We start from the raw sequence: 107,197 nt of genomic DNA, 5'->3' as shown, positions 1-107,197 counted from the left end.
TGTTGCTGTGCACCGGCTTTCTCTAGTTGCGGCGAGTGGGGGCTGCTCTTCATTGTGGTGCGCGGGCTTCTCATTGCAGTGGCTTCTCTTGTTGTGGAGCACGGGCTCTAGGCACGCGGGCTTCAGTAGTTGTGGCTTGTGGGCTCAGTAGTCGTGGCTCGCAGGCTTAGTTGCTCTGCGCATGTGGGATCTTCCTGGACCAGGGATTGAACCCGTGTCCCCTGCATTGGCAGGTGGATTCTTAATCACTGCGCCACCAGGGAAGTCCCCATCTCTATGATTTTTGTCCTTACAAGAATGTTATGTGAATGAAATCATACAGTGTGTGACCTTTTATTTTTTAATATTTATGTATTTATTTAGCTGCGCCGGTTCTTAGTTGCGGCACACAAGCTCCTTAGTTGCAGCATGCGGGCTCTTAGTTGCGGCGTGCAGGATCTATCTAGTTCCCTGACCAAGGATCAAACCCGAGCCCCCTGCATTGGGAGCTCAGAGTCTTAACCACTGGACCGCCAGGGAAGTCCCCTACAGTGTGTGACCTGTGAGGCTGGCTTCTTTCACTCGACATAAGGCCCTTCAGATCTATCCAGGTAGTCTCATGTGCCAGCCTGTCTGCTGCTGAGTCCGTGGAACCCTCTGCCTACGGTGTGGGGGAAGTTTTGGTCTCTTGTAGGTTTCGGTTATAATTACAGAGCTGCTATGAAGAATCGTGTGCAGGTTTTTATGTGAACACGCATTTTCATCTTTCTGGTATAAACGCCCAGGGTTGCGGTCGCTGGGTCACATGGGAAGTGCGTGTTTTGGCTTCCACTAAGAGTCAAAGATTTAGAAGAAGATACACCCTGGGAACTGCCGCTCCTTCCTCATCCCAGCTACCCGGATCCCACACCCTCCTGCCTCCCCGAAGCCCTGTAGTGATGTGATCAGCCTCTTTGGTTTCTGTTTTATCCTTCCTGTCTTCCTCTTGCATAAACGAACAGATGCGTGTGTATTTTCTTATACCCCTTGTTTCCGACGTGAAGGACAGCAAGCTTTCCAAATTCTTTGGGGCTTTGCTTTTTCCACTTACCAGAAGGTTCTTGGAAATCCCTTCAAAGTGGCTCTTAGGGGGTCTTTCTCATTCTTTTTTCCCGCTGCAGAGTGCTCCATTGTGTTTGTTCAGCCCCTGCCTTATATGTGGACATTCAGGTAGCTTCCAGTAGTTTGAAATGACAAATAATGATGCAGTGAATAACCTTGTGCATACTTATTTTTATGGTGTTGGAGATGTATCTTCAGGGTAGGTTCCTAGGAGTGGGCCTGGTGGGGAGAAGGGTGAATGCATGTGTGGTTTTGTTAGGCACTGCTAAATTTCCCTCCAGAAGGGCTGTGCTGAGTCGCGTTCTCATCAGGGATGCCAACACAGCGTTTCAGCTGCCCGAAACGCCGTTCTTAGAACGCTTTGCATGGCTTGCAGTTACTGACAATTTCCACTAGGTGGCAGACAAAGCCCGTCACAGGGAACAGCGCTCTCGTTTCCCGAAGATTTCGTTTTCAAGGGCCCTCGATAACAGTCATGTGTGAGTTGAAGTAGTAGCTGTCATAACACTTTTATCCCAGTTAGCAACTGGCATTCATTGTACTGGTAGTAATGAAAACATTACTTTTTGTTAACAATGAACATTTGTCGTTTGATTATTCACTCATTCATTCAAGTGTTTGTTCTATGCACTGTTCCAGGCTCTGGGCATGAGGAGATAAAAACAAGCAAGCAAACATCTTGCCGGCACAGAGCTTGCATTCCACTGGGGGAGAGACAAGAAACACGTACATAAGTGTAATATGTGGGCTGTCAGGTGGGCCCATGTACTACAGAGAAAGGTAAAACAAGGAAGGAGAGCAGGGTTTGGGGGTCAGTGAGTGATTGTTGGTTTAGGATCTTAGTGTGGTCAGGGAAGGACTGCTGAGAAGCCCTTACTGGAGGGAGTCAGCCCTGAGGACCCGCGAGGAGATGAGGAGGACGGGAAGGGAAAGTGCAAAGGCCCTGAGGCAGGAGCACCAGGCCTCAAGGCGAGCTGCTGGGGGTCCCGTACTTGGGGCCGAGTGAGGGAGGGGATGAGGTGGGACACAGGGAGTGGGTGCCTCACAGGCCACCGGCAGGACTCGAGTTTCCCTCCTAGAGAGATGAGGGCTGTGGGGAGACTGTGGAAACCCTCCTTCCCCCACTCCCCAGACAGAGACGCACCCATTCTCCAGGTGTCTCCAAACGGCCCAGCCCGGGCCACACCTGATCTGGGCTTTGTTGGTCTCTGTTTTCAGGGGCCCTTGGGGGTGGGGGACATGGGGACGACAGATGGGGGGGAGATGAGGCTTCCTGTGGGAGACGAGGCACCTTTCAGGGGCCCTGCTGGGTGACCTCTGCCTTCCATTGTCTTTGGGCCACTTAATTCTGTAAACTGTAGAAAGTGGGTAATACACGAAGCCTCGGTGTTTATCAAAATGCAGGTGGATCTCATGTAGGGGACGCAGTTAGTTGTGCAGCTCTGCATCTGTCTGTCTGTCCTCCTGTCGGCTTCCGGTCCTTTGAAGCCTCCTCTGAACCTGCTGTACCGTCCTACTGACCCCTCCTTAACCAGTGAGTTGAGTCACGTTTTTGACACATGATCGTCTTATATTGCATGAGTCGTGAGTCTGCCGCTTCAAAAGTTCCCTCTCCCTCTGCCCTGAGCCCTTCTCAGCCATGGTGCGTACATGAAGACACCTCTAGCACGTTACCCCAGGAGGTGAAGAAACTAGATTCCCTTCCATCCTGAAAACCCATAAAAAGGAAATGTGATGGAGAGGAGGGAGCAGTGGCTGTGGGAGGACCAGCTGCGGCCCAGGCTCTCCTGTCTTCCATTCTCTAGGTGTCAGGGACACCCAGGGGAGGGGGCCCAGCAGGGACCTGCCCAAGGGTGGTGACCCGGGAGATGTAGCACCCTGGAGACAAAGGGGAGGCTCTAAGCTCCTGAGGGCAGAGCCTGGTCTCACTACGAGCCCCTCCTCCTCCTCCCACCAGACCCTCGCTCCCTGTGCAGGCGAGAGAGAGGCCTCCCCAGCCTTGAGGTCACTCCTGGCGCCCTCAGGAAAGCGCCTGCCTTTATTGGGCAAACTTCTGGATTCCTTCAACTTGAAGAGACCGCAAGTCTGCTCAGTACCCTTCCCTCCCCAGTGTGTGTGGACTTAGACATCCGGCAGACGCTGCAGGAGCTCTGCCTCTCACTTGGACCAGTGCCTTCCGGCCACTTCGTTCCTCCAGAAACACCCTCTCCCCTTCACTCGCTCATCCTTCGTCCCGTCGTTTATCTGTTCATCATTCAGCCAGCACTCAGGAGCATCTCGCTGTGCGAACGTGGCAGTGGGTGCTGAGGACACAGGGATGAGCGGACGTGGACCACAGGGAGACCCACCTCACACACCTTAGAGGCTGCTCTCGAGAAAGAGACTGTAAAATGGTGCAGCCACTGTGAAGAACGGTATGGAAGTTCCCCAAACACTTAAAAATAGAATTTCCATGTGATCCAGCAAATCCTCTTGTGGGTATATACCCCCAAGAATTAAAAGCAGGATCTGGAAGAGATGTTTGCACACCCAGGCTCATAGCAGTGTTGTTCACAACAGCCAAGAAGTAGAAGCAACCTAAGTGTCCATGGATGGATGAATGGGTGAACAAAATGTGTCTTATACATGCGTTGAGTATTATTCGGCTTCAAAAAGGCCAAGCCCCCTCTGGGCACCAGGAATGCAAAGGTAATCAAATCCTACAGTATTATTGGAGGCTGTCAGACAATTAGGAAAAACAGACAGTGGCTATAAACACATAAAAATATACAACAGCATTCAGGAGCGGCTAAGTGCTGTGAAGAAAAATACTCCAGAGGAGGGGTCTCTTGTGCCAGATGGTCAGGGAAGACCTTTCAGAGGATACTTTGAGCAAACCTGTGTGAGGTGAGGACCCAGTGATGGGAAAAGCAAGTGCAAAGGGCCTGAGGTTCTCCGAGAAACCCACCGCTTCCTTCAGAGGGCTGCCCTCCATACTTAATTATACCTTCATTTGTGTTGTGATTGGCTCCTTAACGGATATGCTGTCCCCAAATGTGCCACTTTGGCATAAGGGTTATTTTGAGCTGAAGGCAGCTGAGGCAGGAAGAGTTGTCCGCCCTCCCCTTTTCTGCCTAAAAGCAGGACATAAATTTCCCACTGAGGAAGGTGCCCCCCTTCCCCGCACACCGGGGGGAGAACAGTGACTCTTACCATCAAAGACTGAGAGTCGAAACCGAGATGCATTTGCATAAACAGACCTGACTAGAACAGTCCTTTCTCCATTAGTTTCCCCCATATATTTCCTAGTCACTTCCCCACAGTTTGTCCCTTGAACCCTAAACCCTCTTTCCTTTGTTAAAATGGTATATAAGCCCCTGAGTCTACCTGCTTCTTTGATTGTCACTTCTTTTCTGTGAACTCCTGTGCACACAAATATTAGTAAAAATTGTCTTCCGTTCATCTTTTATTAGTTTAATTCATAAACCCCTATTTACTGAGCATAAGAGAGTAGAGGAAGAGCTTTCCTCCCCAACATTTTTTTGTCTTTTTTTTTCTTTCTTTATTATTATTATTATTTTAGTTTTCTTTTTTTTCTCCCCAACATTTTAAATACTCTATTTTTAATAGATTTTGGCTCCTCGTATTCTCGAGTTTGGAGGTACCGTAATTTAACCAGTTCCCTGCTGGTGGATGCCTGGGTGCCCTCCAGTGTTTTGTTATCACGAACACATATGGTACCTATTTCCCTAGATTGGGCAGGATTTGATGCTTCCCACTTCAGGCCGTACAACCGCCATCTGCCAGTGTTTGGGTTTATTCCACAGTCAGCAAACACTGAAAGCACAGCCAGGCAAGGCACTGAAAACAAAAACCCTGCAGTGGCTTACACGTGACTTATTTTAGAATTTCTAAGTACAGTTAAGTGATGACTCATCCCACTTAAATTCTGAGCTGTTTAAAGGACCATCTGGTTCATCAGAATATGAAAGACTTTGCCCAGCAACCTGGAAAAGTACCCAAGATGAAGACGGAGCGCTTTTTAACCACTGACAGTGAGTCCCAAGGAACGTCAGCCGAGCGTTAGCTCCTTGAGGACAAGAATGTTGTCAACTAAATAAACTGCATAATGTCTGGGCCTATTTTTGTAAAAAATGTTTCCTCTTTTTCTGATTACATAGGCAATGCAACCCAAAGCACAAGTAACCAAAGAAAAATAGATAAGTTAGACTTCATCAAAATTAAAAGCTTTTGCGCTCCAAAGGAAACTCTAAGAAAGTGAAAAGACAACTCAGAGAATGGGAGAAAATATTTGTAAATTATATATTTGACAAGTATCTAGTATTACGCATACGTGAAGAACTCACAACTCAACAGTGAAAAGAAAAAAACCCAACTGAAAATGGGCAAAGGACTTAAAGAGACATTTCTTCAAAGAAATGTACAAATGGCCAATAAGTACTTGAAAAGATGCTCATCATCAGTCATCAGGGAAATGCAAATCAAAACCACAATGAGACACCACTTTGTACCCACTAGGATGGCTGTCGTCAAAAAGGCAGACAATAGGAGGTGTTGGTGAGGATGTGGAGAAATTGGAATCTTTACACATTGCCAGCAGAAATGTAAAATTATGCAGTTACTTTTGAAAAAAAGTCTGGCATGTCCTCAAAGTGTTACATATACAGACTCACCATATGACCCAGCAATTCCATTCCTAGGCGTCCACCAAGAAAAATGAAAACATACGTCCACACAAAATTTGTACATGAATGTTCATAACAGCATTATTCATAATAGCCAAAAAGTGGAAACTCAAATGTCCATCATCTGGTAAATGGATTAATAGTGTGGAATACCCAAACTATGGAATATTATTCAGCCATAAAAAGGAACAAAGACTAAAAAAAAAAGGAATGAGGACACAAAAGACCACATACTGTATGATCTATGTTATGGAGGAAAAACTTCTCCTCCACCCTCTTAGGTTCAGTCCATGGGGACCTGTGAATTAAACTAACAAATGTATGCCTTTTCTCCTAAATTAACAAGAGAAAAGGCATACATTTTTTACCAATACTTATGTGCACAGCAGTTCAAAGAAAAAAAGTGAAACCCAAAGACGTGGTTAGATTCGGGAAGTCATAGACCATTTTAACAAAGGAAAGAGGGTTTGAGCTTTGAGGGATGACAGATCATGGGGATGCAACCAGGAAATCTATCGGGGAAACGAACGGAAGATAAGGGTTATGGTGGTGAGGTTGTTTACGCAGACTCATCTCAGTGCCAGCCCTCCACCTCCGGGGGTAAGTTGCTCTCCTCTTCCTAGCGTGGGAGAAGAGGACACCTTCACAGGGGGAGGTATGCCCTGATTCTAGGCTGTTCCAGGGAGCTGCCCAGGAATTGCAGCCAGTTGACCAGTGCTGGCAAAGTCTCCTCCAAGTCAGCTCGGATCCTCTGTCTCAGCAGCAGCGTCCCAAGGCCGTGAGGCCCCCCAAACCTGTGTCTGCCTCTAAAACTGGTCTGGGAAAGACGAGGGCAGCTTTGGAGGGGTTCGTGCACACCTGAGGGAAAGGAAACGCCACGGAGGCTTCTGTGGGCTCATTTATTCACCAGACACTGGCTCAACAGAAGTCATTCTCTTTACCCCTCGCGGTGTTCCCCTCCCCACCCCCTGGTCCCCCTCTGATTAATAGACCGTCATCACTCATGGGTAAAAGTCACCATTTCCTGGAACCCTCCTGCAAGCAGGGCTCACTGGGGGCTTCACAAACTTCATCTAATTAATTTGACCCTCACAGCTGTTCCAGCAAAGAGCTCTGGGCTCTGGAGTCACGCAGGGGTCACTGGCTCCATGACGTCCTGCCCTGGGAACTTGGACTTGGGACCCACCTTATTGAATTTACGTTTCCTCATCAGTGAAACGGGGGGCAACAGTGGGAGGCCCTGAGTGAGGGAACCCACCCTGCACCTCATACCTGCTCTTCACATCCTCGTAGGCCCCAAATCATGGTGGGTGGTGGGGATGGCATCAGCACCCCTGGAGCAAGCTTGGAGGAGGCTTTGAATCAAAGGCTGATTCTAGATTCTAATAGCTTTCCACCCTGGGGTGCCAGATCTAGCAAATAAAAATACAGGATGCCCGCTTAAATTTGAATTTCAGACACACGATGACAATGAATAATTTTATTTTTAAAAAATTTTTAAAAGATTATTTGTTTATTTATTTATTTATTTTTGGCTGCATTGGGTGTTAGTTGCAGCACACGGGATCTTCGTTGAGGCATGCAGGATCTTTCATTGCAGCGTGCGGGCTTCTCTCTAGTTGCAGCGTATGCGTTTTCTCCTCTCTAGTTGTGGCACGTGGCTCCAGGGCACATGGGCTCTGTGGTTTTGCCGTACGCAGGCTCTCTAGTTGAGGCACGTGAGCTCAGTAGTTGTGGCGCGCAAGCTCAGTAGTTGTGGCGCGCGGGCTTAGTTGCCCTGCAGCATGTGGGATCCTAGCTCCCCGACCAGAGATTGAACCCGCGTCCCCTGCATTGGAAGGTGGATTCTTTACCACTGGACCACCAGGGAAGTCCCTGAATAATTTTAGTATAAGTATATTCCGTGCAATATTTGAGACATACTTATACTAAAATTTTATTCTTTGTTGATTTGAAATTCAGGTTTATCTGGGCACCTTGTATGTTACCAGGCAACCCATGGTGACTTGTCCAGTGTTTGGTGGACACAAGAGACAAAATCTTGGCAAAAAAGTTAAATCAACTATTCTTCAATAAGAAATCTTTTTAGGGACTTCCCTGGTGGTCCAGTGGTTAAGACTCCACGCTTCCACTGCAGGGGGCACGGGTTTGATCCCTGGTTAGGGAACTAAGATCCCGCATGCCGCGTGGTGCTACCAAAAAATTAAAAAAAGGTTTCTTTAATCTTTTTTAAAAATCTTGGGAAAAGAGAAGTAGAAGATCCTGAAAGTCGTACTTGCCTTCTGACCAGTTTGAATGGCAAGGTCACCTCTACAGAGAGGTGGTAAGGGAGGACTCTCCTTCAACTCCCATTCACGCTTTTTAACAGTTTATTGAGGTGTAATTCACATCCCATACAATCCACTCACAGCATACAACTGAATGGCATGTTTTGTAGAGTCACAGGCATGTGCAACCGTCACCACAGTCCACTTTAAACATTTTCATCGCCTCAGAAACCAGCCCCATGCCCATTAGCACTCCCTCTCCATCCCTGCCCCGCCACTGATAACCACTAATCTACTTTCTGTCTTTACGGATTGGCCCCTTCTGGACATTTCTCGTAAACTGAGTCATACACGTGCAGCCTCTTGTGTCTGAAGCACGTATCACGTTCCTTCTCATGGCTGAATAATATTCCATTGCGTGGATGGACCACATTTGGTTTATCCATTTGTCCATCGATGGACATTTGGGTTGTTTGCACCTTTGGGCTGTTAGCTCTCTCGTGCTTAATCATATCACCTTACCTCCTTCATCGTTATTACGCCATCACCCTACTTATCTACCCATATCTGTTTGTTTTCTCCCTCCCTCACTGCACTGTAAGCTCCAAGCAGGCACAGAGTTCTGTCGGAATCACGGCTGGGTGCCTGGCCCACAACGGTGCATGAGTGATTGGAACTGGACCTGCTCCCACTGAGTCAGGCCTCTGGGAAGGGAGGGCATCATGAGCTCAGGGAGGAGAAAGTGCTCATAGTTTCCAGGTGTGGCCTGGAGACGCTGCTTTTCTCTTGGCCGCCGCGACCTCTGCTTTGAGAGTCTGCACCGTCAGCTTTATCTTCCTCTGAACCTTTCACGTAAAGGGGAGGCGTTGGGACAAGTGGTGGAAATGGGTGCGTTGGGGGCAGCGGGGTGGGGGCAGTCGGGATGGGAGCGGCCGCTATCTTCTGGGAACCGATTCCTGAAACTTATGGGTTCCGCCGAGACACCAGCCATGCGGTGGTTTCAACAGTTTACCCCATGGAGGGAGGTTCCCAGCTGTGATCAACTCTCCCAGCCCAGATGAGGATGCTGATAATCCCCTCTGCTCAGCATTTTATTTTATTTTATTTTTGTAATTTGGGGGAAATTTGCCACATATACCCTCTTTCCTGGAAAAGGAAATTTTTATTTCCTTTTTTTAAAAAATAAATTTATTTATTTTATTTATTTATTTTTGGCTGCGTTGGGTCTTCGTTGCTGCGCGCGTGCTTTCTCTAGTTGCAGGGAGCGGGGGCTACTCTTCGTTGCGGTGCGCGGGCTTCTCATTGCGGTGGCTTCTCTTGTTGCAGAGCACGGGCTCTAGGCGTGCGGGCTTCAGTAGTTGTGGCACGCGGGCTCAGTAGTTGTGGCTCGCGGGCTCTAGAGCGCAGGCTCAGTAGTTGTGGCGCACAGGCTTCATTGCTCCGTGGCATGTGGGATCTTCCCGGACCAGGGCTCGAACCCGTGTCCCCTGCGTTGGCAGGGGGATTCTTGACCACCGCACCACTAGGGAAGCCCAGTTTCTATTATCTTGACTTCATTCTCAGACCAGCCTTCCCTCGTGCTTGCAAAAAGGCTGCCCGGAGCTCCTGAAGCCACCGCCATGGAGATCTTTCCTTTGGCTTCCTTGTCAAACGTCTCATGGCCTCTCACTGGCTCTTTCTAGATCATCTGCCCATCCCCGACCAATCGCAATGGCTGAGGTGAAAGCAGAATGCTGATTGGCTTCGGCCTAGGTCACAAGCCCCGTCCTCGGGCCTGGATGCTCAACTTGGGGAGACATGTGGGATGGGAGCAGGGGCATGGAGGAAAGCGGGGGCACTTGTTTCCAGAGGAAGGACGGATGGCAAATGCGGAAGGGACACCAAATACCATCTTTATGAGAATGTAAAGTGAAAGCCTGGAGTGGTGGGGTTCATGCTCAGGGGTAGCTGGGGCCAGATCAGGGAGGGCCCAAAGGGAGGTGCTGGCAGCTTAGATGCAGGGGGCGGGGGTGGGGCGGTGTGGAGGATGTGAGCCAGCATGCCGGAGACAGCAAGTCGCTTCCGTGGGCTGCCTGGCTCAGGTGGTGATGGTGGGCAGTGGTTTCCATCTCTGAGTCAATTCTTTCATCTTGACAATGAAAGAGTAGGAATGCGTCTTCTCCGGAGTTCCTTCCTTCATTGACTTGTAATCCACCCGGCATACTCAGAGGTCCACACACTTTTTCGGTAATTGGCCAGAAATAGTAAATATTTTGGGCTCTGAGGGCCATCTGGTCTCTGTCACATCTGCTCAACTTCACTGTTGTAGTGACAGCAGCCATATCATTCGCATATTGCCTGTGGCTGCTTTTGAGACAATATGTACCGCAGACCCTAAAATTCCTATCTAGCCCTTTACAGAAAATGTTTGCCAACCCTGTCATATACTAGGAACGTCTTCCAAGTGAGTAAACACGCTTCCTCACCACCATTTTTAGTGACTGCATTTTGCTTCCCTTCCATAGACTTTTCCAAAGCTGCTCTCCTGAGCACATTTATTTCCCTGGCAAATGTTCTCAAAAATGAGTTTGTTAAGGGAGACACCTGCATTTGAGAAGCAGTGGGACAAGTGTCCCCAAAGCCCTGCCTGACTTCTCTCCCGGCCCAGCCCTGGTCTCTAAGCTCTGAAGGGCTGAAAAATGGACATTTTCTCAGGCATGTCTCCTGACTCAAGAACTTGCAACTTTGAAAACCCATAAAGTAGGCCACATACTCAGGAATCCCACGGGCCCTGTCCTGATGGTCCAGGACAGTCCCTGCAGGTCCCTGCAACCTGGTCCCAACCACATCAAGCTGTTTACAAGGAGCTCCTTGAAAATTTCCCCCCTTAACTACAGTTTAAGCTGTGCTAAAGAATCGCTTGCCTGGGGTCATGATACATCAAGCTGGGCAGGGGTCTTCTTGTTGAATCAAGGAGGTTCAATCAAGGATTCAAGACAGAAGCTTGAACCAGTTTTTCTAGTTCCCAGGCACCCTCCAGATTCTCCTCTGGGTTTACTTTTCTTAGGTAGAAACCTTACCTGGATTTGCAGGGAACATGGGGCTCTTTGTCATCCAGGACCCCTCGGGGGCCCACGGGCAAGTTAATTGTTTGGAAAGTGTTGCCTCTTAGGCATTTCTTTTTTTCATAAAAGAGGAATTAGAGTCTTTGGGCCCTATAACCTGGGATTTCTGCCAAGTTTCCTCATAGCATTTTCACCTGAAAAAGATGAGCCTTTCCCCTCCTGAGCCAGGAGAGTGTTTCTTGTACCAACAGTGGTGTTTGAAAAGCGCAAACTCTCAAGCCTGGCTATACCCCTGCATTTATCATGTCAAACATCCCAAATGCAGGTGTCATCTCCCAACCAACTTTTAGATGGATTGGAAAAGCCAGAAAGAAGTAAGAGGCAATCATTATAATCATTTTTCAGATTTATAGCATTGCCTTTTAAAAAATGTAAGGGGGGCTTTGGAGTTTGTTTAAAATTTATTTTAAACTTTTTTTTTTTTCCCTTGGTTGTAAAATGATACATGGTCATTATAGAATTAGGAAATCTTAGACTGGGCAAACAAACAAACAAACATAGCCACCAGCCCACGGTCAAGGAGGTAAACATGAATAACCCTGTAGGATGAACTTGGGCCCCATATCATGCATTCTCCATGCAGTGTGGTGTTCAAAGACAGAGTCTTTCAAGAGAAATGAAAAACAGAAATGTTGTTTGTCGTTACAACAGGTACGTGGAGAAATACACACATAACTCAACCCCCATGCAACCATTTTAAAATTAATTGTCCAACAAAAAGAGATCAAGAGGGAAATTCGGCCAATCCTGGACTATATGGATGGTTGGTACCTTAAAGATTCTGGCAGGTGATGGAATTCTTCATTTTATAGCTAGGCTTCTTTGCATCATAAATCAATGATTCCTAATTCTGAGGTTAGCCCACGCGGGCTACATAAAAGTCACCTAGGTTGTTGATGAAAAAATATAGATTCCCACCTCCTTCGTTACCTGAGATTCTGATTCAGTTGATCTCACCTGGGAACCTGTGTTTCTAAACAAGCCCATGAGGTAATTCTTATATACAGCCAGGACTGAGGATAATCAATATGGAGTGTCAACATCCTTTCTCACCATCCTTTTAGTGTCTACCTCAAAGTCAAATCTCCTTCCCCAATTGCAAGGAATCTGATTGACTCTGCTTGGGTCACATGTCCCACTCCTGGACCAACCACTATGGCTAGTGAAATGAGACACTGTGATGGCAAGATCTGGGACTTATGCCCTTCTCCATGGCCAAGAGGATGGGATATTGTGATTGACAGCAATGATGAATCATATGACAGATTCAAGGAGGAGTGTTTCCCCAAAGGAAGTGGCAAGGGCCCCTGCTGGGCATGTCATTCCAGGAATGCCTGAATCTTGTTTTAGCCCAATCCACTCCTTCCCCTTAAGGTCCACCCACTACAAGAGGCAAAGGCAAATTAAAAGTCAGCTTTATTATTATTATTATTATTTTGGCCGGCACTGCATGGCATGTGGGATCTTAGTTTCCCGACCAGGGATAGAACCCATGCCCCCTGCAGTGGAAACATGAAGTCTTAACCACTGGACCACCAGGGAAGACCAGCTTCATTATTATTAACTGGACTTTTGGCAAAACTCTGGTGATAAACTGAACTCTAATTGTTGATAAATAGGGGGGTACCTCTTGGCTTACATGTGAAGATGGAGAAAAAGGATAGCCTTTCATCTCCTGCCAACTGCCAGTCAACCTTCACCTGGCCACCAGGGGTGAATCACGCCAAGGGATGAGAAACAAGGATGTAGAACTTGAAAGCTAGAACTGCTGGGGTCAGGAGCTGCTGTTTTAAGTGACAGTGACCTGGCCCATTAGTAAATCATACTCAAGTGTCTTAGAATTTGACCCAATTAGATTTGTAAGTCTTCCTCCCTGAAGGGTAGGAGGGAGGAACTACAAGAGTTCAAGTTGAAAAATCCCAGGGAAGGGCTCTGATTGGCTCAGCTTGCATCACATGGAAGAGACAAGGAGAGAGAACCCCAATATGCCCCCCTGCCAGAGAATTCTGGGTAAATAAACGATTCTTCCAAATACCTCCTTACTCATTTTAAGATGCTGTGACATAATAAGAAATACATATTTTGTCTCTGCCCCCCATTTCCAGGCACATAGCTCCTAAAACCCTTGGAATCTCTGGAGTGAAAAATGTCTTTTTGTATGCTAATGAGATGACTGGTGACTGGGGCTCCTGGGTAGCCTCAGGATGGGAGGCTGGGGTGGGGTTGGTTGCCAAGGGGAACCAACCACCTGCTTAGAGGGATGGAACTTCCAGCTCCACCCACTGGCCTTTGGGGAAGGGAGGGGGGCTGGAAGTTGAGTTAATACCTGGTGGCCAATGATTTACTCGATCGTACCTACATAATGGAACCTCCATAAAACCGGCTGAAGGATGGGATTCAGAGACCTTCTGGGTTGGTGAACACCCGGGGGTGCTGGAAGTGTAGGATGCCTGGAGAGGGCCAAAAAATAATAATAATAAAAATATTTTTTAAAAATATAGACTGACAGTTCCTGAAATGCTAGTTTCTGAGAAGGAAGGGTTAGGCGTGGCAATGTACTTTAAATATGGGGGATTTGTCTTGAAGCAGTGTCTTCTTAGAACGCGCCCTCTTTACTTTGAGTGTATCCTTATTTGGATTGCCTTGCTATGGGGGTGCTGATGGAGATGGGGTGGGGGGGCGATAACCCCCAATATTAATAGCCAAACATCATGCGGCACATAGGATGTTTCCTATGTACTTCATAAGTATACATTCATTTAAACCTCAGAATGACCCTATGAGGTAGGCCCTTTGCAACCTTTCTAAGGCCGCACAGTTAGCAAGAGTCATAGGACCTTGAGCGTCGTGCCCTCCTTGCCTTCAGAGAGGCTTGGATTCTGGCTTTGCAGCTCCCTGACCAGGCAAGCTGGGGTGCTTACCATTCTTTAGCCTTGGTCCTCCAGCTGCAGAACAAGGGTATTTCTGGAGTCGTTGGGCAGCGATGAAAGCACCTGGCTTCTGTGCACCCCAGAGGAAAGTTGTGATAGTTATGCTGACCTAGAGCTGGAGCGGGCCTGGTGCCAGGGTTCGGGTTTGGTTGCATCTCCAGACTGAGCTGAGGTTCTGTGCAGGGAGCAGCTGCCAGCGCCCCCGCCCGCCTGCACAAAGCGTGGCTGCATATGGAAGGATGGAATAAGTCACTCTGGAAGCTTCTCCCCTTCAAACGCCTGACATTAAGGAATCTTCCTCCTTTGCTCTCTTTCTCTCCTCCCCTCCTCCCTTCCTCCCTCCCCCTTCCCCTTCCCCTTTTTTTTCTTTAAATTCCCAATGTCAGTTGATGCCTTTTCAAAAGAACCTAACTAAGCAGGACAGGCAGTGTGAACGCAGGCACTAGGCAGGATTAAGGGAAGATTAAGATCCTTTGTCAGTTTCTCCTCTTCTCTGCAGAGACAAGACCTGAAGTGTTGCTAAAGAATCCCCCTGGAAACCACTTTCTCTGGGGCCTCATTTGGATTGCCTCTGGCTGGGTGGAGCTCCCACGTGTACAGCCTTCATGGGGAGCGAGCCGCCAACCTCGGAGCGGGTGAGCCAGGGCGTTCGCCTTGGGTTGGGTCTCCATTCTGGGGCCAAGTCGACTCATCTCTGGGGCCAGTTGCTTCAGACCTCAGAGACAAGCCACGTCCTGCCAAGAGACGTCTGCTTCCCAAATGCAGGGCCCAAGGGTGCGGTCCTGCGGGCATCCCTGCCTGCTCCTTCCTGGGTCCCCTTCTTCCTCCGTTTCTCCTGGTTTATGGAGGAAACATACAACCTGCTCTTCTGACCTAAGGCCGGTCCCCCATCTTGCTCCAGGTCCCACCCTTTGTGACTTTCTCCAGGATTTCAGGTCCTGAATTATTCCCTCCATTCTCCCAAATTTTCCATTTCTCTCTCCCCCTGCATCTCATCAGCCTGCGGCACTGCTTCCTTATTAAAACGAGAACAGAACACTCTGACCTCTGTGAGCCCCACCTGCGTCCACCCTCATTTATCTGTTTTCCTTCACAGACAAACTTTTCTCCATGTCCTCAGTTCCCACCCGTTCTCCAGCCCCCTGCCCCACCCCCGGCTTCTCTCTCACCAGGGGCACCTACAACCATGTTACAATATACAAAGGACCTGCTCATGTCCTCATGTGATGAGACTTCGTAGCTGCACTCCACACAGCTGACCACTTTTTTCTTCCAGAAGCTCCCTCCTTTCCTTCCTTCCGTGACACGCTCGTGGTTTCTCAGCCTCTGTCTTGGGCCCCGCTCCTCCCCACCCTCTAAATGCTGGGTTCCGCATGGCTCGCCCTAGTCTACTTCATCACTGGGCTCTCACGGGATGACCTCATCCACCGCCAAGGCTTTAAATGTGACCTGGCGGCTGAGGGCTCCCACACTTACCCTCGGGTCCTGCTGTCACCTCACAGATTGATCGCCTACCTGACACCCCTACTTGGATGTCTCGTGGGCTTTCCACACTGAACGTGTCCAAATGAAACCTCGCGTTGTCTTCTGCCCTACCTGTTTCTGCCCCAGGCCTCCTCAGCTCCAGGAATGGTACCGCCCTTCAACCCAGACGCCCGAGCCGACACCCTTGCCTCTTCTTCTTCCTCCCTTAAGCTCCCATCCAATCAGCCACCGGCTGTCAATTCCAACCCCACTTTCTTCGTCCTCACTTTGCCACCTGAGGCCAGGCCACAGTCAACGCCCTCCTGGGTGATGTGACAGTCTCCTGCATGATCCCCAGCCCTCATTTCTCACACTGCTGCCCTTGGCATCTTTCTAGAACGAAAGTCGAATCAGGTCAGTCCCCGCTTAAAGCCATTTCATGCTCCCTAGGGCTCTGAGGGGAGGTCTAACTGCCTTAACTCAGTTTACACAACCCTTCAGAGCCTGGCCCCTCGCTGCCTCTCCCGACTCCAGGGCCACCCCCGCAGGGTGCACTCTGTGTCCCTGATATGCTGACAGGCTCTCGGGTTCCAGAATGTTCTTTCCACTCCAGGCCTTTGCACTTGCTGCTGCCTTCTTGGTCTACCCTTCCCTACCCTGCTCCCCACCTCTGGTTAGGTCCTACTCATCCTTCTGGCTTGACTTAAATGTCCCTTCCTCCAGGAAGCCCTCCCTGTCTCATCCTCCCCAAACGAAACAAAATCAAATCAGACCTAAAAACTGAGCCATAAGCTCCTTTCTTCCCTGAGGAGGGATCACAAAAGCTGTGTTTGCACAACAAGCACACCGCTTTTACTTGCCTTCCTTGTTACAGGTTCATAGAAATGAGGTCTAAATATAAACAGTTGTATAGCACTAGAAAAACACAAATCTTGGGACTTCCCTGATGGTCCAGTGGTTAAGAATCCACCTTCCAATGCAGGGGACACGGGTTTGATCCCTGGTTGGGGAACTAGGATCCCACGTGCCATGGGGCAACTAAGCCCGCGCGCCACAATGACTGAGCACGTGAGCCGCAACTGCAGAACCCATGCGCTCTGGAGCCCACGCGCCACAACTACTGAGCTCATGCACCACAACTAGAGAGAAGCCTGCTCACCGCAACTAAGCGCCAACGCAGCCAATAAATAAATAAATAAATATTTAAAGAAAAACACAAATCTTTACCTGATATGTGACTGATGTGATTAGCTGATTGGGACAGATCATCAGAAAATGAAATAAAAGCAGAGACTTGATTAATAAAAAGTATACCTTGCTCACGTAAAAAGATACTTAACTGGGTTTTATAGAAACAGAGTTCTTTTCTTCCACATGGGCGGTCAGTTATTCCAGTGATAGATTACAGAATTGGCTTCTGCCTTTCACGTATTAAATCACAACACCATCTTCCGGAATTGTAAACACATCCTTGGCTAGATTTGTTTCATTCATATCATAATTATCATCGTCGTCACTTAGGATGGCTTGAGAAATGGAGGAGGAGGCTGGCTATAGCATGTTTTTGACCCCCCTTGGCCTCACTATGACTTGTATGCCAAGTGTTTGGCCCCTACTAGGGGCTGGTTCAGTACCGATGAATGAATGAGTGAGTGAGTGAATGAAATCACTCTCAAACCAGAGTTCCAGGTTTCACGTTGTTGGCCTCCGGCTGTTAATTTCAGCACACACACAAGACCAAGCATGGCTCTTGCTCTCCAAATCACGGAACCATCGGATGACAGGATGGCAGGGTCCCCGGAGCACCCATGGCCCTTCTCCGAATGCGTCAGTTGAGCTGGCAGAGCCATCGCACCGAGCAGGCAGGCTGCAGGCTGGGTGGGAGAAAGCGTAGCGGGAGGGCGCAGTGGCCAGGCCATACGCGGGCCTGTGGATTTTATTCTCAGTATGGTGAGAAGCCCTTGGGGAATCAAACACATCACCTGACCTGATTTCCTTTTCGTTTGCTTTGCTTTTTTAAAGATCACTGCAAATCTCTGGAAAACCAGATCCAGGACTGGAGAAAGTAAAGGTAGGAGAGTGTAAACACACAATTGTGACACCAAAGGAGGCCCTCCCCACCCTTAATGGCAATGCCTAGAGTCAGATCGCCATCTCGTGGTCAAGCCTAGAAACTGCACCCTCCCGTCTTAGTTTCCGGTGCTCCTCGCAGTGGAGGGGCCCGGATTCGGACCCCCAGTGACTTGTCCTACCAGAGTCTGGGGTCTAAAAGCCTATGTTCAAGTCCTGGTTTGACCACCCCCAGCTGTATGACCAAAGAGGATTCAGGTTTCTTTATTTTTTTAATATAGATTTATTTAATTTATTTATTTGTTTGTTTTTTGGCTGTGTTGGGTCTTTGTTGCTGCGCGTGGGCTTTCTCTAGTTGCGGCGAGCGGGGGCTGCTCTTCGTTATGGTGCGCGGGCTTCTCGTTGCGGTGGCTTCTCTTGTTGCGGAGCACGGGCTCTAGGCGCACGGGCTTCAGTAGTTGTGGCACACGGGCTCAGTAGTTGCGGCTCACGGGCTCTAGAGCGCAGACTCAGTAGTTGTGGCGCACAGGCCTAGTTGCTCCGTGGCATGTGGGATCTTCCCGGACCAGGGCTTGAACCTGTGTCCCCTGCATTGGCAAGTGGATTCTTAACCACTGCGCCACCAGGGAAGCCCGGATTCAGGTTTCTTATCTGAATTGTGGAGATAGCAATGCTCTCATCTCTGTGGGTAAAGACCCAACAAGAAATGACATTGTCACTGTCACAGGCTTTTGTAAGCTCTCCTATCTGTGGTTGATGGGTATTGCTTTCGGAGGGTGCAGTAAGAACGTCTTTCTTCAGGGTTACCTTAAAACGAGAACATAAGCTGTCTGGGTGGTTTGGATGTTTAGCACTGGAAGGGGTTTGGGAATCGTTAGGTGTGACTTCCTTGTTTCAGAGAGGAAGAAACTGAGGCTCAGGAGAAAAGAAAGCAGAAGCCGAGACTTTCCAAGGCTCATACTGTAGGACTCGGCCTTGCTGCTTCTTGGTTTAGCAGTGAGTCGAAAGCTCTGGCTTCAGACGAGGACCCTGGAGGGCAGAAGGTCCCAGGTGGCACCGCAGAACGGGGTTCAGGAATGTGGCCAGTGAGGACGCAAGTCGCGGCCCTTTAGAAGCGGCATCTTCAACGTGCTGATAAAGAGGCGCCCAGGGAACCTGGGAGTGGGGCTGGGGGCTCCGGGCAGCGCCCGGGTGTGCAGAATTTCCGACGTGTAGTGAAGACCTTGCCCCAAACCCCGTTACTTTACAGAAGGGGAAACTGTGGCCCAGGGGGAGGGGAGCGGCCCTGCCCTCGGCCGGGCAGCATTTTCAGTAGCTGCTCCATCCCAGCCAACTGTACGGCTGCGGGCCTGGCCCTTTGTCTGATTCTGACCAAATACCTGTTCTCTTAGAGGGATCATGGAACTATGCACTTTACTGCCTTATTATTCTGTTGAATCCTCCCAGCAGCCCTGCAAATGGGTTTCTTCCCATTTTGCTGATGAGGAGACCAGAGCTCAGGGAGGTGGTGTGATGCGGGAGGTCCAGAGTTGAACCCGTCTCTGCTCAACTCAGGAAACTGGGTTCACAGCCACTAATGTGTACAGTGTCACCAGGAGCTGTGAGCTCTCGGGGGAGGGGGCGTGTTATAAAGAGGTGGTGAGGGGGAAAGTCTTCTCCTAGGAGGGCCGTCTTCAGAGATTACTTAGATCTCTGTGACCCAGAGCAAGCCATCTGCCTCCACTCATTGCCTTGTAAAAAATGAAATCAAGGACACCAAACGGTGGGCATAAGGCTCCTGCCTCAGTTCCTGACACACAGTCAGGACCCAAATAAAGGCATTTTCCTCCATGGATCCCACCCACCCCTCAGCTGCTCCCCAGCCCCAGCTGCTTTAGAACCCAGATGGGACTTCCCTGGGCACGCAGTGGTTAAGAATCCACCTGCCAATGCAGGGGACACAGGTTCGAGCCCTGGTCCGGGAAGATCCCACATGCCGTGCAGCAACTAAGCCCGTGCACCACAACTACTGAGCCTGCGCTCTAGAGCCCGCGAGCCACAACTACTGAGCCTGTGCGCCACAACTACTGAGCCTGTGCTCTAGAGCCCGCGAGCCACAACTACTGAGCCTGTGCGCCACAACTACTGAGCCTGTGCTCTAGAGCCCGTGCTCCACAACAAGAGAAGCCACCACAATGAGAAGCCCGGGCACCAAAGAAGAGTAGCCCCTGCTCACCACAACTAGAGAAAGCCCACGTGCAGCAACGAAGACCCAACGCAGCCAAAAAACAAAAACAAAAAAAAAGAACCCAGATGAATGAAACCTCCAAAGATGGGAAGGACTGAAGTGTGAAAGCCTCTAGGGATTCTTCCTACCCGCTTAAGAGTATGCCTGTGGGAAGAGGAGCAGGGACACCCCTTGCTGGAAATACCCCAGCTCCCTGAGGGGCAATGGCAACCCCATCATTTAATGGAGAACAAAAACCTGCCCCAGGAGTTCTGAGTGGGGCAGGAGGGGCAGATGCCGTCTGAGGCTCCTTGGGCCTGAACCCCCAACAGAGGCAGGTCCCAAACCTGAGCTGCTTGGTGGGCAGACCTTCCTGGAGCGTCCAGATGCTAGGCTACCTGGTGTCCACTCCCAGCCTGGGCCTTGGGTCATCCTCACCAGAGTGTCTTTGGCCCTGTGGACACGAAAGTCCCAGTTTGACTCTGCCGTTGTTTCTGCATTTCCTTCCAAGTATTTCTACCTAAGCCTGGGGGTCAGGAACAGTAGGGATCCTTTCACAGATTGCAGACTGGACCTGGGAGGAAGGTTCTCAAAGAATGAACAAGTGAGGGGATGCAGAGTGATGAATGTGGGTGCTTGCTTTCTCGCCCCACTGTCTCTAGGTTCTTTGGAACCCGGGGTCATCTTTTACCTCCCACAGTACCTCGTGCCTGTCTTAGACTGGTTATCTGTCTCTGGGGTCCAGTTGAAGGTCTTTGTGGGGCCCAGGTAGCCAAACTTCACTCAGTGCCGCCCCACAAACTAGAAATCACTTTAAAATGCACCCTCTGCACACATTAAACAGATGTTCTGTGGTGTAAATGAAAAGATATTTTATAACTGAGTTTTGCCAGGAACAAGTTGTTCACTTTGTCCTTGTGATGCAGATTTCATTATGTTTAAGTCCAATGCTATATAAAGAAAACCCCAAATATCCTATGTGTTTGTAAATTTAAAGACAAACCTGTAAATAATTCATGAGTGAAAGAAGAAGGGGCAAGATAGGGGAAGGGATTGAGTGGTACAAACTACTATGTATAAAAAAAAAATAAGCCACAAGGATATATTGTACAACACAGGGAATATAGCCAATATTTTATAATAACTTTAGAGTATAATCTATAAAAATATTGAATCACTTTGTTGTACACCTGAAACTAATATAATATTATAAATCAACTGTACTTCAATTTTAAAAAAAGAAACTGACTGGCAAAAAAAAAGAGGAAGTGATAATATAAGTGAGAGAGTATTATAACTAAACAGCAATGAAAATCCTATCTAGTTAAACTTGTGGATTCAGCTACGGTAGTAACTATAGGGAAATATATGGCCTTAAGTGCACATATGTAATAAAGAAAAAAGGCTGAAATTAATAAGCTAAATATCCAATGCAACAAATTAGAGAAAAGACATCAGAATAAACCCAAGGAAAATGGGAGGAAGAAAAGGATAAAAATAATAAAAATGAATTAGAATCAACTCAGAGTATCACAAACCAAAAATTGGCTATTCAAAAATAAAAACAAATAGATAAAACCCTGATGATATTACTTATAGGGAAAGAAGAAGATGTAAGTTTTAGGAATGAAAAGAAGTACACTACAGATATTGCAGAGGTTAAAAAGTAAGCCAACACTTAGAAGCAGATTTATACCAATACATTAGAAAATTTAGAAGAAACTGTCAATTTTCTGGGAAAATATAACCTTACAAAATCACTTAAGAGGACTGCAGTAGACCTGTATTTGTTACATTGCATCAGTAGTTTAAAGTACAGTGAACAGAGACTCTGCAGGACTCTGCTGATTTCACAGGAAAGTTCTTAAAAAACCCAGATAATTCCTATATTACTCCAGAGGATAAAAAATGAAAGAAAACCATTCAATGCATTTTTATGAGGCTAGGTTTAACAGAGACAAATCTGTGAAAAAGAAAAACCATTGTCAATATTTCTTGTGAACATAAATTCAAAAATCCATATACATAAAGTATCATCCAGTCAAATGGAAGTCAATATGTAGACTGTACATGAGGATGGAGGCCCATGGAACAGGGTTGGGTAGCAGTCCTGCAGGGGTTTGTGTCTACCTAATGAGGGTGTCCTGAGAGCCAGTGGCCCAGTGGTTCAGGAGGTTTGCTGAACACAGAACACAGAGGACTGAGAAAATAAGTAAATATACTGAGAATAATGGGATCCATGTATCTTACTTTAAGGGAAAGGAGGTCCAAATATGCAAGGAAGGAATACTGGAATGGATCCTATGGAACTGAATTAGAATTGGAAGGATTAATATGAATGCATGTTTTTCCAATGTAAATAAATATAGATGTATATCTGTGTACACACACACACACACACACACACACACACACACACTCCCCGTCTTTGCCCACTAAGAGGGCCTGGGAGCAGCACCATCCCAAGAGCAATGAGCACACCTAGCACCCAGATATTGGTTTCTAAACACTGCTCTGCACTAAAAGAAGCCAGGACTCCATGGAGAACTGGATGGTTCCAGGGCCGAGGCAGGAAAAGAACAAGATGATCCTGAACTTTCTTTTTATGCTAAGGAATCACTCAAAGACTGATGCAATCATATCAAAAGCCACTAAACCTGTCTTGAACCGACTCCCACTTCCAAACCTGGGACAACAAGAACTTCAAAATAAGTAATGACAGAAATGGATTAAAACCCACTGAATAAAATAGGAATCCTTGAGTTCACACTGACATAAATTTTCATTTATTTATTTTATTATTTACTTGTTTTTGGCTGCGTTGGGTCTTTGTTGCTGTGTGCGGGCTTTCTCTAGTTGCGGCGAGCAAGGGCTACTCTTCGTTGCGGTGGGGGTGCTTCTCATTGCAGTGGCTTCTCTTGTTGGGGAGCACGGGCTCTAGGCATGCGGGCCTCAGTAGCTGTGGCTTGCGGGCTCTAGAATGCAGGCTCAGTAATTGTGGCGCACGGGCTTAGTTGCTCTGCAGCATGTGGGATCTTCCCGGACCAGGGCTCGAACCCGTGTCCCCTGCATTGGCAGGCGGATTCCCAACCACTGCGGCACCAGGGAAGCCCTGACATAAATTTTAAAATGAATACATAAATGAGGAAAACAGGAAGCTCTTCCTAACACTACAATGCAAACTAATTAAATGTAGAGAGAATGATGGAATTAGAATATTACTCTTTGGCAGTCATCATAGAAATAATTCAGACAAGGTACATCCATGGATGCTAAAATTAGTGGGTGAAAGTAGAATAGGAATGGGAAATTAAGTATCTCCCCCTGAAATACTTATTAAATACAGAAGAAGAAAAGTAACTTTACTGTGGAGGAACTTGACCAAAGCATCTTAATCAAGAGATCAGTGCTCACATCCTCAGTCACAGGACAAGTTGAAATCATGTGCTACCTGATAGGAGACAAGGAGAGGAACACAGCATCCCTTCTGTGAAATTCCGGGCAGACATGTAACCAGAGTCTCATCATAGGAAACAGTGGATGAACTCAAATTGAGGGTCATTCCGCAAAATACTTGTCCCATTATCTTCAAAGATGTTAGGGTCATGAGAGTTGAGGAAAGACTGAAGAAATTCTCCAAATGGAAAAGACAGAAGAGATAAGACAACTGGGTGCGAAGTGTGACCGAGTTTGGATCCTTTTGATATAAAGGACAGCATTATTAGGATGATTGGCAAAACTCTGAACAAAAAGTATATGCAGGCTAAATCTAGCAAAAGAAGTGTAACATCTTTATAAAGAAAGTATAAAACTTGACCAAAGGGCATAAACTTAGGCTTCAATCAATGGGAAAATATCATGATTGTGTTGGCTTGGTAATGAGTTAATTTGCCTCGACTGGACTTCATTTCCCACAGTTCCCTTCCCCATGTGTTTATTGTTAGGATGGCCCTAGAGATTCTGGTTCAAGGCTTGGCAGAAAGCAGCAGCCTTATGGTTTTTTATGCTCATACAATTGGACCACAGTCACCAGGCTCTTCTGTAGCTCATGTACCTTGTCACTCACCTGCTGACATACCCCTGCCCTACTCAGCATGGGGCCAGCTCCCTCTGCCTATGTTGGGCTCATGTATGGGCTTCTTTGCTTACAGGTGCCCATTGGACTCTGACTTCCCAGAGGCCAGGGACCTCCTTGATTTTCCTCCAGGTGTTCAGCGGCAGGGCCCCTGGTCTTGGGCAAAGACCCTCGCACACAGTGAGTGGGCTTTTGGGATTGTCAGTTGAATGTTAACTGAGCACCCAGAGTTGGCGCCATTCTTGATGATTGTGTCAGGCACAGCTCTGGAGTTCCGGCTCACAGGGCCCCGAGCCCACGGATCTCCAATCCTAGGCTGGTGGTTCTCAAAGTGTGGTCCTTAGACCTGCGGTATCAGCACCACCAAATTCCTGCCCACCCCTCCCCCTCAAGAACTACTGAATCAAAATCAGAAGCTCGGGGGTTATGCCTAGCAATCCACCATTTAACAATCCCTCCAGGCAATTCTCATGCACATTAACAATTGAGAAGAGCATTGAGAACACTTGAGTGCTAGAGTTTAGAAAGACCGCCAATAAGGGTAGTTGGGTTAATTCCCAGCAGGAAGAAGGAAGAGAGTTTTCTGAGGCCCACTGTCATTCCCAAAGGGATCGGGCATTTCCAGTCGCCCACGTGGGGAGCTGGACCCCGCAGATGGTGCATTTAAGGCTCAAGTCAGATTTTCCCCTTTTAAATCTCTGCTTTCTTGATTTATTTTATTTTTCCAAGTAGGACTTCATATGATTTATTGGATAACCATTTCTTCTTTCACTGATAGGAAAATGATACCCTTTATCATATACCAAATCTACATGTATAGTTAGGTGTTCCCTATTTGAATTTTTCAATGTTTCAATCTATTGAATTTTTTATCTTTGAACTAGAATCATATTGTTTGTTTCAGAAAACAAATTGTTTTATTTTGTTTTCAGAAAAATTCTTTTTCTTTGAATAATGCTAAAAATGAGTATCGTTATTTCAAAAGTATTTGAGCACGTCAGTTATATCTCAATAAAACTGGAAGAAAAAAATTGTTTGACAACGTTGAAATAACAGCCAGTAATTTCCCACCCCTCCACCCGCTCAATCTCAGGCCCAGAGGCTAAGGTCTGGGTTAGGGTTCCCAGTAGGATTAGGGAACAAGAACCCAGTGGAGATGCCAGCATTTCAAAGACAGCGTACCCAGCCTGGGGACCAGAAATGGGGATGTTTGCGTCTTTCCCCCAAACTTCTGGTGGTCCTGACCCTCTTCTTGGGAGGGCGGAGCCTCCGGCGTTTGAAAGGGCACCTCCATCCTCCACCAGTCCCACCGTGGCTGGTGTGGCTCCAGAACAGACACTGGCTGCATTGCACGCACATCGCACATCGCAGTATCTGCCTCGGTGGTGCCTGGGAAGGTCACCGATCCCCATTTTAGAAAACAGTGTTGAGGGACTTCCCTGGTGGCTCAGTGGTTAAGAATCCGCCTGCCAATGCAGGAGACAAGGGTTCGAGCCCTGGTCCGGGAAGATCCCACATGCCGCGGAGCAACTAAGCCCGTGCGCCACAACTACTGAGCCTGCGCTCTAGAGCCTGTGAGCCACAACTACAGAACCCATGTGCCACAACTACTGAAGCCCGTGCGCCTAGAGCCTGTGCTCCACGACAAGAGAAGCCACCGCAATGAGAAAACCCACGCACTGCAAGGAAGAGGTGCCCCCGCTCGCCGCAACTAGAGAAAGTCCGCGTGCAACAATGAAGACCCAACGCAGCCAAAAATAAATAAATAAATACATAAAATTGAAAAAGGAAACAGTGTTGATACCTAGAGTGAGCGAGAGGCACGTCCGGAGCCTGAGAAGATACAGCGACCGTGGAGAAGGAAGGTCGGGCCCAAGGGGCTTCAGCTCCCTCAGGACCCCCTCCCCCAGATCAGAGACAAACATGGCATGTATCCTTGGAAAGCATTTTTTCAGGATATACAACTGGTTGTGTGAATTAAGAAATGAAGTGTCGGAAGGATGTGTGATGTACCAATGGCAGACAGCAGTGGCGTAACTGAGATTCACCTGGTTATCCCAGTAACTCACGCTTTCCAGTCTAGCCTGAGAAAACGAACAGTAGAGCAGTTCCCCAGCTCCTCCATTTCTTTTTTTTTTTTTTTTTTTTTTAATTTATTTATTTATTTATTTTTAGCTGTGTTGGGTCTTCGTTTCTGTGCGAGGGCTTTCTCTAGTTGCGGCAAGCGGGGGCCACTCTTCATCGCGGTGCGCGGGCCTCTCACTATCGTGGCCTCTCTTGTTGCGGAGCACAGGCTCCAGACGCGCAGGCTCAGTAGTTGTGGCTCACGGGCCCAGTTGCTCCGCGGCATGTGGGATCCTCCCGGACCAGGGCTCGAACCCGTGTCCCCTGCATTGGCAGGCGGATTCTCAACCACTGTGCCACCAGGGAAGGCCCGCTCCTCCATTTCTAACCTCAACGCTGAGATGTATTTATTAAGCACCTGCTCTGTGCCAGGCACTGCACTGGGCTTGTTGTGTAGTAACTCTCCTTTTATCAGCACAGCAACTTTACAAGGCAGTTATCTGTATCATCCTTGTTTTATAAATGGAAAGACTAAAGCTCAGAGGGTTACTTAGTAACTCAGCCAGCATCACCCAACCTGGAAGTGGCAGGGGAGGGATTCGAACCCAGGTAGTCTAGTTCCAGACTGTGTTCTAGCTCCTCTGCTGTTCTCTGCTTGTCACTCTCACACAGTTTGTCTCTTGAATGTTTGGCGTATTTGTTTCTTATGGCTGCTGTAACAAATTACCATAAACTCAGGGACCTAAAACAGCACCTATGTATTCTCTTACAGTTCTGGAAGGCAGAAGTCTAAAATGGGTTGGCAGAGCTGTGTGCCCCCTGGAGGCTTTAGGGGAAAATCCATTCTTTACCATTTCCAGCTTCTAGAGGCTGCCTGCATCCCTTGGCTCAGGGCCCCTTCCTCCATCTTTAAAGCCATCACCCCAACCTCTGCCTCCGTCATCACATCTCTTACTTCTGACTCTCATCTCCTGTCTCCCTCTTATAAGAATCCTTGTGATGACATTGGGTCCATCCCGACAATCCAGGATGACTTCCCACCTCAAGACCCTTAATCACGTCTGCAAAGCCCCTTTTGCCGTGTAAGGCGACATAGTCACAGGTTCCGGGGATTTGGATGTGGATATCTTTTGGAGGCCATTATTGTGTCTAGCACATTTGGTTACTTCCATTTTGTAGAATAATAACAAAAAGCATTTTTAATGCCTTCCTAGACCTTAATTCCACTGGTTTAATTCCACCAGAAAAACCTGCCGATCGAGCAAAGCTGGGTTATTATACGTCCTGCAGTAAAGGAAAACGCCACTTCAACAAAGTCTCAAATTAGGGAAATTAGGGAATGGTATTTATAGGGCTTTAGGGCCCTGGTTGGGTGATTTTAAAGCAGTTTTGCAAGGCAGCAAACTGGTTGGAATCGGGCAGTTTCTGACACAACAGCTTTGGAATGGTGGGCCCAGGGAGGTGGAGTTTTCAAAGCAGAGCTGATGCATAATCTTATCTTCCAGAAGCAGATATTTCGTGGAACCGGCAGCAAGTGACTTTTACCTGATCCCAGTATTGCTTAACACGGGGATTATGTGAGTTTTCGTTCTCACTAATTACAAAAGTAATAGTTCCCATTTTTTGAAGGTCCTCCTACAGCCAGACAACTTGAATACATTTTGGCAAGGACGACAACCCTAAAGGCAAGTATTTCAGCCTAATCTCAGGATAGCATAATAATCCCCCTCATGGATTTGGGAGTCAAAAAGTCCTGCATAAAAATCCTACCTCGGGGCTTCCCTGGTGGCGCAGTGGTTGAGAATCCGCCTGCCAATGCAGGGGACATGGGTTCGAGCCCTGGTCCGGGAAGATCCCACATGCCGCGGAGCAACTAAGCCCGTGCACCACAATTGCTGAGCCTGCGCGTCTGGAGCCTGTGCTCCGCAACAAGAGAGGCCGCGATAGTGAGAGGCCCACGCACCGCGATGAAGAGTGGCCCCCACTTGCCGCAAGTAGAGAAAGCCCTCGCACAGAAACGAAGACCCAACACAGCCGTAAATAAAATAAATAAATAAACCCAAAGTTAAAAAAAAAAAAAATCCTGCCTTCTGCAAATATGGGCAGTTTCTTCATCTGTAAAATCAGGATAATGCTTCCTGCTCTGAAGGTGAAGGCAAGTATGCAGTGCTACGGCCGGTATACACCGTGTGTTCACAGGAGCAGGGGTCAAGCATCCTTGTTCGCCCACAGTAGACCTGGGTCATGCCTGGTCTCCCAGCATCATTATTAAAAGTGTCCTTTTTTTTTTTTTTTTTTTTTTTTTTTTGCTGCACTGTGCAGCTTGCAGGATCTTAATTCCCCGACCAGGAATCAAACCCAGGCCCCCTGCAGTGGAAGCTCAGAGTCCTAACCACTGGACCACCAGGGAATTCCCTAAAAGTGTCCTTTTATTATTCTCAAAAGCATCCTATAGATGAAAAATTATATGGGCACTGTTCAATATAGTGCTATGGTTATTTTTTCCACTCTGTAGGTGAAAGAGGGAAGTTCAGAGAGGTTAGGTGATCAGCTCAAGGCCACACTGCTGAGTGGACAGAACTCGCCACGTCCAAGGTGCACGGCTGGCCAGGTGCTGTTCCTTCTGCCTGGGGTACCGCCCCCATCCTAAGCCCAACCCAATGCCACGCTTTGTGACTGTATATTTGTGTGATGTTTTAATTAAATCCATCCCCCCTAGTAGATCGGGAGCCCCATGGAAGCCAGATTGAGGTCAGTCTCATTAGTGACTGTACATTAGTGCCTAGAACAGAGGGAGCGCAGTGGGTCCTCCACAGAGGTTTGTCATTTGCATGCAGATGATCAGCTCGCTGCCTTATGAGTATTCCAGAAAGGGTGTAACTGTAAGCAAGGCAGCTTTTCTCTTCCTGAGATCCAGGCTCTCAGGAGCCGCCCCAGAGTTCTGGGAAGGCCCATCACCCCAGCCGGAAGAGCGCACTCAGTAGCAGACAAGACCTGCTCCCACTGTTCATCGGGGAGCCTCCCTGTAGATACCCGAGAACTGGTGAATAACAGAGCTTTCGTCATACTTCCACCTGAAACGGCTCTGATAACCATCCGCCTTCCACAGCAGGGTAGACACAGGAAGTAGGAGAAACTGTGCCCGTGCACCGGGCTCTCTTGGGTATGGTTTATACACTAGGCTGACCCCAAATGTCCCCAGCGAAAAGGATTGTTTTCCTGTAATTACCGTACTTTGGGCTTGGCCCTCACAAAGACATCGCCTCCAATTAGCTGGGATTTCTTGGCTCTGATAAAACAGTGTCTCCTCTTAATAGTAACAGATGTCAAGGAATGCTTTAGACCTTGGTCTTCCCTACAGGGGAGGAAATTAACATATATATGTATATGTACTTATTTAGATTCAGGGAATATATGATCATGCTATTAAAAGTTCCACCACCGTAGAAGAGTTTTAACGAGACAAATCTGAGCTGACCCCGTGACTCAGCAGTTTCAATTCCTGGGACCTCCTCTTCAGAAACAAGCATCGGGATGCTCCTTTTATCTCTCTTTGTAACGACAGGAAAAACTGGAATAACCTAAGGGTCCATTAAGGGGGAAGAGGTTCAGCAGAGTGCATCCATACAATGGAATGTCTCCCGGGTGCTTAAAATAATGAGGCAGAAGCCAAAGATGACATCAAGGACTGTGGAGAGAACAAAGGCAGTGTTAAGTTATATGTGTCTGTGAATGGATACTCAGATGAGAGCCTAGAAATGCAAATGAGTTGTCTCTTCCCCCTCCGGAATTTTAAAAAAGATTGTATTCAAGTATTACTCGGGTCATTTAAAAAACACACACAGCATTAAAACGAACAAGGAAGTAGCAACTTTCAACAGTGGACGTTAGCCCAGCACAATACCACAATTCTAGCAGGTAAATGCTGGTGTTAGCAGCTCAGCTGCTTCCTTGGGAAAGTTAGACGGTTGTGCCAGAGCTGGGCAGCAGGAGTACTACATTAAAATTAAAATCTCACCCAGATCCCTCTAAAAAAAAGCTGAAAAATCAACCCCAACCCCATTCTGCATCAGATGAAAAGTCTTAACTAGGTCAGGGGTTCCCATTCTTGGCATTGCTGACATTTGGGGCAAGAGACCTCTTGGTGGTGGGGAGAGGGGGTGGTGTCCTATATATTGTAGGATGTTTAGCTGCGTCCCTGGCCTCTACGCACTAGATGCCTGCAGTAAACACCACCGCCCCCCAGCTGTGACAACCAAAAATGTCTCCAGACATTGCCCAATGTTCCCTGGGGGTGAAATCGCCCTCACCCCCGCCCCTGGCTGAGAGCCGCCTGACTACGGTGATCTGTGTTCAGGTTTCCTTGAGATCTTCCTGATTGGCATCTCCTGAGCTGGGGGAATTACTAACATCGACCCCTTTGACTCTCAGAAACGCCCTGTCTGATAAAACATGTAGTCACCCTGGCTCTGACCCTTCTCCCCACAAAAATGCACCGATGTTTGTGACCTCATCCTCCTGACCTTTGGCCCCCAGTCCCCTTGGGGGATAAAGAAATTAATACTTACTCGTAACTAACGCTTACCACGAGCCTCAGTCAGAAGCATCTTTAGTTAGATTGCCACCTCACTCTTATTTCATGGTCCACTTGTATTTTTCAACTTTTCCTTAAGGCCAAAGTAAAACTGGGAAGCCGTGAGGAATGGGCAAAGCGCTGTAAGGTATTTGAATGAAGTTCCTTTGAGGATTTCAGCCAGTTCTAGGTTTTTACACTTTAAATACATTTTTTTTTTTTTTTGAGATCTCAGCACTGCTAGAGGGTGAGGGTTCCTCTTGCAATTCTATGAATAAATACAGAGTGATTGGATGTGTCAGGCACAGAAGTAATCCCTAGGGGTACAGCAGTGGACCACGGACAGGCCCCCCACGTCCTGGGGCTCTTATGCTGGAGTCAGGGCGTGGGGTGTTGATATTGACCAACAGGCAATAAATAAGAAAACTGACAAATAAATGAAACACTGCAAATTGTGATCATTCAAATACCCCTCGGGAGGTTCCGCCGACCCTCCCACCTGCCTTATTCTCTTCCCTGGTGCTTGGCATCTCCTGACCTTCTCTGTATTTGACTCATTAGTTTATTAGGTCCTTTCAGTGGAACGGAAGCCCCAGGAGGACAGGAGTTTTGGTCTGTTTTGTTCCCTGCTCCATCCTTAATGCCCAGAATAGCGCTGGGCACGTAGTACACGCTCCATAAATAGTTATGAAATGAAAGGTGGGGAAGAGACAACCCGGGGCAGAGCCGGGAATCACAGGGTGGAGGGACGGACGTCGTGGATCCAGGTGACGGGGGTGGGGTGGGGGAGGCCAGTTTGAGAAGATGACACGTCTGACTCAACCCTGGTCCGAGAGGGGACCAGTTAGTCAGGCCTTCTCAGGGGCCGATGCTACGGAACCGTGCATGCTGAACACACCACAAAGCGAGTCCCCTTTTTTTTTTTTTTTTTTCCGGCTGCATTGGGTCTTCGTTGCTGCGTGCGGGCTTTCTCTGGTTGTGGCGAGCGGGGGCTACTCTTCATTGCGGTGCACGGGCGTCTCATTGCGGTGACTTCTCTTGTTGTGGAGCACAGGCTCTAGGCGTTCGGGCTCAGTAGTTGCAGCACGTGGGCTCAGTACTTGTGGCGCATGGGCTCAGTAGTTGTGGTGCACTGGCTTTGTTGCTCTGCGGCATGGGATCTTCCCGTACCAGGGATCGAACTCGTGTTCCCTGTACTGGCAGGCGGATTCTTAACCAATGAGCCACCAGGGAAGTCCCGTGAGTCCCATTTTAAAGTCAAGGCTGCCACTTTGGATGCTCATTAGGGGCTTTGCAGATACTGCTTCTCACCCCTCCCTTCCCCAAACCCCAAGAGGTTGAGCATGTTGTTTCCATTTTAGATGTGTGGAAACTGAGGCACGAGAGGTGAGGGAACTTGCTAGTGGGGGATGAAGATGGGACCGCAGGCCTCCCTCCCTGCACGGACCCGGGCAGCGTGTGGGCCCGACGGCCTGGTCCAGGCTCTCTCAGCCTCTTGCTGGCTCTGACGTTGACCACGCCCCTGGCCTGACAGAGCAGAGCCTGGGAAGGAGAAGGTGAGGCACTCAGATAGGCAGACACAGCCGGCTGGGGGTCCTCATCTCCAGTGGAAGGGTCACGGCCACCCAGAAGCTCCACTGACTTGGCACCCCAGGCTGGGCACAGCTGGTCACCTCTTGCTCCCTCATCCCGCTGGGAACTGTAATCCAGACCTCTGGGAGGTGGAATTAGATAGGGAGTGGGAAATTGTACCCTTTATCTGTTGTTTCAAATTCATTTACCATAAACATATATCCTTTCTTTTTTTTTTTTAATATTTATTTATTTATTTGGCTGCTTCGGGTCTTAGTTGCGGCACATAGGATCTTCATTGCGGCATGTGGGACCTTTCCCTGTGGCACGCGGGCTCACTAGTTGTAGCGCTCAGGCTTAGTTGCCCTGCTGCATGTGGAATCTTCGTTCCCCAACCAGGGATTGAACCCGTGTCCCCTGCAATGGAAGGCAGATTCTTAACCACTGGACCACTAGGGAAGTCCCATATATCTTTTCTTTTATAATACTGATGATTCCAGTCTTTAACCAAAAAGTAAAATAATCTAGTACTAGAAAAGCAGACAACTCAATAGGAGTTTGAGAAATGGCAAAAGGTATCAGTTCCCATTAGCAGAGAAAGAATTGATTATTCAAAAAAATATTAATCAAAGACTTAAAAAAATGATGCATCATTTTTTAGTCCCAAAGAAGGACAGATACAGCCAGGAAGATGTATAAGGTGAAGTCATAGTAAAAAATAGTAGAAAGAAAAGAGAAACGATGACTCAAACACCAGGACTATGAAGAAAAAGGTGGACACGTTTACTATGTAAGAATTTCAAATGTGAAATATTTCAAGCATGAAGCAAGAAGAGGGGATAATAAATATCACAGCTTCCTGCTCGGCTCCTGTCTCACAGAGGACAGCAGAGCGCACTGAAACCTCGGGTGGTCTTCCATAGCCACCCCACCTGTGAACTGTCCCGATTTGTAAGAGATGTTTTTTCCTCCCCTCCAGCCTCAGTAGTGGCTGACAATGATGTACATTCAGTGCCAGCCTGTGTTAAGCTCCCCATGTAGATCACTTTATTTACTGGTCAAACGTGATGACCTTGGGCACCTTGGTGCTGCCCATGTGACAGATGAAATGACCGAGGCCAAGGTGCCAATCTGGAGAGTCCTTATTAAGAGGCGGCCTTGGCCACTCACTCATTAATAATCTGCATTAAACACTTGTGTTTGGGTTGATCTTTCATAATTTTTTACCGCAGAGATTCGGGGAGAGGGGGTGCTGGCCTACATCCTGTCCTCGGTTGCATCCACTCCCCAGGTGGGTGCCTGGATTGACCGTGGGCAACATCAAGGCAGGGAAGAGCCACAATTCAGGTTCTGGGTCAGAGCTCTCCTGCTGGGAATTAGCCCATTTACCTGAACTGGGGACCAGGTTTGTGCTGCCTTTCACCCAATATTTTTTTTTGGCCGCGCAGAGCAGGGACCTTAGTTCCCCAACCAGAGATCGAACCCAGGCCACCTGCCGTGGAAGTGCGGAGTCCTAACCACTGGACCACCGGGAAATCCCCATCACCCAATACTCTTGAACTGAACATTGACCGGCTCAGATTCCTTTTAGCGCAAGGCCTGGAACGTGGAGGTTCTTACTGAAATAAGGAAGAGGAGGAGACGGTCTCTGTACTCAGGGAGGCCAGAGTCTGGTGGGGAGACCCACAAGGAAAGAATCACAGAGGAGCCCCTCCCCCCGAGAGGGTGGGAGCTCCCCTGTGACTGAACATCCCGAGTGCAGAGGGCAAGGGTGGGCTGCGGTGGGAGGGGGCAGGGGGCAGAGCTGAGTCTTGTGCTAAGGCCATTTCTGTTGGGCTTTGATGTCCTTGCTTGTGTGTTCGGTCTTATTTTTTTTTAATATTTATTTGGCTGTGCCAGGTCTTAGTTGCATCATGCAAGATCTTTAGTTACGGCATGGCACGTGGGGTCTTTTTACTTGCGGCATGCGAGATCTTTTTTTTTTTTTTTTTTTTAGTTGCGGCATGCGTACTCAGTTGTAGCATGCATGTGGGATCTAGTTCCCTGACCAGGGATCGAACCTGGGCCCCCTGCATTGGGAGTGAGGAGTCTGGACCACCAGGGAAGTCCCTGTTTGGTCTTATTTTTCATAAAATAATTTTTTCTTCCAGTTTTATTGAGATGCAGTTGACATACAGCCCTGTATGAGTTTCAGGTCTACAGCATCATGATTTGACTTACATCCATCATGAAATGATTTACCATGAGAAGTCTAGTTACCATCTGTCACCATACAAAGAGATTCCATTATTAATGACTATCTTCCCCATGCTGTATATCATCCCCAGGACTCATTTATTTTGTAACTGGAAGTTTGAACCTCTTAAATAAAACCCAAAATAATTGGGTTTTAATTATAAAAGTAAGACATGTCCATGATCCAAATAAATCAATGTACAAGACCACACAAAGACAGAAAATAAAAAGTAGACACTTTGATGCCCATGTCACTCACCTCCCGATTTTATTTCCTATGATTTTGTAAATTTTCAAGTATTTGATTCACAGTTAATTTGCAAAACAGATGATCACATGCCATTCTTATCCCCATGCCTGGGGCAGCCCCCCTTGGGAAGCTGTGTTCTAATGTTCCATCAAGGCTCTAGAAAGCGCCTCAAAAATATACCTTGCAGTTGTCCCCCTGCCCCACACACCATCCAGCATCAAATCAAAATTCACGCATTGCGTTGGCCTGTTACGTTTCCTTAGTCTCTGTAACCTAGAACAGGCCGAGGTGCCGATCTGGAGAACCCTTTTGCCCCTGGGAACGGACCTCCTGGGGTGTCTCTGGCTGCTTTCAATTCTCCTCTCTCCACCCTGCACGTAGTGGAGCTCCACCAATGTCCAGGTTTTTGCTGACTTTCCCGGGGTACACATGGAGGGTTAGCGGAAGGATCACAGACTCTGGAGACTGACAGGTCTACTTTCTATTCTGATACTGATGTCTCCCGGCAGGCTGGACTTGGAAAAGCTAAACGGTCTCTCTGAGCCCCATCTGTCCACTTTACAGGTGAGGAAGCCAATGTCTGAGTCATTGGGTTGTTCTGAAGATGAAAACAGAATTCATTCAATAAATATTTTTAGGCTCCTTGATTACATCCGTGGATGCAGAAAAGACATTTGATAAAATTCCATACAATTTCAAGTTTAAGCAAATCAACAACCTTTTTCTATAAGAGCAATTGAGCCTGATAAAGGGTATCCACCACAAATCTAGAGAGAACACATTTTTTTTTTGTTTGTTTGGGGCTGGGGGGCTGCACAGTGCAGCTTGTGGGATCTCAGTTCCCCCACCAGGGATGGAACCCGCGCCCCCTGCAGCGGAAGCACAGAGTGCCGACCACTGGACCCCTAGGGAATTCTTAATGGTGAAAATGTTTCAATAAAGTTAGGAATAAGACAAAACCTTCTCTATTACTGCTTGTATTCAACACTACACCAGAGGTCCTGGCAGGGTCCAGGGACAATCTTTCTGTGCTCTTGTACATTGATTTATTTGGATCACGGGTATATCTTTTTAAAAATAATTAAAAACCAATCACTTTATTAAAAATACAGCCAAACACACAAGCAAAGGCCTAAAAGTCCAACAGAAATGGCCTTAGTACAAGCCTTAGCTCTCCTTACTCCCCAGTTCCAAGCCAAGCCCACCCCTGCTGAGAAAAAAAGAAAAAAGAAGGAAGAGACTATAAGGATTAAAAGGAAAGAAACAAAAATGTCATTATTCAATGATAACATGACTACATCAAAAATCCAAGAGAGGGCTTCCCTGGTGGCGCAGTGGTTAAGAATCCACCTGCCAATGCAGGGGACACGGGTTCGAGCCCTGGTCAGGGAGGATCCCACATGCCGCGGAGCAACGAAGCCCCTGCATCACGACTACTGAGCCTGCGCTCTAGAGCACGTGTGCCACAACTACTGAAGCCTGTGCGCCTAGAGCCTGTGCTCCGCAAGAAGAGAAGCCACTGCAGTGAGAAGCCCGCGCACCGCAATGAAGAGTAGCCCCTGCTCGCCACAACTAGAGAAAGCCCGCACGCAGCAAGGAAGACCCAACACAGCCAAAAATAAATAAATAAATTAATTAATTAATTTAAAAAAAATCCAAGAGATTCAACAAACCATTACAACAAGTAAAAGAGTTGCATAAGATTACTGGAAAAATGATTAATATTTTAAAAATCTATAGAATTTCTATACACAAGGAAATAAGAACTAGACACATAGTTAAAATAATGATATAGCAAAAAATGATAGAGCAACAAAAATAATTAGGAATAAATCTAATAAAAGGCATGTAAAAATTTTTGGAGAAATTTATAATACTTTGCTAAAAAACTCAAAGGAAGTTTTACATAAAGGTCAGTTTTCCTCAAAATAACCTCCAAATTCAAGGGAAGCCAATAAAAATACGTTAGTGAATTGGCCCAAAAACTTGGCAAGGGTGACTTTAAATGCATAAGTTCTTTATGGATTTTAGACTCTAGAGTCTGGATTTTAGCCTTTGGAATTTTGTTACTTTGTAAAAGATCAAAGAAGAGTCAAGGCAATTTTGCAAAATAAAACAAGAAAGAACGTATCTTAAAAGATTTTAAACTTCCTCTAAAGCTAAGTGGTAAGTACAACAGGTGGTATCAGACTAATGTACTAGAATAGAACTCAGAGAAGACCCACACTTCTGTGGGAACGTGTATATGACAGGGGTGAAAGGACAACTTGGTACAGAGGAAATGGATTAATTGGCAAACCGTTCTGTGTAACTGGCTATTATAAAAAGGTAAATTAGATTCCTGTTATTAGATCATTCACTAAATAAATTTCAGATGGATTAAAGAACTAAATATGCAAATGCAGCACTGAAAACTTTTAGAAGAAAACAGAAAATATGATATTAGGGTAAGGAAGGATTCTTAATCAAGATAAAAACAACAAAACTATAAATAGAATGTTGACACAATTGCATTTAACAGGGTTTCTTTTTTTAAATTAATTAGTTACTTTATTCTATTTTTGGCTGCGTTGGGTCTTCATTGCTGCGTGCGAGCTTCTCATTGCGGTGACTTCTCTTGTTGCGGAGCACGGGCTCTAGGCATGTAGGCTTTAGTAGTTGTGGAACACGGGCTCTAGAGCGCAGGCTCAGTAGTTGTGGCGCACGGGCTTCGTTGCTCCACGGCATGTGGGATCTTCCCGGACCAGGGCTCAAACCCATGTCCCCTGCATCGGCAGGCGGATTCTTAACCACTGCGCCACCAGGGAAGTCCCTAAACAGGGTTTGTTATGACAAAAAACCAAGATACTTGATGTGAAAAGTCCCATAATATGTGCAGTGCTTCAGAATACAGGATATAAATCCTAGAAATCAAAAAGAAAAAAGTCAAGCAAAAGAGCAGTAGAAAGTAGAAAAATAGGCTGCGATGTGAAATAGATGTGAACAGGCAATTCATAGAAAAGAAACCCAAGTGAGTGGGCCATTTGTTTTGCAAATTAACAAAATATTTCAAAATTTAAAAACAATATGTGAAAATTAGGAGGTGAATGGCTAGGGGAATAGAGAAATTAATCTTTATTTTCTGCCCTTCTGTCCTATTCTTGTTTTCTGAGCCATGCATATGTCTCCTTTATTTTTTTCTATGTCTCATTTTAATCATTAAAAACCACTTATTTTAGTATGCATAAGTGTAAATATATTAGCACTGGCATTTCAGACCAGAGGGAATTGTAAGTCTACGGTCTCCCACTGGATATGGGGTTCCATATCCAACCCCATTTCCTGTGCCCTACACCCCAGTTGGACTCAGTGAAGGTCAAGGTCCCGCTGTCAGAGCTGGGCTCCTGAGTGGGCTTCTTTGCTTACAGGCCTCCCCACTGGACCCGACCTCCAGGGGCCCCATGCAAAGACCCAAGCACGGGGTGGACGTTTAGGAGGCGTCTGTTGAAGGAATCATTAGCAATACTTACTGAGCACCTACTGCTGGCTCATCTCATGAGGACTGACTTCATAAGAGCCTGTGACACTCACACACAGCTGAGCCAAAGCTAAAAGCGAGAGGCTGGGGGATCTCACATTCCAGACAGAGGTTTGCAACCTTGACCTTCCATCAGAATCTCCTAGGGGATCCCTGAGACCCACCGCCAGTTTCTGATTCAGGAGTTCTAGGGTGGGACCCGCTAATTTGCATTTCTAATGTTTTCTCAGGTCATGCAGATGCTGCCTGTGGGGGAACCAGGCTTTGAGAACCACTGTTCTAGAGTTTAGGAAGTTGGCCAATTAGGGTAAATGGGCTAAATCCCAGCAGGAAAGGGGAAGGACCATTCCAGAGGCACAGCCTGCATTTCGGCTCTTTCCTGGGCTGCAGCTGCCCACTGTCATGCCCACAGGGGATCTGCGTTTTCAATTGCTCCCTGGGGAGCCAGCCCTGCTGAGGACAGTGTTTGGGCCAGCATCCATTTCGGGGTTTGTTTCCCTCTTCCTGTGGGTTCCCCAGAGTCCCTCTGCCTAGACCTCGGCCTCAGTTACTGCATCTGTTAAATGGGGATAAACTGAACTCCCAGCATGATCGGGTTGGGGCAAGAATTAAGGGTAACGCCGTAGGGAATGGAGCCCAGAGCTGGGCACTGAGCACTCAACCATTGTCAGCTACCGTTGCAGTTTTGCATTTTCCTGTAACAGAGCTACCTGTGTCAACACAGATGGAGCTCCAAGATATATCCTTGAGGGGAAAAATGCAAGTTGCAGAAGGATACAGAGTTTTATTCCTGTATATGATTCATGGAGCCCTATATGGCAAATAAAAGAATAAAAGCCGGCAAAGAAGGAAATACTCCAACTTCTTTTTGCCTGGGTGATAACTTGCTATATTGTTTTCCTTCCTACACTGGGAGGGGAGCACACAGGGGGTTATGCTTCCATTTTTTAATATCTAAAATACTTCATTTGAAATTTTTAGGTAGTAAATTTCATCAATGTTTTTTTCTTTATGTCTTGGTGTTTTAGTCACATCCATGACTAAACTTTTTCTTACGTCTAACACTTTATACATTTAACTCTTTGCTATAAGTGTACTCTTTTTTGGAATAAGGAGTTAAGTTTTTCCCCAAAATCCTTCTCCTTAATGTCACTTATTGAATAATAGGTTCTCCACTGGTGTGAAATGATACCTTTTACCATTTACCAAAGCCCCATATATATGTGGGTAGGGTATTAAGTGACTTATTCAGTTCCATTAACTTTTCTGATTGTCCTTGTACCAATACCAGATCATTTAATAAAAAATTAAATTGGCATATTTGTCAATAGAGCACATGTTCATGGTAAACGATGTCGGCACAACACACGAAGAGGGTAGTTTCGCGCCATCCCCAATCCCACCTCCCAGCGATAAAGGTCTGGGTTAGGGTTCGTGGCAAGATTAGGGACGAGAGCCCAGATGGGGTGCCGGCAATTCAAAGGCAGCCATTCCAAGCCCCTGATCAGCAGGCAGGGGTGGGACTTCCAGTCATTTGCTAAGATTCTCGGGGCTCCTCATTCATTAGCTGGAAATGGTGCACCTTTGGGGCTAGCAACAGAATCAGCTGTGACTGTTATTTCTTTAACCGATGACGAAAATGAAGTCCTAAGCCATTAACTGTCTTGTCCAAATTCATGCTGCCAGTTGGTAGGTGAACATTTTCAGGTTAGAGCTGCACAGTAGGACACGTACGTACTATTCCTTTTGCCTGGACCATCTCTCCTCCACCACGCTTTCACACTTTGTAATTCTGTATATTGGATTGAGGCCAGAAGCCCACGGGGGCAGACACAGGTCTGTTGGGTTCACTGCTCTATGCCCAATGCCTGTAATCCTGGGAGATGCCGGAGATGCGTAGTAGGTGGTCAGTGGATATTTGTTGATTGACAGGGTAATGCTTAACCTACTGCCTGGAGCCTAGGAAAGGCTTAAGACATGCTAATAATTACGTGCTAGAGGGCATTTGTCTACAGACAGGCGAGGTCTCCAAGTGGCTGGTACGGATGTTCTCAGGCTGCTCAGAATGCCAGCAGCACGGGGCGCATTTCATAACGGACGAGCCTGTTTCTACCACTCATCTGCGCAGGCGCAACAGTGCTGTTTCTCTGAGTGCTGCTGAGCCTGTGAGTAACAGAGCCTGCATCATTTTGGTTGCTTTTATCTAAACTTTGGTCACAAAACACCTTTCACAGTCAGCTGGACCCAGGAAGTGGAGAGAAATCATGGTCACCCACCGGGCTCTCTCCGGCGCAGTTCGTGTGCCAAGGCTGTTTGGTTCTCATGCTGGGCATCCAGGCTCACGGGCCTTCCCTTAATCACCGCACTTTTGGGGAGGGGGTGCCTCCCAGATTCACTGCCCTCTGATAAGATGAAAGTTCTAGATTCTTCTACAATATTTTCTGTTACTAGAATGACAAACCCTTCTGGTCTCGGTCACCCTCCAGACGTCCTCTACCCCAGGAGAAAAAGTATTGGTTGTATGTATTGAATAATTTGAATTCCACGAAGTGGACTATTCTGCAGGTATTTTACAAAATGAAACATATCGATAGATAATAATGCAGAAGCATGGCCAAGAATATTGCTGGGTGGTAAATTTGTGTAAAATAGCAAATAGGGCTTCCCTGGCGGCACAGTGGTTGAGAATCCGCCTGCCAATGCAGGGGACACAGGTTTGAGCCCTGGTCCGGGAAGATCCCACATGCCGCGAAGCAACTAAGCCCGTGCGCCACAACTACTGAGCCTGCGCTCTAGAGCCCACGAGCCACAACTACTGAGCCCTCACGCCTAGAGCCTGTGCTCCGCAGCAAGAGAAACCACCGCAATGAGAAGCCCGCGCACCGCAACGAAGAGTAGTCCCCGCTCGCTGCAACTAGAGAAAGCCCACGTGCAGCAACGAAGACCCAAAGCAGCCAAAATAAATAAATAAATAAACAAATAGCAAAGAATAAGATCTTTATAAAAGCTGTTTGCAGAGGTATATACTTCAGTATATAGAAAAAGGACTCCAAGAATTTATCAGTCATCTGGGGGTTAAACTCAGGAAGAAGGTTTACTTCTAGGAGAAAGCCAGGGAGATGGACATTTATATGTTCTGTAGCTGTACAGTTATACATATTTCATGAATGTTTTATAACCAAAATATATTCATGCATTAGTGGGTAATTAAAAAAAATACATTGAAACAAACAAACAAAAAAACCCAACAGAAAGTTATAAAGTGGGAATAATGCAAATCCCTGTCCCACCCAGTCATCTACGCTCCACCCTCCCAGGTGGCCACCACAAACAGCAGTTCTTTAGATCTGTAATCGTTCCTTTTGTGAGTAAATATTTGTGTTCAGAGAAAATGTTAATAGCGTTTTCTGCCGTGAAGTTGGATGGTTATTCGTTGGGTGCGGCCCCAGGAGAAAGGAATTAAACCACACCTCCCACAAAAAGGAAAAAAAGAAGAAAAGAAGGAAAGAAGCCATAAATGGAACACTTCTTTCTGAATGTGATCTCCTGTGCATGTTACGGAGACACAGCTGTCAACTTCCGTCTTTTAAATAATAATGATGTTAATTAGAATCATACCAGTGGCTATTGTGTGCTCTACCCTGTTTCAACTCTAGCTAAACTGCCTTCTCTTGAAAATGGAGCTCACATCTTATTTCCATTTTATTTGTTATTATTATAGAACGTTTTCAAACCCATCCAAAAGGAGAGAGAATTGTACAGCGACCCACCCTTCACCCGGACTCGTCGCTGTTTCAGTCACCACCACTTTCTGCCCCTTGCTTTTCGTCCATTTCTCTCCTCCACTCCCCCCATCAATATTTTAAAACGAACCCAGACTTTGTATCATTTCACCCAGAAATACTTCAGTGTGTGTCTCTAACAGATAAAGACTTTCTGCTTGTTTGTTGTTATTCTAACCCCGTAACCCCAACATGGTTATTACTCCCGATAGAAGTTAATAGTAATTTCTTACCATCTAATAACCAGTAACTCTTCAATGTTGTGTGTTTTAGTCTGGCCAGAGGAAGACCTGAACAGTTCTGAGAAATCGCCCAACGCCATAAGGCATTTAAACAAAAATAGCAAGTGAGATCCCTGAATGAGGGCCACCACATCCCCAGGATTTTGTTAGAAATGGAAAAATCCCAAACCCAGACCCATGTATTGATAAACCAAACCGCCAGTTTAAGGAAAACCATGGGTGATTAAAGTCTCTATCTATACTGCATAGCATGTAATGGCCAGCGCACCCTGGATTAATCCACTTTTTCCCTGAGATCTGGATCTTGCTTGGCTAGAAGAGATGTCTCCTTCAAGCCTTAATACCCCCAGTAAGAGCCCGACATGCCGCAGGCATCAACCAGGTTCTTGGGGACAGAGAGGTCCCCACTGTTCTGAAGCTCTCACTCTAGTGGAAGAGACGGACAGCAAATTTATAATTAAATAAAATAATTGCAAGTTGTGATTGCTCCTATATCAGCTGGATGAGGTCTCTTCTGACACCCTGTTTGTTTATTTTATTTTTTATTTTTATTGAAGTATAGTTGATTTACAATGTTGTATTAATTTCTGCTGTTCAGCAAAGTGACTCAGTTACACATATATGTACATTCTTTTTTATGTTCTTTTCCATTATGACACCCTGTTTAAATTGCACCGGCTCCTAAGGCCTTGTCCCGCCAACCCAGCTCCCCGCCCGCCTCGCCCCTCCTGCTTCACTTTGCCCAGTGGTCCTCACCTCCAGATGTTGGACCTGGATCTTTCCTATTTATGTGTTCGTTGCTTTTCTCTTTGGCTAGGATGTGAGGTGTAGGATAAATATTTGCTGAATGAAAGTCTGCTAAAAGTTTTTGAACAATGAAGGAAAGCACTTACTAGTGATCAATATGAGTCAGCTATTCTTTTTAAAAAAAATCTATTTCATTCCTACCCACAGAAGAGTTCCTATGAGGAAGGAGGCTGATACAAACAGCAACTACAGAAAATGACTTGCACTGGACCCTGCGGTGGGTGCATGCCTCCACCCCAGGCCGTGTCCTTCGGAAGAAATCCAGGAAGCCCGAGGCCAGAGTGCAGGTGAGTCACTGAGGACTCTATGCCCTTGTGGCCATCCTCCGGGTCACCCGTCTGGATTTTTATTTTTTTCACCCGAGGGCTCTGCATCAAGCGGCTGGTGTTTTATTGTCCCTCCTAGACATAAAAGGGACCTAATCTCAGCCTCATCAGTATAAAGATCTCAGGTGTCTCAAGATGTGTCTGTACATTCAGAGTAATTCTAAAATTCAAGCGAGAGTTTTGGGGGGAGGAGGGAAGAGCGTAGGGTTGAGGGCTGGAGCAAAGCAAATACTGATAGATTCTGAAGCGCTCATGCAGGATGAAGGCAGTGAGGCGAGGCAGGTGTAGAAAGAAGGCTGAGAGCTTTCGCGCTCCGTCTTGGAACCTGGGTGGGAACAGAGTGTTTAACTAACACGCAGGACAACGACAGCCCCACGCCTGTAAGGGAATCTAGGAAATGACAAAGGCAGCACTTCGAATGGAAGGGATTTAAAAATAAATGCTAATGGATATGTTTTTGTTTGTTTGTTTGTTTTTTATATTTTTTTGGCCACGCCGTGCGGCTTGTGGAATCTTAGTTCCCCGACCAGGGCTTGAACCCGCGCCCCTTGCATTGGAAGCTGGGAGTCTTAACCACTGGACCGCCAGGGAAGTCCGCTAATGGACATGTTTATCCATTTGCAAACTGTAGCATGAGTCTTCCCCCTTCAACCTCAAACACACACAAATACACACACCACCGATTCCATATGGGTTCAAAACCCAAACCTAAAACACAAATTCAGGGAGAATCCTTGAAACAAGACAGGTAAAAAGATAGTGTGATGGAAATGGGAGCAAATAGCATGGAATACAAGTGGTCAGTCATTATGGGAAAAGTTGGTCACCACCGTCTTGACCCTCAGATTGTGCAGAAGCTAAAAAATGAGACAGAGCTCCAGGTAATAATGCAGAAGAATAGCCAGGAATATTGCTACATGGAAAATTCATGTCAAATAGGAAAGAATAAGATCTCCTTTACAAGTTGTGTGCAGAATATGGGCTTAAACAAATAGAAAAAGGATTCAAAGGACACTTCCCAAACTTCTTAATCATGGTTACTTGGGAGAAGCTAGGGCGTTCATTCTCATTCTAACGTACAAACGTGACCTTGTGAGGACGTGGGCCTTCTCGACACGATGGGGGTGTGTAATCGGTTGCAGCATTTTAGAAACTAAACGTAGCATTAGTTACAAACTCTTCTTGCGTTTCCCCTACAGAATGTACCTGTATGATTCTGCAAATCCCACAGATCCTATGGGCAGTTGCTCCATTACATTCTACGGCACAGAAGAGTCTCCCAATTCCTCATGGCACCCAGGCCTTAAACAGCCTGTGGGTGGCTTTTGTTTGGGCCATGGGCTCTTTGAAAAGGTGACTCAATCAGGTAAGTAGTTTGGCACCTGGTGTCAAAAGTCTCACACTTGAGCACACAGGACCTGCCTGGCCTGGAAGGGCAAGTCTTGAACCTCTGGGAGCCTGGGGTCCCTCCTGTGTGCCATGGGGTCACCTCCACAGGTGCAGGTCCCACCCCTCTAAGACACCATGCCCCTTCACTTCCTACCCCTGCCTCTCCTTCTAATACCTGACCCATCTTAGTTATGAGGTTCGTGGTGGTCCCCATGGTAAGCTCTGGGGAGCAGGACTTGTGCTGCTTTCCTTCCCCACCATCCCCCAGCCTGACCTGGTACCCAGAGGTACTCATAGTACATCTGCTGCAGGGACATGGGACCCCCCTCATTCACCACCCGGGCAGCCTCAGAAGAGCACCTTATTTACAAAACACCCACTGGTAGGACAATGCTCAGTGGAGCTCTGGAGATAACAGGAGGAATGTTTGTGCACGACTGAACGATGGAGCTCCTAACCCCACCTTAGCTCCCAACTTGTGCTGCCCCAGGGCCTTGCCTTCACTCCCCTTGCCTCTGCTTCCTCTAAAGATCTGCTCTCTGACCTTCTGGCCCCTCTTGATTTCAGCATCGCCTCCTCTGGGAACCTGCTTCACCTCCAAAACAGGCCAGGCTGCCTTATACCCACAGCACCCCTGTCTCTCCGTGGTGTCGCCGCCTCTGTAAAGGTTGGGTTAGCTGTGTAGTCGTTTGCCAAGATTTTGTCTCCCACCAGCGATGCGAGGCCCCAAAGACAGGGGTTGGAGCCTCTTTTGTTGTGTGTGAGCTTCCCAGCACAGGGCCTGGAACACTGTAGGCTCTCCATAAATATTTGTGGAATGAAAGATGGAAAAGAGACAACTCCCAACAGAGATAGGGAATCGCAGGGTGGAGGGACATTGTGGAGCCCGGTGACAGGGAAGAGGCCGGTTTGTGAAGGTGACACGCCTGACTCAACCCCGGTCCAGGAGGGGACCAGTTGGTCAGGCCTTCGCAGGTGCCGATGCCCCAGAAACACAAGGACACTGAACACACCACAGAGTGACCTTTTAAGGTCAAGGCTCCCACTTCAGACACTCCCCACGGGCTTTGCAGATACTGCTTTTCGCTTCTCTCTCTCCAAACCCCAAGAGGTTATGAACGCGTGGCCCACAGCACCCAGAGGTTTCTGCTCTCATGGGTGCAGCTCTGCCCTCTCTCCCTCCCTCCACTGGTGTCTGGTTTAAGACCTTGGTGGAATTTAGCACCCAGACTCCCTGGGCTCCATCAATGTCAGGGCTCTGTCAATTCCCAGTGCTTGGAAATTAACACTGTATCCTGCCCCCCATCCATGGGGAAAACTTTTGGGGTGTCAGGCCAGTGGAGATTTTATTTTATTTATTTATTTTGCATATTTACTTCCAATTTTATTTTTTAATGAAAACTACTTAAAAACTTATACATGCTCATTATAAGGAATATAGACACTATAGCAAATACAACAATAAATGTTTTAAAAGCTCCCCAAATCCTACTATCTAAAAATTATTACCGCTAATATTAGGAAAATATTATTAGATACATTTTTCTTTGCATTTACAGAGAGGAGGATGGACGGACAGGTGAAAAATTATATCTCAGTATAATTTTCATTTGTATTTCTCTTATTAGGAGAGAAGTACAGAATCTTCTCATATGTTTAAAAGTCATCTATACTTCAAAACCTGTGTTTTATTTATATTTCTTGCCCAATTTTCTGTTGGGGTTGTTGACTTCTTATTTATTTGTAGTAGATCTTTTTATACTACATAAAAAGATCTTTATATAAGGTAAATTAGCTCTTTGTTATGGATTCATTTAATAATGTGCTGGATTTAACTTTTAGTGAGTGGATTCATTTTTTTTAATTAATATTTATTGCAGTATAGTTGCTTTACAATGTTTGTGTTAAGTTTCTACTGTACAGCAAAGTGAATCAGCATATATCCCCTCTTTTTTGGATTTCCTTCCCATTTAGGTCATCATAGAGCATTGAGTAGAGTTCCCTGTGCTACACAGTAGGTTCTCATTAGTCATCTATTTTATACATAGTATCAATAGTGTACATACGTCAATCCCAATCTCCCAGTTCATCCCACCACCCGCCCTCCCTAGAAGATTTTAAAAGTTCCTTGAAGGATACAGGATGTGCTGTAGGGTCCTGGATATGTGGTCGATGCTCTGCAGTGTTGGGTTTTAACACTGATGGCTGCCGCCATCAGCCTGGCACTGGAAGCCCGACCCCAATTCCCCCTGCCCACTCCCTTCTCCCACCACTGCCAGCCTTCTCAGAGGTGCAGAGGCAGACCCCTTGGCCTCCCCAGAGACTGTCCCTGAGCCATCCGTTCCCCTTCAGTCGGATAGAAGGAGAAACTCAAATCTAGAGGTGGGACCATGGGGGCAGGTGGGAGGGGATGGGTAACCTGCTCCGAAAACCTCTGGCCGCCTACCCACAGTAGGTGCAAAATAACAAACAATCGGGAAGGTTTCTATCGTATTCGTAGCCCACGCTTCCTTCCCCAGTGCCAGGTACTCTGCTCACTACTCTTACGAAGGGATCCTAAGCAGAACATTCTTATGGGGACCCACAACTGTCTCATTTACAAAGGAAGAAGCTCTACCTGTCAAGAGGGACAGGGCTGTCCTTGCCCGCCTCCCCCCTTTCTTCTGGGGACGCTTAGAGCAGTAGATCTCTTATCCTCTAATGTACCCAAAAACGTAATTCTTTTTAAAAATTAATTTACTAATTTTAAAATTGAGGTGTAATTGACATACATTACATTAGTTTCAAGAGTACAACATAATGATTTCATATTTGTATATATTGCAAACTGATCACCACAATAAGTCCAGTTAACATCTGTCACCATAGTTACAGAATTATTTTTTTTCTTATGATGAGAACTTTTAAGATCTACTCTCTTAGCAACTTCCAAATATGCAATACGATATTATTATTTTTTTAAAATTAAGTAATTAATTAATTTATTTATTGGCTGCGTTGGGTCTTCATTGCTGTTCACGGGCTTTCTCTAGTTGTGGCGAGCGGGGGCTACTCTTCTTTGTGGTGCGCGGGCTTCTCATTGCGGTGGCTTCTCTTGTTGCGGAGCGCGGGCTTTAGGCGCGCGGGCTTCAGTAGTTGTGGCTCACGGGCTGTAGAGCGCAGGCTCAGTAGTTGTGACGCATGGACTTAGTTGCTCTGCGGCATGTGGGATCTTCCCGGATCAGGGCTTGAACCCATGTCCCCTGCATTGGCAGGCGGATTCTTAACCACTGCGCCACCAGGGAAGTCCCAATACGATATTAATAACTATAGTCCCCATGCTGTACATTACATCCCTGAGACTTATTTTTTTATAACTGGAAATTTTGACTCCCTTTACCCATTTTGCCTGCCCCCCACACCTCTGTCAACCATCAATCTGTTTTCACATGTATGAACTTGGTATTTTGATTTTGTTTTTGTTTTTAAGATTCCACATATAGGGACTTCCCTGGCGGTCCAGTGGTTAAGACTCCTCGCTTCCAATGCAGGGGGTGCAGGTTCAATCCCTGGCTGGGGAACTAAGATCCCACACACCACTCAACCAAAAAAAAAGATTCCACATATAAGTGAGATCATATGGTATTTTTCTTTCTCTGACTCATTTCATCTAGCATAATGCCTTCAAGGTCCATCCATGTTGTTGCACATGGCAAGATTTCATTCTTTTTCATGGTGGGATAGTATTCCATTGTATGTATATGTGTGTGTATGTATACATATATACACCAACCACATCTTTATCCATTCATCTGTCGATGGACATTTAGGTTGTTTCCTTATCTTGGCTATTGTCAAATATTTCAGAAACACAATTCTTGATTCATTTACTTACCCACTTATTTATCCCTTCATATATCTATTTAATCATGCAGTAAATGAGCACATGCTTGGTGGCGAGATACCAAGGGCACCAAAGGGCAGAGATTCTCAAAGTTTCGGTCTAAGGACCTCTTTACATTGAAAAAAATTACTGAAATTCTCAAAAAGCTTTTGATTATGTGGGTTAGCAATAGTTACTGTATCAGAAATTACTGAGACATTTAAAACACTTATTTGAAAGTAACAATAATACACGCCCATTACATATTAACCTAAAAACATATTTTATGAAAAAAGTAACCATATTTTCTAAAACTAAAAAAAAAAAAATGTAGTGAGAACAGTGGTTGGGATTTGTTTGTTGGGTTGTTTTTACATTTTACAGCTCCCTTTAACGCCTGGCGTAATAGAAGGCAACTGGGTTCTCCTGCCTGCTTCTGCCTCCAATCTGTTGTGATAGTACACATCACGTAGCCTCTGGAAAATTCCACCGAACCGAGTGAAAGAGGCAAATGACATCTTATGCTGTTATGAAATAGTGGTGTTCTCATGACCCTCTGAGACAGACTTATGGACTCCACTGCCACAAGGACACACCAGCCAAGGGCAGTAGGACCAGACAGGGCTGGTGGTCACCAAGCAGCCTGCAGCGGCCCTGTAGGCATGGCAGCCCTCTTCTCCCTCTCCCTTGACCTCCTCCCTTTGTTTCCTTCCATCCCTCCCCGTATTCCTCTCCAAACTTCCCCTGCCTGTTCCCCTGCTTGGCCAGGTAACTCCCTCTGGAAGCTCAGCGTCTCAGCTCACCTTAGGCTTTTCAGACTCCGAAGCCTGTAGCCCTGCTTTTTATTTGGTGTATGGCCTTGGGCAAGTTATGTAGCTTCTCTGACCCTCATCCACTCCCTCTTCAAGGTGAGGAAGCTAAGACCTGACTCACAGGAGCATTTTGTAGAGTCAAAGAGATTTTATAGTTAACCAATGTTAATGATGTGGCCTCTCTCTGCTGGCAAGTTCTATATGCAGGGAATGGAACAGACAGACTCTTAGGCCCTCAAGGATTCTACGTTTTAGAGAAAAGGTGCATTTTCATTCATAAAACAAATAAGTATCAAGTACCTCCTATATGCCTGACACTGGATAACATATGTAAAGCACCACAGTTCAGATTATTAAATTCTATGCAGCAGTTTTTAAAATGAGGTATTAGAATATGGTTAGAACTTGAAGATACATTATTAAGTAGAAAATACAAGTTGCAGAATGATATAGGAATATGTAGTACCATTTATTTATAAGCATGCAAACACATCTATTTTTTTCTCTTAAATATCTGATGTTTAGGGGCTTCCCTGGTGGCGCAGTGGTTAAGAATCCGCCTGCCAATGCAGGGGACACGGGTTCGAGCCCTGGTCCGGGAAGATCCCATATACTGCAGAGCAACTAAGCCCGTGTGCCACAACTACTGAGCCTGCGCTCTAGAGCCCGTGAGCCACAACTACTGAGCCCGCGCGCCACAACTACTGAAGCCCGCACGCCTAGAGCCCGTGCTCCGCAACAAGAGAAGCCACAGCAATGAGAAGCCCGCGCACCGCAACAAAGAGCAGCCCCCGCTCACCCCAACTAGAGAAAGCCCGTGAGCAGCAACAAAGACCCAACACAGCCAAAAATAATTAAATAAAATAAATAAATTTGTTTAAAAAAAAATCTAACGTTTAGCTATTAATTACAAATCTAATTTCCCTTATATAAAGAAATCATGTATTTTTACCTGATACATCTAAACATCATTTGCAAGTATAAAGACCTGAAATAACTTAAAATGGATTTACAAAATATGTTATTTAAAATATATTATTACAAAATACATATTACAAAAGTTATCACTATACTCACACTTAAACCTATTGTAAAACATCAGTCGCATAGGGCCAATTCATTTCTTCATGATTTCCACACTTGGTTTAATTACTCCCTTCCTAGGGGTCAGTTACATTATGGCTTTCACTTTTTAAAGTTGAGACATAATGTATATACGGTAAAGTGCCACATAAGTATACAGCTCAATGAACATTCACAGAGTGAATACACCCTTGTACCCAATACCCAGATGAAGACCTAGAACATTCCATCACGCCTCACGGTCTCCTCCTGCCCTTTCCAGTCCCTGCGCTCCACACAGCTAAGTTAACGACTACTCTGACTTCTACCACTGTTAATTACTTACACCTGTTCTTGAACTTTACCCTCCCCCCCCACCACAGCCCCATACTCTTTTTTGCCTGGCTTCTTTTGCTTTAATATTATGTCTGTGAGACGCATTTTGTTAGCGGTAGTTTCTTCTTCTTTGTTGGCGTGTAGAATTCTGTTGTATATGTACATCACAGTGTATCCATCCTACCGTTAATGGACATTCGGGTTGTTTTCAGTGTGGGGTTATTATGACTCAAGCTGCTAAGAGCATTCTTATGCATCTCTTTTGATGTCTCCATTTCTCTTCAGCAAACACTCAGGCGTAGAATTGCTGGGTCCTAGGGTAGGCCTCATGACATGGGTTCACAGACATGCGGGTAAATGCTGAGAAAGAGTCCAGACCCAGGTTACAATCCAAGCTGAGATCATTAGTTACATCTTAGAGAGGCAGAGGGGGAGGAGTGAGAGAGCTGGATTTGGGCAGGGTGATAGAATTAGACTATAGTCTTATCTGTAATATTTTGAATGTTTTTGAAGACAAATATACTCATGTATCACTGTGAAATGTAATTTTAAAAATAATGACATTGCCTTATATAGTACCTGGCACAGGTATACGAAATATATACACGAGAAGACATGAAAAGGTAATTTCCTCTTCCAGCCATGATGAAGCATCGAATACTGGCCTTGCCTTCCTGCTGTAAACAACTGGACAAGTGAGTAAGATAATAGGAAACAGCTGTTTTCAGACACCGGACAACCAACATCGCAGGACTGTGGTCCCTGGAAGAAGGGTGACGTGCGCCCTCTGATCTCCCAGCCTTCCACCTGGAGCTCCTGTCTGGCCAGACCGGCTTCCTGGGCGTGTGACCTGTGCACTTAGAAGTGTCCCGAGCTTGAAGGGCCTCGTGCTTGGGTTAATGCTCTGCTGTGACCCTCCTGGAATTCTTAACTTTTGAACGAGGGTCTGGATTGTAATTTTGCTCCGGACCTAGCAAATTGCCATGTGATTCCCACCCTTAGGAGTGCACCTAATAGGCGGGGACCGGTGCAGACAGCTTCAGCCCCGGCCAGGGCAGGGCCAGGAGCCGTGGCGCTGTCTCGCCCCCGCCCTGAGCTGCTGAGCAGCCTTCGGCAGCGGCGGGAGCGGCCCTAGGCCAGAGCTGCAGTGAGTCACTGAACGTGCTGTGCCTTGGTGGCCATCCTCCAGCCACCGACTGGATTTTGACGAACAAACCAAAATAACGCAGGGTTTCTCAACCTCGAGGCTGCCGACGTTTTGGACCAGATTGCGGGGGCGCCCTGTGCACTGTGGGGGGTTGAGCAGCAAGCCCGACCCCCACCTGAGAGATTCCAGGAGCGCCCACCCCTGAGCTGTGACAACCAGCAGTATCTCCAGACTTTGCCAAATGTCCCCTGGGGGAGAAATCACCCTGTTGAGAGCGTAGCTTTAATCGAGAGCTCGGCCCCAGGCCTGGCTTTTTCCTGTCTCTTCGAGACCTAAAAGACATCTAATCTCAGCCTTATTAGTACAAAGATACCGGATCTTTCTAGCTATACATTCTGAGTAATTCCACTCAAAATAGAAGCAAGATATGCGTGTGTGTGTGTGTGTGTGTGTGTGTGTGAGTGTCGGGGGTGGGGAAGAGCCTGACACATTGATTCCAAGACTTTTCTGGAAGACTTGAATCAGGGAGATGAGGCAGATATGGAAACAGGGCAAAAGCTACAGTCATCAAAACACAGCTTGGGGGACTTCCCTGGTCCAGTGGTTAAGACTCTGCGCTTCCACTGCAGGGGGCACGGGTTTGATCCCTGCTCGGGGAACTAAGATCCTTCATGCTGCACGGGGTGGCCAAAAATAAATAAAATACTTAAAAAAAAACAACACAGGGGCTTCCCTGGTGGCGCAGTGGTTAAGAATCCGCCTGCCGATGCAGGGGACACGGGTTCGATCCCTGGTCCGGGAAGATCCCACATGCCGCGGAGCAACTAGCCCGTGAGCCACAACTACTGAGCCCATGTGCCACAACTACTGAAGCCCACGCGCCTAGAGCCCATGCTCCGCAACAAGAGAAGCCACCGCAATGAGAAGCCTGCACGCCGCAACAAAGAGTAGCCCCTGCTCGCCGCAACTAGAGAAAGCCTGCACGCAGCAATGAAGACCCAATGCAGCCAAAAAAAAAAAAAAAAAAGAAACAAAAAAATCCCACAGTTTAGCACTGGCATAGGAACAAACTATTAAAGAAGACAGATGGGAGGGCAGAAAATTACACATGGACAGAGGTCAACTTGTACGATTAAAGTGGCATTTCAGTCTGCCCATCTGCACTGTTAGGGCCATGGGCTATCATCTCTCCATTTGGGAAAAATAAAAGTTAGGTCTGTCTACCTTAGACCATGAATACATCTCCCTTCCCACTTACCCCCCCCATACCAGCTGCATTAAAGATCAAAACATTAACAAGAATGTATGAAAATCATTGAAAAATATCGTTCCAGTTTTAGTATATGTGCTGCAGAAGCGAGGACTGAAAAAATATTGAAGAAAAGATACCTTGATAGAAAAATGGGCAAGTAGCACACATGGTTTGCAGAAGAAGTCACACACATGACCAACAAATATTTGAAAATATGCAAATCAAATGTACCATTTTTCTTTTGAGCTAGCCGATTGGCAAAAATTAAGGATTGGTAAAATGACCTCTTTCCACTTTGTAATTGGGAGGAAATGGACACGTTTTCTACACTGCTGATGTAGATCGTGCTGCTCTCCTAGGCTCTGGTGCCCAAATCCCACTTCTAGGCATCACACCTGGAAAAGGTACATCTGCATTTCTGCAGGCTCTCAAAGTCTCTCCTAGACTCACCCCGGCAAGCCCTAGGCCTTAAAGAGCCTGCGGCCGTGTTTTGTTTGTCCCACAGGCTATTTTAAAAGACAACTTGACTCAACTTGTTAGGGTGTGAGTTTAGTCTTCAGCAGACAGGTTAGCACCTAGTGTCTATTTACCCATTTCTGCCACCTCCCTGGCTCTGAAGGGCAAGTTACTAAAGCGCTGTGTTCCTGGGTTCCCGCACATGCAGAATGGAAATAGTAATAGTTCCCCCTTGATGAGGTTCCTGCAGGATTAAATGAGATAATACATGCAAAGGCCCTGGAACAGTAAGGCACACATGGTAAGTGTCAAAGCAGGTCAGCTAGGATGCATAGGAAAAAGGCAATAAAAGCAAAAAATTCTAATGTGACAGCTATCATAAACATTAAACTTAAAACCAGCAAAAGAGAAAAAAAAAAAGGGAAGGAAGGAAGAAGAAAAACCAAGGAGGAAAGCAAAAAAAAAAAGAAGTGTATCTACATATATCAGCATGCAAAGATGTCCCCACTCTACAGCTAAGTGCAAAAAACAAATTGCAGAAGATAAACTACTCTCGCTATTGTTATTTAAAATTTATGTTTAAAATGTAGATCTAATGTAACACGTATCTTCTATATCACATATAATATAGATTATGGATGGAAAATGTGTAGAATTATACTTCTGTGTTTTAATGGTGTTTATCTCTGGGAATGGGAAAACTGGGGACTTTCTAGTTTATTTATTTCCTTTTGTGCTTGAACTGGAAACAACCCCATCATTCAAGTCCCTGCTCAGAGATCATTTCCTTTACATGATCATCTCTTTGAAACACCCCGTCTCCCCACCGTTCCCAGCCCCTGTCCTTGCCTCCAGCGCCATCTGATGCTATATATGTCCGTGGTACTTACTGTCTGTCTCTGGAGACCCTGAGTCTCTCGAGGGCAGGGACTTGGCCCTTTGCCACTGTCCCCTGACACAGGAGAGGCCCTGGCAAGCTGCCTGCCCAGTGAATGAAGAAGCCGGCCACCTGGTGAGATTATCCAAGAGGGGAACAGCATTTCTTCTCTAAACATCTACTCTGGGCGGAACACCCAGAGCTAATAAGAGCAATGTGTCCAGAGGGCCTCCTTCCATTCTTCTCTGGGCCAAAGTCGGCTCTTCAGCACCGCCTGCCTGAGCCACAGGCTATCAGCTCCTCCCTGGCCTGTTAGGCAGCCAGGCCTCTGTTCTAGCATTTCTCCTCTTAGCATTTCCTCCCTTCCTCCCTCCCTTCCTCCTTTCTTCCCTTCCTCCCTTCTTCCCTTCCTCCCTCCCTTCCTTCCTCCCTCCCTTCCTTCCTTCCTCCCTCCCTCCCTTCCTCCCTTCTTCCCTTCCTCCCTTCCTTCCTTCCTCCCTCCCTTCCTCCCTTCCTCCCTCTCTCCCTCCCTTCCTTCCTTCCTCGCTTTCTTCCTTCTTCCTCCCTCCCTTCTTCCCTCCCTTCCTTCCTTCCTTCCTCCCTTCCTTCCTCCCTCCCTCCCTTTCCTTCCTTCCTCCCTCCTTTCCTTCCTTCCTCCCTTCCTCCCTCCCTTCCCTCCTCCCCCCTCCCTCCCTTCCTTCCTCCCTTCCTCCCTTCTTCCCTTCCTCCCTCCCTTCCTTCCTCCCTCCCTCCCTCCCTTCCTTCCTCCCTCCCTCCCTTCCTTCCTCCCTTCCTTCCTTCTTCCTCCCTCCCTTCCCTCCTCCCTCCCTTCCTTCCTTCCTCCCTCCCTCCCTTCCTCCCTCCCTTCCTTCCTCCTCCCTTCCTCCCTTCCCTCCTCCCTTCCTCCCTCCCTTCCTTCCTTCCTCCCTCCTCCCTCCCTTCCCTCCTCCCTCCTTTCCCTCCTCCCTCCCTCCCTTTGTAATAGTTTACTTAATACTATTGCCCCAACCACTGGTTTGGGGATTTTGTCAGTTTTGTGAACGTTCTGTATCCCCAGAACCCACAATAGAGTGTGGCACGTAGGAGGCCCTCAAAACATTGTTGGAGGGATGCGTGGCCCCTCCTTCTAGAATAGGGGTTACCGGAGGGCGGGTTCCTAACCTGGTGACAGCCTGGCAGAGACGCTCATAACTATCAGTTGGAGGAACGAAGGAATGAATGTCTCCAAGCGCCTCGCACCTGCTGATTAGCCCGAGGGCTACCGACGTGGCAGGTGCACTTAGGAGGTGAAGTTGGGCGAATGAGGGGTGCAGGGAGGTGGCTGAATGTGGGCGGGAGCGGGGGGTTGCGGGTCAGTGGGCAGCCTGAGGAGCAGGGTCGGCCGTGGACAGACAGCATCCTGTGCTCTGAGGGTAAAGAGGACTCAGCAGTGATGATATTGTAGCTGACACCGTGTAACACTTAGGTTGGCCAGGCATCCTTTTAAACCCTCTGCGTACACTATCTCATTTCATCCTCACCCCTACGAGATAGGCACTATTATCTCCATTTTGCAGATGGAAACACTGAGGCACTAAGAGTTGAAGCGGAGTCAGGATCTGGAGCAGACACAGCGGCGCCCAAGCCTGTAGTCTTCATCAGGGAGTAAGAGGTGAGGGTGTGGCACATTCCGGGAAATGCAGACACCATCAGCCTTCCACCTGTCCTAAATGCGATAGGAAGTGTAAGGCATTCGGACCCCCTGTTTTCTAGTGTTCGGTACCGTGGGGCACTGACCTCCCCTAGTGCCCTGCCAGACAAGGTAAGGCAGCGCTGGAGCCTGGAGCCAAGGACATCGTGAACCCCTGGATACACATCAAATAGCCTCCCAATCGGAAAAAGTTAATAAAAGTTCTGCAATCAAAAACCACGGCTCTATCCCAAGCCCCTCCTTGCTCAGTGTGTTCACTCACCACTGTTAACTTGCGTCAGCCCACCTGGCAGGGGACACAAGGGGCTTGGGACCGCGGGCTGATGGAACGTAACTCTCCATCGCACAGTGACACAGGGTCATAAAACAACCGCAGGCTGTCTTCATTTAAAATTTTGATATTTTGTTCATCAGGGAGTTTTTGTGTGTGTTCATTTTGATTTTTAAAAACTAGTGCATTAAAATATTGTCTTGATTACTGCGTTTTGGGGTGTCTTCTTAAATTTTGCTTCCTCACTCTAATTCCAGCCCTGGTCCTTTCCCTCCTGTTACTGACCTTGGAGGTAACTGACTCGCCCTTCTTTTTGGAGTCATCAGGAGTCATAAGGGCAGCCTGGTGGTCCAGGTGAGGGGAACCTGTAGATTCAGACCTGTCCTAAGGGTGGGAGTCCAAAAGGAGAAACGGGTGACTTGCTTGTTTGGATAGGATGGGGCTGGGGAAGTCTTGGTTTCAGGTAACCACCTCTTTTGGGGCCTCAGAATTTTCCTGAATATAATTGAAATATGGATTTATAATCTAATCCTTTGGGTGGGGGAGGGGACATAGGAAGAAACAATCAAATTCTTTTAAAAAAAAAATCACGTTCGACTTAAGATAAACTTCCTTTGCCTCCTCTTCCCCAACCCCCAAATCCATATAAATGATAGAATTTTTATAACCTTGTATACAAGAATGAAAAACTGTTTCTTTAAAACAAAACATAGAGGGACTTCCCTGGTGGTGCAGTGGTTAAGAGTTTGCCTGCCAATGCAGGGGACACGGGTTTGATCCGGGAAGATCCCACATGCCGCGGAGCAACTAGGCCCATGCGCCGCAACTACTGAGGCTGCGCTCTAGAGCCTGCGAGCCACAACTACGGAGCCCGTGTGCCACAAACTACTGAAGCCCATGCACCTGGAGCCTGTGCTCTGCAACAAGAGAAGCCACCACAATGAGAAGCCCGCGCACCGCAATGAAGAGTAGCCCTGGCTCTCAGCAACTAGAGAAAGCCCAAGTGCAGCAACGAAGACCCAACGCAGCCAAAAATAAATAGATAGGCCCAGACTCCCCAGCTCCTCCACCGGAGCCAACAAGAGGTTTATTTAAAGGGAAAGAAAGAGACTATGGCATTGTTTCCTCCACTAATTGTGGAAGGACAGAAGGACAGTGCAAGTTTGGGGGCTGGATAAATGTCATTAGTGGGCCCGGCCCACTGGCTATAAAGGATGTAGGCACACCAATTGCTGCTAAAAGAACACGCTTTTTTATTTTTTTATTTATTATTTTATTTTTTTAAGAACATGCTTTTTTTTATATTTTATTTTTAAAATAAATTTATTTATTTAAAAAACCCAAAAATAAATTGATAAAATAAATAAATTTATATTAAAAAAAGCATAGAAAACAAACTGTGTTTACCAGGGAGTGGGGGTGGGGTGGAGGGATAAAGTGGAAGATTGGGATTGACATAAACACACTACTATATATAAAATAGATAACTAAAAAAGACCTACTTTATAGCACAGGGAACTCTACTCAATCATCTGTGGTGACCTAAATGGGAAGGAAACCTAAAAAAGAGTGGATATATGTATATGTATAACTGATTCACTTTGTTGTACACCTGAAACTAACACAACCTTGTAAATCAACTATAGTCCAATAAAAAATTTTTTTAAAAAGTCTGAATGAGTGGTTCTGAGCAGGGTAACTTGCTTGTTTAAAAGGCCAAGTTGTGATAAGATTGAAGAGCATCCTTTCAATACAGAAAAGAGTTTGGGTGACCTGAACCCCAAAGAGGGACAGAGGAATCCCTTAAGCTATGCAGTTATGGTTTTGGAACATGTGCATTTGATTCATTATACACAGTTGCAGAGTCTCATATATGAACACCTGAAACTATGTATTAGTCTTTAAGATTTTTTGGTTGGTGTTCCTGGTATTTAAAAAGGGTTTGGAAACTGATATTTATTTTATATTAAGAGTGGCTATAAAGAATAATATCTTTTCTTTCTTTTAGGTTCTGGTTTTAATTTGGTGTTGACTTTTGCTGGCTAGGTTTACCCTCTGGATCCTTGGGTTGCCATGGTGCCATTTTGGCTTTTTTAATGTTGTTGTTTTTGGGCTGACAGCCCCACTGAAATGAGTTCTTACATGCAGAACTCAGGAGCTTGGCACCATGTTCAGGGAAGAAAACGTTTGTGTGCCATGTGCGGAAGATGCTAGCAGTAAACTGGAGCTACTGCAGCCTGGCTTGTAGAATTTAAAAGAGTGGGCAGGGACTTCCCTGGTGGTCCAGTGGCTAAGACTCCGCACTCCCAATGCAGGGGGCCCAGGTTCGATCCCTGGTCAGGGAACTAGATATCACATGCCGCAACTAAAGATCCCGCATGCTGCAACTAAAGATCCGGCACACGGCAAGGAAGATCCCGCGTGCGGCAACTAAGACCTGGCGCAGCCAAAATAAATAAATAAATAAATATTAAAAATAAATAAATAAAAGAGTGGGCAGAGGAGAAAGGACACAGGGGGCTGCCTGGGAGCTGGGGGCTCTCCCCCTGCGGGCCCTTGCTCCAGCTTCCTTGCAGACCCCACTAGCGGGAGTTGTCTAAAGAGACCCTGGGGAGGTTGACACCTTGTCCAGGTGCCAATATTTCATAATTATGTATTGTGGCAGTACAAGATGTTTCAGTTTCTGAGGTCAAATAAATACATTTAGGCATTAACAGTGGTCATTGCATTTTTAAAAAAATTATAAAAGTAAGATGTACTCAGAGCAGCAACAACAAAAGAAGACCAGAAACATAACAACAACAACAATAACAAAATCTTCCTTTCTGGATTAAATTTTGAAATAAAATCAGGATGTTAACAGTGATTAGTGTGTTCATTTAAAAAAATAATTAACACAAGACATAGCAATTGTAACCCCTCCCCACCACAAATGAAAACAAAACCCCATCCATAATGAAGTAAAAAAATCACCTTTCTCTCCATACCCTCCCCCCCCAGTCCCATCCTATTGCCTGGGTGAAGCTACACCCCAAAATGTGGCCTGTATCCTTTTCACTATTCCTATAGTGAGACCAAAAGGCATAGCATGTTTTGATCTTAGAACAGAACCGTATTGATGATCAAAATCCTACCTTACAACTTCAACTAAGCTATTTTCCCTGTAGTTGTGTATTCTGCCTTTCCCTCCCACCCCCCAAATCAGTGGCTAAGAGTGAATGTTTAAACCACTTTACACTAAGTTGTGGCTGTGCTTATACCACTTTTTGTTTTTGAGAAACGTAAAAATGTACATTTCACTACATGGATGGTTCTGTCATAGAAATATCTTGGTGCCTTTTAAAAATTGTACCTTTGAAGACTACTGGGGACAGAGAATCTCTGGGAGAGTTTCCCAGTAGGTGGGGCTGAAACCTGCAGTTTTCCTGCCACTTCTTTTTTTATTTCTTCTAAAGCATATGTAGAGTAATCTTGAGTAAGTTTTCAACTCACCTCTCTGGAAAAGAAGCTGTTTGGTTGCCTGGGCAGGTTTTGTATGAAAACTATGAAGGACTCAGGTATTGAAGGGCAGCTTCTGTACAAAGCTAATTTCTCCTCCTGCTGACCTGGGTGGTCACAGTGGGTCCCCTGTGGTACAGTCAACAAATGGCATTTATTTTTGTGTTTACAGTCTTCCTTAAGACTGCATTTTACTGGGCTCTCAGCTGTGTGTGTGTGTGTGTGTGTTTCCTTTCTTTTTTTAAGTAACCTAGGTCCTTTGCCTCTTTCCTTCAGGCAAAGAGCATGTGATAACCAAGGTGTAAACAAGTCTCTCTGGCACTTAAGGAAGACCCCCAAACCCACCCACCTCCTTCTCCTCCAAGGAATTCAGTGCCCCTGGTTCAATTTTAGCTGGACCTGGAAACCTGCGAGGTGCCTGGAGTCAGATCAAAGCCAGAAATGAGGGCGGAGAATTCACGGAAATGTTAATAGATCTGGCTGTGGAGACAGAACGCATTTAAAATGTCCTCTGCCTGCAAGGCGTAGACTACATTTAAAATAATTTTGTGATGGAAGGAGCCCTACCTACTGCTAGTTATAGACAGATGTTAAGATCAGTCAAAAGGCCGGGAAGACCCTTTTCAATTGGCGAGTTTACAGTTTCCAAGGGGAGGAGGGCAGGGGAGGAGTAACCAGGACCTTCAGGTGTGTCTTCCAATCGCGATAGCCCGTTTTGGCTGTGAATTGTACCCCCCCATCCCCCTTCCGTTAATTAAATAAACGCTCGGAGCACTTTACAGCACACGACGCGGCCCTTGGGGACCTGTTCCTGCGTTGCTCCCATTCTTGAAAACCTCAACTCACAGAGGGTTGAAGAGCTGGCAACATGAATTTCCAGTTCCTAAAGGTGAGAAGAGAGGTGTTGGGTGGAGGACAGATCCAAGGACCGGCAGGGAAAGAGAGGGGTGCTGGAGGGCTGGCTGCCGGAGGCGGGGTGTGCCCCCTGGGTGGGATTGGCGCCGGTGCGGGGTGCACGGTGGCCCCTGGACGCTGCGCACTTCTGGCTCAGGAAGCCGAGTCCGCGCCGCTGGGCGCCTGGCCACGGTGGGCCTCCTCCTCGCCTGGCGGCGACCAGATAAACAGGTGAAGGCCTCCGGGCTTAGCCGGCCTGGAGGTGCCTGGTGCTCTAGGACGCCGAGCCGAGAAGGCCTCCGGGGACACTGGGCTCGCGCCTTGGCCCTCCTGCCTGCGCTCGGAGCGGTTAGGCTGCACCCGGATGGGCCCAGGGATGTTAGTGGGTGGAGAGGTGACAGGCACTCTGAGGGCGGGGGTCCCCCGGGGCAGGGGAGGCGAGAGCCGGCTTGTCTCTAATAGGTGCCCGAGAGCAGCTAGGAAGATGGCCTTGAAGAACAGGCAGGCTGGTGGCTTTGAGGTAGTTGGACGACTGAAAATTCGCCTGCTGGGAAGTGGGGCGATGGTCGTCAAGTTAGAGACTCTACCCACGATCGCTGTGCTCGGCGAGCGCTCCGCAAACTAGAGCCTCTCCGAAGCTTGGGTCCTACAGGCTCCCCCAGCTCCGTGCTTCGCTTTTGCTGGTTTGCGAGGATGCTTGCAAAGGAAGAGCTAAAGGCTGCGAAACCCCTTCGAGGACCCGGCCTGGCGCGGAGCGCTTACAAGTGAGCAGTAGAAAGAGTTGGGCTGGACCCTGGGCTAGGACGAGAAGCATCTGTGCGTGTGTGTAGCCGCCACTTTGAGCATCAGTAAAACAACTGCTGTTTTTATATTATTGCTGCTATTTTGGAGTGACTGTGAATTATTTAATACATGTGGCGCTCCGGACGTGCACCTTAGTGGGCTTAGACAGTTCGGATGCTCTTGGACGCCGTGTCCGTCCAGTGGGTGCCGGTGCTGCGAGGGAGGGCGCGGGCTAGCGCGTGAATGCGCGCCCTCCCGGACTGCTGTAGGCCCCGGCTTTTCGGCTCTGCTTCGCCGGGCCCCGCCTCTTACTGCGGTCCCAGCCGGAGCCCAAGCCGTTCCGCGGGGCGACACAGACACCTCGTTTGGTGCACGGCGCCCGCGAGGGCGCTTCGGGGCCTCCACCTGCCGCTCGGACGCCCCCTCCCCGGGGCGGGAAGAGGAGTCGCAGGCCTGCTCCAGTCCAGCTCTACCCGCCCCGCCGCCTTCCTGGGCTTGCCATGGGGGCGGAGGCGGCGGAAGCCTGCCGCCCGGGGCTGGGAGCCTTGTTTCCAGAGGCAGCTGCCCGCGCATCTTTGGAGGTGGCGCACTGTTGTAGCGTTGCTGTCCTCGCAGACGCCTTGTCGCCTCCGGTTTCTAGTGCCATACGAGCGGGCTGGGGGCCGGGGTCCAGGGCTTCAAGCGTGTGGGTTGAGTGCAGGCTCCCTAGGGGGCGACAGAGGGAAGCCGCTGACAACCGTCCAGCCCCATATCCTTGATTGTGCGAGGCGAGCGGCGAGGCTGCTCCCCGGGATCCCCACGTTCTGTTTACACTTGGCGGCTGCGAAGCCGCGGAGGGTCGGAGGGGGCACCCTTCCCAGGCCGTGGCTGCCTGAGGGCGCGGCCACGCGGTCGCGCGTCTTCGCGCGGCAAGGGGCGGGGGCCTTGGGGGAGGTCTGTCTTGAGTGTGGGAGCCATCGGCTCTCTGCTCTCGGCTCAGAGCAGAAAAGTTGAGCTCAAGGAAGGGCTGAGATTTCCGGCATCCGGACCAGGGCGCGCGCGCGCCTGGGTTCCGTCCCTGAAGCAGAAGCTGTGTGTGTTGGGGTAGAGTCTGCCTGGCCGGGAAGGTTGAGGATTCGTTTGAGCCGCCTTCCCCATCCAGGGCGCAGAAGTCGCGCTCTAGCTTGAGCGCGTGTCCCTTGGAGGGGGGCAGCGTCCAGGTCCAGGGCGCTGGCTTGGGAATGAATGGCCTTTGCCGAGCGGTTCCGAAACCTCTGTGCCCTTGGGGCTCCCTAAACGGAGGTGCGCAAACCCTCGGGGCCCATCGGCTCCCTTTGCCTCCGCCATAGACGCCCTGGGGCTGCGAGGGATTTCCGTCCCTCCGGGTGGCTTTGGCGAGCGCTGCTGCGGAAAGGAAGGGCAGCCAGGACCTGGGGCGGGGGGTTGGTACCTTGTTGCCCAGCCCTGGCCCCAACATGCCCGGCGGTAAAGTTGCAGGCGTGGACGAGACAAGTTGTTCAAGCTGCATCCCCGGCCGGGTCTTCGAGTCAAAGCCGGGGCTAGAAGGCCCAGCGTGGAGGAGAGCTCCTGCGTCACTGGTCTGGGTGTCTGGGGCGTCCAGAGACTCCGCAACCTCCCTCGAAAGTACCTGGGACCCCAATCTTCCACGCCCAGGGCGCTAGCGTGCCTACCGCGCCGGGTCCGATTCCTGCCCTGAGCAGGTGCCCCCTGCCCCCACTCCCGAGTACCAGGAGCGCTGCTTCTGCGGTTTTCTCTTTTACCCCCCATCCCCCCCACCACGGTGTCTTGAAAGCTAGGTGTTAGGGGTCGTGCGTGCACTGTCTTTGTACTTCCTAGTGCAGAGCCCGCAGACATGCCCGAAAAGCCCCGAGTGGTTTTGCCTCCAGGTTTTGTTCTCACAACTGGTCGGAATATCACCTGGAATCTGTCTACTCTCTAGGGCGAGGGAGAACCTTTCGCTTGGAAGACGCCTATTTTTATTTTGGTTATTTTATTTTAGGCCCATCTTGGTTTAAAGAAATGCTAAAGTTCAAACAAACCCGAGCGGGAGTAGGGAAGCGGTGGGTGCATTCATTCTGTGGTTTGGGAGCAGCGGCCACTCCAGGCCCGGGGCACTAAACTGATAGCTATTGATTATTGCAAAATCGGATTCGGAATCAAATCGAAAGATTCCTTCTCTGATTCCCTGAGAATGTTTAAATTCAGCTCCCGAGAATGAGCGACTTTCCCCTTGCAGCAAAAAAAAAAAGGTCAATTACAATAATCGGGCCAATGGATTTCGTTTCTTTAAAATGTTTCAGTATTGCGCTTTGCTTTCAAGGTTGGGGGGCAAACGCATACTGGGGGGAGAGGCAACGTTTATGTGGAAGGAAGTTTCGTTTTCTGCCTGTATCTGCGGACCCCGGGTGCTCACCTCTCCAGCGGGGGGGGGGGGTCCCTCCACGGCCCCTCCCCCTCCCCCCACCTCTTCCCTCGCCCCCGCCTGTGACGCTAGGGTTGCATTCAGCCCCGCACCTCTTTTCTCGGTTGAGCTGAGGTTTCTGAGTGCCTGAACCGTCGGAGGAAGCTGCTGAGCCGGCACCGGGCAGGGCTGGGCCGGGCGAGGGCAAGCGGGTGCCCCCCACCCGCCTCCCGGCCGCAGCCCAGCCTTGGAGATGGAGCTTCGGGCGATGGCGGCGAAACGCAGTTGTCCGAGACTTCGGGGCCGGTGGAGCGGCCCGCCCGCTCGGTGGCGCTTGGGGCCAACTCCCCAGAAGGCCTTCCCACCCCCGCCCCCTCGGAGGACCCCGAGCGCACTGTGCCCACGCCGTGCGGGGGAGGGCGTCGTCCCTCGGAGGGATTGGGACTCCAGCGGCCTGATCCCAGTTTAAACCTTAAATCTCCTTGGAGCGGGTGTTTGGGACGTTTCAGGAGATAGGGGGACCTCAGCTGTTGAGACGTCTTTTGGAGGGTGGGGGAAGGCCCTGTCGGTGAAAGAGGGGGGGCCCTTGGGTTCGGATCCCGGTCCCCAGCTCTGCCAACCTCAGGTGTGTGCTTGGTGAGGGTGACTGATGGATGGCGTGATGGGGGACACTGGCCTCATAGGTTCGCGGCTGTCAGCGAGGTGCGGCCCACTCGACTCCTCTCCTAAGCCCCCCTGAGGCGTGGGTCTCCGCGCGGCGCCGGGCCAGGATGCGGGGCGGAGCTAGGCTGGGACTGGCTGGGGGCCGCCCCGCCCGGCGCCGGGGCCTTCGCGCCGGCCCCCGGGGAGGAGTTATGATAATTTCCTTCTCATTAAGGCGCCCGGATCCCCCGGCTATCGCCTGGACACACACTGCGGGCGCGGCTTTCCCGGTCCCCGGCCGCGGCCTCTACACCCGCGGCGGCAGCATCTACAATCGCGGAGCCGCCGATGCGCGTCCAGTGACCGGGACGGCTAGGCCCGCGCGCGGCGGGGGCAGCGGCAGACGCCTGGCCACCGTGACCCCGATTTTGGATTTACCGCTCGGGGGGTGGGGGGAACCTGGATTTAACTGGCGACTGTTTTGGGGGACGCCGGACGCCATGTTGTGGAAAATAACCGATAATGTCAAGTATGAAGAGGACTGCGAGGTGAGCTGGGCACAAGGGCGCAGCCTGGCCCCGCCCGAGTACAGTCCCGGAGGCGCGGGCCACTGGACCGAGGTCGGGGGCGAGGGCGCAGGAGCAGCGAACAGGCACCCACCGCTCGCCCTTCGATGGGACAGGGTCCACTTCTCCGGACACTCCCTAGTGCGTTTCTCCGGGGTCCCCTTCCTGAATCGGGCCTTTACCTAAATATCCAGTCTCGGGAATGGGGCCTGGAAAGAGCATAGCTTACCACAAAGCTTACCGGCCGGTTTCCTGCGAAGCAAAACAGCCCTTTTCCCCGTTTTCTCGGAAGAGCGCTGGGTCTGCAACTTTTAGAGGTGGCTTTTACGCACGAAACCTCCGTCCAAAGGGGTCAGACGAGGAGACCTGCAGGCGACACCTTTGCGGAGTCTCCTCCGAGGCGGGCTTGTCACCTGCCCCGCTACCCCCTCGGAGAAACAAGAAAACAACCGAAGTTTGGCTTTCCAGAGAAGGGGGGGCGGGGGGGGCGCTGAGGCCAGATGGGGCCGTAAGCGCTCGGGAGTGCTCCAGCCTGTCGGACAGGTTGAGCTAGAGTTTCGGAGAGTGGGAGGGAGGGAGGCGGCGAGCGGGAAGAGGAAGAAGACGCAGGCGGCGCGAGGCGTGAGCCTGGGCCCCGGGAGAGGGGAGCGGTGGCGGCGGGGACGCGGGAGAGCCGTGCGCCCGCGGGACCTAGAGGGGCTGCCCCTGTTTGCAGGCCCGGGCGCTTCAGCTAGGGGGCGACGGTGCCATAGCTCTCCTGGTTCCCCGCCACCCCTTTGACCCCGGGAACACATGGCGACACGTCCTTTGAGAATTAAGTCGGACAGCCGTGGGGCGAGGGAACGTGCGCAGGCAAGGTTGCCCAATTTTCGGGGCCCTTCGTTCTCTCTCTGCGCCCGATTTGTGGGGAGACTGACGGTGGCTGGGCAGGACGGCGTTATTTGGTCGGGACACAGCTAGCAGGGAGCGCACCCCTGGCTGCGGCGGGCTCCTCCCCGAGTCCCTTGGGCGGCGTTGGGTAGCTGCCCCCGCTAGGGAGGGTCTCTCACCCGGAGGTCTTTGTCCTGAGGGCGTGGAAGGGAGGGTCCTTGGGGCGGGGAAACGGTGCACTTCCTGCGCGGCGCGCATTATCCGCGCCCACCGCTTCCCCACTTTCGGCCGACGACGCCAGCATGTGCGGGCTTGTGAGCGACCGCGCTCTGCGCTGCTTGCAGGTTTTCTCCCAGGACCCCTACCCCAGCTTCTCCCGGCCCAAGGCCTGGGCTTCGGACTTGGAGCCGCAGAATACCTCGGGCGTCAGACCTTCGCCGCGGGGCCCGGAGGGCACGTTCCTCCAGGTCTTTCTCCAGTTTCCCCTTCCTCTGCGGACTCGCGGTTGACAACGAAACCCCCGGGGCACGTTGCTCCCCGGGGCCTTTTGGCCCGAGGGCAGGCCCCGCGGGGGTCGGTCCGGGCCGGTGCGGTGGGTCCCCGGGGGTCACAAGGCTCAGCGCGGGGGCCGCGGGCCGTGCGCAGTAGCGGGGTTTCGTACTAACCGGGTCTCCGTTTCTCTGGCCCAGGATCGCCACGACGCGAGCAGCAATGGGAACCCGCGCCTGCCTCACCTCTCCTCCGCCGGGCAGCATCTCTACAGCCCCGCGCCGCCCCTCTCCCATGCTGGAGTCGCCGAATACCAGCCACCACCCTACTTTCCGCCTCCCTACCAGCAGCTGGCTTACTCGCAGGCAGCCGACCCCTACTCGCATCTGGGAGAAGCGTACGCCGCCGCCATCAACCCCCTGCACCAGCCGGCGCCCACCGGCAGCCAGCAGCAGGCCTGGCCGGGCCGCCAGAGCCAGGAGGGGGCTGGGCTGCCCTCGCACCACGCGCGCCCGGCCGGCCTCTTGCCCCACCTCTCCGGGCTGGACGGCGGCGCCGTGAGCGCCCGCAGGGACGCCTACCGCCGCTCGGACCTGCTGCTGCCCCACTCGCACGCCCTGGACGCCGCGGGCCTGGCCGAGAACCTGGGGCTCCACGACATGGCGCACCAGATGGAGGAGGTGCAGGTGAGCGCCTCGGCCCTGCCCCTCGTGCCCGGACCCGTTCGCCCCACTGCCTCTCTCCTACCCCGCCCAGGCTCCCCCGAACTTAAAGGGAACTTTGTCATTTCTCCCCCAGAATGTCGACGACCAGCACCTACTTCTGCATGATCAGACGGTTATTCGCAAAGGTACGGAGTGAGCGCGAGTTCTTTTCTTCCTCTGGCGTCACACACCCTGTACTGGTTCTTAGCGGTACTGGGAAGTTATTAACTTATTGGTAAGGTAGGGCTTTTGGTATCCGGCTTGGGACATTTGTGGTGGAAGGGAGTGACAGGGGCTTGAGGCAGGTAGGTTTTAGGAGTGAGGAGACCGGGCATTTCTTTAAGATCTGAGTGGAAAAGGATGCTCTCAGGAGCTGCCTCTCAATCTCCGGATTTGTTACTTCGTAGTTTTCCCTTGGCGGGTGTTACTTCTGGAATTCGAGAGTGTTTTTACAGTGCTCCAGAAAGAATCTCAGAGTGAGTTAAGGCTGTGATTAAATTTGGAAAACAGGTCACCACATACCTTAGTTGAGTGATCGGTTCTGTGACAATTTTAATTGTTGAATGGGTTGATGTGATTTTATTTCTGATTTCAAATACACACAGGAGTAAGGAGCCTTAATTCTGACCTGCAAGAAGAAGGTGGGACAGTTTGGCCTACAAAACATACAGCCCTAAAAGCATCAGGCTGGGTGATCTGTCGGGTTTATGCAGGGATGAGGTGGGAGGGGGTTTGGAAAATTGGATTACTTGGGCGAGTGAGTGGCTCATGAAATTAAGTTACGTACTGCCAGGATTAACAGTTTAGCTCTGTTGGGAAATGGGGTAATCCTAAATGAAATGTAGTTATGGTCTGTTACTTGAGGTTAAACTGTTTGAAATCAACTGAGGAAAAATGGGTTTTGGGGAAAAAAAAAAAAGAAAGAAAACCTCAGAAAATAAACTGAATTTCCCAGTAAACTTGGAACAGGTGTGTTTGTATTTTAAAATTTACTGTGATCAGTTGCACTGAAAGATTTTGCCAGATAATTATGTCCTGTGATTTTGGATATTCGTTGAGTGAGGGGGAAAAAGAAATCTTCATTTATTTAGTTATGAAGTAGTCTTTTGAAAATAAATGTTCTAATTAAACAGATTTTAACAGTGGTTAGGAAATGCAAACCCTCCACGCTTGGGATCTTGACTAATTAACTTCCCAAGGTGTTCAATTGTGAAATTCAGATTCGATTATCTTTGAAGAATATGGATTTAAAAAAATCTGCTTGCAATTTATAGTCCAACATTGCAGTGTTAGTTGTTCAAAGAGCTCTTTCAGCTTTGGTTAGTGGTTTGCTTGGGAATGCCACTTCTGATCTTCACTCACAGGTCCTATTTCAATGACGAAGAACCCCTTGAGTCTCCCTTGTCAGAAGGAGCTGGTGGAGGCTGTGATGAATCCCAGCGAGGTCTTCTGCTCGGTCCCTGGAAGATTGTCCCTCCTCAGCTCTACATCTAAATACAAAGTGACAGTTGCTGAAGTCCAGAGGCGACTGTCCCCGCCTGAGTGCTTAAATGCCTCATTACTGGGAGGTGTCCTCAGAAGGTACATGGGGACACGTTCTGGGCATGGCATGGCGGTTGAATGGTTGGGGATGAATAATATAAAAGGACCAGGGAGATAGTTTTAACATTTATGGAACTTTTATACCTAACACTGAATTCTCATTGGCTCAGGGAGTTTTAGTACGCATCTTCTCTTTTAGAAAGTGCCAAATGTAGAAGGAAGTGTTAAAACAGCGCTAACAAATTCTCATTTGGTTAGAATTTGATTCCTTGTATGAAGTGGTAGCATCTGTATTCAGAGTAGAAGAGCTCCATGGGTCTGGTTCCCCCAGGGAGTTGTTTTTTGGGGGCTGCTGCAGTTTGTACAAGTGAAAATTTATCTGCTCCGTACAACTTGCAATGTTCTGTGATTAAAAAAAAAATAATGTTGGCGATGCTAAGAAAGATTTTTGAATTTTACAGGGATTAACTAAATAAGGATTCCCTGTATCACTTGATTATGAGCTATATAATGTAGATTGTTTTTGACAGATGTCTGTTTTGTTAGCAGCATGTTAGGCATTTAGAATTTTAAAGTGGTTTCTTGAGAAAAGAATTTTTTATTTTATTATTATTATTATTTTGTTCAGAGCCAAATCTAAAAATGGTGGCCGGTCCTTGCGGGAGAAGTTGGACAAGATTGGGTTGAATCTTCCAGCTGGGAGACGGAAAGCTGCTCACGTCACCCTCCTAACATCTTTAGTAGAAGGTCAGTGGAGTTGTGTTTTTGTTTTGCAGTGTTTTTAGTTAGTGCTGTGTTGAGTCTTGAATATTTCTCTAAAGAAAAGGTTAGGGACTTCCTGGCGATCCAGTGGTTGAGACTTCGCCTTCCAGTGCAGGGGGCATGGGTTCGACCCCTGATCGGGGAGCTAAGATCCCACACGCCGTGGGGTGCGGCACCCGCCCCCCCCTCAAAAAAAAAGAGGTATAAGAAAAGGTTAAACACAACTCTTAGTCACAAAAGAGAGCTGCAAGCGATTTGCCATGCGTTCATTACAATGAATCACAATCATTTAATCAAATAAGTTAACGTTTAACGATCTGTCTGCTGAAGTATTCTGTTCTGGGTCTCCCAGAAAATCATTGTTAAAAAGAAATTGGTTTTCCTAAGACATCACATTATCAGATGAACCAGTTTTTGAAGGAGGCAATCGATCATTTGGTACACCTTTTTTAAAAAAAGCTGGTTACTGGTGGGCAGCAGGACCGTTTCTAGTTTTTGTAGCTGTGGAATATTGGGATTGTGGTCAGTGAAGAGAAAAGCCCTTGTATACAATGAGACTAGTCCACTTCACAGTTCCTTTGTTCATTTCCCCCATCAAAAAAAAAAAAGTAATGGGGCCCACAGATGAGCCCCTCTCCCCAGTCCTAAGATAGTTAGGATGTGACATTTCAGTTTCTTGAATGGGCCTGCACCCCGAACCTGGAAAGTAGCCAAGAATGCAATACGGCCTTTTACAAAGTGGGCGAGGGAAAAGTGAAATAATTATTTTTCAAAACAAAACAAGCTCGTTGTTACTGCGCACAGGAAAATGAGTTGATGAACACGGAGGGGCTTATCCTTAAGCCTGGAGCGGCCGCCAGCACCTCGCCCAATCAGCAGGGCGCTGGGCCCCGGCTCGGGGCCGGGGGAGCCAATGAGGGGTGGTCTCCTGGTAGCCAGGCAATCTTTTGAACACTTTCTTTCCCTGGTCTAAATGGCGCGACTGCGGTGCTAAAAGAGACTTGGCAGGGCCCTGCTCTACCTTTTTACGAGTGTCTTTGGAGGTCAGGGCAAGGAGAAAGGAGCTGCCTGGCCTGTTCGATGCTGTTGGGGACCAGCTGTCCTGTATGGAGAATGGTGGATTCTGCATTCGTGGAGCATAAATGCGGCTCCCCTAGGTTTCCTTACCAGCCAGGCAGGGGTGCTTGAATGAGAAAGCGTGTGCCAGAACAATGGTTCTCAGATGTTGATTTAGTGAGTCGGGGAGGGAAGTGGGGATGGTGGGTGGGGTCCACCATCTGGGTTTGTAAAGCTCTAGCAGCCCCAAATCTTGGAACCAGAAAGAACCCAGCGCCTCGGGTGGGAAATGACACCCTCCCCTCGTTTTTCTCCCTCTGTGCCCCCCAATACCTGAGACAGGAGGGTAGGTAGGGCTCCTAACATTTCCAGTAGGAAACACTCCTGCTTCTCTTAAAGTAACATTCTAGAGACTTACCTCCACCAGTAATGGGGCGCCCTCATTTAGAAACAAAGTTCCGTGTCAAAGACTTTTGTCCCAGTTTCATAAAGAAAAGTGACAGTTTGCTTCTTTGTCAGTCATGCTCACCCCCCCTAAGTTTTCCGACTTATGCACCACCGACGGATGCTGGGTGCTGTTTTATCAGCGAGAGGAAGCATGGGTGTGTTTTTTCATCTGCTCAGGTTGGGCAGAGGACTGGGGTAACATCGTTTAAATACAGTTAAAATTTTCAGGCTTTTTTTTTTTTTTTTTTTCTTTCTCGCGTTGTATGATTCCACCTTAGGGGAGAGAACCCACTGAAAGTACCCAGGAGGTTCTGCTTACCGGCTAGATTGTTGTCCCCTTGTATGATTTCATTTTAGAATGCAAAATGACTGCTAGACCAATACCGATAGTGCTGGAAAAAGAGGGAAGGGACAGTTTGCCGTGGGGACCACAGCGGCCCTAAAGTCTGTTGCCATTGCCGATTATTCTAGGTGAGGCTGTTCATTTGGCTCGGGACTTTGCCTATGTCTGCGAAGCAGAATTTCCTAGTAAATCCGTGGCCGAGTATTTAACCAGACCTCATCTCGGAGGACGGAATGAGATGGCAACTAGGAAGAATATGCTGCTGGCTGCACAGTGAGTATCCAGGCTTGAGAATTTGATGCCCTAATGCTCTGACCTTGCAGCTGAGGGGCCAGCACAGTCCCTGGTGCTCAAGGAAGAAAGGCCCTTAAGTAAGTTAGGGTGTTGAGCAAAAGGAAATGGCAAGGAGCATCTTTTACAGAGTCAAATGAGAGTAACATTTTGTAGGATTTAGAAGAATTAGAACAGTGAGTGTATTGCTCAGAATGAGTGTCTTTGAGCTGGTTACTTATTCAGCTCAAACTAGTTAAGCTACTCTTTCATTATCTTATTTGCATGTCTTAACAAAAATGTGTTGAAAACAATTTATTTTATCACATCCAGTCAAGATCATGTGCCTTCTGCCTCCTGATAACAAGATGTTTTTGCTTTTTAAAATGTAATGATCGGGTTGGGTGTGTAGGAGACGAGGGCAAATTAAATGTCTCAAAACGACTTAATGCAGCTGAGGGATTTCTCATAGAAACCAAGAGTAAATGGATTTTAAAATCACGGTAAATGAAGCAGAACTAGTCAAGTGGGAAATAGGGCAAAAGACAGCACGGTGAACCAGCCTGTATCGAAAGAGTGAGTTTCAGGGAAATGAATTCAGGGTTCTTGACAGAATTGGTTTAAGGAACCAGTCTGCATCAAATAAAGCTAGCCCTTACTCTCCTGGGCTGGAATTCTGACTCCACCTCTAACCAGTCCTGGTGACCTTGGCCAGTTGATTCTGGCATTAATCCTTTTATCTTTTCTAATTGCAGTGAGGATTAAATAAGATAGTACTCAAAAGAGTTTAGTTCAGGGCTTCCCTGGGGACGCAGTGGTTAAGAATCCGCCTGCCAATGCATGGGACACGGGTTCGAGCCCTCAATGCCGCGGAGCAACTAAGCCCGTGCGCCACAGCTACTGAGCCTGCGCTCTAGAGCCCGCAAGCCACAACTACTGAAGCCCACGTGCCGCAACTACCGAAGCCCACTCGCCGAGAGCCCGTGCTCCGCAACAAGAGAAGCCGCCGCAGTGAGAAGCCCGCGCACCACAACGAAGAGTAGCCCCCGCTCAATGCAACTAGAAGAAAGCCCGCACAGCAACGAAGACCCAGTGCAGCCAAAAATAAATAAAAAGAGTTTAGTTCAGGGCCCAGCACAGAATAGGTGCTAAGTGCAGCAGCTGGCTATTGCTATTAGTTTAAAATCTACTTCCTTGGCCAGCCCCAAATTCTCTTTGCCTCTAGGTGTCATCCCCACAGTAGTTTGTGCTCTTTACCTGTCACGGCCTAGATTGAACTCAGTGGTGTGTGTTGACTGTCTTTCACAGGCAAGTGTGTAAAGAATTCACCGACCTTCTCAATCAAGACCGAACTCCCAATGGGAACAACCGGCCCACCCCGGTCCTGGAGACCAGCATCCAGAACTGCTTGTCTCATTTCAGCCTGATTACCCACGGGTTTGGCAGCCAGGCCATCTGTGCTGCTGTGTCTGCCGTGCAGAACTACATAAAAGAAGCCCTGATGGTCATAGACAAATCCTACATGAATCCCGGAGACCAGAGTCCAGCCGATTCCAGCAAAGCCCTGGAAAAGATGGAGAAGCACAGGAAGTAAAACAGGGGTGAACAAAGGGCCGAAGAGTCTGGAAGGAAAAGGACTCCAAAACCGGTTTCGACCAGGACAAACTGGGAACCCCGCTTGCCTGGGGGACAGAGTTTGTTATCCACCTTCCCATGAAAAGGGCCTCCGTCGATTTCCAGATCTTCACGTGCCCTCCTGGATTCCTTAGTATTTAAGGAGCGCTGAAGTGTCTCCTAAACTCTGGACGAGCTATCAGGAGGTGACAAGTGCTGGTTCTTTACCCGTTAAGCTGATATTTTATTTTTTGGAACCCCATTCTTCCTTTCTCTGAAAGTGGTGCTACAAGTTTTGGAAGCTTTTGAATAAATTCCCTGGGCTAACAAAAACCCCCACACACATAGCTGTTGAAATGTCAAATTGATGTGATTCAGATCCACAATAACGTTCAGTGTTAAAGTAAAAGTATTTATGTACCCTCTTCAGTCTCATCCTACATACCGCAGGAGGCAAGGATTCTATCCGCTTAAGAACTGGTTAATAGGTGATATTTGACACACTTTAAATCCCTTGTTCACAGGGACCCTTCGGGTTTTACGAAACTTGTAGAAGCAAAGCCTGCTGATGATTTTATGTTTTTCTTTTTAAGAAAAAAACAAAACAAAACTTTGAAAGTTAACTCTTCAAATAGGAGGAGACTCTTTGAAAAGACATGTTCCTTTAAGGTACGGAAGCTTTATTTTGCGTATTTATTTCACATCTTGGTGTTTCGAGAAAACTTGAAAAGGGGTGGGCATGAAGCATTTTTTTTTTGCTGTCTCTCATCCCAAGTCCCAGAGGAGATTCTGTATTTTGAGAAGCTGCGTTGAGTGTACAGATTTTATTTATGCATAATTTAATGGGGTCTGTAAATACGGGTGCACTTCTTATGACTTTTTGAGAAATGGGATTCAACTTTAATATTAGCTTTTAAAGGTGACGGGGTAATCTAAGACACATCTTTAGGCTTTATTCATATGTACACAGGGTATTAAGAGTTAAGAGGATCCTGAGCGCTTTTCTCGACTCTGGAAGACTCTACTTTAATTGAAGCTGTCTGTTCACAAAGCAATAACTTTGTCTTATTCCTGTTGGGCTGACCCCGAAGATGAGTGTGAAGTACAGTGTGTGTGGGTGAAAACGGAGTTTTGGAATTGAACTCCTTGCCTGTAAATGTTCCCTAAATAATTGTTATGTATATGAAACCTGTATAATAAAAAGAAAGTATTCTCAATAGAAGCTGTGAAAGTCTGGTTGTAACTTGATGTGTTTTTTTTTAATCTTCTAAGAGGAGTGGAAGAATGGCAGAGCTAATTTCTGGTTTGACCGTGGCTTAGTTAATAAGACGGAGCAGGAAATCTCTGTGCCAAGGGGAATCTGGAGTTTCGTTTTGTCTCTTTTGGAAGACTGCTCTATTGCGTCACGTCCCGCACTCATCAGCGGTTCTTGACTGTGTATGGTACCATCTTCCCCAACACAAGGGCTGTTGGGAGATGTGTGAGGGATGGTTGATTGACAACAAGAGAGGAATCCGCAGTTTGGGAATCATGTCTCTTGTGTAAGGCTGCTCGGTTGAGAAACACTGTACTTATGGTGAAGTTGCCACCTCAAAATTTTGAGAATGGAAATGAGATGATTGTTGGTAAATCCTTGGGCAGATCCTCCTTGGGAGGACTTGGCATTCAGTCAAATGCAAGCAGTGGCGGTGTGGTAGGTGCTCTGAGTGTTTTCAATCAATCGAAATTCTCCATCTTTGGGAACGTGATTATGCACATCTATCCAAGGGATCCTAATCATTTTGTCTGCTGGGCAGATCAGAGGTTGGGTCTCTGTACTTGTGGAGCAGAAGAGACTGGTAGGGCTTGTGTACTTGCTGGATGTTTGCAAGGATCTTGGATGCACACCGACAGTCCTTGATTTCAAGTTGAAGTGGCCTGGCACATCCTCCAGGAAGTGATATGTTTATAGTTTGGCATGAGTGGCTGCGCTTCAACGTTGGATAAGGCTATTTCTTCAACTCCAGTCTCATAATCCTTAATTCATAACTCTCTACCAAATGGTCAGCAATTCCTGATTTAATGTTGGCATTGGATGTTGTTAAGTAATTTAAACTCTGCCAGCCTAATACTTTGCTCTTGGCAGCCTGTTCTTGGCCGCTGAACATTCCCATTAAGTTGGATTTATCTGGCTGATATGTCAGGATCACAACTGCTTTGCTTTAGAGCAGCAAAAAGGTCTCATATTGGCAGTTATTTCTCAGTCAAGACGTGAGACGTTGGGTGCTAAGAGGAAGTTATGGGGGCAAAGGGCCAAAGGAAAAAGGACTATTTTCTTATCGGTGTCTTCACTTGCTTTGGGACTAGAGTCTGGCTTTGAGGAGTTGTGCTGAATTGCAGTGCAGACAATGTTCTGGAATCAACCCAAAGTCAACCCAGGATTGGAGTGAGTCATAAGCAGGGCTTATGCCTGGCTCAGCGCTCAGCTCTCCTTTTTCCTCGCTCCCACTGGACACCGGAGGACAGCTACCGGGTTCCTGGGTCCAGTGCATGATAACAGGTTTTACTTCCCAACACTCTGAGCTGGTGCCATGGAGGACAACCAAGCACCCTCATGAGGTCGCTACCGAAACACCGGCTGTCTCGGCTTTCCCATCGGTGAGAGAAGGGTTTCCTGCCCTCTGAGCACTTCCACCTCCCAGGACCATCAGATCAATGGACTCTTGTTTTTCCCAGGGGCCAGCGTTTTTGTTTCAAGTCTTGTGTTGGTAGGAATTATATTCCTTTCTCCCTTCTCCCTTCACACTGTGCCGTTGTTGCCGGCTGGCTCTTTGACAGGTTGGGCTTGCTTTTTATGAAGACACAAGATGCTGCTGAAGTCTTTGCCCTCTGGGAGAAGAAATGAAGATGCTCCCTTTTTTCCCCTGGTTGCACCGAAGGAAAACCATTGTCTGAAGGCACGTGCGGTCTAACGTTTATTTATGAGAGGGACTCAGCAGGACTCTGCGTCTGTAAACTGGATACCTGCCCATCCTGGTACCTGGCACCTTGGAGGTGCTTGCCTGCCTCACAGACACTTCGAGGTTCTCTGGAAGGTCAGAGGGTGTTTTCAATAGCACTTGATGGTTGTCTTATCTCCCAAGTGCACACAGTTTTAAGTTGTGAGTTAGGAAAGGGACAGTTAGTCTGTTTCTCATTTGAAATGACTTCATAACAACCATCATTCTTTTCTCTTTGGGGGTCTAGTGTCAGGGTGAGGTCTGAGACCTGAAGTTCCTGTATTTGGATGTTAAAAAACAAAACAAGATAAGGTCATGGATGGGTGAGAGACAGAGAAACTCCTTCTAAGGCCCAGCAGTGGTGGGGATGCGGGAGCCCACTGCCTATTTCGCGGGGTAAGTGTTGGTTACCAGCTGTTGTGGATTCCTGTACAGGTTGCTGTGACTTCCGAGGACTTCGGGTACAGGTCCTCTTTGACTGGCGATCGGGTTAAATCCCAATAAATTCATCATAAGTTAAAAATAGCTTTAGGTCAAAAGCATATTTATTGTACATCAACTACACCTCAATTTTCTTTTTTCTTTTTTTTTGGCTATACTGCGCAGCTTGTGGAATCTTAGTTCCCGGGCCCTGGCAGTGAAAGCACTAAGTCCTAACCGCTAGACTACCAGGGAATTCCCTATACCTCAATTTTTAAAAAAATGTATTTAATTCACTTAACCTATCAAATGTTATAGCTTAGCCTCGCCCACCTTAAACCTGCTCAGAACACTTAAATTAGCCTACAGCTGGGCAAAATCATCTAACACAAAGCTTATTTTATAGTAAAGGGTTGACTAGCTCATGTAATTTGTTGACTACTCTACTGCAGGTGGAAACCAGAATGGTTGGGTCCGGAATGGTTGTGAGTGTATCTGTCACTGACCCTCATTGCCACTGCCCAGCATCACGAGAGGGTATGACTAGCCCAGGAAAGGGCAAAATTCAAATTTCGAAGTATGGTTTCTACTGAATGCATGTCATGTTTGCACCATTGTTAAGTTGAAACCTAAGTCAAACCATCATAAGTCAGGGGACCGTCTGTATTTCTCTAGTCTTTTCCTTTTCCCGGGGTGTGTTGGGGTAATGAAGTGGCAGTTTAGTTTGCCTTCCTTTACAGCAGGTGGAGAACCCAGGAAATAGCTGCCCTTGGCTGCAAGGGGAAGAACAGTCTGAGGTTCCTTTAAGCACGTTTTCCAGGTGTTTTCCAGGTGAGGGAGCTTTCTCTTATCCCTGGCATGGCAGTGACCGTCGGCCAATGCCTCTCTCTCTGTTTGAGCTCAGTGGGCGGTGAGGCTTTTCCCTTTAGTTGGAGATAAGAAAGGTTTGCTTTCGAAATTTCGATGCCCCATGCCGCAATGCACGAGTGTGCTCTTCCCAGGGGTAGCTGTTGCTTCTTGATGATCTGATCACTGTTGGCTTACCTTTCTCAGATCTCAGATACACTGAATTTCTCTTCCAGTTGACAGTCTTCATTTGCTTCTCTGAAATCTGCAGCCTACCAGGCTGGGAGGCTTGGTGACACTTGGAGCCATCAAAACCTGACCCCTTCCTGGTTTTGCCAGCCCAGGCTGGCATTATGCCCAAGGTCCACTCATGCATGGTGTATCGAGCCTTTGTCCGCTAGCAACACAGAACATAATCTTCTGCAGAAACAAACCTGACCTCATGATTTTTGAAAATTACTATTACATTGGAGTCCATAGTTTGATGGAATGCTCAGTCATTTTTCGCACCATCATAAACACTAATTTCCCTGCCTCTTTCGGATAACATCTCGATGCGGGAGATGGGCAGAAGAAAAGTGTGGAAACTGAGAAGAGTTGAAAGGCATAACTCCAGGGACCTCTTCGGGAAGAGCTTTGTTAAGAATGTTTACAAGGTCAAATCTCAGTGGGTTTGTTTTTTCTTTCTTCCGGTCGCCCCCTGAAGCTTCTTGGTTTTAGTTCCCAACCAGGGGTTGAACCCAGGCCCTCGGCCCTTTGCAGTGAGAGCGCAGAGTCCCAACCACTAGGCCACCAGGGAATTCCCTTGGTTTTTTTTGTTTTTGTTGTTTTTCTTTTTCATGACACATCGAGTGTTCCTTGAGGCTTCCCAACATTTTCCAAGGAAAGATCTTAGTCTTAAGGAATGATCCTCACAGGTGAGAGTATGGGAGTTGGATGGGTTGAAGAGGGTATCCTGGCATCTGGCCCTTACTGAGATTAGAAGGCCTTTGGGACTTCATGGGTGTTAGGGGTTGAACTGTATCTCCCCAAAAGGTATGTCCTAGTCCTAACCCCTATACCTCAGTTGTGACCTTATTTGGAAATAGGCTTCTAATTAAATTAAGATAAGGTCATGCTGGAGTCCAGTGGGCCTTAATCCCATATGACTTGTGTCCTTACAAAAAGAGAAGAAGCACAGACACACGAGGGGAGAAGGCCACGTGAGGTCAGAGGCAGAGATTGGAGGGATGCAGCCACGAGGGTTGCTGGCCACCTCCCGAAGATGGAAGAGGCAGGGAGGATTCTCCCCTACAGATTTCAGAGCGAGCGTGGCCCTGCTGACACCTTGACTTGGATGTCTACCCTCCAGATGTGTGAAACAATAAGTTTCAGCAGCTTTAAGTTGCCCAGTTTGTGGCACTTTGTTATGGCAGCTCTAGGAAATGAATCCAATTGTTAAGTTCTTTTCCCTTTGCTCTTTTCTTCCCATTGATCTTTCTGTGGGTTCTTTTCTAAACATGCGTATCATATCTGCACAAAGAATGAGGAAGCCACCTCCGTGGTCTAACCACTGGGCCAGGTCCAGTTAACATCATGGGGACTCCAGTGTTAAATGAAGCATCATTTTCCTGCTTGTACCTTCTTAACAGCTACGTTGATGCATGGTGCTGTTGCCTGGTGGCAACTGCATTAGGTGGTGACCTGATCTTTCATCTTCTTGGGGAGAAGTCACCCCAACATCCCTGTCCAAAGCAAATTCAAAACTGTGAGAGGTCCATTTCACTTCTTCCTTCTACTTGTTTCATTTCACTGGGTACCTCTGGGTATCCCAATATTGACCCCTGAGAGCAATGGCTGCTAAACTTGGCAGGTCATCAGAGGTTCTTGGAAGGATTAGATATTGAGGTCCTTCTGTTGCCTTTGACCTACTGAATCAGAAACTCTGGGCCTAGGGTCTAGGAATCTATTTTATTAAAAACAAACTTCTCTTGGCGATCTTGATGGTGAGCTGAGTTGAGGAACCACTGCCTTCCAGGATCTTGTAGCTCTAACGTTTTGTTGAGTCACATCCCTTCTGGATGCTGTGTCCTCAGCATCTTCTCCAGGTGATGTGCTCCGGCTCTTAGAATCTTAGATGCACACGGTGATCACGGAGCACTTGGGACACATTATGGTTCAACTGTCTGGCTTCTCCAGTGGACTCTAAGTGCGCGATGGCAGGCACCAGGTCCATCTTGCCCTCCAGAGTCTCACCACGCACTAACTAGCCCAATGCCCAGCACAGGGTATTTGTTCAATAAAATATGTTGAATCCTGGGGCCGAGCTGGGTGAGAGTGGGGTTTCTGCAAACAGCCCTTCCCTGGAGACACTTCATTGCTCAGGGCCACATAGGCATCCAGAATGACCCACCAGAAGGTGTTTCATCCTCTGTTCTCCTGAGCTAAGCCAGCACACATGGTGGGGGAGTGTTCTTCTTAGGGAAGATGTGTATTAGGATTGAGTAGGCAGTGCCTCTTTCTACCCGCTGCCCTTTATCAGGGTCTGAAATCTGTCTTGTTATGTTGGGGATTCTGACATCATTCTTGGATACTGGGAGTCGGCCTCTTCCTGTTCTCACTCTCAGCCAAGGTGGGGTCGATGTGAATCAACTGTCACTTTGGAATCAAAGAATCTGGTCCAGGTTTGAGACATGGCTGAGGTTGAGTGCTCTGTTCCCAAGGCAGATCGGCCTGGTTGGGGTCAGACTCAGCCACTTCCTGCTGTGTGGCCTTAGGCACGGTGCTTCACTTCTCTGAGCCTCCTTTGCCTCACCTCAAAACTGGAATCTTAGTTGCCCTCCCATGAGGATGTTGGGAAGATGAATGAGATGATGATGGGCCACAGGGTACAGCACCCTGCCTGGTGCCTGGTTAGTGCTTGGTAAACAGCAGCTGCTGGTATTATGAACTTTTCCCATGCCAAAAGAATTTGTAAACTGTCAGGAGAGCTCCTGTGCCTTAAATGACCCAGGAAACCTGCAACTGACATTTGGGCTAGGAGCTTGCCTAGCTCATACTTAGCTGCTAATACCCCGTGCACCACTGCTAGCCTCTGCCCTGGGTTTGGTGGCATCACCAGCATCTTTTCTACAATAGCTGCTGTTTCTGATGCACTGGGGTCGGCTCCAGCCTGCAGAGACCCCCTGTCCTCTGCCTCAAGCTTGATGACAAGTTGGAACCCATCATCTTACAGAAAACTCTTAGAACTTACATAACCTTTTACAAGACCAAATTGATACAGTTTGGTGAGGGATCCTACAGATGCTAAGGTTTTCAACTCTGGGACTTATCTCCTAAGCAGTCATTGATTCACTTCATCAATAAACACCCAGAAAGCACCTGTTTCAAGTCAGCCAGTCTTCTCGGTAGTGGAGTAGCAGACAAGCATCCAAGACAGATGAAGCCCCCCGAGCTTACTCCTCAGTAGGGGAGCCAGACGTGGATCCAACACATAAGTAAGGAGAGAAGTTTTGAGGACGCTAAGTGCCACGATGCAAATAAAACGGGGACTAGGGATAGAGAGGAGGTGCCGAAAGAGGTGGTGGGCAGTCCCTTAGCTGGGGTGGTCAGGGAAGGCTTCCTGAAAGAGGGGACATTTTAACTGAGCCTTGAATGATGGGAGTGGGCCAGCCACAGAGGCCCCAGGTGGAAAGGAGCTCAGGGATGGGGAGAAGGCCAGGGCAGCAGCATGGAGTAAGAGGAGGGGGAGGTGTGACAGGGAAGCAGGAGTCAACTCATGGGGCTTGGCAGCCGCATTAAGGGGTTTGAATTTAATTCCAATTGCAATTTGATTTGAAGCAAGGAAGAGACGGAATCTTAGCTTTTAAATAGACGATTCTGGGCTTCCCTGGTGGCGCAGTGGTTGAGAATCCGCCTGCCAATGCAGGGGACACGGGTTCGAGCCCTGGTCCGGGAAGATCCCACATGCCGCGGAGCAGTTAAGCCCGTGCGCCACAACTACTGAGCCTGCGTGCCACAACTAATGAAGCCCACGTGCCTAGAGCCCGTGCACCGCAACAGAGTAGCCCCCGCTCGCAGCAACTAGAGAAAGCCCGCGCGCAGCAACGAAGACCCAACGCAGCCAAAAATAAATAAATAAATAAATAAATTTATTAAAAAAAAAATTTTTTTTTTACCTGTTTCCTAACTTTGGAATCAGCACAGTTTCTCACCTGAAGCAATTTTCTGGAGCACAGGTGAGGGACGGTAGGAGCTGCCCCTCCACCCGCATTCCCCATTTCTTTTTCTCTTTGGCCAGGAATACTGATTTTCTGTGAGCGGAGACTTTGATTGTTCCCCCACTAACATCCATGCATATTCTTTTTCTCACAAGACAGAAGAAATTCAGTGGTGGCAGGCACCAACCATTTAAGAAAATCTTCAGAAAGACAGAATTTTCTCAACTGTTCCCTTTTAATTGTTGTTTTCCCTATCCATTGTTGCTTACTCGTTCTAGCTGATGACAGAATGAATTTAGGTGTCACAATTTCATTTTTATTGTTGACAAAAGTAATACACATCACATGCCGCTACACACTTAGAATATCCTTGGGAGGACAGATGAGGGCCCACGAAGAGGCTGCCCTGGGCGGGGGGCTTGGAGGCTGAGGCCAGGGCTAAGGGTCTGGGGTGGCCAGGAGATGGACCTTCCACTCTATGTCATTTTGTCCAGCTTGAATGTTTTAACTTGAATGTGGTGAAAACCAACAAAACCTGCTTGCAAACCTAAAAAATAAAATAAAATAAAATAAAAACCCTAGGTTTAGTAAAAACACTGAAAAAATAACATCTGGGGAATTCCCTGGCTGTCCAGTGGTTAGGACTCCACACTTTCAGTGCTGAGGGCCCAGGTTCGATCCCTGTTCAGGGAACCACGATCCTGCAAGCTGTGCAAGTGCAGCCAAAAGAAAAAAAAAAAAGGAAAAAAAAAAGAAAATGCAGAATAACCATTTAAAAATAAATAAATAAATAAATTAATTAATTAAATCTGATGCTTACTGTAACACAAAGAACCTACAGAAAACACACCTGCACCGTGTTATTTAATTCCCTAATAACCCTATTTTAGCCCATTTTGCAGATGAGGCACCAGAGGCTCAGACAAAGGTAAGGAAGTTGCTGAAGTTCTTATAGCCAGTAAGCCGCAGAGCCGGCTTCCAGAGCAGGCCTGGCTGTGTCTGGGGGTGGCGCTTCTGACCCAGTGCTGTCCTGTCCCCAGATGGTAAGATATTACATTATTGAGCACTCAGTATGTGCCAGCCACTGTTTTAGGCCCTTTTCATATTAAACTAATTTACTCTTCCCGACAACTGTAGGACGTACGTATTACAGCCCCCATTTTACAGATGGGGAAACTGAGGCTCCGAGCCGTGAGTTGCCTGCGGGAGGTTCCTCACTTGGTGGACGGGCAGCCCAGACTGCCAGTTAAGCCAGTTAAGGTATTCTCCCATCCATCCAACCATCCATCCATCCAACCACCCATCCTTCCATCCATCCACCATGCTAGTCCCTGGGTATATAAAGTGAACTAAAGCTGCCCTGGACCCTGCCTTGTGGAGCCCACAGTTCCAGACATCAGTCCAACCATCACAGGCACATGTAACTTCCAACTTGGAGTCCTCTGCGTGGTGAAAGGATGGGGATCCAGCGGAAATGTCGCTGCCTCAGTAGCTTTCATAATAGAAAAAAAAATTTTTTTTATTTAATTAATTAATTAATTTCTGGCTGCGTTGGGTCTTTGTTGCTGCGCGCGGGCTTTCTCTAGTTGCGGCAAGCGGGGGGCTACTCTCTGTTGTGGTGAGCGGGCGTCTCATTGCGGTGGCTTCTCTTGTTGCGGAGCATGGCCTCTAGGCGCGGGCTTCAGTAGTTGTGGCACGCAGGGTCGGTAGTTGTGGCTCGCGGGCTCTAGAGCGTAGGCTCAGTAGTTGTGGCGCAAGGGCTTAGCTGCTCCGCGGCATGTGGGATCTTCCCGGACCAGGGCTCGAACCTGTGTCTCCTGCATTGGCAGGCGGATTCTTAACCACTGCGCCACCAGGGAAGCCCCTTCAGCAAATATTTATTGAGTCCCTATGATGGCGGGAGGAGTGGGAAGCAAGCGTTGGGCTGGGGCTACAACAGCACATCAAATAGAGACAAGCTCTCTGCTCTTACGATTGGACGTCCACCAGAGCTCCAAGACGGGCCAGCCACGGGGGCCCTTATTACTATGACTATGATTACTATTATTATTATAAACTGGGGCCCACAGGAGGAAATGCAAATGGTGTACAGAGGTGAGTGCATTTCCCTCCCACCCCTGTCTCCCTGGCTGGAAACAAATCTCATTACCAATTAGGTGTGCATAAGGAGATATTTTAGGCACATACACACAATTACATGTATTTCTTTTTTAACCCAAATGGTGGCATTTTGTACACACAGTCTGGTACCTCGCTCTTTTCACTTAGTTTATCACGTTGAGGGTTCCTTACCAGTTCATATAGAGCTGCCTTGTTTTGCAAGATGTCCTTTTGTGGGTGATGATCAGATAATTCATCCTGTTCTGATGGGGTTTAGGACGTTTCCAGTCTCCAGTGGATATAAGCAAGGCAGCGGCGAGTACACCTGTTCACAGGCCGTTTCACATGGGTATTTATTTGCAGATTTCCGGAACCAGAGTTTTGTCCCTGCAGTCTACATGAACAGGCCTGCTGGGGTTGGGGACGGTGCTTTACGTGGAGTGTTCAAGGAGTCTCACTGAGGAGGTGACACTGGGTATAGGGCTGGAAGGGATCATGTAAAGCTCCCAGGACTGGGTCTCAGCAACACTTACTGAGATGTGAGAAGACTCAATATTACCGCTTTTGTGCAAGTAAGACCCAGAAAGTCAGTCACAGGGAAGGAAAACCCGTGGAAGCTGCCCTCGGCTTCTTTTAGCTGGGACCCTAGACGCTAAAGCAGGGCCCCCTGCGGCCGACCCTTCCCTGGAGGTGGCCGGTCTTGGAGCTCCGGTGGATGTCCAGCTCAGGATGAATTTCATACTGGTTCTGAATCCTGACACATCCAGATGCCCTGTCACCCTAGAACGAGGAATCAGAGGAATGGGCACACTGAGGGGGGCTGGCCTTGTCTTGCTCAGAATTAAAAATTCCTCAAGCTTACAATGCAGAGAAGGTGGAGGTGGGGTGAGCCCAAGGGTGGGGCTCATTAGAACTTTATTGACTGTCAACAGTGGAAGGAACCTTAGAGGTCATTGGCTAAACTACTGATTTGGAAAAACAAAATTTGTTTAAATGGTAAATTCCTTTTATGCCCTTGAAGTGGTTATTTGAAAGAATTACAATAATAACAAGTATTGTTTACTTATCACTTATTATGCACCAGGGTCTAGGCCAAATGCTTTACATCCATTACTTCTTTTCAATCTTCCAAATAACCCTCCAGGGAGATACTATCCTTATCTGTGCAGTAAGTGAGGCTGAGGGTGGTGGCCTCGAGTCCCCTGGCTGAGATGGGGTCCCGGCTGCCTCCCTCTGACTCTGGGAAATGGGATTGGAAATTCCCAGGTCTTGTTTTTCCAACCTCCTGTTTACAGTTGACAGAAGCGAGAACCAGCCAGGAGGATTCATTGTGTGACCAAGAGACAAAGTTAAGAGAAAGTTAAAGATCCTGGAAGTACAATTCCTGGCCCAAGAGACTGTACACATCTCTATGGTTTTGATGATCCCGCCTGCCATATTGGCCCTCAGAGAGAATGATCCAAGAAACATCCACCAGCACGATACAAGGGCTGGGTCTCCAGTTGTTTGCCAAATTGGAGTTCTGTATTCTTAATTTTTCTAGTCTGATGGGTAGAAAAATACCCCATGATTACAATGAATGCATTTTAAAGAAACCTACCAAATGTTGGTGGGCCACACTCACCCTCCTCCTCCCCAATGATCTACAACGTGGAGCTTCAGGTTCTGGTTTACCTCTATTTTATTTTTAATATAAATTTATTCATTTGTTCATCTTTGAACTCAATAGTGCTGTGTGCCAGGCACTGTTCTAGGTGCTGGGGACACTTCAGAAAATCTCCCTTAGATCCGTCAGACGGAATACAGCCCCGCCTACATCTGGATTCCATACTTCTAGTCTCCAGAAAGGTTAAATTCTGTTGTGGCTTCTATCTATGCTTAAAAGTCGATCAGAGTTGGGATGTATTTTGAAGTTAGAACCAAGAGGATTTGCTGATGGGTGGGATGTGATGTGGAAGAGAACTCGAGGAGTCCAGGCTGGTCCAAGGTTTTTGTTCTCAGTGTCTGGAAGGATGACGGGAAATCAGGAGCAGGTTTAGGAAAGAAGATCACAGGTTCCTCTTTGGAGAGACTGAGTCTAAAGTGACTATGAGACATCCAAGTAGAGGCCATCATGCATAAGTTCCCACCTGCCCTTTATTTTGATTATTTTTTTTGCTTGAGGATATTTCTTGTAGATCTTTACAAGGCGATACGTAAAGAAGTGCCTCGCTCTTTTTTGTAGCTGTATAGTATTCCGTTGTATGGATGAACCGTTTATTCTATCGTATGGAGGGACCAGAACTGGGCATGTTTTCAAGTGATTAGATGAATGAAATTACATATGATGGTTTGTTCTTCCATGACAGACATGTTTTTGAGTGTTTACTGTGTGCTTGTGCCTGTGAGGAATCTGACAGCAGTAACTTCACCAGGGAGGTCATCTGATGCAGTGGGGGAGGGGCTGCAGTTTCCGATCCACACTCTGTGAAATGGGTTGTTCTGTTATCTGAAGAAATAACCGACACGAAGCCCTCAAAACAGTATTTTGATGCAGGCACCCAACATGTGATATCACTGGCTACCATTTCTTATATAAGCATGTCCCAGAAGCCTGAGAGGCACAGGGTGTTTTGTAAATACGAGTCCCATCTTCCTTGAAAAATCACTTAGGTGGTCCGACGGCTCCATTTTGGAGATCCACAGCCCTCTTTAATGCACCAAAGGCTCTGATAAATCCTGCAGTAAAGAAACTTCTGTTTAACCCGCTGTTGTGAGAAATGCTGGCTTTGGTTGACACATCAGAGATCAGACAAATATAAAAAAACAGGTTTGCGTCAACTTTTCAATGAGTGATGCCTCTCTTAGGTGTAACCTCTTGTCTTGTTCTTTTGACTCTGAAGGTTTTCCTCCATTTTGTCCTTGAAGACAGTGCAATAGTCTCCCCCTGATCACCACACACGATCTCTGGGGGAGGCCCCAGCCGTCCACTGTCAGGCCTCGATTCACCCCATGAGGCACCAGGGTACAGTATGCAAATTAAATAGCACCCAGTATGTGACTTAAGTAGCACCCCACCAAGAGAGCTCCCTCCCATGGAAAACCGGACCTACCCTGGGTCTTTCATGAGAACATTTTTACCCTGGGGCTGCCCGAGGTTTAGCTTCCGGAGTTACAGTATAAACGTGAATGGCTTTAAAAACCTCAACGCAACTTCTTGGGTGATGGAAATGTTTTAAAACTGGATAGTGGCAATGAGGATGTGACTCCAAAAGGTCCTGAAAGCCACAGCACTGGGTACGTGCAGTGGGTGACTTTGGTGGTATGGAAGTTATACCTTTATAAAGTTGTTTTTAATAAAGAAGGCAAAAAGAGAAGGACCCAACAATCTCTACTCCTGAGTCTGCAGAAGGGGTCGTGCTTCCTCTGCAAATTATTACACACGGGGTTTTCACAGGGCAGAACGTGTGCCGTGCCATAGGTGGGCTGGAGAGGGCGTTCTGGATTTTCTCCTGCAAATGGACAAATTCATGGTTTAGGTGGTGGGAGCTTCTGCCCACGTAGAGCTGACCAGATCAAATGTCCACCCCCAAAGAGCATCATCGCCTCGCAGCCAGAAGCACTTTGGCCAGCTGCTTGCGCTGTGATTTGTGGTTGGCTTTGCTGGGTGGTGGTTTCTGAGGAAGGACAATTACACCGATGGAGCCTTTCAGGAAATGGTCCCTGAAGAGAGGTAAGAAGACCTTAATTATGGCCCTGGCTGTCAATTAGAATGAGATCTCAAGTTTATGAATCCAAGAAAGTCTCACCAGACTTCTGCTGCTCCTTGGCTTTTAGCTCCAGAACATGCACAAGGGAAGGTGGGTTCTAGAATTTACGGTATCAGCTCCCAACTTTGTCTGTAGTTTCTTTTGAAATCATTTAGCAGCTTTTCCTTAAAGAATTTCTGACTGTGATGTAGGAAAAGAGTTTCCAGTTTATGTTCTCTTAAAGGGACTCAAATTCCTCCCTTCCTTTCTTCCTCTTATGAACACACTTTTAAGTTTCTAGACACCTACTAAGCGCCAGGCCCAGTGTGGGCACAGGGATGCACCCTGGAAGCCAGACACGCTCTTTCTCACCTCCGTGGAGTTTCTAGCCCAGTGAGGATGTGTAGTCCACACCAGCCCCTGCCCTCCCTCTGCCCTTTGCCCTGTGACCTGTGACAAGGGGCGGACCCTGCCCTACTCATGGCAAAGCACTCAGACTGTCCTGCCTGACCCTGGAATTTTGAAATCACTTTTTAGTAAGTCTCTATGGACCCCACTCTATCGTTTCTGCATTTATAAGGTATTAATTGAGCACCTACTACGTGCCAGCTCATTTATAGCATAAGCTGATGAATCAGATAAACCTGGTCTCTGCCACAGAGGTGACGGTCTAGCGATGACAGCTGTCACCGGTGGGTGCCCTTTGCCCCCATGGGATCCTCCCAGTGACTCATCTCGGGGGTGGGCACCCTCTCGTTTCCAGTTCACAGATGCCATCATCAAGCGGTGGGTGGGAGCCGGGGCCCCACCAGCCCAGCCTCCTGTCGCTTCCATCCGGATGCTGACCGCCGACTCTGAAGTAATTCCTGAACCTCAGCAGCTGAGGCCGAGGGTGATCTGTGTGGACGCCACCCTCCAACCCCCACTCAGAAAAGCTGGAGAATCCTCCTGCATTTCAAGGTCATTTCCATAAGAAGTGAAAATCCGATCTGAGCTGGCCCTGCCTAGTGATTTACAATTCCCCAAACAGGGCGGCCCCACCTAGTCTTGTTGTCTCCCTTCTGATCCACTCAACCCTCTACCCCCGCCCCACGCCCCACCTCAGTTCCTGTTTATTGCTATGGACTTGTGACAGCGGAGGGCCTCAAACAACAGAGAAATGTAATTGAAAAAAAAAAAGTTAAGGAAATTATGATAGCGTCTAAAAGTTCACATTGAACAAATAGACTTTTTTTTTAGACAGACAAATGCAATGTAATGTACTTGTATCGTTCAGAAATGGATTGACTAAAAAAGCAGAGCTGTTAAGAGAAGGGATCTGGAATCAGGATCAGCCTGGACCCAATGCCTGCTTCTGTCACATCATGGCTGTGCCACTTTGGGTAAGTAAATGAGCTGCCAGCCTCAGTTTCCCTGTCGGTCCCATGGAGAGTTGGTGAGGGTTCCTGAGGCAAAGCAGGTCCAGTGCTGTGAGCGGTGCCTGCCCCGTAAAGGGGCTCTGTCTGTGGGTTTTATCTGAGGCAGTGCCGGTGGGCAGCCCCACGTGGGACCCAGTGTGCAGCCGTGGATGGCGCTTCCTGTGTGTGCACCTCGGTGTCAGCAGGGATGCTCGCACTTGGAGGGGGTCCAGACTCAGGGTTTGAGGCTGGTGGTGAAAGTACAGCCTCATGGGGTCAGGGGGTGCGTGGAGGGGGTGCCTGCTCTGCTGTCCTCCTTGGAGAAGCCTTCTAGGACCCTTCCAGGTGCGCTTGACCAGTCATGACTTTGCCCCGGCTGAAATAGAGGTACCAGCAGGACACTTTGCAACGGAATTGATTGCATTCTCACCCTGGCGATGGGATAGTGAGGTCCAGGGGGTCAGAGGCCACATTTTATCCATCTTTGTGCTGCTCCAGTCCAGCCCAGTGCCCAGCAGGCACAGTGATTGGATAGCAATGCTGGGGTCAGACTGCCTGGGTTTGAGTTTCAACTCCTCTACTTACCAGCTGTGTGCTCCTGGGCAAGTTACTTAACCTCTCTGTGCCCCATTTCCTCATTGGGAATAATAGTAATAGTAGTCCTCGAATTAAAGGATGATTTTGAGGAGTAATGAAGGTCGCGCATGTACCTTCCACTCTGCGTGGCACGCAGTAGGCATTCATTTCCTTCATGGACCCATTCAGCACATGCTCATTCTCTGCCATGTATACACCAGGTCTTCTTCTAAGTGATGGGAGTCAACAGAGAATAGACAGACAAAGATCCCTTCCCCTCCCAGAACTTCTATTCTAGCTGGGCTGCGAACAAATAAACAAATGAAATAGATAGTATGTTAGATAACGATGAATGCAATGGAGAAAAACAAAATGAGAAAGAGGAGGCCACCCTCAGTGAGGGGGTGATGTTATGACTATGATTAATCTGTAATGAGCAGGTATTCTATATGAGACAGGGAAGCAGTGAATCTGGGCTCATTTCTATGTTTCAGTGAAGTGGCATAAGGTAGGGGAGTGGGAAGTACGGGGTAAATTAAGGGAATATTTTCTCCAAATGACCTAATAAAGTTGCTTTTCCTCCAGAGATGTAAGAGGAAGCCTCAAGCTCCCACACACTTTGGGCTGCTCCGGGAAGGTGGAAGTGATAGATGATTCGGCACCCACCCTGGTGGACCCTAGAGTTCTGCTCTTACAGCTGGATTTGCCTCTTGGGGAGAGCGTTGGACCCCCAGAGGGTGGGTCTGGCCAAGGTCAAAGCTTATGCAGAATCCTCATGATAGATGCCACTGAGACTGCGTCATTTGATGATTTCTTGTCATTCTTCTATGGACTTGGTTTAAAAATGCGCTTATTTTATGAATGCTCTCTCCTCCACTGCTTATGGGGAAGACACATTGCAGAATGAACTATCAGATCAGTAGAAAATGTTCTGCTCATCTTGGTTCCACTGGGTCTAGCATATGGGCAAAGCAGCTACTGTATGCTAACTACCATTAGATGCTTAGCACTTCATTCATTCATTCATCCATTCAGTAGACTTTTGTCTGCTGTCATGTACCCAGCATTATTTAGGCAAACCCCTATGATCCAGGAGTCAACAGACAGTAAACAAGTAAATGGTCAAATACAATGAAAGCACAGCCCATCTAGAGTTCTATGAAGGAAAGAGAGAATGATGGTGGACGTTGGGCAGTGTAGACCAGGTGGAGGTGCCATTTGAGTTGACACTTGAAGGATGAGAAAGAGCTGCCATGGGAGGATGTGGGAAGAGCGTCTGGCAGAGGGAACAGCGTTTGCAAAAGTGCTGAGATGGGAACAAACCCTGGCATGAGTGAGAAGTTTAGGGAAAGCCAAGGTGGCTGGGCTGGTGGCACAAGGGAGCCAGTGGTGGGGACCAGGCTAGGCAATGAGCAGGGCTTCATCAGGCAGCACCTTGCAGCCCGAGGTACGAGATTTGGAGTTAATTCTGAGAGCACTGGGTAGCTTCTGGAGGGTTATGTTTTCAGATCACTACTCTTGGGCAGAGGATGTACAGGAAGGGGGTCGGGAGATCAGGGAGGAGGCCCTTCGGTGCTTCCGTGAGAGGAGCAAGGATGGGGCTGGGGGTGCTGGGGGTGGACACAGTGGGTTGAATGGTGGCCCCCACAAAGAAATGTCTACGTCCTAATACCTGTACCTTGTGATTGTGACCTTATTTGGAAAAAGTCTTTGCAGATGTAATTAAGTTAGAGATCTCTAGATGAGATCATCCTGCTTAACCAGATGGGCTCTAAATCCAATGACATGTGTCCTTATAAGGGACAGAAGAGGAGAAGACACAGACACATGAAGAGGAGGAGGTCCTGTGGCCATGGAGACGGAGATTGGGGTGATGCAGCCACAAGCCAAGAACACCTGGATCCACCAGAAGCTGCAAGTGGCACGGAGGGATCCTCCCCTAGAGCCGTCAGAGGGAGCATAGCCCTGCCGACACCTCGATCTCAGACTTCTGGGCTCCAAAACGTCCGTTGTGTTAAGCTGCCCAGTTTATGTTAATTTCCTGAGCCGCCCCCGGAAACCAATATGGTGTGAAAATGGTAGAAGTGACAGGATAACAGTTACATTGTCTCAAAGTACCTTCTCACAGGGGGAACATAACTTGATGGTAGAGATGCCCGGCCGATACCACTTTGACCGAGGGACCAAAGTTAACCTCGCCCGTAATGTCACCTTACCCAAGGAGGGTCCTCCGGCCCCGTGTTGCTGGAGCCACTAGAATGAGACCGAGTTCAGTTCCGAAGCCAAGCAAAGTTTTGTTCTTTGACGAAAGAATGGAGAGGACTGAACCCACGCTCTGGAGCACACGCTAGACCCGACCCAGGCCGTGGGCGGGGCTGCTTCCTAGGGATCCGGGCCGCGCGGCGGGGAGGGGGCGGGGCTTCTGCGCACGGCCCGCCGCCGCCCGGAACTGAGGGTCCTGAGCAGCGCCTCTGCGCACGGCCCGCCGCCGGCCGGAACTGAGGCTCCCGAGCAGCGCTTCTGCGCACGGCCCGCCGCCGCCCGGAACTGAGGCTCTTGAGCAGCGCTTCTGCGCACGGCCCGCCGCCGCCCGTAACTGAGGCTCCTGAGCAGCGCTTCTGCGCACGGCCTGCAGAGCTGAGCGGCCGGGCGCCGGCGCAGCCGTCGGGCGCAAGGAACTCTGGTCTGAAGGGCCAGGCGCCGGGCCTCTGCGTGCCGCACCGGGTGAGCCAGTGACAGCGGACGAAGCAGAAAGGAGAAAAAAAGGTTAGACTTGACTTTTATTACCCAGATTTTAGTTTTATTTCCTGGGACTTGTTAATGGGCTTTGCTGGTGACAGTGACAGACTGATGTCTGGCACTGCCTCCCGGAGGGATGGGACAGGACGGGATAGGCGCCCGCCCCTTCCCGGGCGCCCGTCTGGGGCCGAGGTCAGGCCCAGGCCAGACGCCCAAAGTTCACTGTCAGTAACGGAGGTGCAGAGAGGAGTGGCCTTGAAGCTTGTGGTGCAGGGGCTGCCTTGCGTGTGCTCCGACCGAGCGCTTCCTAACTACCTTGCCAGTGTGCCACAAGTGACGAAAACAGACCCAGAGCACGACCGCCAGTTTCCAGGCTCACACAGCCAGTAGGAGGCAGAGCTGCGTGTCTCACCAAGTGGGGATTTGGCCCTAAAACCTGTGCTGCTTGGCCTAAAACCTGCGCTGGGCCCTTTGGAAGGAGGACTTCTCAAAGAGCTTTTCCTTCTTGAAGCTGCATTAGGGCTGTTAGGATAGGAAGGTATTACGTGCAGCTGGGAGTGAATCCGCTAGAGATTTCTCTTCAGAAACTGGAGATGGGGCCGCAGGGGAGCATCCGATGGTTAGATGACGTAAGAAAAAAATAATAGTAAATTTAAGCACTAGAGCAATAATGAAAAGGGCTCTCCTTCCAATCGTAGGATGCTTACTTGATGCCGGGAACTCTGCCACGTAGTTTTGACACATTCCCTTTGTGTTTTTAATATTTCAATCACTTTCAGCATTTAAGCTACATCCAACTCCCACCAGAAGTAATGTTTCCCCTGCGGGTGAGAAGAACACTCCAGGTCATGTGTAGCTGCTCTGTTCATATTAATAATGTCCATGAGATGCCAGCTTAGGTGTGCTAGGAATATATATACACATACACATATATAAGACAGACTTTACAGATATATACATATAGTCATATATACAGTCATAAATATAGTTTAGTTGTATATATACAATCATATATATGACAGACATATATACATATATATACAGTTACATACATACAGTCATATAAACAGACATATATAGTCTTATATATACAGTCATAGATGTATGACAGACATATATATATATATATAGTGTGTATATATATACATATATCTATTTATATATTCATATATATATAATAGACTTCCTGCCTCTGAGCCATGGGCCATGTGGAGGAGGGGACGTTGCCATGGGAAGGGGAGGATGGGAGTGATCACATTGGCTTTGCTTTGGGCTCACTGTGCAAAAGGCACGGAGCTAAGCCTTTTGCACACATTTGCTTATTTAATGTCCCCCTGCCTTAAAACTTAGGAGACAGACCTCTCACCCCTGCACTAGGCTGGAAGCTCCTGGGCACAGAGGCATTTCCTGGACAGTTCACGGCCGTGCCTAGAACAGAACCCGGCATGTCATGGGCGCCCAGCACATGTCTGGAGGAATGAATTATACTGAATTAAGTATTTGTCGAATCAAGACATGTTTCCACCCCCAAGTACACACGGCCAGGAAGTGGAGGAAAGTGAGCAAGGCCTCTGGATCTGCTCAGGCTCACTGTGGAGCCTCATACCCTCTTTCCCACGTGGGGCAGGCGGGAGGGCAGCCAGGCGGAGGGGGATAGAGCCCCTCCCTCATGGCTGGGGCGGTGGTGCAGTGGGTGCGGACACGTGGGGTTATGAGGGTTTACCTTTCAGCCAGTGGCTTAGAATTCCCGGGACGTGCAGAGACCTGGGCCCGGAGGAAGCGTGGGTGTCAGGAGAGGACCTTTGGCTTGGGAGGGGTCATTCTTTTGCAGAGCCTAGTCCTCGTGGAGCTGTAGGCACGGTGAGCCTCCCAGGCCCACAGATGAGTCAGAATACGTTTCTTCCTCTAAGGGGCTTATTCATTGGAGGGGGTGGACACCACGCTGGACTATGTTTAGTTTAAAAATTTCTAGATTATAAAAAGAAATAAGTGTAGTAAAAAGTTTCCAACAGAACAAAAGGGAAATGTTTGCTGAGAAGCAAGTTTTGCTGTTCTCCCGGACCACCTTCCCTCTCCCGGGGGTGCTGTTACCTGGTAATGCTTTCCTTCCAGAAAGTCTGTGCAAATGTGTGGTATAGACCCTTTATACCCTTTATATCTTTGTACTTTACCCACTCTTGTGCACCTTATCTTTTTTCTTTCCTTAAAATAATAGCGCGTGTAGCCCTCTGGCATCATTTTTCATGGCGGCATACTACTTCAGTGTGCACGTGTACCGTGATATATTGAACATTTAACCTTGGTGCTGTTCTATTTCCTTTGCTAACACAAATTATGCTGCAGAGAACCTACCTGAATACTCATCTTTCCGAACATGTGGAAGAACATACGTACATTCTGTCATATATCCATATATAACATAGAAGTAGAGGGTCTTCCCTGGTGGTGCAGTGGTTAAGAATCTGCCTGCCAATGCAGGGGACATGGGTTCGAGCCCTGGTCAGGGAAGATCCCACATGCTGCGGAGCGACAAAGCCCGTGCACCACAACTACTGAGCCTGCGCTCTAGAGCCTGCAAGCCACAACTACTGAGCCCGCGTGCCACAAGTACTGAGCCCGCGTGCCACAACTACTGAAGCCCGCGCGCCTAGAGCCCGTGCTCCGCGACAAGAGAAGCCACCGCAATGAGGAGCCCACGCACTGCAACGAAGAGTAGCCCCCGCTCTCCACAACTAGAGAAAACCCGCGCACGGCAACGAAGACCCAACGCAGCCAAAAAAAACCCAACAAATAAATAAATAAATTTATTTAAAAAAAACATATATAGAAGTAGAATTCCTAGAATAAAGGGTATGATTTTTGAAATCTACTGTAGTTATTACCAAATTACCCTCCTAAAACATTGTATCAATGTTTATTATCACAAATCTGATGATTCTTTTCTCATATTTATAAACACTGTGTTATCATACTTTTTATTTATTTATTTATCTATTTGTTTATTTGGCCGTGCTGGGTCTCAGTTACAGCACGCAGGATCTTTGTTGCCGCATGCGGGATCTTTGTTGCCGCACGCAGGATCTTTGTTGCCGCGTGTGGGATCTTTAGTTGTGGCATGCGGGATCTAATTCCCTGACCAGGGATTGAACCCGGGCCTCCTGCATTGGGAGCACAGAGTCTTGGCCACTGGGCCACCAGGGAAGTCCCTCAAACTTTTTGCTATCTGTAAATCTGATAGCTAAAAATGACATTTCCTTGTTTATATTGACATTCCTTTAATTACGTGGTTGAGCATTTTTTTCACATATGTGTTTTTATTTTTATGTGAACTCCCTGTTCATATCCTTTGCTCTTTTTTTTTTTTTCTATTGCCTTGTCTTCTTAACATTGATTTGTAAGAGGTTTATATATATTAAAGAGATTAATGCTTTGTCTGTCATACCACTTTGGATTATACAAGTCTGGGTCGGGGTCTTAGTGGAGTGATAGACATAAGTGCAGAATAATACGGGAACAAAGACAAGGGTCCCATGATGTTGGGTGAGTTTGTATAAGTCAGGAGAGACTTTTGGGAGGAAATGATATAGAGATGAGTCTTTTTTTTTTTGCTGTGCTGTGCAGCATGTTGGATCTTAGTTCTCTGACCAGGGATGGGATGGAACCCATGCCCCTTGCAGTGGAAGCGCGGAGTCTTAACTACTGGACTGCTAGGGAAATCCTGGAGATGAGTCTTAAAGGATGTGATGAAGGAAGAAGATGTATCAGAAGAGTAGATTACATGTGCAGAATGTCATGGCAGGAAATTATGTGTGTGTTGGTGGGAGGTTGGGGGAATTATAAATAACTCTGTCTTCTGAAAGTAGAGTGCTTGGAGGGGGTTTGTGTGTCGGTGAGAGATGGTATTGGAGTTATGGAGTTGGTTCACTTTCCTGTAGGCAGCAGGAAGACATAGAAGGGGTTCTAAGCAAGTGATCAGATGATCAAATTTGTGTTTTAAGAACTCTACTTGGTGTTCTGTAGCATGGATTGTAGGAGAACAAGATTAGAGAAGGAAAACCAGTTAGGAGGCTATTATAGCAATTTGGAAGAGGAGATAGTGGGCCAGGCTAGGGCAATGAGCATAGAAGAGGGAGATGTGGACACTCTTGAAAGCCATTCATGTTTGCGAGGTAGGATTGGCAGAATGGGTGACTGAGTAGCTGTGGAAAATTGTGATTCATTTACAGTTCCTCTATAAGCAGTGGGAGTCTAGAAGAGATGGATGTCGGTGGGGATGAGAAGAGGTGAGAATGGGGTGTGGTGAGTTGGGCAGAGGATGTTGTTGGATTCTATACACAGTCAGTGGACGTTCCAAAGATTGCTGACCCTCCATTAGACGTCATTTGGGGTGTCTGCCAAGCCCACACCCCCTTCTCTGAGCTTACCCTTCTCTCCACGGGTGTGGGCTCTTATTGCCAGGTGACCCTGCCTCTCCATGGCTACCTGGAACAGTGCTTGGCTACCTGACCCAGAGGACACCAGTTGGAGCTTCTTTCCCCGAAATTTGGAATTTGAACTGGGAAAGATGCTGTGGGACCAGGGCTCACCTGACTTGTCCAGTGCGCTCTGGGGCCGTGTCTGCGCCTTGCATGACTGCAGCAGGGGAAGCGGACTCTCAGAGAGGGGGTAAAGCAGCGCTCCTGGACAGAGGAGCAGGGATGTCCGGCTCAACGGGGCGGATGGAGCCCCCGCGGTTGTCACCACTCCCTCCACAGAGCTCGCTAACAGGGCAGCACAGGAATGAAGAGGCATTCCCAGGACAGACCAGAGAGGAGAGCGCACGAGAGACCTCAAAGTGATTGGAAGCAGGAGAGCCGATGGACAGATGGCAACTGGCTTAGCATTCTAGAGAAGTTCTAAGTCTGGGGCGGGGGGGAGAGTGAGCACATTCCTGCCAGAGAGCCCCAGAGATGGTAAAAGATGGGAGCTATCAGGGATTCCCTGGGGTGAGAAGGAAAAATGGAGGATTGGTGGACAGACTTTACAAGGAGCAGTTAGACCCGAGATCTGCTCCATCACTTAGTGCAGCTGGGCATCCGCCCCTTCCCATCCCAGGAAAAGACGAGAGGTTTCCTTTGTTTAATTTAGTTATTATATTTTTGGCCGCTTCGCAGCGGCATGTGGGATTCCCCGACCAGGGATCAAACCCATGCCCCCTGCATTGGAAGGGTGGAGTCTTAACCACTGGACCGCCAGGGAAGTTCCAAGAGGTTTCCTTGAAGGTTGGCACTAGAGGACCTAGACCCACAGATCCCAGCCTAACCAGGGCCGCAGGTCATGCACTGAAAACGGGGAGTTTGCAGGAATGTTTATTTATGGAGCAGTGAAGTGTTCAGTGTCTTCCCAACTCTGCTTCCAGAATCCTAGCAGCCAGGGGCCGATGTCCGGAGGGTTTTTCTCAGGTACGGTTGGTTGACAGATAAAATGCGGGTTGCCCAGTTATTGTACATTGAATTTCAGATAAGTGACAAACACTTGTTTAGTATAAGTGTGCCTCAAATATTGCAAATTTTTATTGGTAAAATTTGGCAGTGCTGTTCAGGAGAAACTAAGAGGCCAAGAGACAAGTCCTGGAGGTATCCTCCCCAGCGAAGTGACTTGGGACCTTGGACCCCTACTGGGGTACCTGTGGGTAGATACTCTGTCCCTGCCCAGCAACATTTGAATCTCACTCTTAAATGTGAATAAATAGCCAAGATCACCTGACATTAGAGGGAAGGTTCCCAGATGAAAGACAGTGATGAACACCAACAGGAAAAGGAATTCTGAGGATGTAGGGACACTTCAGAGAGCAGAGAACTTCAGAGAAGCAGAGATAAGAGACGAGCCCCCAGGGTGACTCTTGCTGGCTTCCCAGTTTTCGGTTCCTATGGAGCCCCTGCCCTTCCCATCCCTGGCTTCTGTAGTCCTCTATCTGCCAAAGAGCCACCTGGGCGCTTAACATGCTGTGAATTTGTCTCCTTCCTTTCTGACCAAAGGGTTCTTCTGTCCTGAGGAAAAATCACTCCTATCCAGGATGTGCCTGCCCTGGCCCCTCATCTTGCTGACTGCAGGCAGCTTGGAGGAAGAGGTCTCCCCTGGGTTAGCAGTCGACCCAATGTCTCTGCCAAGTGACCCTGGCAGCTGCAGCCACCCCGTGCCCCCAGGGAACCAGGGCCAAGTCCAAAAGGCTCCATCTGAGGCTGGCCCAGGTCCTGGCTGCCCTCTCCGCTTGCAGGGGATGGAGCCTGTTGGCTTTGCTTCTCAAGTGGGAGCCGTGAGCCGACACTTGGTTTGTGCCCTCTCTCCTTCCCTGAACCAGGCAGAGCTCGTGCTCCTTTGCATCTTCTCTCCTCCCCTGTCCAAAAGCTCTGGGAGGGCCAAGGTCTTTTTCTTCTTCTTTTTTTTTAATAAAGACTTTATTTTTTAAATAAATTTATTTATTTTTGGCTGCGTTGGGTCTTCGTTGCTGCATGCGGGTTTTCTCTAGTTGCGGTGAGCAGGGGCTACTCTTCGTTGCAGTGCATGGGCTTCTCATTGCGGTGGCTTCTCTTCTTGCAGAGCACGGGCTCTAGGCGCACAGGCTTCAGTAGTTGTGGCGCATGGGTTTAGTTGCTCCGCGTCATGTGGGATCTTCCCGGACCAGGGCTGGAACCTGTGTCCCCTGCATTGGCAGGCAGATTCTTAACCACTGTGCCACCAGGGAAGTCCCTCTGCATTTGTTTTCATGGTGAGAACAAGAGAGGAAATCTGATTCACACAATGAGTGACAGGGTTTTTTTTTGTTGCGGTTGTTTCATTTTGTTTGTTTGTTTATTTTTAGCTTGCTTTCCAACAGTAGTTATCAACCTTGGCTCACCTCGGGCAGGGGTTGGCAAACTACAAAACCCAGCTGTAGCCTGCTTTTGTAAATAAAGTTTTATTGGAACACAGCTTCAGCACGCTGCCTGTGCAGAGCTGAGTAGCTGCAGTAGAGGCAGCATTTGGCCCTGAATAGAGAAAGTTTGCTGACCCCTGACCTGAGGAACGTAAACCCCAGTGTCCCTCTCCCCAGAGACTGACTTAATTGCCCTGGGTCAGGGTTGGGTGGGGTAGCCTGAGCACTGGGAGTCTTAAAAGTGCCTTAGAAGAACCTCCTGTGCAGTCAGCACTGGGGAGAAGATGAGGCCCGAGCGATGAGGCAGGGGCAGCCTATGTTGAGGGCGCGGAAGAGGATTCCAGGCAGAGGGACGAGGAGTACGAGTGAGGACCCAGCCAGGGAGACCGCATGGGGGTTAACGGCACCCAGGCGGCGGGGGCGTGGTGAGCTCAGGGAGGTTCAGGAGGAAGCTGGCCGGGGATGGGGGGTGGGGGATGGGGGGTGGAGGGTGGGGAAGGGAGGGGTGGGGTGGAGCTCTGTGTGGGCCCCAGGCTTGGGATTGAGCTGGTGAGTCCAAATTCCAGGAAGACAAACGGCTCTTCTGCCAAAGTGTCAGGCTGCCCCACACTCCAGGACACCCCGTTGCTTCCTCTAGCAGCCGGGCTGTTCCCACCCCTGGCGGGGGACGCAGGAGCGGGCCACTTGCCAGAATGCTGCAGGTGAGGCATCAGGCCCCGGTGGGCATCAGGCCCAGGCAACGGAATGGCGGGTGGGGAGGTCTGGAGCCCATCAGCCTCAGCTTCAGGTCCCAGCCCTGCACTCACTACCTGCCTTCGGTTGGGTCCTTGGGAAACAAACTTTAAACCAGAGATTTGTGTGCGGGACATTTAGTGGGGTGTGTTCTCAGGAGCCACACCTGTGCGGGAGAGTGGGTAGCTTAGCTGGGCAGAGGGGGGCGGGCGTCTCGGCCCATCCCCTGGGGGAGCTCTTGAGCGGGGTGGGCCTTTCACAGAGGTCCCCAGGCAAGGCAAAGACTGTATCCACCAGTCGGTCACTGGATGCGAACTGCTGTCCAGGGAGGGGCCGCGGGCTTGGGTGAAGCAGGTCTCGGAGGCCGAGGGCAGTTACCAGGGAGGAGCTCTCTGTGAGCTGTCGGTGCCCCCACTCCCAGTCTTGATCTCAGAGGGTGAGTCTGAAACCGTAGCATCTACTGCAGCTACTGTGTGACATCAAGCATGCTGCTTAACCTCTCTGAGCTTCCGCTGTACAAAATGGAGCTGATGGGCTGTTGGGAGGACTGGAGATATTGTATCCAAAGCCCCTGGCCCCAGTCCTGTGCTCTCAGACGTGCTGGGAAATGTTTGTATAGTTGAAAGGATGGGTGAATGTGTTGCTTTGTTATCTGAATGAGCCCTAAAACTCCCTTTCTTGGGGAAGGACCCTGGGGACATAAGCCAGGAGACAGTGGTCTGTCCCACCACTAACTGGTGGTGTGACCACAGGCTGCTGCTCAGTTAAACTCTGTGGACCTTAATTTTTTATCTTGCAAATGGAGATACTAACAGGCATGTGCTTTCCTTGGAGTGCTGGGGAGGGAATAGAGGCCAGGAGGTGGGGAAGTGAAAGCTCTGAAAGGAAAGAGAGGCATCAGTCTCCACTGGGGGTGGGTGTGGCCGCAGGTGGCTGCGCTGGAAGGGTCCTGGGTGAGCTGGAGCCCTTGTCTGGCTTTGGGTGCAACCCCGCACCCACATATGCACACATGTGGGCACGTCCATGTACGTATTTCCTTAACATGCATTTGCATGGACACACACTCCCCATATGCGCAGGGGCAGCTGTGTGTGAGTGCATGCACATGTACGTGCTTGCACCTGCACCCTGCACACCATGCATCCCTGAGTGTTTGCATCCCCTCACATGCTCACATCAGAGCGAGAAGAGATTAGGAGTGGAGTCCTCTGAGGGCCTCGCTCTGCTCTCAGCTGATGACCCCATTTTGAGGGCAGAGGAACAGGGTTGCCAAGAAGCAGCTCCGATGGGGGCCATGTGCATGAGGTCGGGTGGGCAAGGCTGTCTGTCTGACCCTGTCCCAGGTGCCAGGCTGGGCCAGGCCACATGCTGGGCTGAAGAGTCCAAGCCAATGTTAATGGGCTCCTCTGGGACCAGGGCTGGTCTGCTAAGAGAACGACTGCCAGCAAACCCAGCTTTTCATTTAGTGATTTGTCCCAGAAAACTCCAAAATGCACCCGAGTTAATGGTGTTGAGCGCTGATTAGTGGCATTGAGGGTGATTCCTATCTTCATCCTTTGTTTTCTCTCATTTTTCTATGGTCAGTATGCATTAGCTTGAATAGTAATCAGGATCATAAATGCAATTGGTTGAAGACATTTGTTGATGATGTTTGTCCAGCATCCCTTTCCCCCAGGCCCTCACATGCCCTCCTGTGTTCCTTGTGGCTTGGATGGAGCTGACAATCATGGAAGCTTGGACCCAAGGCTATGGGGTGGGCATGAGGGCCAGGCCTGGAGAATCAGAGCTCCCCATTTCCAAGTCCCCAGGGATTGTAACATGACCCACGCTGGGCCAATCAGAAGACTTCCTTGTCATTTAATACGCAGACATGGAGGAGATCAGCTCTCCCTTGCCTCTGGGATGTTAGAGCTGTCTCTGGCCATGCTCCCTCTTCTTCGACCACGTGGAAGAAACCCCTCTGCAGTGGGCGAGGCTCAGACCTAGAGAAGCTAGCCATAGAAAAGGAATTCCTTTGATTGTAAGACATACAATTCATTATTCTATGTACAACTAAGAAAAACAGACTGCCAGTTAAGCTATGACATGCCTTTGGCTGTAAGTCACATTCTGATTTCAGAGATATTAATGTGTGAAAAGATGTGTACTGAAGAATCAATGAAATGTGGATGGATGAATGGATGAAGAGAGAGATACAGCAAGAGGGTGTAAGTAAGAGAGAGTCCATGTGAGAGCAAGTGTGTGTGTGTGTGTGTGTGTGTGTGTGTGTGTGTGTGTGTGTGCAGGGAGGGATTCCTGAAAGCATCTTTGAGCACCTGGATTTAGCCATTCCTAAAGTTGACATTGCTTTTATTTATTTATTAAAAATATTTATTTATTTATTTATTTACTTGACCGCGCCGGGTCTTAGTTGCGGCATGTGGGATCTTCACTGCCGCATGCGGGGTCTAGTTCCCTGACCAGGGATCAAACCCAGGCCCCCTGCATCGGGAGCGCGGAGTCTTAGCCACCAGACCACCAGGGAAGTCCCGACACTGCTTTTTTACGGGCCAATAAATTTCCACTGTTTCTTAGACACACATGAGTCAGATTTCTGTGACTCACAGTGGAAGGAGACTGGCCTGATTCTTTTACTTCTGATCCCTTTTATTGCCCAGATGCAGGTAATAGAAAAGGTTTTTCTTCTCTGTCATCTCCTCGTGGCTGAAGACCTGTAGTCTACTTCACCGTAAAGACCTGTAGTGGCTGCTATGGACTGAGCCTGACCCAGCACGCAGCAGATACCTGTGGAACTGAGGTAGGATCACTGTTGAAACTCCTTGGTAGCAAGTATCAGAAACCTTAGTTCAAAGTAGCTTTGGCAAAAAGTGCAACTTATTGGCTTGGGTATGTGAAAAGTCCGAGAGTACACAAGCTGACCTAGGGGCTCACATGACTTTTTCAGGTGTGGTCTTGACCTTTCTCTTGGCTTCACTCTCAGACTGGCTGTCCTTGTGAGGGGACCCCTGGTCAGATGAAGACCTTCCAAGTTAGCAGTCTCAGTGGAAAGAGATTTTCTTCCTCTACAAAATTCTGAGTGCCTAGGATTGAGCATCAGTGGGCGACTGGGCAGGTGCCTGGGGAACCAGTCCCTAGGGATTCCCTGGACCGGACTGGAACATGCTGTTTGGCCACATGAGATCATGTGACCTGGACTGGGCGGGGCGTCGCGTCAACTGCGGAAGATAATTTGTACTGAAAGTGATGGAGAGGTGGCTTCCCAAATGAAAATGGGTGCTGTTACCAGAAAAAAGAGGATGGGGTCCCCAACAATTCTACCCCTTTCTTCTGGGTTAACACTGCCCCAGGGAAGGCCCCCAAATCCTGGCAACCTGGTTGTCGGGATCTGACCTCTCCCAGAGAAGCTCTTCCTGCAGGGTGCCATCCAGGGGCCTCCCAGCATTTGGTAGGTGCTGGGCCCGCCTTTCCTTCTGCAGAAATACAACAAAGGAGGCCAGGAAGGGGCATCCCTTGGGGGGCTGGAAGCCAGCCTGCTACAAGGAACCAGGAGCTCTTTCTGGGGGCCATTACATGATTTCCCTCTTCTGTGCCTACAAAAAATGTGGTCTTAATACAGCATGTATAACAACACAGGCAGGATTAAAGGGCAGCCCTAATTGACCAAGGGGTGGGTTTGCACCTGTTTACTCTCCAGAATAATTCCATGCGGCAGGCATGATTAGTTGTGTCCTTCTCATGTAATTTGCGGGGGAGAAGCATGATGTCTGAACAGTTTGTGGCTGGGAGGCGTGATGCTTCACAGGAACCAGCCCCTTAGGTCCACAGGAAGGATGGAGCAAGTATCTCTGAGCTGCGGCTGGACCAGATGGAATCCTGTTCCCGCGCAGGTCAGGCGGGAGCAGCTGCCTGTCTGAAGAAGCAGCATAGGGTTCCAGAGCCCAAGTCCACCACTTTCCGGCTGCGTGATCTTAGGTGAATGAATTTCCCTCCCTGGCACTCACTTTATTCATCTGTAAAATGGGGCTTTCGTGGGATTGAGCGCGGTGATGCTCATAAAGTGCTTGGCGTGGTGTCTAGCAAACAGTAGGTGTTCGATGAAGAGGGAGCTGCTGTGCTTGCTGCTGTTGTTGTTATTATTAGACTGTTCCCTTCTCCACACTGCTGCCGGAGGAAGTTTCCAGAATGCAACTCTGGTCATAGGACCCTCCACTCTCTGCTTGTAACCTCCAAAGGTCTTTTTCTCTTAGAGCTGGGTTTCTCAACCTCAGCACTATTGACGTTTTGGGCCTGATAATTCTCTCTTGTAGGGCATCCTGGGCACTGTAGGATGTTTACCAAGCTGGCCTCTACCCACTAGATACCAGTAGCACTCTGCCCACCCCCGTCAAGATGGGACAACCAAAAATGTTGGCAGACATCGCCAAATGGTCCCTAGAACGGTCGCCCTTCCCCCACACTACCCTCTTCCCAGTTGAGAACCACTGCCTTAAATCAAACCCAGAACATTGTCACGGCCTCCCAGGCCAGTGCGGTCCAGTGGCCTGGCTCTCACAGACCCCTTGGGTTTTGCGCAGCCCTGGGGTTCCCCTTGTTCTCCCTGCTTCAGCCACTCTGGTCTCTCTGCCACAGAGACTTTGGATCTGCTGTTCCTCTGGGAAGGGCGTATTCCAGACTCCCATTCCTCTTTGCCCCTAACTCATCCTTCAGACCTCAGCTCGGTTGCAACTGTCTCAAGAAATTCTGATTTGCCCAAATGGGTCGAATCCCCTTAAATCTCGGTTTTCACTGTAGCATCTCCTTTTGCAGCACTTGTCACGGTTGTAGTCTTACGTTTGTGTGTGTGATTCTTTCCTTAAAATGCAACTTTACAAAGGAGCATAAATTCCCTACAAGCGGGGAATGAGTCTTGTGTGTCCCAGTGGTTAGCACCAGGTAGAGTGTTGCTGAATGTTTGTTGGATGAATGAATGAATTCTGAGCAGTTTCATCCCACAGGCTGGTGCCTGGCCATCTCCCAGCCAATGCCCTGGACCTCCTTGCAGAGAAAGATAAGTTCCCTGTGTTGGATGGAGCCTGGGGGAATGACAAACAATGTTTTTATCTTGTTTTGTTTTTATGCTTTTTATTGGGATATAACACACATAAAATAAAATGCACTGATCTTAAGTATACAGCTTGATGAATTTTTTAATTCTTTTTTTTTTCAATTTTTTTTTTTAATTCCATTTTTTGGCCAAGCCGCGCAGCATGCAGGATCTTAGTTCCCTGATCAGGGATCAAACCCACACCCCCCTGCATTGGAAATGCAGAGTCTTAACCACTGGATCTCCAGGGAAGTCCCACAGCTTGCTGAATTTTTACAAAGATAATCCTTTGTGTAGCCAACACCCAGATCAAGACATAGAACATTGCCAGCACCCCCAGAAGGCTCCTTCCTCTCCTTCCTACTCAACACCCCACCCAAAGGTGACCACTGATCTCATCTCTGTCATCATAGATGAACTTTGCTGGCTGTGGATGTTGTATTAGTCTGACTTCTCCAGAGAAACAGAACCAATAGTACACTTAAATATACATAGAAAGATTTATTTTAGGGCAATAGCTTGTGCAGTTATGGAGGGTGGCTGGCAGGCTGGAGACCAGTGAAGAGCTGATGTTGTAGTTCACGTCTGAAGGTCGTCTGTTGGCAGAGTTCCTTCTCACTCTGTGAGGTCTTCGGGCCTTCAACTGATGAGGTTAGCCCCGCCACTTTAGAGAAGGCAATCTGCTTTACTCAAAATCCATCGATGTTAATATCATCACTGTCACAGAAACATCCAGAATAATGTTTGGTCCCATATCTGGGCACCGTGGCTCACCTAAGTTGACACATAAAATTAACTGTCACAGACACCATAGAAATGTCCTCTTTTGTGTCTGGCTTCTTTTGTCCAGCATTGTTACGTCTGTGAGATTCATCCATGTGGTTCGGTAGCAGTAGTTCATTCTTCTTTGCTGTGTAATACTGCACTGTATTGATACACTACTGTTCATTTTTACTGTTGATGGACATTTGGGTTGCTTCCAGTTTCGGGCTATTACGAATAAAACTGATGTTAATATATTTGTATTTACTGTTTGGTGGACAAAAACGCTCATTTCTGGAATTGTGGGGTTGCTGGGTTACAGGGTATATGTTCTACTTAATGGATACTGACAGACAGATTGCCACAGTGGATACATCAGTTTACCTTCCCACCAGGAGGGTATGAGCGTTCTAGTTTCTTCACATCCTCCCGTGCACCGCACGTTGTCTATCTTTTCGATTTCAGCCATTCTGGTCCATGTGGATTGGCATCTCATTGTGGTTTTAATTAAGTCTCTTTTTAAAAAAAAAATTCTCTGTTGGATGAGACCAAAAACAGACTCCCACACAACTTGAGAAGTGTTTTTTTTGTTTTTTTGTTTTTTAAAAAATTAATACGATCCTGTGCATCAGTTTGCAGAGGGAAGGAAACCAACATTTGCCTTGCACCTACTCTCTGTCAGGCACTGTGCTAAGGGATTTACAGATTTCATCTCATGTCATCCTCAAGACAACTCCTACGAGATGTGGACAACCCTGGGGATAGAATGGGGACAGGCAGCACTCGCATCCCCAGAGACCTGAGCGTGCAAACGAGGCAGGTTCGCACTTCCTGGGGAATGGATTCCGCAGTTGCTTCTGTGACAGGCACGGTGTGAATGTGACAGATATTCCCGCAGAGAGAAAACTGCTTTTGATGGGAGCCACGGCAGGAATCAGCTGGGTCTCAAGCACACATGTTGTATTTCCCGTTGGTCTCTGCGTCAGGACCACAGGTTGCAGGTATGGGGAGCAGAGGCTGCCTGTGGTTTCCACGAGGACCTGTGTCCTGGTGGATGGATGCTGCATCAGCCCCGTGGGCTCTGGGCCTCCTGGATTTCTGAATTGCATAGACCAGTACCATTTTCTCACTGGTCTTTGGTAAAGGTTATTGTTGCTGTGTGAAGGCATTTTTGAGTCCATTACCATTGTCTCTTCTTCAAGAGAACATTTGAGCACTAGAAAGCAGGTAGACAATCAGAATAGAAGTGAATCCCCAGGGTTAAGTACATCTTATCTATTGAAAAAGTCAACATCTTGCCCTTATTTTTCTCATTGTGCTGTGCTAGTGGAGAATTCACCACAGAATGGATTTTGCGAACCACTGGGGTGACAGAAAAGTACAGACTTTGGTGCTAAACCTTGGTTTGGAAACTAAGCCTGGTACTTAGGGCTGTGTGACATTGGCAGTGTCACTCAT

The 107,197-nt window shown here is 48.3% G+C and overlaps 1 protein-coding gene and 2 long non-coding RNA genes across 16 annotated transcripts; 2 read left to right on the top strand and 1 right to left on the bottom strand.

The window, feature by feature from the left end:
- Positions 1-7,600: 7,600 nt before the first annotated feature.
- On the top strand, positions 7,601-54,843 carry LOC309644454. Of its 3 annotated transcripts, XR_014254427.1 has the most exons (5): positions 7,601-8,920; positions 14,566-14,701; positions 17,553-17,601; positions 43,071-43,210; positions 44,449-54,843. It is a non-coding gene; the product is annotated as an uncharacterized lncRNA (long non-coding RNA). The 3 variants fall into 3 exon arrangements; XR_014254428.1 differs by lacking the exon at positions 7,601-8,920 and having other exon boundaries at positions 14,285-14,701; XR_014254429.1 differs by lacking the exons at positions 7,601-8,920; positions 14,566-14,701; positions 17,553-17,601 and having other exon boundaries at positions 33,390-43,210; positions 44,449-44,615; positions 45,206-54,843.
- Positions 11,460-15,749, bottom strand: LOC309644457. Of its 3 annotated transcripts, none has more exons than XR_014254433.1 (4): positions 15,543-15,749; positions 14,058-14,291; positions 13,492-13,586; positions 11,460-11,740 (listed from the first exon to the last, which is right to left on the bottom strand). It is a non-coding gene; the product is annotated as an uncharacterized lncRNA (long non-coding RNA). The 3 variants fall into 3 exon arrangements; XR_014254434.1 differs by having other exon boundaries at positions 14,176-14,291; positions 15,543-15,746; XR_014254435.1 differs by lacking the exon at positions 15,543-15,749 and adding an exon at positions 15,274-15,518.
- Positions 54,844-64,097: 9,254 nt separating the features above from the next.
- TFAP2C (transcription factor AP-2 gamma) lies at positions 64,098-98,730 on the top strand. 10 transcript variants are annotated; one of them, XM_082428151.1, is made up of 8 exons: positions 64,817-65,169; positions 66,747-67,232; positions 67,345-67,396; positions 68,615-68,831; positions 69,421-69,539; positions 71,529-71,673; positions 73,809-73,953; positions 74,255-74,515. In XM_082428151.1, the coding sequence occupies exons 1-8, from the start codon at positions 64,834-64,836 to the stop codon at positions 74,267-74,269; spliced, it is 1,515 nt and encodes a 504-aa protein (XP_082284277.1). In that variant the 5' UTR covers positions 64,817-64,833; the 3' UTR covers positions 74,270-74,515. The 10 variants fall into 10 exon arrangements, with proteins under 10 accessions (XP_082284276.1, XP_082284280.1, XP_082284281.1 ...); XM_082428152.1 differs by lacking the exon at positions 64,817-65,169 and adding exons at positions 65,703-66,039; positions 66,402-66,524 and having other exon boundaries at positions 73,809-74,515; XM_082428154.1 differs by lacking the exons at positions 71,529-71,673; positions 73,809-73,953; positions 74,255-74,515 and adding exons at positions 71,415-71,528; positions 72,979-73,116 and having other exon boundaries at positions 64,317-65,169.
- Positions 98,731-107,197: the final 8,467 nt, after the last annotated feature.

Source organism: Balaenoptera physalus, assembly GCF_965194825.1.
Source record: "Balaenoptera physalus genome assembly, chromosome: 16".
NCBI lineage: Eukaryota > Metazoa > Chordata > Mammalia > Artiodactyla > Balaenopteridae > Balaenoptera > Balaenoptera physalus.
Note: the sequence above shows the minus strand (reverse complement) of the source record. Positions and strands in the feature narration are given on the sequence as shown.

Coding starts and splice junctions, on each gene's coding strand:
- TFAP2C (XM_082428150.1), top strand. CDS start 64,750: ATGCGGGGCGGAGCTAGGCTGGGACTGGCTGGGGGCCGCCCCGCCCGG. Junction 67,233..67,344: donor ACCAGATGGAGGAGGTGCAG/GTGAGCGCCTCG, acceptor TTTCTCCCCCAG/AATGTCGACGACCAGCACCT. Junction 67,397..68,614: donor TCAGACGGTTATTCGCAAAG/GTACGGAGTGAG, acceptor CTTCACTCACAG/GTCCTATTTCAATGACGAAG.